Below are 144,179 nucleotides of genomic sequence, written 5' to 3'. Positions count from 1 at the left end.
GTTACATTTAACTTATTACTTGGTCAGAGTTTTTTTATAATTAATTGACTGAAAGGGTCCCTTGATAAACTGGGCAATGGAATTTTTTTGCTTGTTATTTTATATGAAGTGTGGAAAGCAAGATCTTTCTTAAAAGAGGTATTTACCTCTTTCTCTCACAGGATGAATGCCTCTCCTAAGATGCAAGCCTTGGTATTAATACTATGCCGGCATCATCGAAAAAGGAAACATGTTATCAGTGCAAAGTGCTTTTAGCCTTAACCCTGGAGTTGTTAATGTTATGCTTATGGGTAACACTCCTCTCAGACAATTGCCATAGGTTTGAAAAAACAACAACCATGTTTGGTGCTGAACTGTTACTTTGCACAGAATCTCTCTGGGCTCCAAGTGGAAGGATTTGCTTGGTGTATATGTCTTGGTCGCTTGGTTAAAGGAGAGTGTCTTTTAGCTTTTAGTTTTTGAGGGGATACTGCCCTGCTTCTTTGGTGTGATTTGCCTGATTTTTGTTGTTGTCAGGTATCTGATCACCACCAGTTTTTCTTCTGTGAAATGGGCCTTTTGTACTGCCCACAACAGCTTCCCAAATGTGCCCCTGGGCACAAAATGTTGGGGACCTCGGCTTCAATCAAGAGCTGCATGACTTAACTGGCTAAAACTCATACCATTAGTCAACTGGGACTTCTTTGATCAGACGGCAGCCCCAATTTAATGCAAGAGCAACCATTTCCCATGTAGAAGTGAACCGTAGCAAAACATTGGCATAAATGGCAAATGGCAGATGCAAGCCAGGTCTCCGATTTCTAGTGGCAATATCCCTAGTCATGGCGGTGCCTCTGCAGCTTGTTTACAATTTCCAGGATTACAGCTTTCATTTTGAACCCGCAGTGTGGCACCACGGGTTTCATTTCTACCACGACTGCTCTGTTCACAGCACTTGCAGCTGCAATAGACTGTGGGAAAGTATTTTGTTTCCCCAAGAGATAGCATTAGGCATGAGCGGGATTCATGTGATTGGCCCCAGTCCACACATATGTCTCCAGCATTCAGATGCTTCTTAGTATGGTATCCCCTCAGGTCTTAAGACTGGCTGGAAGCAGGTAAGTTTACCAGGGCTCCGAGAAAGTGTAGTCTGAGCTGTAAACCTATTGCCATGAGGAAATACTTGAAGCTGCTGAATTGTACATCACAAGGCAGGAGATTTATTTCTAGCTATGCAGCGCATCCCTATCTTCTGAGATTTGCTGGAACCTAATCTCCAGATCTCACAGCAGCACCACAGTTTGTGCAGGGGCTGATGGGAGCTGGGAGTCCTAAACATCTGGAGGGCACCAAGTTGGGAAAGGCTGTTCTGCTCTGACAGCCAGCAAGTCTGCACAGCCAGCTTCAGGCAGAGGCCTTCTTAAACATACGGCAAGTTGGTTGGTGTTAAACAGGCATGTCCAACTCCCAAGAAACCGTGATCTACTCACAGTATAAAAATACTGGCTGTGATCTACCCATTGTTATTGACAGCCAAAGTTGTTGAGCTTTGTGATCTACCACAGACACCCAGTGATCACGATCTATCTGTTGGACATGCCTGGACTGTATTTCATTACTCTGGCCACTGACCACAGCAACCGCTGAGGCATGGGACGCAGGTGGCGCTGTGGTCTAAACCACTGAGACTCTTGGGCTTGCCGATCAGAAGGTTGGCAGTTCGAATCCACGCCACAGGGTGAGCTCCCGTTACTCTGTCCCAGCTCCTGCCAACCTAGCAGTTCGAAAGCATGCCAGTGCGAGTAGATAAATAGATACCGCTACGGTGGGAAGGTAAACGGCGTTTCCGTGCGCTCTGGTTTCTGTCACGGTGTCCTGTTGCTCCAGAAGCAGTTTAGTCCTGCTGGCCACATGACCTGGAAAGCTTTCTGTGGACAAACGCCGGCTCCCTTAGCCTGAAAGTGAGATGAGCGCCACAACCCCATAGTCACCTTTGACTGGACTTAACTGTCCAGGGGTCCTTTACCTTTTCTTACCTTATAGTCAATGCTCAGAACTGCCTCCTGAGGGGCTTTAGTCATTAGGAAATGCCCACAGTGTCCCAGTTACACAGCCCTGACTCAGCTTTCCACAAGGAGAATTGCAGCCCCATTCCTAACACTCTAGTCTGATCGTTTTGGTCACGAGCAAAACAAGAAATCGCATTTCTAATAGTAGAAAGGAGCCCTTGCATCTTGTTAACATCTGCAGTTCAATCACGTTTCTGGGCTAAAAGCTGCGGAATGCCTCAGCAGGACATAAATCTCACCACTTGCCGAAGCTGCCATACATGGGATCCAGATGTGACTGGGAGAATTGACATTCACTTGTGACACATAAGGGTGTCGGCAGCTTTGAGCAAACCCTAATAGAAAGGATGCTGAACTAATGCGGCATAACCACCCATTAAAGCCCTGGCTGAGGTATCAAATCATAAAGCTAGTAGTCCTTCTCTTGGGCTTTAGCAAGAAGCATAAGGTGTTTTGAATTTTCCTCCAAAGTCTTATTACACGGTACTTGCCATGCACTGCTTACTTGCCTTGGTGTCTTTTTCAGTCTGCCAGGGACCTCTGCTGTTTTCTGTAAACATACAGCAGAAGCTCTTCTCTTGCGTGATGCACACCAGGGGCGTCTTACCCATAGAGGATAGTGGCGCGGGGCACTGGGGCGCCAAGTTCTGGAGGGCGCCGGGGAAGAGGCAGAAGCTCGCCGCCCTCACCCTCACCCGCCTCCACCGTGCTACGCCAGAGCAGCACCACGCCCGGAGCCTCTGTCTGCCTTGGCCACCACGGGAGGTGCCGCGGCCAGACTCTGCCTCTTCCCCGCCAGGGGAGCCGCCCTCCAGCCGCTGCCCGCCTCCTCCAGCCCCACCAGCAGCGCCGTCCTCCCTAAAGATAGGTGGACAACTCTGGGAAACGGGGGGGGGGTGTGTGTGCTAGAGGGAGCTTTGCACCACGCCGCCGGATATGCTTAAGACGGCCCTGATGCACACAATTTAATGCTAGGTCTCTTCCGTGACAAAGATATGACAGAGACTGATGAGAACTCCCAGCCCACTTGCCTTCCACGGCTGCTTCTAAAATATTTACCCATGGACCGGTCATTTCCCACTGTGGCTACCGCAACCCTTTTCTGAGTGGCCATTTCTTCTGCCATATCTCCGTAGTCTGCTAAAACCTGTTCTCCTTGCCATCAATAGAATCATCATCTCACCTGCCCCCTCTCTTGAAGGCAGGCCTGTGCAATTTGTGAGTTACCAACCAATGCAGGCCACCAGTTACGTCTGGCAACTGGTAGGATAGTGCTTAGCTTGCTGTGTTTGAATTATTGTTGTTAGAATTATTCTTTCTGTCACCCAGCACTGAGCTAGTTATTCTTTCCATACCCATTCAATCTCATGCTCCCTCTGCTGTTGGATCCCTTTCACATTCCTGGATATCATCTGCTGTTTTGCACTGCACGCTTTACATTTTCAAAATCACCTAAGGCTCAGCTTTCAGAGTGACCGCCCCCCAACCTGCCCTGCACTTCTTTCTGGGGGTATTCATTGCATTTTCTAACAATTTAAGTGCAATACTTAAAACTGCAGAAAATGTGAGTTTTCCCCTCAGCTATTGCTGTCGTTGCTACACAAAATGTGGCGGCACAAGTGTGATGGGCTTTGAGTTGATGTAGACGTGTCTGGTGCATCTTCAGAAGAGCTGCCAAGCCTTCATCCTCCACTTATCATCCTGACCTGAAAGATTTAACATGAGGCCAGCCTCAACTCATGACCTGGTGTGAGGCTTCGCACCAGGCAAAACCTGGCACAACTTTTGGCATCGGTGGGCATACAAAAGGCAGCCTGCTGGTGTGATGAGTATCCTACTGATTTTAGCAAAACTAACGGTTGCTGCAAAGTACAGAGAATTTGTGGTTTCCTTAAAAAAAAAGAAGCAAGTTCCTATTGTGGGATGTGAAACACAAGAGCAGTCAAGTACAACATCCCTAGTGTGGACATAGAAGGGGATGTCTGGACCAGCCAGTCGGAACTTCCTGTTTCTGCTGGGCTGGGACAGACTTCCTCTACATGTGACTAGAGGTGGGCGTGGCCTCACCTGTGCAGGTAACAAAAGCATAGGACTGGCCACCATCTCTCTCTCTCTGTGACTACATTCGTCTGCTCAGCCAAAGATGCAGAGGACAAAGGAGCTGTCTCCTTATGGAATAGTCTCCAAGTGTATGTTACTTTTCTAAGCTAGGTCTGCCTTCTGGGTTCCTATTGTGAACAGAATGTGTGAGTAAACTCTTTTTATACTTTTATAGAAGACTGTGTTGTGTCTTATCTTTTATGAAGGAATAAGGGGGAAATACCAGGACAGTTGTTATAGAGGCTTTAGCAAGCCTGAGCAAACACATCCGCTGTGTAAGTTTAAAAGGCTATAATTAAACAATATATCCTCTCCTCCATCCCTGAACATTCCCACACCAATAGCCTTCCTGGTTCTGAGCACATCTGGGCAGCTGATATGTAGAGATCAGAAGTGCTTTTCACAATGGGACATGAACAGTATAGCTCCTTCAGGTCCCCAATCCTAGTTTATTTGTTTATTGCATTTATATATCCCATCTTTTTCTCAAAGAGGCAGACATGGTTCTCTCTCTCCTTGATTAATCCCCATGCCAGCCTTGTGAGGCAGGTTCGGCTGAGAGTCAGTAATTGGCCCAAGGTCACCCAGTGAGCTTCATGGGCGAGTGGAGAGTCAAACCCTGGTATCCCAGGTCCACTCTAACCACTATGCCACACCATATATACATTATATATACTGCTCCTATATACATTACTTGGTGCTTCCCCTCCTTCCTTCGTTTTAAAAAAAATAACAGGACCAGGGTTGGTGTTTAGAGATGGAGCTAAGCTTGACAAACTGAGGTATTTTTTCACAAAACTGCTAAATACATTTTCTCTTAATTCTAAAATCCAGAAAGCATCATGCTCCCGAAACCTGTGTCACTCCACACCTGTTCCAACTTACCTGGTGTTGATGGTGCCAGCAGCAATAGCAATAGGGAAGTCTCGTTTAAGAGTAGTGAAATTGCAGCTGAGAAGCTCAGATCATATATATATGACTGACACTCTTCTTTGGAAATTAAACCAATGTCCAGATTTTCACTTTCAAAAACTTTACTTGCAGAAACTTATAGGTGAATTAAAGCATAACATTTACAGTCACATGGTTATCCAAGCATGGGCTTATGATCTCTTCTTCTAACTTTCAAACAACTGTATTTTCATCCCTTTCCAGAGCTCAGCACTCAGACTTCTGTATCTTAATAAGGCCATTCCTTGCAGCTCCTATGAGAGATTTCCACTTTTACCTTTTCCTGCAGCTTTTCTCTCTTTCTTTCAAGTAGAGAAGAAGCACTCCAACACTCTATTCAACTCAGCAGTGCTCACAGTGGATTCTGAAATGCAGTCATTGCTTTCCTTAATGCATCTTGCTTTACATAAAATGGAGCCTCTCCTTCACTTGATACCCCCCCAAGTGACCAATGCTAGCCAATCACATGAGTAGCACTAGAATTCAGTTACCGACCCATCAAGTTTAAACACATAGTAATGCATTCAAGCGTTTACAATTTCAGTGAATTAAATTGTTATACTTGTCTTGCCTCCAATGTCCCAACTACTAGGGAACTTGGGAAATGTGATGGATAATGCATGTTCAATAGCGTAGGAGACAGAATGCACATTTGTGGGACCCCCACACCCAAAAGCCATGAACCCAAGCAATGATCTCTTAGTGACCCTACAGGTAGGAGCACAACTACTGTAATAGAGAACCTCCACTGACCACCTCCTAGTAGCTGCAGAAGAATCCTGGGGTCAGTTGTGTCAAAAGAGGTAATAATGAAACAACAGGGTTACACTCCCCCCTTCTCCCATTAGGGCTCATCAATTGGGGTGAACAAAGCTGTTTTGGTGCCAAAACTGGGCTAGAAACTAGACTGCAGTGGTTCTATCTAGATGGTCTTCTTCCTGGCAAACCATGCAGCTGACTGATCACCTTCTTGGTAGCCTTGCCCTGGAAGGTAAGAGCAGAGACTGGATGGTAGTTTCCTAAAACTACTGGATGTAGGAAGCACCTTTTCAAGAGGGGCCACACCACTGCCTCTTTCAAGGGGGTATACATACCTCCCTCAGTTCCCCCCTATTGGATTTTACCAGCCGTGATGGACAGGGATTGAGAGAGCACATAGCTGGTCTCCCTGATGCAGACATGCTGTCTAGGTCACATCCTTGTACCTGCCCTGTTCTTGTGTAAGGTACTATAAGGATATAAACCCAAACTAAACTAAACTCAAATCCAAAAAAATCAGGGTGTGAACCCCTAAATAGCTATGTGACGAGTTAAACAAGAATATATATAACTTATAAATCAAACTGAAAACCCTAACGAGATGCCGGCTCTATTCTCGTTTCACTGGATGTAGATGAACTGACCAGGAAACTTCGTGACCAGAGGGATGACGCGGTGAAAGAAGATTGGAAGAAATTTAAATTGTATTTAAAAAATTATTGTAAGATTAAAGATTAGAAGTAAGCTGAAAGATAAGCTAGGCTGTAGATATAGAAGATAGACCTAAGGCTAACAATTGTTTGAATAAATGATAAGGATATTAGAAAAGAAGAAATGTTAAGGTTAATTATTTAAAAAATTATATTAATAATGTAAAGAAATTACTAAAGATGATTTTCAAAAAATGCAGGAGAGGACAAGAGGAAGTCAACCTACAATGACCAGAAAGGAAGATAGGTGTACTAAGGATTAAGTGTTTATCTTGTATTATTGTTTTTATTGTCTGTTTGTTCAGGTTTATTTGTTTGTTTTTGTTGTATTTTGTTAAAACCAATAAATTTTTTATTAAAAAATAATAGAGGTACTACTGTATAAATTATTTTCAGGTAGCTCTCCTTTAAAGAATAACTTGCTGTGAACTTCAGATCGCTCTTCCAAAGTTTCCCCCAGCGGTTCAGATCTATATTATGTCCTGTATCTATTGCCCTGTGTGTCATAGAAACTTTAACAAACACTTTCCTCTGTGGCTTTGGTCATTTTCAGCACTGGAACTGTGCTGGGAGAAAAGGAGCCTAAAACTGCAGAGCATGGGAAGCCAAGATGCAGGTAGGGTCTCCCCCAGTTCCTTTCAACTGTTGTTGTTGTTGTTGTTGTTTAGTCGTTTAGTTGTGTCCAACTCTTCGTGACCCCATGGACCAGAGCATGCCAGGCACTCCTGTCTTCCACTGCCTCCCGCAGTTTCATCAAATTCATGTTCAGGAACACTGTCCAACCATCTCATCCTCTGTCGTCCCCTTCTCCTTGTGCCCTCCATCTTTCCCAACATCAGGGTCTTTTCCAGGGAGTCTTCTCTTCTCATGAGGTGGCCAAAGTATTGGAGCCTCAGCTTCAGGATCTGTCCTTCCAGTGAGCACTCAGGGCTGATTTCCTTCAGAATGGATAGGTTTGATCTTCTTGCAGTCCATGGGACTCTCAAGAGTCTCCTCCAGAACCACAATTCAAAAGCATCAATTCTTCGGCGATCAGCCTTCTTTATGGTCCAGCTCTCACTTCCATACATCACTATTGGGAAAACCATAGCTTTAACTATACGGACCTGTGTTGGCAAGGTGATGTCTCTCCTTTCACCTACGCATCCTTTTTGCTGTAAAAAAGTAGACACACACAAACACACACTATCTATACATTTATTTCTATACACTATCTTGGACAAAAATGGGGGGGGGGCTTACTACCCCTATTCCTAGCTGATTTTTGTCCATCTTACCATTTGCTCTTTCTCTAATGAAGATTGCCAGTGGCAAGAGAATTCACAGAAATCCCTTCTTAATTGGAAACAGCAAGCTTGTGTATTTTTCAGTTGTCTATTTTTGATTCTTGTAAAATTAAAGTTAAATAGCTGCAACACAGCAGTTTCCAAATTCCCACAGCCCCGTCCATTAAAGAGGAAATAGATCCCAGATTATTGAGGGGTGGGGGTGGGGGGTTTAATTATTAATACACTAGAACTTAGCATTAGAACAAAGCACCAGCGGCTTTATGGGATACATCTGGCGACGGCTGTTGTCTGTCTGTACAACTAGGTTCTCACAAATGCTTTCCCCCAGACTGATTTGTGGGAACTGTTTCTTACTGGGGGAAATGGGGTCTTTTGTGAGCAGTCCGAACAAGAGAGGAGCAGTTCTGGTGAACACTGGCAGAGATCTGAAATGCAAAGCAGTTGCCCTCCTGAGGGTCCCTCTATGCCAATTATTTCAAGATGGAATTCCCACTCTTTGCCCTGTGAAAAGTGATTGAAACCTGGCATGACAGGAGGTAGGGAAATGTCTCTGCTGAAGTGTGGGAAATTAGGTGGCTTGTGGCGGGAGAACATTGAGTGGCAGTGCTACAAACCCCCATTGAGGGGCCCCGGTGTCATGTGACCTGTCCCGCCAGAGGCGGAACTAGCAGCTCCGGCACCCGGAGCAGCTGGCACACATGCTGTGCACTCAGGGGCGGGGCTAGCCGCCTGCGGGGCGGGGCAATCATCTCATGGGGGCGCTGTTAGGATTTTATTTATCCTCAGCTGCTACAGCTTGTTATTATGATTAGTATAAATCACATGAGTGTCTGAGAGAGAGTGTGGGAACGGAATACTGTCTTATCTCTTCCGCCTAAGTGTGGTATTGTAAGTTTTAGTTTCATTTCTGCAGTGTCGCAGTTTGTAGCTTGTTTTGCCAGAGCTCGGAAGAACACAGAGGTGATTATGGAGTCACTGTACATAGACTCTAAATAAACATAGTTTAGTTCTACGGATGTTTCCTTCTTCTTGCTGTGTGATGCTAGAAGACGTGTGCTCTTCTCATAAGAGAAGGGTCGCAGATTTTAGGCACTCTGGACTGAAGGGACATGCCAGCCAGAAAGAGCCATCGGGAAGACGCTCAGGGGTCTTGGAGTTCGCCGTCTCACAAGAGAGTGCCATTCCCAACAATTTTACTTTATGGATGGTGCCTTGCATGTGCCCTCAGGGTTGAAGGTGTACAACGCGAGGGTAATTGCCACACTCGCTTTTGCGGCTCCACTTTGGGCTGCCCTGGCAAATCTTTCTCCTCTCGAGATCATACAAAATCATTTTTTTACGGTGTCTCTTGAAAGTCCCTTCCTGTGTGAGTAACGCGGCTATTCGTGTTGAACTGAGAATGCCTTCCCTAGAGACACTTCTGTGGAAATATGTCTTTAGTTATTGGCTAACACTTTGGTTTAGGTTACCTAACTATTATATTGCCCAATGCCTCAGGTGCGATGAGTTTAATAGCCCTTGGGCCAGTAAGATTCATGCTAAACTTGTATGTATGTTTGTACAAAACAAACATATGTGGTGGACATGTCCTATTATTTGTAAGTACTGGAATGATATATATGAAGAACTTAAAAAGCTGATAAAATGTTCATTTTAAAAAAAGACCAGAAATGTTCTTACTAAGTATTTTGCCAGAAGAAATAAAAAAAACAAAAAGAGTGTTATGTATGTATGGTATACTGGCTGCAAGAGTATTAATAGCTCGAAATTGGAAGAACAAAATTGTACCGACCATAACAGAGTGGCAAAATTTAATGGTAGAATATTTACAATTAGCTAAGACAACGGGAAGAATAAGAGGACAAATGAAACAAACAGTATGGAAAGAATGGAGGTTATTTAAAGAATACTTAGAGAGTAAAGGTATAAATGGAATCCTAAAGGCAGATATTGACTGAACCCTTAAATGTTCAAATAAATGAATGAAAAGAAATAAGGAGAAGAAAACTGAGAAACAAATGAATTATATAACTGTACAGTATACTAACACAATAATATAGAAAGCAATGAGAATAATTGGAAGTTTAAGTGTAGGCGAAAATTTATTGGAATAGTAGTTATATGTACATTTCTACAAAAAGGTATACAAAATGTATATATAAAATGTATATGATGTATTTGTATGTGTGTTTATGATTTTAACCAATAAAGAATTAAACAAACAAACAAAAAAAGATTCATGCTAAACTTTTATCTATTGGAATCTCACCCATAGAAGTCTTGAACTATGATCTTACCTTAGCAAGGAAAATTATTAATCAAAGATTGGACGACATGGAGTGGCAGCGTAATCTTATGCTTGGTGGGGGGCTATTTTCCCCGCGTCAGTTGGGCGTCATTCCACCAACTCGTGTGCCATCTTACCTATCATCTCTCTCTATTGCCTGTCATCGTTTTGCTTTTATCAAAGCGCGTTTCAATGCTTTCCCTTCAAACACCCTATTCCATAGATTTTCTAGGGGTCAAGTCTCGGTTTTATGTTCCTGTGATAATAGATTGATCGAAACACTTCAACACATAGTGTTTATATGTCCTTTATATTGTGCTGTTCGGAAGAACTTATTGTTACCATTAATCCATAAATGGCCTGGGCATCCGGCAGACTTTAATCTTGCTTTCTTATTGCAAGATACAGATCAGTATGTAACTTTTCAAATGGTGAAATTTTTAACTTATTTTCTGACATATAAGCGACATAATGGACTGCTGTTTGGAAAGTGAAATTTCCTTATAATTCCCATATTTAATTTTGTACCTTTATTAAGGCTTTTATTGTCATTAATTTTTAATTTTTAATTTTTAAATTTAATGTGTGTATTTGTCTTAGTATTGTTTTATATGAGCTTAAAGCTTAAATAAAGTGATTGAGGCGCTGCCCGTGTTAAGCGTCCCAGGGGGCAGCACAGCTATGTCACCCCCTCAGGGATGACATCTAGGGCAAACCACCCCCATAGCACCCCCTTCCTCTGCCAGTGTATCCCGCCCCCACCTGGCAGACGAGCGCTGGTCCGGTGGCACAGAGGGTCTTCAGTATCACCAATTAAATGATGTTTTTAAGGTTGAAAAAAAAGAAAGGTTTTGATACAATGAGATTGAGGTTTGAAATAGATGTGTTGGGAAATAATGTGAAAGTGTTATAAAATATGTACAAATTACTTTTAAAATGGCATACTAAAGATGAAGAAGTTAAGACATTGGGCTAGAGATTTTGGATATAATATCCAACTTTCATCATGGGAAAAGAAGAAATAAAATTTACTGCATGCTGTTCGTTGAAAGAAAATTATATGAAAACGATGTATCATTGGTATCTAACACTGAGCAAAATTGCTAAAATATACAAAACAAATTTTTAAATGTGTTGGAAATGTAAAGAGAAAAAGGGCACTTTCTACCATATGTGGTGGACATGTATATTGGTAAAGGTTTTCTGGGAAATGATATATAATGAGTTAAAGAAAATATTTATTTTCTTCTGGTATAGTTTTGCTGGAGTCCAGTGGACTCTGAATATTATTTTCTGTCGAATAAGTCTTAGTCTTAGATCCATAGAGGCTATTTCTGTTGATTTTATACTTGACTCCCATATATCATTTGTTATTTGTACCCCTAACTCTTCACTCCATTTTTGTCTATCATATTCTAAATCATATTTCTTCCTGTTGAGTAGGGTTTTATATAGTGCAAGTATAGAGTTTTTTGTTTTTGTTGCAGAGATTAAATCTTTTAGCTGCATGGGTGTTTCCTGAGGCTGATCCTGAGGTTTTTAAAAATGTGTACAGTGGTACCTCGACTTACGAATTTAATCCGTTCCAAATGCACATTCGTAGGTCGAAAAATTTGTAAGTCGAAAAAAGCGATTGGAAACGAAAAATTCAAAAAAAATCATAAGTCGAGTAAACCGCATCTAAAATTCGTAAGTCGAGTAAACCCCATCTAAAACCGCAAACTGATGTCCATTCGTAAGTCAAAAAATTTGTATGTCGAGTAATTCGTAAGTCGAGGTACCACTGTAATTTAAAACATGGGGAGGATTCTCTCTACTATAATATTTTAATTTCCATGATATTCACTGCACAATTTGATATTCATATTCTGAAAAATCTACTTCTTACTCCTCATTATCTACTCAGTATCAGGCATCCCCAAACTCGGCCCTCAAGATGTTTTGGGACTACAACTCCCATGATCCCTAGCTAGCAGGACCAATGGTCAGGGATGATGGGAATTGTAGTCCCAAAACATCTGGAGGGCCGAGTTTGGGGATGCATGACTCAATTTATACAGTGTAAAATCATTTGGACAATTCATTCCCATTACAAAAATGACTTTACTTCCCAATGTTAAGTGCAATTTAGCTAGGAATTCCGGACTCCACCTGGTGACAAGCAATCCTTTGGATAGCAAGCATGTTTCTTGACACCCCACCGAACACATTAATCTAGAAATAATGCAATTGAAACCTAATTATTCTAACTTAACTGTAACTCAAACCCGCAGTGGACTATTGATGTTGGAAGAAAGTGTAAATACCTCATGTACCAAAGTGACTGACTGGCTGTGAGTAAAGAATAATGGTTCTAATACAAAATTGGTCCAGACAATTTGAGACTTTGGTTTTAAAACCAAGCAAGTTTCTGGCCCTCATGGTCTTGTGGAAACTTTGAAAACAACTGGGCGTTTGCTACCTACAGCTTGAAAAACTACAAGCCATCTAAGTAATAGTGATCATAAAATAAGAAACAGGACATTTTCACTCCGTACTTTTCTGGTCCCAATCCTTGGCCCACAGGATAGATAGATAGATGTTTATTTACAGCCATAGGCCCATACAAATAAAACACATAGGTAACAAACTTATGCAAGGTAGGTACATCAGCCGATATAACATATCACATACCACAGTCATCCCAAATGATATTAAAAATAAAATAGATAAGAATAAATGTGTATTTACAATAAAATGGGACAACATAATACACCTTTACTAGTTATGCAGTAATCCTTTGCATCGCTTTTGGGAGAAAACATTGGCCCACAGGTACTCCAGCACTTATGGGTCTCACCTCTCCTTCCCTGCAGAAGACAAACTGGAACGCAGAAATCCAAAACAAACGTAACATTTTGACTAATACACCTGATTTGCCTAATACTGTACATTCATGTTGGAAAATGTGGGTTTGTTTGCAGCCATGCTTTGTACTTCAGCTTGGAATCTAGACCCTGTAAAGTGATTGGCAGTCTCTCTGCCTTCTAAGAATTTAGGCTCTAATTGATAACTGCACATATTTTCAGAGGCAGAGCCAAGCAACGAATCAGCTTGCTCAAATACTAAATTATTCTGTACAACCCACCTCCTCTTGCAGCCATCCAGATGGGATGAACACTGCAGCCAAGAGAGTCTGCTCTTTATTTCATAGCGCAGCTAGATTTTATCAGTCCTTTATCTCTCTCTCTCTCTCTCCAGATTTGATCCAGGCAGAAAGGCGAGCCACGTGGCAATAATTGTGCTAAGAAAACAAACTAACCTCTGAAGAGAGGAAGAGAAAAGGCAGCTGAGAGGCAATTTACACTGCAGAAGCAAATATACAAAGGGAGAATCAAAGCAGATTATGTCACAGCTGAGGCATAATCTTCAATATGTAGGTAGGCCAAAAACTTATACCCCAGGGTTGGATGCATAAACACAATTAAGTGGACCCAAATTCTGAAGTGAACCCAAATTCGGTAACCTTGCATAAATTAGTGACCACATCAAAGTTCGCAATTCCTTTGTTTCGAATGCAAAACCTAGAATCATAGATATCTGGAGTTGGAAGGATCCTTGGGGGCCATCTATCTTAACCCCTTGCAAGGTAAGAATCTCAGCTGAAGCATCAAACTGCAAAGCGATTCTCTTGTGCTACTCAGCTGTATTTCAAACAGAGTGTCATTTCCCAGAGAGGGAAATTTAGCTCAGAATGCTGAATAATATTGTGAACATGCATAGTGAGCATTCAGCAGAACAAGCACCAGAAGCCATGTGCAAAAGTTGTTTAACGTTCAACTATTGGCTTGGAGTCCACTTCCAGATAAGTGGGATCCTAGCACAAGCCAGTCACTGCTCTTCCACTCTAAGTAATAAGGGGAAGTTAAGAAAAGGCCTAATTTAGGGACGTGGGTGGCGCTGTGGGTTAAACCACAGAGCCTGGGGCTTGCCGATCAGAATGTAGGCGGTTCAAATCCCTGCGACGGAGTGAGCTCCCGTTGCTCGATCCCTGCTCCTGCCAACCTGGCAGTTCGAAAGGACGTCAAAGTGCAAGTAGATAAATAGGTACCGCTCCAGCGGGAAGGTAAACGTCATTTCCATGCGCTGCTCTGGTTCGCCAGAAGTGGCTTTGTCATGCTGGCCACATGACCCAGAAGCTGTACACTGGCTCCCTCGGCCAATAAAGCAAGATGAGCACCGCAACCCCAGAGTCATCTGCGACTGGACCTAATTGCTCAGGGGTCCCTTTACCTTTAAGAGTAATTGAATTTCCACCCCATTGGAAGTATTTTACTTTTTCTATATATGTGCCTCCAAGTAAGTTCTGTCCTTACTGGTTCTTCTTCTTCTTTGGCGATCCCTCGTAGCCAAGTAAGATTGTCTTCCATGAACATTGTTTTAACAGTGAATCCATAAATGACTGTGGAGGCCAATTCTGGATCCACACATCCTTCCACAGTGGGGACATATGTTTCCGGGTGGGAGTTGATCACGGTGAGGGTTTGCCAAGCATGCCTTCCTCTTAGCACGTTTCTCTCTTTCGTCCTGAGTTTGAGTGTCTTCAAAATCCATGGCACCTTTGGTAAAGGCTGTTCTCCAATTGGAGCGCTCGCAGGCCAGTGTTTCCCAGTTGTTGGTGTTTATACTACATTTTTAAAGATTTGCTTTGAGAGAGTCTTTCAACCTCTTTTGTTGACCCCGGCATTACGCTTTCCATTTTTAAGTTGGGAATAGAGTAGTTGCTTTGGAAGATGACAATCAGGCATCCGAACAATGTGACCAATCCAACGAAATTGATGTTGAAGACTCATCGCTTCCACACTGGTGACCTTTGCTTCTTCCAGTACACTGATATTAGCTTGTCTGTCTTCCCAAGTGATGTGTAAAAATTTTCAGAGACAGCATTAATGGAGTCTGTCGAGGAGTTGAAGATGGCATTTATAAGTGGTCCACGTTTCACAAGCATACAGTAAGGTTGGTAGTACAATAGCTTTGTAAACAAGCATTTTAGTTTCCCTGCAAATGTCCCAGTCCTCAAACACTCTGCACTTCAGTCAGGAGACAGCTGTACTTTCAGAGCTCAGGTGATGCCCAGGTAGGAGAAGTGACTGACATTTTCCAGCGTTACACCATTGAGTTGGATTTGTGACACTGCAAAGGGTTTGTTTTGTGCTTGTTGGTGCAGCACTTTGGTTATTTGAATGTTGAGCGATAGACCAAAGTTTCCATAAGCTTCTGCAAAGATATTTAGGATGGTTTGGAAGTCATCCTCTGAGTGTGCACACACTACGTTGTCATCAGCATATTGATGCTCTAAGACGGAAGTTACGGTAACCTTACTCTTTGCCTTCAGCCTGCTTAGATTAAAGAGCTTTCCATCTGTTTGATATGTGATGTCTACTCTGGAGGGGAGTTTCCCTTCAACGAAGTGTAGGATCATGGCAATGAAAGTAATGAATAGTGTTGGGGCAATAACACAACCCTGTTTAACACCTGATCCCACTGCGAGAGCCATTGTTACCTGTGATTGTTGTTGTCATATTATCATGAATTTTCAGAAGGACAGTCCACAGGGCATTACTTACCTACAGACACACAGGACTCAGCTACATTAGTAAAAAAAAAACCCCACAGTGATTTGAATGTGCTATAAACATGCAACACCAGATGGCACCAGAAAGATCAAAACTATTCTATTGCGATTTTACATAGGGTTTTTTCTTTTGTGATAACGATTTTATTTCTGACTTATTTATAGTGGGTTTTTCCTGTGCGTAGATCCACGCACACATATAATTTTATTGTAATGGAGGATTTGTATTCCCCCCTTTTAATATATGCATATACATAGACAAGAGATGCATATAAAAGATTACACACAATTTGTTGCAATAAAAACATCACAGCAGCAGCCCTAATAGAGAAGAAATTCCAAGGGACTGATTGTGGAAAGCTGCTGGTTCTATAAGTTCAGCCTCACTTTATTTAAAAACAACCATAAAACAGGAAGAATTAAATTCAGGACTGTCTTTAGCACATGCACCGCACCCCCAAATTTAGTTTAGCCGCACCCAAATTTTTTATGGCAGTAAACTCAAAGTTGTTGAGCTTTTTGGGGGGACCTGTAACAATGACGCAGCGGAAATAACTGCTTTTGTTTCAGGAATACTTGACACTACGGAGTAACAGAGCGATAGAGGAAGAAGAAGAGTTTGGATTTGATATCCCACTTTATCACTACCCGAAGGAGTCTCAAAGCAGCTAACATTCTCCTTTCCCTTCCTCCCCCACAACAAACACTCTGTGAGGTGAGTGAGGCTGAGAGACTTCAAAGAAGTGTGACTAGCCCAAGGTCACCCAGCAGCTGCATGTGGAGGAGCGGGGACGCGAACCCAGTTCACCAGATTATGAGTCTACTGCTCTTAACCACCACACCACACTGGAGGAGGGGGATGGGGACTTTCGCTCCATTGCTTTTCACTGCCGCCGATTGAGAGGCACTGGTATACAGTAGGTATACATTTGGCAACCCCCCCCCAGAATACATTTGGCACCCCCCAGAATTCGATGCCCGGGTGCCCCACACCCCTTGCACCCCCAGCTAAAGATGGCCCTGATTAAATTACAAGATAATAAAACAATCATAATCACAATAATAGAAAGCTTAAGAAGAATGAATGGCGTAAAATATATTCCATAGCGCAATACAAGGTGAATATTTTTACCAAACCTTCATGAACGTTGCCAAATAAACTTGTATTTAGTGGGAATGTGCCAGTCGTGAGATTGTTCGGTCATATTAGTGGGGTGGGCGAGCTGGTTGCACCTCTGGCAACCAATGTGCATCTTGGGTTTCAGATAGTACATGGATAAAAAGGTAAAGGAACCCTGACAGTTAAGTCCAGTCGCGAACGACTCTGGGGTTGCAGCGATCATCTCGCTTTACTGGCCGAGGAAGCCAGCGTTTGTCCACAGACAGTGTTTCTGGGTCACGTGGCCAGCATGACTAAGCCGCTTCTGGCAAAACCAGAATGGTGCACGGAAATGCCATTTACCTGGTACCTATTTATCTACTTGCACTTTGACGTGCTTTCGACCTGCTAGGTTGGCAGGAGCTGGGACAGAGCAACGGGAGCTCATCCCATCGCAGGGATTTGAACCGCTGACCTTCCGATCGGCAAGCCTAGGCTCAGTAGTTTAGATCACAGCGCCACCTGCATATCAGTACATGGGTAGACATGTCTAAAAAGCCAGGGACACAAATTTTTCACACCTATGGTGGCTCATTTGCCGGACGTAATGTATTTAGCATTAACTTTGCAAGTGTACACTCAATTCTGATCAAATTAAGACTCCTAGAGCTAAATATACATCAGGATTGCCCTACCCCACCCCCCACAAAAAACCAATGAACCATAGAATCATATGACTTGTAGAGTTTTGCTGGGTGGCAGGTGTGCAAGGATGCATGTACTTTATTTTAAAAAGGAAAAAAAAGATGAATTATACCTTTTGCAGAAATGTGCTTGGTAGTGTCAAGAGGAGTTTGGCCTGGACAGTCAGGAAAGGAAGAGCACTGTTAATTGTGCTCTCTCTATTTTTTGTTCCTGAATAACATACTGTACACAGATTATATGCACCCATTCAGTTTTTAAGGTATGAACTCCAATTCCAAATTTGCTGGATTCGATCCAAATAAAATATTATCACCGTTGCCTGATTACACAAAGTTCCTTTCCTCCTTTTCGAGAAGTGAATTGCTCCAGTGAGCTACGCCAGGAAGCATTACTATTCTGCCTGGTGTTTATCTTATTCCAGAACATCTTCAAAACTCCCTTTGAAACAGATATTATGAAATGCTCTTTAAAAGCATGCGTGTAGCTCGCTTGCAAAGAATTGATTGCAGCGTTCCCTGTAGTTAATTAACAGCTCGGCTCAACGATGACAAGCTCTTGATTATGTCGCGTGTTACAACGGGCATGCTCCGTGCTGATATAATGAATGTTGTAAAACAGTTTCCATTATAACCGCCATTTTCACAAGCCCATAACTTTTTGAAGCATTTGCTGTTGCATGCTTGGCCCCCCGCCCAATGCTCATCAGGGGAGGGGGGGAGTTTGACCCCTTTCGCCCCCTTTTGAGTTATGAGAAAGTAAAAGGGACAAAAAGAAACACTTTTACATAATGATTTCATAAAACCTCAAGTACTCCGAGTGTAACAGGAACATTTCCTGCCTCTTGCAGCTTGGAACATAACACAGCTGCAGTCTTTTTTCGGAAAGGGTTCGTACTTCGACTCCATTATTCTAAGGCAGGGATGGGCAATCTGATTCTGTTGAGGGAAAACCTCCTTCTCTTGGAAGTCATCGGTTGAGGGCAACATAGGGCAGGAATCCAAAGTGATTTAGACCTTTTCCTTTCCTTCCACCTTGTAGTCCTTTAGAACCATGAGCTGGTCTGGATTCAATGCGAGAGTCACCACGGTTTAGGTAGCCCTTATAGGACACAGAGAGCTGGACCACAAAGAAGGCTGATCGCCGAAGAATTGATGCGTTTGAATTATGGTGCTGGAGGAGACTCTTGAGAGTCCCATGGACTGCAAGAAGATAAAATCTATCCATTCTGAAGGAAATCAGCCCTGAGTGCTCACTGGAAGGACAGATCCTGAAGCTGAGGCTCCAGTACTTTGGCCACCTCATGAGAAGAGAAGACTCCCTGGAGAAGACCCTGATGTTGGGAAAGATGGAGGGCACAAGGAGAAGGGGACAGCAGAGGACGAGATGGTTGGACAGTGTTCTCGAAGCTACTAACATGAGTCTAACCAAATTGCGGGAGACAGTGGAAGACAGGAGTGCCTGGTGTGCTCTGGTCCATGGGGGTCACGAAGAGTTGGACACGACTAAACGACTAAACAACAACAACAACAACAACATGACCATTTTTGTTATGTTTATTTGTAATGATGTGGTGTTTTTTCAATAGGACACAAATAACAGGGCAGAGGCAGATTTAGGGGAGTGAAACTGCTCTGGTCCCATGGATGCTGAGCCTCGGGGGCACCTCAGGGGATGTTAGATTTAGAATGGAGCATGATGAACGGGGGGGGGGCACAGATTTTTCACGTTGCACAGGGGCCGCTGGCTGTAATTTGAGACTCTCAGGCATGGGCGTAGCCAGGAGTTTTGTTGGGGGGGGGTCAAGCCAGAACCTCAGTTAGCTATGTATTTTTATTGATGGGGGGACAGCTGCCCCCCCGGCTCTGCGGCTACGCCCATGCCCCCAGGTCTGCCACTGTACAGGGGAAGTGTGGAAGCACTTTTCTGCCCAAACGTTTTGTGAAAAACAAGCATGCCGCCACCTTTCACTGTTGTTAGTTAACGAATGAAGTCACAAGCATGGCTGACATTTGGTGGAGTAGCGTAAGTCATAGAAATAAAAATGGGAGAGGCACTTACAAAGTGTGTGGAGATAGGACTTGTTGGTTCACTTTGAATCTTCTTCTTTTAGTCTTCCCTGTTCCCTGGTGGGAAAGTGGTTGCTGCCTACAGAAAACAATTTAGAAATCCCAGAGCTTTCTTTCTTTCTTTTTTCTTTCTTTTTATATGCTTTATTATGCTTAAACAAACAAAACCCCCATACATTTACGTCATTCATTACAAAAGATTAACGTTTTTGCCTGGTGCCTAAAGGTGTATAATGAAGACGCCAGGCGAACTTTCCCGGGGAGAGCATTCCACAGATGGGAAGCCACTGCAGAGAAGGCCCCGTTCTTGTGTTGCCACCTCTGGACTTCTCAAGGAGAAGGCACATGAAGGAGGGCCTCAGAAGATGATCTCAGGGTCCGGGTAGGTGCATATGGGAAGAGGTGGTCCTTGAGGCATTGTAGATCTGTCCCAGAACGAGACAGACCTTTGGTCTGACCCAGCAGACCACCTCTTAGGTTGAGCTGGTTTGGGAGCATCCCTCCTACCTTTTGCGATGCTTTCACAAGTCCCCTGGGCAGCAGAAGCCTTGGGGAATGCACACCAGTGCAAAGTCTGGAGTGGCTGGTGGAATCCGCTCCACCATTTGGCAGATTGGAATGGAACCGACTGGTTCTCCTTTCCTGACTTTCCTTTATCGTTCCCCCCAGCCTTTCTCACTCCGCACACATTCCTCGTTATTTGTCTGCCCACTCCTGACCCGTTCTTTTTGTTGTGTTCCCTCAGCTTTATAGCCATCTTTTAAATTCATCCCTCAGGTTGCCTCATCTCTTCCCAAGACACCATTTCGCCATAACCCCCAAATCACATCACCCCCTGCTAACCCATTTCTTGTTCTTTTGGTCTCACCGCTTTTTCTTAAAACAAAAAAAACAAAAACAAAAAACCCCTCATTTCTTCCTTCGTTCAATCTCTTCCTTAATCTTTATTTGGCCAGTGGCTATGATCCAGGAAGCCCATTTGCACATCGACAGGAGGAGAGTGAATGTGAACAGCTGGAATCTTTGTCTTTCTTTCAGCACAGTCACTCCCTCCTCACCCCACGGCCCTGTGAACCGTATCTGAACCCCAAAGTTTCAGTAGTGACTTGCAAGCTACACCTGCTGAAATCCCCTCTTCCGCACAACCATCCAAGGGGCAATAAATTAAATAAATTTAATTTATTAAATTTTCTGTTTTACAATTCAAAATACTCATTTTGCATCCTTAAGATATCCATGGCTTCCCTTCCTCTCTTTCCATGGTTCATTTTACATATCATAAATCCCTGCATATTTTACAAAAAACTATACCATTCCATATTCCATTATTGCACCCATCAAAACTTGTTTACACTGTTGAATTTAACTTAATGCTGCCAGCGGTTTTCAGCTGTACACAGTTATTTCCCATATAGTCAATAAACGTTTCCCAATCTTCTTTAAACGTATGTCCTTCTTGTTCTCTTATTCGATATGTTAAGTCTGCAAGTTGCGCATATTCTGAAGTTGCCGTTCTTCTTTAGTTGGGACCTCGCCCGTTTTCCATTTTGGGGCTAACAAAACATGGGCCGCAGTAGTAGCATACACCTGGGAATTTCAGTCTGAATTATCCCCAACAGAAAGGACTCTGTTTGGGGGGGGGGGAAGTACTTACAGTGGTACCTCTGGTTACGTACTTAATTCGTTCCGGAGGTCCGTTCTTAACCTGAAACTGTACTTAACCTGAAGCACCACTTTATTCATTCATTTATTTATTTATTTTGGTAAATTATTTTTATTGATTTTTTTCTCTGGATATTAACAAAAGTTATAACAAAAAAGTTTTACAAAACAAAATTGTAATACAAAAAATTTATACCACTCAAATCCTTCAAATTTACAGTTCCGTTCACTTCCCTTCTTTCTTATTATGTCTCCTTTATATCATACATCTATATTTCACACATCAACTGCTTTTCCACCAATTTATTTTTCTTTTCTTTTTGGATTTCACTTGATTTTACCATCCCACTTCAAAATTGTATATCTTTCTTTATTTCTTTACTATCCTCTTTCTAAAATATCTTACATGCCATGCGTTATATGTCATCATTTACGTCTTACACACCTTATCCAGATATTCCCCAAACTTTCCTCATTCTTTTCTAAACGTTTCTTCCCCCTGTTGTCTGACTCTCATTGTCATTTTTGCAATTTCCATATATTCTGCTGAAGCACCACTTTAGCTAATGGGACCTCCTGCTGCCGCTGCGCCACCAGAGCACAATTTCTGTTCTTATCCTGAAGCAAAGTTCTTAACCTGAAGCGTTATTTCTGGGTTAGTGGAGTATGTAACCTGAAGCGTATGTAACCTGAGGTACCACTGTATAAACATTTTTTTCAATTCATTATGAATCATTTCCCAATACTCTTTTACCCTTTTACAAGTCCACCACATATGAAAGTACGTTTCCTCTCTGTCCTCTTCTGCATCTGGCCTCCCGAGGGGAGGGGCTGTAAACCTTATTGCTTTCAGACTGTTTTTGTGATCCAATCGAACCTACTTGCCAGAGTCTCCCTGTTTTTTCCCCAAAGGGTGGGAAGGCAAATAAGAACCTCCTCCCCACAGTGCTGCTATGACAGTACTGCTCCAACTTCACTGTGTCCCGTCCTCCCCACTGCATTGCCCTAAACAACTTAACACTTCAGGATATGGGGCGACAACACTTTGACAACATTGCAGGATTATCATACAATACAGTGGTACCTCGACTTACGAATTTAATCCGTTCCGAATGCACATTCGTAGGTAGAAAAATTCGTAAGTCGAAAAAAGCGATTTCCCCATAGGAATGCATTGGAAACGAAAAATTCGGAAAAAATCGTAAGTCGAGTAAACCGCATCTAAAATTCATAAGTCGAGTAAACCCCATCTAAAACTGCCAACGGATGTCCTTCGGATGTTGAAAAATTCATAGGCGTGCGGGCACTTTTTTCATTCGTAAGTCGAAAAATTCATATGTCGAGTAATTTGTAAGTCGAGGTACCACTGTACTCTCTTGTCAGTCCCGCTCCCAACAGTATGGGTATTAACAACACAGGGCTACTCTGAGGGCTGATGTGACCCACAGTTTATTGGCCAGAGTGCTAACCCCGCCACCCCCTCCACATACACAAAGATGGAGCTGTGGTCTAAACCACTGAATCTCTTGGGCTTGCTGATCAGAAGGTCAGCGGTTTGAATCCATGCGACAGGGTGAGCTCCCGTTGCTCTATCCCAGCTCCTGCCAACCTAGCAGTTTGAAAGCACGCCAGTGCAAGTAGATAAATAGGTACTGTTGAGGCGGGAAGGTAAACGGCGTTTCTGTGCGCCCTGGTTTCCATCACGGTGTCCTGTTGGTCCAGAAGTGGTTTAGTTATGCTGGCCACATGACCTGGAAAGCTGTCTGTGGACAAACCCCGGCTCCCTCAGCCTGAAAGCAAGATGAGTGCTGCAACCCCATGGTCCACTTTGACTGGCCTTAACCATCCAGGGGTCCTTTACCTTTATGAGTATAATAATATTTTCCTGCTAGAGTAAATTGTTACGTGCTTATTTAAACAGAGGAGGGACCATTTTGCCCTGGCATGCAAAGAAGACATGAGTTTTGTTTTTGTTTTTTTAAAAACATGAATCTGTTTTTGTTGCTGTTTTGGATATAGGACACAGCACACTCACAGCTAGGTGAAAGTGGTTTAGTCCTGCTGGCCACATGACCTGGAAAGTTGTCTGTGGACAAACGCCAGCTCCCTCAGCCTGAAAGCAAGATGAGCACCGCAACCCCATAGTCGCCTTTGACAGTGTGCATCCATTACAAATTTTGTAATTCCTTGCATTGGGGAAATGGTTATTTCTTTAATATACGCAATTGTTGCTTAGCAGAGTCCCTTTGAATCATTTTACAAAGTCATAGGACTGAACAAAAAATGCAGAAGAAAAAACACTTCTGCATGTCGTTGAGACTAAACTCTCTGCTTTTGTGGCGTTCCTTTGAGAAGAAAAGCGCAGGCATGGCACTGGGCTCTCTTCCTAAGGACCTTTCCCTCTTTAGATTCATTTTCCCCATCACACATTCTCTGCACAAGCTCCTTTTGTTCGCTGCTGTGAGCCAATCTCCATGTTGTAGCAGCTGCCCAGATGTTCCCTATCAAACTCCGAGCCATGCCAGCAAACTTTGGCACACATAAAAGTACACTGAGTAATGGGCCTCCACAAATACCGGTTTCCCCTTCTGATTTCTGCAAGTATTTTAAAATGCTAATGGGTTCCACTCAGCTGCAATCTAAAGGAGGCTGTAGGGCCGGGCTGTGTGAGTGTCCAGCAAATTAACAGTTAAAGTCTATGAGGCGCCTCGGTGCTGCGGTGCCCTGAGGGTCTCGTCTGGAGTTCTCTAACCTTGAACTGCTGTCACTCGCTTTCCTGCTAATAGCTTTCCAGCAGTGGAGCCAAAATCTGGGCATTTTTTGTTTTCCAAAATGAAACGGAGCTCAGCTCGCTGAGCAAACTCTATGTTCCCTGCCTCCCCCCCCCCACTCCGCAAGAGGCTGCAGAGGATGCTGTTGACATGGTCTCAGAGCTGTCCCAGTCCCTTCAGCATCTTGCATGCCGCCCTTTAGAAGAGGAGAGAAACAGACGAAGCATGGAGACTGTGTGCTGCTCCATTTAAGCAGGCGCTGCTACAGTTTGGTACTGGAAGCATCGTATGCATTCATGACATTCATGACAACATGGATGAGAGGATGCTGGAATCAGATGGGTCCCCCATGGCCATATGCAATGTCAGCATAGCATACTTGGGGTCCTCGGTCTATATGCTTGTTGACACTTTCAAAGAACTGTAATAGGTTTGTGAAACAAGACTTCTCCTTGCAGAAGCTATGCCGGCTCCGCTCCAGCAAGGCCTCCTTTACCTATATGCTTAGCTAGAGTTTGGAGTAACCTCCCCTAGGGTTGTCATCTGTTTGATTTTAAACCAGGCATGTCCAAAGTCCACATGTATATGCTTTGTAACTAAGTCTGCCTTCAGAGATTCCAATTGTTAACTGATGATGCTGTGAGTAAACTTATTTTTTTGGCTTTAAATAAGATTTCTGTGTGTTTATTCTTTTGAGGGGGATAAAAAGGGGACTTACCAGGAACATACAATTCAATAATCAATTATATGATAGTGAGAGGCTTAAACGAGCCTGCAACCAGCTACCCGCTGTGTGTTAAAAGAGGAATGCACTCTTGCTAATTAAAGGGACTTGCTAACGCAAGTTAGGAAAGATATTAATAAATAATATATCCTCTCCTGCTTCCCTGAACATTCCCACAAAAACAAAGTTCACCACAGCCAATCACAAACAAACAACCACACCCTAGGCCAACCCCAACCTCTCTCACCACCAAAGGAACACAAGCGAATTATAAAGAGAACCTACACGAGCAACGCTGACACAAAACCCCACACATTCATTAAGCAGAATAGAAGCATTGCCACCCGGCCCCACACCACTCACCATGCCCCCTTCCACCTCTTTCCACCTTTTCTTCCTAAGGTAACACTAATGTCTCAACAAATGAAACCGATCTGTAGAAAATGTAACTTGAAAAAAGAGACATTGCACAAACTTTCGTAAACCAGGAAATCTTTAATAAAAATATGTGTTGTTGTCAGGGCCGGCGCATCCATTTAGGCGAACTAGGCAGTTGCCTAGGATGCCAAAATGGAGGGGGCTCTGGCCAGCCTGCCCCCTGCCCCCCACTGCCGCCCGGTGCCGCTCCACCAGCGGCTGAGTGGCGGGGGAGGGGGAGCAGCCCGAAATCGAGCTTCTCTGCCCCCTCCGCCAGTGGCAGAGTGGCGGGGGGAGCAGCCCAAAATTGGGCTTCTCTGCAGGGCAGGTGCTAGGGATTGGCAGGGGGCGGGGCACCAGAAGGTGATCTCGCCTAGGCGCAAAAAAACCCTAGCACCGGCCCTGGTTGTTGTTGTTGTTGTTGTTGTTTTAAAAAGGGTGCACATCGTCACACACAGAGGTAAAATGCTGCATCTCTAAAACATAAGCTGCCTTCTTCACACTGCTCAGCTATTGGATAGTAGTACAACTTGGATATTTCAGTAAAGGAAGACATATATCAGCCTTCAACATTCCGTGAGCAGTTGGTTCTCACTATGAACCAAAAACAATGCCTTCAAAGCTATTCCAGATGGAAAGATCAAATGAGTGCAGTGCAGTGCAGGACACATGGTGACACATTGGTGGGTAGACTTGGGCTTGCGAATGATGTTGGGTAGTCTTATTGGATGATAACATCAATGTCTTCCCACAATTACACAGTGCATATCCTAGGCAGAGCCCTCACTGAGCGAGTAAATTTCCAACAGGTGAGGACACACAGGAATGAATGCTGTTCCAGACAATGAAGTTGCTTGAACATTAAAAAAAAAAAAAAAATGGGCATGCTGAGAAGGCAAGGATCTCAACAAGCCAGGAATTCTTATGTATTAAATACCATTCATTCATGCATGTACTCACCTGTAGTTTAAAGTGGTACAAGTCAAGTCAGACAGGTCTTCTTCTGTGTTCTTAACTTCTTCCAGAGTCTGATGATTGCATAAGTGGGGGGGGGGGAGGGAAAAGATAAAAATGTCAAAACGTTGTAAAGCATTTTATTTCTTAAAAGCCAAACACATTTTCAGCCTATGTACATTTTAGGCCTTCCTCGTGGGCTGTAAAAAGGAGAGAAAGGTTTGCATGTTCACTCGAACATTAAATTCAACTTGATCTTTGCCGCTTCCGTGTCTCAGATTTCACACAAGGAACTTCCGACTTTCCCTTTCGCCGTGGCGCATTTGGAGAAAGCCTGGAATTGTTGCATGATGGATGGGTTGAACACTGACTCTCGGTAGGCACGAATCTGGCCAATTGCCTTGACTGAAAAAATTGACGTGTCCAGATACATGCAGCCAAAGGGAAGTCAAACCCATTTAACTTCTACAACACTTGGCAGCCATTTCTTGACTTTATGTGACAAGAGGACTGTACTCACAGAACTCAATATGTTGCTGTTACATAAATTGAAAACCAATAAAATATCTATCTATCTATCTATCTATCTATCTATCTATCTATCTATCTATAGGAGAGAGAGGACAATGTGAGGAGATATAAGATATCTCTGTTGTTGGTTTCAACTTTGCATTTTGAAATGGTACCAAGTAGTATGGGAAACAGCCCTACTAGAAAAACTAACCAGTAAACTGAAACTATCACGGGGACAAATAGAAGAAGATGCATTCACCCTGTTATGGTTCCCCTTCATCACACACACAGCCCAAAAAGACAATGACAAAAATCTACCAACAGCATACAAAGTCCAATGCTGTAAAGAAAAGTATTGCATAGGAACCTGGAATGTAAGAACCATGAACCTTGGTAAGCTGGATGTGGTCAAAAATGAGATGGCAAGAATAAACATTGACATCCTAGGCATCAGTGAACTAAAATGGACGGGAATGGGCGAATTCAGTTCGGATGACTTTCATATCTACTACTGTGGGCAGGAATCCCATAAAAGAAATGGAGTGGCCCTCATAGTCAACAAAAGAATGGTGAAAGCTGTACTGGGATGCAATTTCAAAAATGATAGAATGATCTCGATACAAATCCAAAGCAGACCTTTTAACATCACAGTAATCCAAGTTTATGCACTAACAACCAGTGCTGAAGAAACTGAAATTGACCAATTCTATGAAGACTTACAACACCTTATAGAAATGACACCAAAGAAGGATGTTCTTCTCATTATAGGGGATTGGAATGCTAAAGTAGGGAGTCAAGAGATAAAAGGAACAACTGGCAAGTTTGGCCTTGGAGTTCAAAATGAAGCAGGGCAAAGACTAATAGAGTTCTGTCAAGAGAACAAGCTGGTCATCACAAACACCCTTTTCCAACAACACAAGAGACGACTCTACACATGGACATCACCAGATGGGCAACATCGAAATCAGATTGATTATATTCTCTGCAGCCAAAGATGGAGAAGCTCTATACACTCAGCAAAAACAAGACCTGGAGCTGACTGTGGCTCAGATCATCAGCTTCTTATAGCAAAATTCCAGCTTAAACTGAAGAAAGTAGGAAAAACCACTGGGCCAGTATGATACAATCTAAATCAAATTCCTTATGAATACACAGTTGAAGTGAAGAACAGATTTAAGGATTTAGATTTGGTGGATAGAGTGCCTGAAGAACTGTGGATGGAGGCTCGTAACATTATACAGGAGACAGCAACGAAAACCATCCCAACAAAAAAGAAATGCAAGAAAGCAAAGTGGCTGCCCAATGAGGCCTTACAAATAGCGGGGGAGAGAAGGCAAGCAAAATGCGAGGGAGATCGTGAAAGATACAGGAAATTGAATGCAGATTTCCAAAGAATAGCAAGGAGAGACAAGAGGGCCTTTCTAAACAAGCAATGCAAAGAAATAGAGGAAAATAACAGAATGGGAAAAACCAGAGATTTGTTCAAGAAAATTGGAGATATGAAAGGAACATTTCGTACAAAGATTACCACAATTAAGGACAAAAGTGGAAAGGACCTAACAGAAGCAGAAGACATCAAGAAGAGGTGGCAAGAATACACAGAGGAATTATACCAGAAAGATATGGAGGTCTCATACACCCCAGGTAATGTGGTTGCTGACCTTGAGCCAGACATCCTGGAGAGTGAAGTCAAATGGGCCTTAGAAAGCCTTGCTAACAACAAGGCCAGTGGAAGTGATGATATTCCAGCTGAACTATTTAAAATTTTAAAAGATGATGCTGTTAAGGTGCTACACTCAATATGCCAGCAAGTTTGGAAAACACAGCAGTGGCCAGAGGATTGGAGAAGATCAGTCTACATCCCAATCCCAAAGAAGGGCAGTGCCAAAGAATGCTCCAACTACCGCACAATTGCACTCATTTCACACACTAGCAAGGTTATGCTTAAAATTCTACAAGGCAGGCTTAAGCAGTATGTGGACAGAGAACTCCCAGAAGTGCAAGCTGGATTTCGAAGGGGCAGAGGAACCAGAGACCAAATTGCAAACATGCGCTGGATTATGGAGAAAGCTAGAGAGTTCCAGAAAAACATCTACTTCTGCTTCATTGACTACGCAAAAGCATTTGACTGTGTCGACCACAGCAAACTATGGCAAGTTCTTAAAGAAATGGGAGTGCCGGATCACCTCATTTGTCTCCTGAGAAATCTCTATGTGGGACAAGAAGCTACAGTTAGAACTGGATATAGAACAACTGATTGGTTCAAAATTGGGAAAGGAGTACAACAAGGCTGTATATTGTCTCCCTGCTTATTTAACTTATATGCAGAATTCATCATGCGAAAGGCTGGGCTGGATGAATCCCAAACCGGAATTAAGATTGCCGAAAAAATATCAACAACCTCAGATATGCTGATGACACAACCTTGATGGCAGAAAGTGACGGAATTAAAGAACCTTTTAATGAGGGTGAAAGAGGAGAGTGCAAAATATGGTCTGAAGCTCAACATCAAAAAAACTAAGATCATGGCCACTGGTCCCATCACCTCCTGGCAAATAGAAGGGGAAGAAATGGAGGCAGTGAGAGATTTCACTTTCTTGGGTTCCATGATCACTGCAGATGGTGACAGCAGTCACGAAATTAGAAGACGCCTGCTTCTTGGGAGAAAAGCAATGACAAACCTAGACAGCATCTTAAAAAGCAGAGACATCACCTTGCCGACAAAGGTCCGTATAGTTAAAGCTATGGTTTTCCCAGTAGTAATGTACGGAAATGAGAGCTGGACCATAAAGAAGGCTGATCGCCGAAGAACTTCTGTTCTGTCACCTTGTGTTCCTCCCATAAAACAACACCATGAGGACTGAGCATAGAACCGTAGAATTGTAGAGTTGGAAGGAATCCTAAGGGCCGTCTAGTCCTGTAATGCAGGAACCTCAACCAGATCATACATGACAGATGGCCATCCAACCTCTGCTCTGATGGATTAAGGATTAGATCTGTAGCTTTATATCTGAACATCCTATTCCATCTGTGTGGGAGAAATGCAAAAGAATAATGTGGCTGTGGAGCCTTTTTAGCAGAGTAAAACACTCTTAATTTTTTGCATCTTATTAAAACCTAGGAATCGGGCAGTTACACCTTTATGTCCCTTTTAGTTTGTGGTCTTCTGACCTTTCCCTCTTCACCCCACACATTTTTAGTTAAACAGAGAAAGGGTTTACTTACATTTCAATGCACACAAGCAAATGCAGCCAAGTATATCTAGTTGGAATCGCCTTTTTTTGTAACTTGATCTGGGTCCGTGTTTTCGGAAGAGGAGAAAATTAGCTTGCTCCTTCCTCCATGTGAGAGCCCCTTAGATATTTGAAGATGGCTACCCTATCTCCTCTGAGTCTCCTCTTCTCCATGCTAAACATACCCACTTCCTTCAACCTTTCATCATAAGGTGTGGTTCCCCCTCTTCTGCACGTTCCAGCTTGTCAATATTCTCCTTGAATTGTGGTGCCCAGAACTGATGCCGAGTTTCAGTTTGAAAATAAAAAGGGTTGAAATGGGAAGGGTGAGTTGACTTACTTGAGTCCCTAACAGCTGTTAGGCTATATAACAAGCGGCGTGTGGTTCATATGATCACATTAATCGCAAAAGGTTTTTACCAATTGCTGCGTTGCTTGACTTACTCATGATGGTGTTACACAACTGTTGATGTAATGTGTCTGAGAGAATTCTGTGAATTGTGAAGACATGCCGCTGCCGCATAGCTGAGTTAGATCATTGGTTTATATCGCACAGTATTGTATATTCTCTCAAGTGGGGTTTCTCCAAGGGCCTCAGCAGAGAGCTTTTGCCAGCTGTTTCATTAGACAAACAGGGGATTGAGCTTGGTACCTTTGGTGTGAAAACGATGTGCCCTAGCACTGAAATTGGAGTCTTCTCCATGATTCGCTTTTGGGGGGCTAGGCTAGGCGATACAGTTCCTACTGGCCTTCTGCTTAATTAGGCTGTTACAAGACAGAAAAGACTGTGCAGAGAGCTGCATCCCCCTCAGCCACTGGGGCTGGCACCCCCCCCTTTAAAATATCTGAAAGCATTTCACTGCAAATCCTATTTTGTGTGGGATGTGAAACACAAGAGCAGTCAAGTACAACATCCCTAGAGTGGACATAGAAGGGGATGTCTGGACCAGCCAGTCGGAACTTCCTGTTTCCCCTGGGCTGGGACAGACTTCCTCTACATGTGACTAGAGGTGGGCGTGGCCTCACCTGTGCAGGTAACAAAAGCATAGGACTGGCCGCCATGTCTCTCTCTGTGACTACATTCGTCTGCTCAGCCAAAATGCAGAGGACAAAGGAGCTGTCTCCTTATGGAATAGTCTCCAAGTGTATGTTACTTTTCTAAACTAAGTCTGCCTTCTGGGATCCAATTGTGAACAGAATGTGTGAGTAAACCCTTTTTATACTTTTATAGAAGACTGTGTTGTGTCTTATCTTTTATGAGGGAATAAGGGGGAAATACCAGGACAGTTATTATAGAGGCTTTAGCGAGCCTGAGCTGTGTAAGTTTAAAAGGGGAATGTTACTCTGCTAAATTGTGGAACTTGTTAACACAAGTTGGGAAAGGCTATAATCAAACAATATATCCTTTCCTGCATCCCTGAACATTCCCACATTCTGAGTAATAACCACGGAAGAGTTTGCTTTGCAAAATCATTCTGCTCAGTGTCTCTTTTCTGTTGTCATTTTCTCACAAACCCTGTCCCAGAGAACAGCTTTAACTAAAAATGAACTGTGATCAATGAATTCACTATGAACAACGGCCGAGTCAGACTTTCATCAACTATCAAGTTTTAGGTAAAAGGTCTGATCCATGTGGACTCTTCTCTTGACTATTTTTATTTAGTAAAAATAAAGTCAAGGAAGTACCTAAGTTTATGAGCCTTGCCCAACCCTTTTCGCCACCTCTCCAACCAGGAAAGGATTTTGTAGCCATCTTTCTTGGCCTAATGGCTTTTAAAGTGCCTCAGTGAATTGTTAAGTATCAAGTTCTTCTAACTCCATCAAGCTGGCTGCAGGTTTTCAGTGCAGATCCCTAGTGATTTATTCCCCAAGAGCACCCTAACTAAACAGTTTGGGAGGGACTGTAACGAGAGAAGGGAGGCATTCTTTATACACCTGGGGGGGGGCATTGGGGTAATTCTTGTTGATTCTCTTTGTATTTCGCAGTCTCCTTGTTAAAAGGTATAAAGCAAATCATATTTTTAAAAGCTATTTAAAGCACTAAAGCTTATGTGAATTAGGGAGCAGATTGTGTAGCTACAGTCATTTTCTCAATTAACTGAACATAAATCTACAGTAATGAGCTGCTTAACTGGTATGGGACAGATTGAATAGCCTCAGCCCTGCAAAAGCCCCAGATCCATCCCAAAGTTCTGTTAACATACCAAGCTTTGATTATTCCATTTTTTCCATCTGTGCAAGTGCAAGCATTAGCGTGTAATTAGCAATACCCGACACGGAGAACATCCAGACCACAGAATAGAAAGGCTGGGAGCATTCTGAGGCTCATTCAGTCCAACTAAAGAAGGATCCCTCACATCTCTCATCTATTTTGGTGGCATCCATCTGTCTCGAGAGACAATGGAGTGCACCTCTGGAGGTGAAGTCAAACCACTGCATTAGCAGCACTCAAGGGTGCAAGCCTGGGCAGTGTGTATGGAGATCCTGGGCTGCCCAGATGACAAGGCCCACCTCTCAGCTTTGGGCCACTGAAGCAGGGGAGCCAGTGTGGTGTAGTGGTTAAGAGCGGTAGACTCGTAATCTGGTGAACTGGGTTCGCGTCTCCACTCCTCCACATGCAGCTGCCGGGTGACCTTGGGCTAGTCACACTTCTTTGAAGTCTCTCAGCCCCACTCACCTCACAGAGTGTTTGTTGTGGGGGAGGAAGGGAAAGGAGAATGTTAGCTGCTTTGAGACTCCTTCGGGTAGTGATAAAGCGGGATATCAAATCCAAACTCCTCCTTCCATTCCTCCTCCTCCTACTCCTCTTCTTCTTCTTCTTCTTCTTCTTCTTCTTTTTCTTCTTCTTCTTCTTCTATGCACTTGGCACCAGCAGGGCTCCCAGAATTGCCAGAAAGAGACATGCAAGGTGCCATCTTCAGCACTCCACTCAATATTTGTGTAGGGTTTCCTCCTTAGCCACTTATTCTCCCAAGGCAGCTGAGGTTTAGAATCAGAGTTTTCCTTCTCTGAATGGACTACCTTCCCAGGTTGATGAGCCCCATCTGCCCTTCACTTCTGCCCCTCACTCGGGCCTCCGGGACCCCCTATAGTTGGCACCAGTGGGCACTACCCTGCTCATCTCTACCACGCAGTAAGTGTTATGAAACGTCCCGCGGGGGCAAGTTGTGAGACTGACCCCCAGGTAGGGACGAAGCCTGCGTGCCCTCCTGGCTACTCGAGTCCAGGGGCACACTGATAATATGCGATTGCTCTCCAGCGTGAAGAACAACACACACAAGCCATTAAGGCTAAAAACTACTTTATTGCAGATAAAATGCAGAGTATATCTCTGCCTGCAAGCTCAGTAAGTCAGTGTGATGGCCTGGGAGTCAGACTCTGATGCTGAACCTGAGGGATCCCAGCCTGCACAGGATTCCCCGCCTCCAGAACCAGCTGAGCCGGGGCCAGGGCTTGAGCCTGAAGGATCCCCACCTGTGCTGGATCCCCAGGTGCAGGCATCAGCAGAGTCTGCTCTGGCTCCTGATGGGAGGGAGGACCCATTGCCTGCAGGTGCTCCACTCCCAGCCTCTTCAGAGGAAGCTGAGGCATCCCCTGGGTCCAGTAACCCACCAGCCTCTCCTGAGCTACAGAGGCTCAGGGCAGAGAGGCGAAGGGAGTTAAGTGTCTGCAGGAGGAGTGCTCGCCTCCAGGCCCGGAGGAGAGGCGAGTCTCCAGAGGATCGGGGCGGCCCTAAGCATAGGGCCAGATAAAAGCCAGCCAGACCCAGCCCAAGTTGCGTGAGCAACTTAGTTGCAAGCGTGTGCTCAACCTGCAACCTCGTGCCTTGGACTTTGACCTGCTCCCTGCCTTGCTCCCCGCCGGACTGACCTCCTTTGAATCCCTTGACCCCGGACTGGACTTGGACCTTGCTACACGGACACTCCCCTGGGGCCAGCACAGTCAGAGCTTGCATTAGGGTGTCCAGCATCTAGCTTACCTTGAAACAAAATTCATTCCAGTAGCACCTTAGAGACCAGCTAAGTTTGTTATGGGTATGAAGTGTGCATGCACACGAAAGCTCATACCAATAACAAACTTAGTTGGTCTCTAAGGTGCTACTGGAAGGAATTTTGTTTCAAGGTAAGCTTTACGTAATTAAAGTAATTTATATTTGCTGTGTGGATCATGTGCCTTCTTCCTGGTTGGGTCAAAGTGCATGTTTGACTTTATCTCTCATTAAAATGGATGATACAGTTTGACGAGAGATACACAAATGGGAAGGAGAAGAGATGGGGAGCATATCAACAGATATATGATGGTGGAATAGAGGAAAGTGAAGCTCTGGGGGCTTGTCAGAGGACTAAAAGAACAGGACACCAAAGAGATGTGATACTGGAAAGTGGGAATGGGTTGATAGTAAAGGTAAAAAAAAAAGGTAAAGGAGCCCTGGACGGTTAAGTCCAGTCAAAGGCGACTATGGGGTTGCGGCGCTCATCTCACTTTCAGGCTGAGGGAGCCGGTGTTTGTCCACAGACAGCTTTCTGGGAGATGGCTATTATGCACGATAGCTATGTTCTCATTCTACTGCTGGAGGTGGATTGCTAGGTCAGGAGTGTCCCAGGCCCTGAGATATAAGGGTCCAAACCTGAGACCCGATGATGCCATGGGAGTGGCATGTGATTAAGCATGACACATTAAGCATTAACCACCGTCCCCGAGAGGATGCATTTTATTATTAGTATTAATTAATTAATTAATTAGTTTTTTTTTAAATGCAAAGTCTTACAAATGAGCAAATATGTCTCTGTTGGAAATCAAGATAGAAACCTTTGCTAAAGCAATTTTGAAGCAATGTACATTCTGTCTAAGGTACAATGCGCACTCCTGCTTGAACAGCAGACCTGAGAGATTAGTAAAGTGCTCTCGGTATCAGGGGGGATAGTGGCCATGGTGATGGGCCAGCTTTGATGATATGATCATGTGCCTCCACCTCTGGCCCTCGCAAGCCATACGGAATCCATCTTGCTCTAGGGAGGGGGGGAGAAGAAGTCCTGGCTCCATGGGAGATGTATCAACAGGGATGGATGGCTGATTCCAACTGATGGCCTACAAATCAGATAGCTGCCACCTCCTCTTTGAACTGCTGCTGAAGTTGGATGGGAATGTTATCTGCAAGCATCTGGATCTTCTCAGTCAGCACAGCTTTGATCACCTCAAGCAAACTGACTTGTGTCCTCTCAGGGCATGGTTCCCATCTTGAGGGTCTCTATCTGTTTCTGACATGCACGGTGAGATGTTCTCCTGCAAAGATGCTTGTAGCATAATTAAAGGTGTGTTGTGTTTGCTAATTTGAGCAGAAACCCTTTTTCCTTTGGTAAGTGGCTTGGTTTATTTCCAAGAACCTGTTCGTTAACTATGGGTCCCTGGGAATATTTCTAGCAGGGGAAATGCAATAAAGGCGCTCTCCTTTAAAAAACAAACAAACTGCCCACAAAATAACCTGGGTTTGGCTGTATTGCAAGCAAGTCTTCACTAGCTGAGTCTGAAAGAAGCAGCACTCTGAAAACATACAACTTCTACCACTGTTAGGGCCTGTTTGCCTTAACTTTGTGGTGACATAGTTGATCTCAGAAATAAAGAATGGTATTAGCATAAAAGAAATAAGGGGAGGCCTGCTGAATCTGACCAAAAGCCCATCCAGTCCAGCATTTTGTTCTCACAGTGGCCAAGCGATGCTTGTGGGAAGCTCACTAGCAGGGCACAAAGTCCAGCAGGGGTCAGCAAACTTTTTCAGCAAGGGGCCGGTCCACTGTCCCTCAGACCTTGTGGGGGGGGCGGGACTATATTTTTTTGGGGGGGGGGGATGAACGGATTCCTATGCCCCACAAATAACCCAGAGATGCATTTTAAATAAAAGCACACATTCTACCCATGTGAAAACACCAGGCAGGCCCCACAAATAACCCAGAGATGCATTTTAAATAAAAGCACACATTCTACCCATGTGAAAACACCAGGCAGGCCCCACAAATAACCCAGAGATGCATTTTAAATAAAAGGACACATTCTACTCATGTAAAAACATGCTGATTCCCAGACCGTCCGTGGGCCGGACTGAGAAGGCAATTGGGCTGCATCCGGCCCCCGGGGTAGAGCTTCCGAGATCAAAAGTTGAAACAAATTTCAGAAGGATAGCTATGATAGTTTGCTGTGGCGAAACCAGCAAAGCACTGTGTAGACTTTTAAAGAAATGAACATATTTGCGTGGCCAGGCAGAGTCCCCCGAACCCCAGACAGCCCCTGAGGGATATAACGACACGTGACAACGTTCTATGGGATTAAATTGGCCACAACTTTATTAAGATTCATATGCAGGGAGACCTTGGCTCAGGCATTGGGCGTTTATCCTTCCCAGCCCCCCAGCAGGGGTTCTGGGTAATATTAGGGTTATCCAGCATGTGTGGGGAGTGGGCTAGCTCTGGAGAACATATGTTCAAGCAGATAGACCGCCCCCCTGTTCCCCGCCACTGGAGGGGGAGGGCAATGACGACCTCTGGGTGAATGGCCAATGCCTCCCCCTGAGACCCCTTTAATGGGAACCCTGTTATCACCCCCGCCCCCCCATTTTGTAGATGACTAAAGGATTCCGCCCAAGGCCTGCAACCGCCAAAGTTGTGGCGAATTGCTACGGGAAAGGCGAAACCTGCCAATGCAGGGAAAGTCCTTTCTGGCCCTTCAACAGCGACCTTGACATAGCAGTGCCTGCGTGCCTGTGTGGCTGTGGAAATAAAATGGTTTACCTGCAGAGTAAACGTTAAATGAAGGAGTGGTGGGTGGGGAAGCTCTGAATCCAACGGCCGCTTCCCAGGTATGACTCAACTCCTATTGTGTGTACTGACTAATCCCTCCTTTTACCTGGCCAATCCCCCCCGGCAACACCTCCCCAGCCGGGATTGGGTGGCTGCTTGAGTGGGTGGAGACCACAGGTATCCAACCTGGGAAGGTGGTGCCAGACCCAACTGCCTGGAGCTGCACCGTGATCTCAGGAGGCTACACGCGACCATGCAAAATGTGGACCCCGTTTGATGCGGGGAGCGGTCATTCTTGTGGCATCTGTGGCAGTAGGTTCTAGACCTCCATAAATGTTTATGCCACAATAAAGATGTCACTGTTTAAGGTGTTGCATGATTCCTTGCTATTTGTTTCAAAAGTGGTCTGCAATTAGGTCAACCAAACATTTCCTTCCAGGATGTGCTTACACATTCATTTGGTTTGGAATACTTATTCTCCCATGTGCTGATGTCAGCTTCAACTTGGCTTGCATAGTGACCACAAGTACTGTTCAAGAGCAGTTCACCAATTCTTGATTCCCCCTGAACTGGCTGAGTGTGTCTGCTGTGCTTTGTAGCAGCCTAGCACCGTTTCCCCATGGAACATCAAGCTTAAAAAAGGTATAAGACCCCTGACAGTTAAGTCCAGTAGCGAACGACTCTGGGGTTGCGGTGCTCATCTCGCTTTACAGGCCGAGGGAGCCGACATTTGTCCGCAGGCAGTTTTTGCCGGTCATGTGGCCAGCATGACTAAGCCGCTTCTGGCGAAACCAGAGCAGCGCACGGAAATGCCGTTTACCTTCCCGCCAGAGCGGTACCTATTTATCTACTTGCACTTTATGGTGTGCTTTCGAACTGCTAGGTTGGCAGGAGCTGGGACCGCACAACGGGAGCTCACCCAGTCGTGGGGATTCGAACCACCGACCTTCCGATCGGCAAGACCTAGGCTCAGTGGTTTCGACATCAAGCTTATTTTGCACCCAAAGTCTGCACTTCTGAATGCTTCAAAACAGCTTATGCTTTCTAGCACTTTGAAACTAAAGAAAGACATGTCCGTGACTTCTGTTCAAAAATCTACTCGTGCTAAGGGGAAGCCCATTTGACAGGCAGCCCCTGGGCCATACACAATTGCCATACTCCATACAATTGTTTTCAAAGTGTTTCACCTCTATCATCTCATTAATCCTTACAAGAACGCAGTCCTGTTTTACTCTGATACCTAGAATCACCAGCAATGCAGTTGGTTACATTATTTTATCAGTTGTGCAGCTCAGTCCTGAATATCTTCAGCTGTAACCTCACCTGTCTGAATGAATTCAGTGGGGTTTACTTATTTCACGAATAAATATATGTATATCCCTCCCTTCTCCTCCTCCCAGCAGACTTTAGGGATGCCACAATTATCAATCTTTTTTAAAAAGGCGATAGAACAGGTTGTGGAAACTATCGAGGCATCTCTCTATTAGCTGCGGCTGGCAAAATTCTTGCAAGGATCTTCGTAAACTATCTCCTAACTATATCTGAGGATACCCTTCCTGAATCCCAAAATGGTTTTTGACCTTCTAGGGGGGCAGTGGACATGATTTTCACCGCTCAACATCTTCAAGAAAAATGCAGGGAGCAAAACCATCCCCTATATATGGCGTTCATTGACCTGACTAAGGCCTTCGACACTGTAAATTGCACTGCCCTGCTGAAAATCAGCTGCCCAGATAAATTTGTGAACATCCCTCGGCTCCTTCATGATAATATGATGGCAACAATTGTGGATAACAATGGCTCTCAACCATTCACAGTGGAATCAATCATTAAACAGGGATGTGTTATCGCCCCAACTCTAGTTATTATCTACATCGCCATGATCCTACACATTGTTGAAAGGAAACTCCCCATTGGGGTAGAAATCGTATATGAAACAGATGGAAAGCTCTTTAATCTGAGTAGGCTGAAAGCAAAGAGTAAGATTACCGTAACTTCCTTTTTTTTTTTTTACAGAGATTTTATTGGTTTTCCACACAATAAAAGGCAATACAACAGAACAAATACAACAACAAATACAACAATCAAAACAGAATAAAAAACAAATACAAACCTCAACTGGAACACCAATATTCCTTTTACTACTTAAAAAAAATTCTTGTTTCAAATCTACATAGGGGGACTTCTCCCGTTTTCTCTCCTTTCCTTCCAATTCTAATTTACTTTAATAACTTCTCATCTCTAAAGTTTAAATCATCACCGTCAAAATATCTAAACAGACTTCTTAATGTTTATTTTTACTTCATAATACAACCTATTACTTCTTAGCTCAAATCTTACATCTTATTTTACTTAAACTGCTGCTGATAAACAATTCACATATCTCTTCACTAGTTCAAAATCTTAAATTCTTAACACACTGACTTCAGGGTACCATGGTGAGCCATCCTAGTTATATTTTAAATATTCTCACCCTATCCCTCTTCTAACCATTTTCCTTCGCCATCTCGGGACCACCCCCCAGACATTTCTCCATCTCCCTCCAACATCATAGTCCAGAATGTCTTCTTTTTCTTTAAAACCAAAGGTCAAGACGCAGTCCATAAACATCCTTGCAGGGAGCTCCAGGGAACACAAATCATCACCTTCCAGCATCTCCATTTCAGAATTCCAGTCGTCTTCTAGTTGTAGTTTCAAAAATCTTTTTCCCTTCATTTCTGGGCTCTCACCCCAGAAATTGGATATAAATTGTCTTCTAACCCTGGGTCTCTCACACCAACAGGATTTTCCATCTTCTCGGAGTTGCATAGTCACTGTATTTTGTTTCTCAAAAATTTCCTCAAGTTCCCTAGCAAGGTTTTCTTCCAGTTTAACAAAGTTCTCAAGAGTCTTTCCTGTTGCATATAACTTTTCCTCGACATCCTGCTTCAACAAATTTAATTTCTGGTTTAACAGTTCTAACTTCAAAAGAATAATCCTTTGTTCATGGGTCAGACCCGGATCTAAAGCCAGTTTAAAAACGAAACCAAGCATGGTAGAAGTAGGCAGAGGGTATCAAGTTTCAGTACTTTTCCATCTTTAACCACAAGTTTCAGCCGCCATTTCCCCCCGAATCAGGGTGAAAAGATTATAATCCAACAACTTCAAAGAAGAAATATTTCCAACATCTTAGTTCCCCTAAAAGGGGTTCAGCCGGTCTCGCTTGTCAAAAAGCTCCATAGAAACTTTGTATCCGCTACTGCAGCAGCAGCTAGAAACAATGTTATTTTCTTCATTCAACAAAGGGAGGAATGGGCTTCCTTTTGACGTTCCTCCCGGAGTGCCAATTGTCAAAATTTTTTAAATCCAATTAACTCCGTACTCACGGCCTACGGGTTTCTTCTTCTTTTTTTCTTCAAATCAGGTAAGAACGACACGCTCAGTGCAGGCGGCAGCCGCCACTTCGCCTGCCCGGTTGGGGCATTCCTCCACAGCCCGGCGCCATTGTCCCTTCACTCCCGCACCCCTTTTACAAGGGGAACGGGAGAAGGGTTCAGCGCCATAATGGGCTCGCTGGAGAGCCCGTGCCGCGGGACGCTCGACCCGCGGTTTAGCGGAGCCTGCTGTGCGGTAGCGGAGCTCCTACCCCCGGGGCAGGCCAGGGTCATCTCACTGCCGAAACGACCCTCGACCGCCCGCAATGGTGTCCTCGCCGGAAGTCCCGATTACCGTAACTTCCATCTTAGAGCTTCAGTATGCTGATGACAACATAGTGTGTGCACACTCAGAGGATGACTTCCAAACCATGCTAAATATCTTTGCAGAAGCTTACAAAAACCTTGGCCTATCACTCAACATCCAAAAAACCAAAGTGCTGCAACAACAAGCACAAAACAAACCCTCTGTAGTGCCACAAATCCAACTCAATGGTGTAACGCTGGAAAATGTCAGTCACTTCTGCTACCTGGGCAGTTATCCTTCCACAAGGGCACACATTGATGCTGAAATTCAGCATCACCTGAGCTCTGCGAGTGCAGCTGTCTCCCGATTGAAGTGCAGAATGTTTGAGGACTGGGACATTTGCAGGGAAACCAAAATGCTTGTTTACAAAGCTATTGTACTACCAACCTTACTGTATGCTTGTGAAACGTGGACCACTTATAAATGCCATCTCCGACTCCTCGAAAGATTCCATCAATGGTGTCTCTGAAAAATTTTACACATCACTTGGGAAGACAGGTGAACTAATGCCAGCGTACTGGAAGAAGCAAAGATCACCAGTGTTGAAGCAATGGTTCTTCAACATCAACTTTGTTGGACTGGTCACGTTGCGCAGATGGCTGATTATCATCTCCCAAAGCAACTATCCCCAACTTAAGAATGGAAAGCAAAATACTGGTGGACAAAAAAGAGGTTTAAAGACACTCTGAAGGCAAATCTTAAAAAATGTAGTATAAACACCGACAAATGGGGAACACTGGCCTGCGAGCGCTCCAATTGGAGAACAGCCTTTACCAAAGGTGTCATGGGCTTTGAAGACGCTCAAACTCAGGACGAAAGGGGAAAACGTGCTAAGAGGAAGGCATACTTGGCAAGCCCTCACCGTGATCAACTCGTGTCCAGAAACCTATGTCCCCACTGTGGAAAGATGTGTGGATCCAGAATTAGCCTCCATAGTCACTTACGGACACTCTGCTGAGACCATGTTCACGGGAGACAATCTTACTCAGCTATGAGTGATCACCAAAGAAGAAGGATGCATATACACTGTAGCAAGAGAAATAACCATTGCTTTTTGAAAACTGATTTAGATTCATGTTTCCATTTTAATAGAAACATTTAACAGTAGTCCAGGGAAAGTGTTTGAAAAAATAAAAATATTTTAGCCCAGATAAATTCTGGTCTCGATGCTGATTTTCCTGCATTTTCCTGATTTATTTATTTTTTGGCGGGGGGGTGGGGGTGGGGGTGGGATTCATATAACTTTATTCACAAATGCAACGTTTATTCACAAATGTCCAAACTGCAAATTCTTTAACAGTCATTCCAAACATTCTCATTTATTAGTTTTTTTCCCCCAAAAACAACACAACATGCACTTAAATGAGCGAAGGCTATGCAAATGACAGGATTCTTTTTTTAAAAGATTAAAGACAAGTTTAGAAGTCAATGAGATTTTAATTAAATTAAATGGTACTTTAATGGGTACTTACTAGGGAGATTTATGGAAACACATAAACTTGGTTTCCATGAGGTGGAGCCTGAGCTTTTAAGAGTTACCTTACGGTGCTTTTTCCTGCTGCAATATAATACCCCAAATATTTGTAAGTTGTGGCTAAACATTGAAGTCTCTCCCCTCTTTTTTGCAGGGGTGAAGGGGGAGATCAGTGGTGCCAATTTGTCTGCCCCTGTTCTGATTATTGGATGCTTTTTTTTGTAAAGGAGAGAGGCTGTGGGGGGAAGGTTTCTCCCTTCAGGGCTAGAGATATCTGATATCCATTCTAAGTGCAGCCAGAAGGACGAAGTTTTGTCTCAGGCTGCAGAGAAGGGTGGGTGGGTGTGGGGGAGAACGGTCAATGGGTTTGTTTGGTTTTTTTAAAGTAAAAAAAAAATATTTGTTGCAAACTTAGCAGGAGATCTGTTATTTCCTATGGGCAATTATGTCTGTTTTAGTATTTCGGATTCAAAACACTGATTCCCCCTTTTAGGGATGAAAAAATATTGATACTTTAAAAAAAGGACGGGGGTTAATGTGTATTTATTTATTTACTTATTATCCCTCCTGACTGCCGCTGTCTCCTGTCTAGAAGTGCTATCCAGTGACCCCTGGCACTGATTAAAGTTTCAAGATGACCCCAAAGAGCTTTCCTTGCGCTGGCTGGTTATAAAAGTTGTTTTAACTACTGCTTCAGCCAAACTCTGGGCTTTTGCTGTGCAGAGTCTGAGACTGTTCAGTTCCCAGGCAGGGAGGACTATATTAAAGAGCAGATGAGCTGGAAAGAGGAAATGCTACTTGGAATATGGTTCCTCCTCTTAACCCCCAAAATAGCATCTCACTGTCTAAAGGCTTGTAGAAAGGAGTGGAGAAGCATCTGGGTGTTTGCCAGGTAATGAATTCATCATTTTGAAGGCCTGGTTAAGGTGGTTGTGGGCCCTGGTGCAATTCCCAAAATAGAGCCTCCTTCCTTCCAGAAGGAACCAATGAAACAAAGAACCTCAAAATAAGTCTTATGGCATCTTAAAGACTAACACCATTATGGCATGAGCTTTTGTGGGCTACAAAAAAACCAAAACACAAACCTCTGAGCTTTCCTGCCTGCACATTTTGCTTCCTAACTTTCTTTATAAAGCAAAGGTAAAGGGACCCCTGACCATTAGGTCCTGTCATGCCCGACTCTGGGGTTGCGGCAATCATCTCGCTCTATAGGCCGAGGGAGCCGGTGTTTGTCCACAGACAGCTTCTGGGTCATGTGGCCAGCATGACAAAGCCGCTTCTGGCGAACCAGAGCAGCACACGGAAACCCCGTTTACCTGTCCCTATTTATCTACTTGCACTTTGACGTGCTTTTGAACTGCTAGGTGGGCAGGAGCTGGGACCGAGCAACGGGAGCTCACCCCATCGCAGGGATTTGAACCGCTGACCTTCTGATCGGCAAGCCCTAGGCTCTGTGGTTAAACCCACAGCACCACCTGGGTCCCTAACTTTCTTGATAGGAGGCTAATAAACTTACTTTTATTAAGTTTTATTGCGAAAGTACTTTTTGATATGATAGCTCAGAGTCTTGGACTCCTTGCCAGCATGGGCCCTGGTACCAGTCAGTGGCGTACCGAGGGGGGCGATGGGGGCGGAGCACCCCAGGTGCCAGCCTGGGGGGAGGGTGACACTCGGCACCACCCCCCACTCCCAAGCCGCCGCCCACCACCCCTTCCATGTGGAGGCAACTTTTAAGGCTGCAGCATGCGAGCAGCAGCACAGACAGTTCTGTGCTGCTGCTCGCACGCTGCAGCCTTAAAAGTTGCCGCTGCCGCACGGGAGGGGTGCCGGCCGCTATCGCCCAGCATCTTGGGTGGAGTGCGCGTGTCGTGATGTCAGGGCTAGCGCACATATCTACGACCCTTCCCCCAAACCTGACAAAGCTCCTGCCACGATTGCACCAGAGATAACTACTGACATAAATCAGATTTTTAAAAAGACACAAAATAAAGAGGGAGTAACCATGAGGAGGCAACAGGTTGGGAATTGGGTCCTGCAGATTCTGAGCAATAAGTAAGATAGAGGAAAGTCCACCCTTATTAGCCTGGGTCCAGAATACATAACCTCTATGTCTGGAACAACCCTCCATATACCAATCTTTGAATACCTCTTCCAAAAGCAATATTTTAATTAACGTTGCGGACTTTACTCTCATGTTCTCAATCAGTCTTGTAATAAGATGCAGTGAGCGCTGAATGCTAAAACTGACATGACTGCATGAGACATGAACTCAAACATGAGTTTTTAATGTTTTGGAGAGAGAGAATAAACTTTGGTTTCAAGTTGCTGCCCTGATTGGACTCTGATGGTCTGCTCACCCTAAAGCTGCCTGAGGTATTTGGATCTCGAAAGCCTAATTCTAAACTGCTTGTGGCATTTCTAGATGATATCAAGATGTTTGGGTTTTTTGTTTTGTTTTTTTAAGTTGAATTTACAGTGGAAAGTTAATGTAGGCTACCTAAGCCCCAAGGAACCTTCAAATAAGGGCAAGATGGAAGAAGTCCACATTAGCCTTGGTGGGAGCCTTGCCTTATTTCTGTGTAAACACATGCTTGACTCTACGTGTTTAAAATGTGAATGCAGTAGATTGTTCACATGTGATCATGTTCATAGGGTCTGCTCTGGAGGAATAATAATAATAATAATAATAATAATAATAATAATAATAATAATGTGAAACAATTAGAGTAAGCAATTCTATCAACTGTGGGGAAATATAGAATTTTATGGAGCTGTACCAAATACAGTTGTACCTTGGAAGTCGAATGCCCTGGAACTCGGATGTTTTGGCTCCCGAACGCCGCAAACCCGGAAGTGATAGTTCTGGTTTGCAAACGTCCTTTTGGAACCCGAACGTCCAACAAGGCTTCCACAGCTTCTGATTGGCTGCAGGAGCTTCCTGCAGCCAATCAGAAGCCGGGATTTGGTTTTCAAATGTTTTGGAAGTCGAACGGACTTCCAGAACGAATTCCGTTCGACTTCCAAAGTATAGCTGTATTCACTTTAAATGCTTAAATGCTTTGGTCAGAAATGACCGGGAGAATCCGTGACCAGAGAGATGAAGCGGTGGAGAAAGAATGGGGAAAATTTAAATTGTATTTAAAAGAATATTGTAAGATTTAAAATTAGGTGTATTGAAGAAAAAAGATAGGCTGTCATTTATATAATTTGAATTATATGATTTGAATGTTAGAAGAGTACAGAATTTAGAATTAGATTTAGAAAAAGTCTTTTTCTTTGGTAAAAGATGTGATAGATTTAAATTGGGAAGTTATGTAAAATATTTGGTAAGGGACGCAATAAGGGGAAACAGGGGGAAGTCCAGTTAAATATGTGAAGAAAGCGGAAATTTTTAATAATAGAATATTTTTGTTCTTGTTTTTTGTAAAATGTTTGTTTTTGTAGTTTTGTATTTTTTCTTTTTTGTATGTTTTTGTTTTTGTTTTTGGAAAATTTCAATAAATATTATTATTTTAAAAAAATTAAATGCTTAAATGCTTTGGCACATCAAATACTTCATGCTTTGAAAATCCAGGGTACCAGGAAGAAGGGGGCTAGTTTAGTCTTCTTCTGAGTGCAATGGTATCAGGACCCTAGATATTTGTGGGCAAGAGTTCAATTGCACAAACCTCACCTACAATCCAGAATGGTATATTCCAAGGAAAGCCCTTGGCTCAAATAGAATTGGCATGTGCAGGAAAAAGCTCTCACATGGCTATCAGTAGTGTGTGAGTCACACCCAATTGTGGCAAAAACCTCCAGGTTTCCCTTGATCTAGCTATGGTTATCCTTATCTTGAATGTAATGTGCAAAGACACATCCGTCATGCCTGTGTATACATTTACCTGTGTCTGTTTATACTTTATACACACATCCTTTTGAAGGTCTTACGGAATTGTGTGCCAGTATCCTGCCCACCTAGCAGTTCAAAAGCACGTCAAAGTGCAAGTAGATAAATAGGTACCGCTCCAGCGGGAAGGTAAACGACGTTTCCGTGCGCTGCTCCGGTTCGCCAGAAGCGGCTTAGTCATGCTGGCCACATGACCCGGAGCTGTACACCGGCTCCCTCGGCCAGTAACGCGAGATGAGCGCCGCCACTCCAGAGTCGGACACGACTAGACCTAATGGTCAGGGGTCCCTTTACCTTTACCTTTATCCTACTAATAGGGGGGCGCTGTGGGTTAAACCACAGACCCTAGGGCTTGCCGATCAGAAGGTCGGCGGTTTGAATCCCCGAGACGGAGTGAGTTCCCATTGCTCAGTCCCAGCTCCTGCCCACCTAGCAGTTCAAAAGCATGTCAAAGTGCAAGTAGATAAATAGGTACCGCTCTGGTGGGAAGGTAAACGGCGTTTCCGTGCACTGCTCTGGTTCGCCAGAAGCGGCTTAGTCATGCTGGCCACATGACCCGGAAGCTGTATGCTGGCTCCCTCAGCCAGTAAAGCGAGAGGAGCGCCGCAACCCCAGAGTCAGACACGACTGGACCTAATGGTCAGGGATCCTTTTACCTTTTTATCCTGCTAATACCTTTAAAAAGGTAATGGTTGGCATAGAGTGCCAGGAGTCTGCTGTTTCTTTGGCACCCAAGGATGGCAACGAACAAGAACAGTCAGGGCACAGGTGTGAGATAATAGCCTCTTATAACGTACTGACAGTTCTCAGAATGTGGGTCACGGGAGGTATAAGTTGTAGTTAATTTCTTTAAAAGAAAGTTGCCAAAGTGGAGGGGCTGTGTGGTTGGAAATGTACAAAGCAAGATCACACGCCTGGAATTGCTCTCTCTATTTATTTATAAAGATTTAGAAGCCAATCAAAGAGCTCTCCACGCGATGTACATTAAAAAAATTGTAGATAAAACACAAGCTGAAATCCACCAAACGGTTTAAAAAAACAACTATACATCAAGTAATTATCTTTAAACCTTATACGGAAACAGTAAAACATTTCAAAAAGTACAGCAAACTAAATGTCTGGGTAAGCTTGCTGGAATAAAATAAGTTTTCAGCAGTCATCTAAAACGTTGTAATGAGGGCACCTGCCTAATGTCAATTGGCAGGGAGTTCCAAAGGACATATCCTACCACACTAAAAGATCAACTCCTTGCGAACCTAGAGTGAACATTATGTGGCACTTTTAAAAGTAATAGCTCCACAGATCAAATGTTCAAAGAGGGGTGCATGTAGTGGCAAAGTAAACTGGCCCCAAGCCATTTATGGCTCTTGTGGCAGATTAGAAATGCTTAGCATTTTATATAACAATTTTGAATCTCTAGCATGCATGATTTTGCTGTACTCCTTACAAAAACCCTCTCAGGTAGGCCAATATTATCACCCCCATGTTGCAGACGGAGGGGGTAAGGCTTGGATTTAGGACAAGAGATAGGAATCAGACCAGAAACTTCCTGAATGTTTGGACAGCCGAACAGTCACTCTCCTCCTTGGATCCAACCTGTGTGTAAGTAATCTTGATTACGCTTGGATGTTTAAGAACACAAAAAGGGCCTTGTGGGACCACACCGAGTCCCACCTAAACCAGCAATAAGGAGAAGAAACAAAGTAAGGAGCATGATGCTCCTTGCTGGATGGACCATCAGTCTGATCAAGCAGGCATGCTCTGTCATTCTACACTCACCCTTAACCAGCTGTGCGCAGTGGCGGAGGAAGCCTCTTCGCTGCCCGGGGCGACAGAGCGGAGTCACCACACACGTCGGATGCACTGCGCATGCCCAGTGGCTCATGGGGCTGCCCCGTCAGTCCATAAAGAGGCAAAGACGAGGTGTCGAGTGGTGGGGGAGTGGCGGGAGGGGCTGGGGAGTGTCACACCCTCTCCCCTGGAACCTGGGGCAGCCTGCCCCCTACGCCCCGCCCTTCCTACGCCACTGGCTGTGCGGAAAGCCCTGCATCTGCTCTGGAAAGAAGCTTTAGTTTGACTGCTATGTGTGGAGACACAAGCTGCAGAGCCCTAACGAGGACAAGACACCCCATGCACACCCAGAAGTATGTTTATCTCCTACTTTTCTGGGTTGGGTTGGTGTTTTCAAATGATGATGATGATGATGATGATGATTCTTTTGCAATAAGACAGCTACTTTGAGATCTTGTATAGAATGTCCTGGGAGATTGAAGTGTTCTCCTACCAGTAGGAGAAACCAGTAGGAGAACATTTCAATCTCCCAGGACATTCTATACAAGATCTCAAGTAGCTGTCCTATTACAAAAGAACTTCAGAAATAGACTGGAAAGAGAAGTTGCTGAATTGCAACTTATTACCAAACTTATTACCAAACTTAAAACCACGGAGAGACCTGGTCTGAATAGAGACGTTGGATTCTTATCTCATTATACATGACAAAGCTATTTTTAGCCTTCTCACCCCTTGCCAACCCCCATTTCCCACCACCCTTCTGAGTAATACCCCTCCCCACCCTCTCACTATATATAAGGGTCTGGTGACTTCTTGTTTCAGTGTATCTGAAGAAGTGTACATGCACACAAAAACTTATACCAGAACAAACTTAGTTGGTCTCTAAGGTGCTACTGGAAGAATTTTTGTTTGTTTGTTTGTTTTTGTTTAGGGCATGGTCAGAGGGTGCAGGGCTCCATGGGTGGGTCTGTCTGCAAGAACATTCTTCTGCCGAACACTCTGGCAGACGAGAGAGTTGCAAGAGTTTGCTTGATTTCCAGAACTTTTGTCACCACCAGCATGGTAAAATACCCTGGCACCATCCTGCACAGCTGCTTGTGTGTGAGAGAAGGAGAAGTCAGGATGAAACGGCCTCCTCCCAAGTCCCAGTTCCTTAATTAAATGCATGGCAAGAACCGGGAGAAGAACATCTGGTTTCAATCTGCACGGGCCCTTTGATGGCATCAGATGTTCTTTCCCCTAACGGAGGGTGTGTGGAAATTCTGGCCTGTCTGTGGCAGCTTGGAGCCCAGGCTGGCTCCTGTCACTGAACCCCAGGGGCCCTTCTCCTTCCCTGCTGTCGGCTGACCCCTGCACCACACTCAGCCCCCACCCCCACCCCTGCGTCAGTCCTGTTATTCCCCCCCCCCTGCTCAGAGAGGCACACAGCTCTTGTGAACAAGGGCTTCGTGTTCTGCCTGCTTCTCCCCTACTCTCTCCTCCTCCCGCGAGGCTCTGGGGCAATTCACACAAACTTTTTCAGCCACGCTAATAGGTGTTCAACCTTAAAATGCAAAATGTGACCTGATGGAGACGTGGGCCTTCATCATTCAGATGATAACTGTCAGCTAAACAGGCAAGAGGAGTTTGAAGTGCTGGAAGATGAAATGTCAGGTTCTCCCTGCCTGTGCTGTTACATTTGTGATGGCCCAGTCAGACATCATGGGAGGAACATGAGAGCCACCACTGTGAATCAGGCAAATGTGTGTGTGTTTGTGTGTGTGTGTGTGTGTGTGTGTGTGTGTGTGTGTGTGTTTGTGAGTGTGTGTTGGGGGGGAATTGTGAAGGCATCTTACATCACTTTTCTTTTTTAAAAATATTTTTATTAAAGATTTTCTTGATTTACAAAAGGAGTGCAATGTCTCTCTCGTATTTTTCCATATAACGTTTTTACAAATCGTTTTTGTTTCTGAGATATTTGGAAGAAAAAAGGGGGGAGGAGGTGGGTGGGATGGGGAGATAGGTGGGGTGGGGTGACGATGTTTTTATTTTACTTAATATGAGTAGGGTTTGGTGTCAGCGTTGTTTGTGTAGGTTCTCTGTTGTTCGCTTATGCTCCTTTGGCGGTGAGAGAGGTCAGGGTTGGTGTAGGGTGTGATTGTTCATTTGTGGTTGGCTGTGGTGATCTTTGGTTTCCTGTATGAGTGGGGTTGGTGGGTGTTAGGATCAGGTTAGCCATATTGATTTGTATGCTGCTGGTAGATTTTGTCATTGTCCTTGTTGGGCTGTGTGTGTGATGAAGGGGAACCATACTGGGGTGAAGGCGTCTTCTTCTGTTTGTCCCCATGTCAGTTTCAGGTTACTGGTTAGTTTTTCTAGTAGGGCTGTTTCCCACACTACTTGGTACCATTGGTCCATGTTTGCTCCTGTCAGGTCTCTCCAGTGTCTGGTTATGATGTTTCTGGCTGCTGAGAGTAGATGGATTATGAGTTCTTTGGTTGTAAGTGGGCATTATTGTCTTGGAAGATGTTTAGTAAGACCAATTCTGCGGTAGTTTCTAACACTTGCTTGGTTATTTGCCTATTTCTCGTGTGGTTGTTGTCCAGAATGTTTGGATTTTGGGGCACTCCCCCCACATGTGGAAGTATGTGCCTGTGGAGGTGCACCCTCTCCAGCATTTTGGTGAGGTTCCATGGGCGTATTAGTGCTAATTTTCTTGGTGTTAGATACCATCTGTAGGTTAGTTTTAGGGTGAGTTCTCTCTTTTGTTGATAGGATTTAAAGGGGGTTTAGACCACATTCTGGTCCATTGGGTGGGGTTGATTTCATATCCTATGTCATCCTCCCATTGTTTTTTGATTGTGGCTAGGGAGCTCGTGGGATTTTTTAATGTCCCTTTGTCATTAGGATGAGGTTTTCTATGGTTGTCAGGGGTCTAGTTGCTGCTGATTTTACTGTTGAATTATTTAAGAAGGTGTGTAATTGGTGTTGTGTTAGCCAGGGCATTTGGGTGTCTCTTACATCACTTTTCTAAGCAGACATCTTTGTGATGGAATGGGATCCAAAAGACTGTGACATTCCCAACTTTTGGTTTTCCACAGCAGAAAATGTGTCTCATTTATGAAGTTTTATTTGATAATCAGTTTCCTCAAACTGCATTTGGACCCAAATCCACCTGTGAAATGTCTTGGTTTTGTTTGAGTGACTTTTTTTAGCTTGTATTTCTGAGACTGAGACTGAGACTGAGACTGAGCCCATCTCTCTTTGAATGGCTTTGGGCAAATGTCTAGATCAGGAGTGGTTAACGACATCTCCCCCATCCCTGGCCTTTGGCCATGCTGACTGGGGCTGATGAATACAACCAACATCTGAAGGGCCATTTGCTCCTCACTCCTGAGCAAACCTTCCCAGGTTTCCCTCTGAAGGTCTCCTGAGAAGGAAGAAGTACTAAGCAAGCCATCATCTAATGTTGTATTGTGTAAGGTGGATGCACAATGTATATTTGCATTTATATATTGTGCATGTTCAAAGCAGTGAGAGAAAATTCCACACCACCCCACACACAGATGTCTTGTCTTTGGAGACAATGGAGTGCGCCTGTGGAGGTGGAGTCAAACCTGCCTGAAATGGTATCTTGCATCAGCTTACGATCCAGCCAAAGTTGGGAGCTTTTTACTTCCATTGATTCAAATAGAAGAGTTAAACCAGGCTTCCTCAACCTCGCCCTCCAGATGTTTTGAGACTACAATTCCCATCATCCCTGAACCACTGGTCCTGCTAGCTAGGGATCATGGGAGTTGTCAGGCCAAAAACACCTGGAGGCTGAGGTTGAGGAAGCCTGAGTTAACATTTCCTTCACTTTCTCATACTGGAAACAATGAGCCTTAATAGGTTGTCCATTGCCTCTTAGCTTTCCAGGTGGACAGAAAATAGTTTTTTAATGGTTGATCCAGCAACGGTTAAGAATGGTGATGTCCAATGGTTTCCATGGGAGATTTTAAAGCGCACTTAACCCTCCCACTGTTATTTACAGGGCTTTAAAATGCTCGTGCTGATTCTCTTAATTTGGAGGCGGGCTACCTCTTTACTCAATTGGGACGCGGGTGGCGTTGTGGTCTAAACCACAGAGCCTAGGGCTTGCCGATCAGAAGGTTGGCGGTTCCAATCCCCGCGACGGGGTGAGCTCCCGTTGCTTGGTCCCTGCTCGTGCCAACCTATCAGTTTGAAAGCACATCAAAGTGCAAGTAGATAAATAGGTACCGCTTCCGGCGGGGAAGGTAAACGGCGTTTCCGTGCGCTGCTCTGGTTCGCCAGAAGCAGCTTAGTCATGCTGGCCACATGACCCGGAAGTTGGACACCAGATCCCTCGGCCAGTAAAGCGAGATGAGCACTGCAACCCCAGAGTCGTCCACGACTGGACCTAACAGTCAGGGGTCCCTTTACCTTTACCTCTTTCTCATCCCAAAGACTTCATCCACTCTTGGCCAACCCTCTGGGGAAGCACAGGAGCTGTAGTGTGGCCACCCTCCTCTCTCTGGACACCAGCCCCCATACCTACCCGTAAATCATGAGCCCAGGATAAATAAATATACTGAATTTTATTGTCTACATTATGTAACTATTGAAATATGTGCATACTGAAATATCGAAGCAGCAAGAAGAAAATATGCAAAGCAAAGAAACACAAGACCTGGCTCAGGGATGTAGGTTCATCATCATCTAGTGAGGCTTGCGTATGTCAATGAACCATTGCGGGTGCAACAACCCCACTATAAAGCTTTCCTAGAGAGCACAAGGCCGTCCCTTGGAGCTGGTTCATTCATCAATTGCTGAGTGACCAAGTGATGGACAGAGAGCTTAATCAGCCGTGTTTTATTCAAATTGATGCACAGCAATAGGAATACAGTAATACATATGATGTGCGCGTCTTAACCAAAACTGTTGCAACTGCAGGGAACTTTTTTTTTTTTTGTAACGTTTCAGCAGAAGCTTGAGCTGATGAGGCTGGACGTGCCCCGTTTCCCTAAGGGCTTCTGCAACCTCCCCCCCCCCCCATGCAAATGAGATTCTCCAGCAGGACCTTAAACTAATCCGCAGCAGTTAATTGGAAAAACAAATAAGCGACCGTGTGGGGAGTCACCGCCTGCGTCCGCCTGGGCTTCCCAAACTTTCGACCCCGACGTTTGGAGAGGGGGCGCAAAACTTCAATCTTTATTGAAGAAAAAGCCTCTCGCGTGCGCTCCCTAGGATCAGATGCCTGCGAGCGGGTGGGGAAGTGGGTCTCTAAATCCGAGTGTGGGCTTGGTGAGTCTGGATTGGTAGGGGAAAGTGGGGGGTGGGGGGGAAGAGAGAGAGCTTGCCCGGGGTGGGTGGAGGGAGGAGGTCTGTAAAACGTCAGAAACAGCACAAAGCCTTTGCCACGTAATTAGAGGCTCCTATTAAGTCTGGCTCTGCCCTCCCCAGGGTCCCTCCAGCTCCCCCAGCCCCACCCACCCACATGCCAGGCTGCGCCTTTTGAAGTGCCAGAGAGCCGCTCGATCGGGAGAGGGAGGGGCGGGTGAGCAGCAAGCGAAAAAGAAACCCGCTCGAGCTCCCCAAGCAGCCTCCTCCTCCTCCTCTTCCTTCCCCAGGCAGGCAAGGAGAGAGAGAGGGGATCTGGAGTGGCGCTCCTGCGTCCGTCTGTCGGCCGGTCCGAGCACTCCATCTGCAAGACCTCAGCCCCTCCCGACGGCCCGCCTTCACTTCTAAGCGCGCCATCGAAGGAGCGCGCCCAGTCAGGGAGACGCGGGAGGGTCGCGAAAGCCACCGGGAGTCCCTTTGGAGGCACCCTACGATTCAGCAAGAGAAGGCACCCTTTGGATCCCTGGCCAGGTCCTGCCACCTCCCGGGTTTGGGCCGCTTTGCGCGCTTGGTGTGGATTTTCCCCTCTGGAGTTTTACTCGACGGCACTTCGGAGAGCAGGCGGCAGCTGCTGCGGGGTTTGGGGGAACGTTCTTAGCCAGGGACCCCTTTCAGGCTCTGCTCTTCTTCCTTGGCTCTCTTCCTCCTTTCTCTCCCCTCCACCCCACCCCGTCCTCGGCCTGGGGGCCCAAAGCCATGACTTCCAGCTACGTGCACGTTCTGGAGAGGCAACCGGCCGTCCTGCCCACGCGTCTGGAGAGCCCCGGGAACCTCGAGAGCCTCCAGGCGAAAAAGAACTTCTCTGTCAGCCACCTGTTGGATCTGGAGGAAGCTGGAGACTTGGTGGCATCGCAGACCGACGAGGGCGTCGGGGAAAGCGGGCGCAGCCTCCTGGAATCGCCGGGCCTGACCAGCGGCAGCGACACGCAACAACAGGACGGTAAGTGGCGCACCGCGAACCAGCGGCTTCCTCCTGGCCAGCCCGACTTTCGAGTCGCCGAGACTTGGACTGGTCTTTTCTGAACGGTCAGCCTTCGCCTTCCCGGAGAGTAAGCCGGAATGGGGGAACTAGGACGGGTGTGAAATAGCCCCGTTAAAGTGGGCTAGTTTAGAAGACTGAGGCGCCTTCTAAACACACCCAGCGCTTTAAAAAAGTTAACAACCCCCTGCGCCCTCCGTTTCTGAATGTCATGTGCAAAGATAAACATGGGTAAAATAATAAGTACTTGTAGAGTAAAATACACGGCGGAGGAATAATGTATGTTAATGTAGGGGAAGATCTGTGCCAGTAGCCAAGGCACGGTCGCATCACACCCAGACACCAAGTTTAACATTTATCGAACCGGTCCTACTCGGCTTCGTTCCGGACCCACTAATCCAGATCAGTTTAATTCATATTATCAGCCTCCCGTAGACGAATTGTCGGTGCAAATTAGAATCCCAACCGCCTCCTTTTACTACATTTTGTGTAAAGAGCAGGGAAGGTCAACACGTGCAGTTGAGGCGGGTCGTCTTCGGATGCCCGGGTTAATGAGATGCGTCCGGCAAAGAGGCAGACGGCAAAGGGAGCGAGCACTGCCAGAGACCGGGAAGCGGGTCCCGGGAGCTGGCGAGGCCTCCGGTTGAGCTGTGTCTAGGTGGTGTAATCTCTGCGAGCATCTCTGCTGCCATCATAGGGTAGCAGGGGAGAAAAAGCGTCGCTGCTCCGCGCAGGATAGGCCTACACCAAAAAGTTCCCGCTGCGCGAGTCTCGTTGAAAACGAACAGCAGGGCAGGTATGCGCTGTTTCCACGGGCTTACTTACGCAGGAGAACTCCCTAGAGCTGCTCCAGAGCCGAAATCCTGCGGGCACTTTTTTGAGAAGAGGTCCTGTTGATGTCAGCAATGCATCAGCTTCTGAGAAAGCAGGCGTGGGGTTGTTGAGCTGTCAGTCGATCAAGCCTCTCGCCCTCGCGTCTAATTCTCTAAGCGACTTTCCAAAACAGAGACACGCATGCAAGCAATCTGGGAGACCCACAATTCCCAGCCGGCGTTTTTGCCCTCCCGGAGAAGTTTCTGCGATTTGGATTTTTAATTTCCTCCGCGTTCCAGGTTGTTCCAACCAGCGTCACTGCTGTGATTATTTTCAGTTCAGAAAGAGCACAGATTTCTGTTGTGTGCGTGCGTGCGTTTTTTAGGACATCTGTATAAAATGCACATATAATAGTACTATAAATGCTTTCCGGTTAGCCCCGTTGGAAGAGTTAGCTCTGGAAGTTATGGATCCTTCCATAACTGCAGAAGAACGAGCCGGTGACGCCGGTGTCTGAGCCAAGAAGATACTTGGAAGTCTGGCTTATTTTAAGCTAAATACAGACACACGTTTTAAAGATAGCGGAAAGTAGCGTCATCCAGGACCAGGAATCCTTCTGCGTTAAGCTCCCTTTTATCCTTCGCTCCCTCACTGGTCAAACACGTTTAAACACCACAAAACCCTACCAGAGAATCAAGGCCTAATTCTCACAAACAATAGCTTAAACTGCGTTGGGCTTCAGAATGCCTCCGGATTGAATACTCCTTCCGTAGGGAATCCTCCTAGTTCTCTAGGGATGGTAAGTTATTTTATAAAAGACATTGGGATCGATAAATAACAACAGCAACTGCTTAAGTCCAGGAATGAGTCTTGGGGAAAGATTGCTGGGCCAGTCTGGGAACAAGTGTTGGGCCAGCCACACCCAGGGGCTCTGCAGGGAGGCGTGCCATCATGCAGGCTTACTCCGAAGCAAGTCCCATAGAATTTAGCTGGACCCCCCTTTGCTTTAAACCTTTGCATCAGGTACAGATTCTCAAGTGCACCTTTTCTCCCCCGTCCTTCCGACGGGGTCTGACTCCCCATAGGCTGGAGGCTGCAGCCCTCTGCTAGGGATGTGGGTGACTTAGTCTGCGAGATCCAGCCGGCGTTCAAAGGCTTCCCTTCTCATTCATTGCAATGGAGGCAATGGGACTCACAATTGCTCGGCTTGGACTGGAGTGTGCCCGTTGTTCGGTTGGTTTGTTGCTGGTTGCTGCTGCTGCATCTCATGCAATTTCCCCGAAGCTTTTAATAATAATAATAATAATAATAATAATAATAATAATAATAATAATAATAATTATTTTATTTTTTTACTAAAAGCTTTTGGACTTTGCTTCGAGCTGCTATCCGAAGCCTGATTATTTAGGAGTCCAGCTTCACTTGAAATAATTCGCTCCGGATCGCGAACTGGAGGAGCCGAGCGAGGATCGACACTTGCTTTAGAAAAAGCCCCCCCCCCCCCTTTTCCCGGCCTATGCAGAATTCTCGCAGGGCGAAAAAGAGCCCGTTTCCTTCAGACCCAGACTCTCACTCTGCCTAGGAAATCAAACGAGCTATTCCAGTCTAATACAAGAAAAACAGGCCCGCAACAAGCTGCTATCCCAATGCAGACTCATTCCGATGTTATTCACTGGATTTAAGGATTGCCTCGCTCTCTTCGACTCCGATCCAAGACATATTAACTCATATTTGATCCGAATTGCTCACGTATCAAAACCGTCCCGAAACGACTCGAGACCACCAATTGATAGCCAGTGTTTTACAGGGGTTTTTAGGGCTAGGAGCAAGTCGGTTGGGTTTACTGGTGAGTAAATACGTCGTGGATCGGAATCGCGATCGAAGAGAGCCCTCAATCACTCAAGCCAAAGGACATCATCCGATTAAGACTGCTTTGGGAGTGCAGCCTTGAAACACGGCCTCAGAAGTCTCCCTTTTTCAAATGCAGCTTGTCTACGAAGAAAGATGCGTTCATGGGAGTAGCCAGGGGGGGGCAGGGGGCAGTCGCCCCCTTAATCAATACAAATCAATACAAATCTGAGGTTCTGCCCCCCCCCCCGCCCTAACAAAAGCCTGTCCGGCCCCACAACAAAAGCCTGCCCCCCAATCCTGGCTACGCCCATGGATGCGTTAAGGGGTTTCTGCATTGGACTGGAGTTGCTCGTTGACCTCGTCAAACCACTTTATCTCGGGCAATTGGAGCCCGCGCTCAGCCTAGAAGTAAAGGCCGCCAGACTTGCTAGCTCTAACCGGTTTCTAAAGCATTTTGCCCAGGTTCTAAGCACCTTCCGAGGAAGCCCGGATCTATTCCTTTGCAGTTTAGGCCCGTGGAGTCATGTATCCGCTTCCTTGGAAACAAAACCCCTTTGGAGACCACGGGACGGACTTCAGAGTCGGCTTGCCTTTCATCTGCACGTGTGAAATCGAGTCGTCGCACCAGCAAGCCACTGAAGCTGCGGGCCGGGTCCCTTGTTGGCTCCATCCGTAGCCAAACCTCCCTCGCCTGCCCCGCTCCTCTCACGCCAGAAGTTGCCGGAAGAGCTAAAGAAACCCCGCGAGTGCGAGTATAGGACTCCTGAGAAAGAGAAAAGTGCTGAGGGCAGGACCTTGAGTTGCATCCTGAGCATCTTCCCCGGGAAATAATGCTCGATGGGAAAGGGCGCAGACCTTGGCGAGCATTTGGGGCGCTCTCTCCAACGGGCAAGGGCGTCACCCCCGAGTCCTCTGCTCCTGGCGCCAGAGGCCTGCCTCGGGGTCTGGATGCAGGAGAGCTCAAATTCAGATCTCTCCCTTGTCGCGCCCTCTCGTCCTCTTTTGGGGTCTAACCCCTAGGAAGCCAATGCGCTTGTGGCACTGTCTTCCAAAGAAGCGCGCTCAGCCTGGCAGCCTTATAAGCACAGCGTCGCGGCTAAAAGGGGAGAAACAGCAACTCATCCTTCCCCGAGGGCCCTCCGTAAAACGAGCCAGGCCCGGATTGTCCTTGGGGAGGTCAGCCTGTTGGATTTCGCCAGGCTGGGTACCAACGGGTTCCAATGTTTCTCAGCCTTGACTCCCCAGCGGTTGCTAGCTAACTAACAAACTTAGTTGGTCTCTAAGGTGCTACTGGAAGGGAATTTTTTTTTTTTGTTTGTTTTGACTATGGCAGACCAACAGGGCTACCTGCCTGTAAAGGTATCTGAAGAAGTGTGCATGCGCAGGAAAGCTCATACCAAGAACAAACTTAGTTGGTTTCTAAGGTGCTACTGGAAGGATTTTTTTTTTAAAAAAAATTATTTTGTTTAGGCGGAGTGCAGGTTCAAGTTCCTCAACGCCTCCGCTTTGGCGCTGCTCCGTTCCACAACGGCGGGCTTCTAACTTCTCCCCCTGCCATCCGATGTGGCGTGGAAATCGGCCCGAATGGGTGGGGAGGCTCCTCTCGGAAGACACAGCTTCTTGCTTAGAGCTTTCCTCTTGGCGGCAGGGAGCAGACAGAGTTGTCCCGGGGAGGAGCGGGGTGAATTTTCAAGGTGGTGGCTTGAAGGTGTGGAAGGGGGCACCTTGAAGGCGAGGGGAGCCTTCTCCTCGGGACCCAACTCCTTCCTGTGCCCGCCGAGGAAGGAAGGGTGTGTGCGGAGAGTCAGGGCCGCCGGGAGTCTTTTCCCGGTGCTCTGAACCCTCTTCGGAGCATCACAAGGGCCCTCGTAGAGTTGGAAGGGACCAAGAGGGCCATGTAGTCCAACCCTCTGCAATCCAGGAGTCTCTTGGGTGTTCGTTGGTGCTGCCGGAGCGGAGAAGTGGCTCCGGCGACGCGGGAGAGAAGGCGCGCAATATTTAGGCCTACGCATTCCGTGTTCCCCTATAGCTGTGCCGTAGTAGGGGAATCAGGGCGTTGTTGTCCTTGTCTTTTAAAACAACAGCCACCTTAGCTCTACACTTCCCCCCCCCCCAAAAAAAATTAAATGACTTTGCAATTGCAACTGTGAACCAGGCCGCTTTGGGGAGGCGAGAAATTTAAAGCGAGCAGTTGTCAAGCGGAGCTGGCAGCTCTCTGGTAGAAAGAAATTGAGGAATCGCGTTTACAGGCCATCCTGCTGAATTCAGTGGGTGGGTGTGGGTTTACCCTCCGCGTCTTTCCCTGCGTTCAAGCGCGCGGTGAACAGGAAACCCTCGCGCACTTCCCCCGTTCCCTCGTTCGGGCAGTTTGTCTAAAACGGATTCTGCTTTGCACAGGGGAGCCGTTAACGCGCGCGCACTTCTTGCGCCTGTCCAAGTCCCGGGCAGGCGATTCTCTCCCTTCATCATAATGACCGCCCCCCACCCCGGCAATGCAGAAGGGGGCGCCGGGGCCGGGCTCGGAACTAACCCACAGAGCTCCTCAAAGAGCTGCCATGGGGAGGGAGGAGACGGTGTTGCGTGCGTGCGTATGTCTTAAACGCGCCTGGTTCTTTCTGAAATGTGCCTTTGCTCCGGGTCCCTCTGTAGGTGGGGGGTGGGGCGGGGGTTAGCCCGCTAGCGAAAGCTGACTCTGTCCGCCTTGGCCAAGAGCATAAAGGGAGTGTGAACGGGTGTCTAGCTGAGCTTCTTCGCTCCCTCCACCCTAAAAAGTTGTGGAGAGGGCGAGGAAGGGAGAGACAACGAAGGTAATGAGAGGTAGGTCCGAGCAAAGTGCCTGGGAAGAAGAACCGCTATCCATTTCACTGTGACTTACTTTCATGTAGAAGTCCGGGAGACATCTCCGGAAGCCTTACTCACCAGGGAGATGTAAACTTCAAGCCCCACAGACTTTAATGACCGGGAAAATGCGCAACTGGTTGTTCCCAAACATAAGATGCGGGGACCCCCACCGATCTCCCCAAACTGGTCGGTTTCATTAACAACTTTGGCCTGCAATGACGGCCGGCAAGATTTCCACTTGCACAGAATTCGTCACGAGGCTGAATTGGAAAAGCAGCGAATTCCTAACTGTGGTGAAAAAGTTGTTGTTAACAAACGACGCCTTCCTCTTAAAGAAACTGCATGGTTTTGTGGCAAACATCCGTTCAGTGCTCAATAATAACTCTGCTTGAGGAAGGAACTTCTCTTCCCATTTTGTCTGACGAAGAATTCTGTCTTGTCCCAAAGCTTGCCTGCCCTCTCACCCTTGGTGGGATAAAAGAGAACGACCAGGCATATAAATTTCGGGACTGACAGATAATCCATTTATCCGAGCTTTGGGTAAGGCATACAGAAGTGAAGGAAAGAACTTGCTTTTTCAGTGGTGCCTGATGAAAAATTCTGTCTAGTTCGAAAGCTTGCATGTACTGGCCTAATTGTGAGACTACAGTGAGATGAGGATACACCATGGCTACAAATCCAAAGGAAGAAAACACATTTAGAAGGAACCCTGGAAATTTAAAAGGCAACTCAGGGACTATCTGCGTAAACCTATCCACAATAGGAAAGGGGCCAGGAGGATACTGCAGTTCGCAAGAGCTTCTTTTCACATCTTAAGGGTCTAACTGTACAGTCTGCAGACAGATATCAGCAAGGCTTCTCACTCTGCTTTGTCCAAACACTAGTCTCCTTTCCTCCCTCAGAAATCGAAATGATATTGAGGATCCGGTTTGAAGAAGAGTTCTGTGTAACTCGAAAGTTTACGCCCCACCTTGTGAGCATGGATTGGTCCTATTCAGGAAGTTATTCTACTGTGAATTTTGTTCTGAAGTGAGCTTAGAAAAGGGAAACTGGAACTGCAGGATGTCCTGTGATATCTTTTTTTTGGGGGGGGTAGGGTCCCCGCAAGCAGTTAGGGCACGAAACGAAATCATTTTGATTCCCAAATGTCTCCTCGTGGCCCACGTATGTTTGGTTACCAGGTGGCATGCCGTTACGGATGTTTCGAAAATTTCTTTGACGTCTGGTTAAATTTAGAAAGTGTTCCCTGCCTTTTCTTCTCTTTTCTGAATGCATCTGCAGATGACATAACTAACCCCTAACGCATCAGCAGCTGGATTTAAACATAAACGCTACCTGAATTAAGCACTTCGAAATTCCACAGATTCCAACAGGGGACAGTTGCAGCCGCTGCCTGCTTCCTTGCCAAGCAAGATAAATAAAGGAGTTCCGATGGGGCTTCTCCCAAAGGAAAAACGGATAGGTTTTTTTGCCGTAAGCATCTGCACAGCTCTTCTTTTAAAATGAGCGCGCCTTAAAAGTGCTTAAGCCTGGCTGGACCGCTCTGTTAGGCTTCGAATAAAACCTGACTACCCTACCCTAAATTTGTTTGACAACGCCATCCATTTGAACGGGGATTCCTTCCCCTTTAAACTACGTAGTTCCTTGAAAGCCAGTGCCATTCATTCATCAGTGGGGCTGTCTATAAAGCCAATTGCTCCTACCTGATAATTTATGAATGGCTTCGTTTCGCTTCGCATTGCGGGTTGTGGGAGGGGGTGTGTGTGCGGCGGTTCCTTCCTCAGGAGGTTTCCAGTGGTCCAAGAGGCGCCTTCTCCTTCCAGAGGCCTCTCCAAGGCCGGGGCGTCTCTGTTGCGCCTCTGGGAGCTGAGGGACAGCGGGAGACGCCGCAGAGCCCACGTTCGCCCACGGACAGGCGCACGGGTGCGCTTCTCAAAAGCGCATTTCGCACTCAAGCACAGGAAGGCAAGCGCTTCATGTCTACGCACGTTCTTCCTTTTCGAAAGGCGGATCAATGGGGACTCGCCTCCTTTGATTCCGACAGCCTTGGATTGCGAACAACGTGCGCTTTCGGGCGTGAAAGGGTCCCGGCGCCGCATAACCTTTCAGGATCGGGGACGCAGCCTTACCTGCTCGTTTTTTGTTTTTTTGTTTTTTAAATTGTCCGAAAAGGAATTGTGAATCTGGCTTCTTTTTAAAATTTTTATTATTATTATTTGGGGGTGGGGGCTCTAGAGTCTGATTCACAATGCAGTTAGCATGGGCGCTGGGATCCGAAAAAGTGAATTGGCACGGTTTTGCTGTCCAAAAGGGGAGAGGAGAAAGTCCCTGCTTGGGGTCTTGCCCCGTGATGGTGGGGGTCATGCCAACCTCTCCATCTGGTTGCTCTCAAAGGGCTTCCTCCTTGAAATGTACGAAGGAGGACTCACGTGCGTCAGCAGGAGAAGCTGTTGCAGAGAATAATGGACCCGACTCAGCTCCGGACCGTTTTATTTAAGTATAAGAGAGATCCAGCCCGATCTTATGAATTATTACTCAAAAGAGTTGCGAGGGATCTACTGCAGTTAAACCTTAACAAATGGTTGCCGCTGAAGGCGCGCATGCTTGCGCGCAAACCTGTGGGTTTCTGACTGCTTGCGTCCTTTGTGGGCCAGCGGACACGGGCAGATTCTAACTGCGCGTCCTTCGGACGGCTCCTCGTTGCCTCAAGGGAGATTTCCATTTGAGGATGATCCGTGCATTGGATGGGGCTGTCAGTAAGAGCATTTGCGGCAGAATGTGGTGGCGTGGCAGGCAGGGCAGGGGTGCCATCTTGAATAAAATATTTTTTTTGGGGGGGGGGAGGTAAGCCCTGCCCCGCATAACCGATCACATGATGCGGCGCGCACACTGTTTGAATGGCAATGCACATCAACTTTAGGAGGGCCCTGCCCCCTCAAATATTTCATGGGGGCACAGACAGGCCCCCTCGACCCCTAGCAGTTGGCTCCTATGTGGCTAGGCCATTGTCTTCATCACATGGTGCATCCCTGCCTTCGGATGGGAGATGTATCATTTCAGTTGTGAAGCACACAATTAACACGCCAATTAACACATTTCTTTTCTCTGCTTCTGGAATCTCGACATCTCGGGGTGGGGCGGGAGGAAGGAAGGGTAAAGAGAGTGAATGGGATATTTTAAGCAGGGCAGATAATTATTTAAAATTACTCAGATTACATAATTTAAGCTACTTTAATTATGACACTACAACGACTTGCAGGAATAAACCGAGGTTTGCTTCTGCTGCTCTGCTGCAAAACACTTTTTTGGGGGGGGGGGGGGGAGAATAAAAACAGTGTTGTTGTTTTTTATAAAAAGGATCACACTAAAGTAATAATAAAAAAAAATAATAACATGAGCATCTCTAACCTCCTACATGCTGGCTTGTGGGCCCTTACTTTAAAAATGGTTTTTAAATATAAAAGCAAGCAAGCAAGCAAGCAAGCAGGAAGGAAGAGTGAGGCGGTGTCCCAGCGTCGATCCTGGCGGCCCCCAGTGCTGAAGCGGGGTCCCTCTGGGTGGTATCTTGGGGTGAGTCTTTGGCTGTGGGGCCCTGGACTTTGCTGACCAGTAGCCTCCACATGATGTTGGGCTCCAGTTCACCTCATTCCTGACCATTGTGGCTATGATGGCCGGTATTGTATTGCAGGCCCGGGCCATTCCAGACTGATGTTATTTTCGGGTGGGATCCAATTCACAAGCTGATTTAGGGTTCTTGCACAACAAACCACCCCAAAACCAGACTTTTTATGATTGGAAAAGGAGCAGGAAAACGATGTAAAGAGTGTGGGAAAACACTTGCTTTGACCCAGCAGCATCTCACGTTCCCCTCCCAGGCAAATAAGAGTAAACGCGCAATAAATAGGTCGTCTGGAAGCAGCACCCCCGGCTGGTTTTATTCCGCTTTATTAGTTGTTCTGCGATGCTTCCCCAATACTACCACGTTAAGGAGAGGCTGCAGCGCAACAAAAGCGGGATGCACACAACGCCCCCCCCCCCAAAAAAAACCCATTTGTGGTCTTGGAAAAGGATATGCTCTGATTGGAAACGTTTGCAGGCGGAAGCAGAATTGAAAACAGGAGTTGTAGAACTTCACAGAACTTTGCCCAGCAAAGATTCTCGCGATGGCGCGGTTTTAAAAAAAAAAAGGGGGGGGGTTGCCTTGCATGGGCCCTGGGACAGGTGTGAGCTGGAGGCCCCAGGAGGGTTCTCCACCCCTTTTCTAAACCCTCTGTTTAGCAGTCCCGGTGGAATAGCACTGAATCCCAAATATGGTGACCATGGAGATGTTTTTAAAAACGAAATTCCTTTGAAATTCTGTGTTGGATCGTATTATCTTATCATGTAGCGCACGCATACCTACCGGTAGTAGTAAATTCTATTGTGTTCAATGGGAATTCTCTCTAGTTTAGTAAGCTTATTTCCGACGGCAGTCTTAGGGCGTGTTCCCATTCCCGTCTTAAAAATGAAGCTAGGCCGGCCTCCCCCCCTCCCCACTCTCAATTCGGATCTAAAGTGGCTTTGGGGAGAACGCATGGGAACGCAGGATGTCCTCGGAAAGGACAAGATAGATAACGATCGTGGTTAGCCTCGTGCCTACCCGCTTCCCAAACCAGCGATGGAAGCGCACTGAATGCAGACTAGGAGGCATAGCTGTCAACTCCCCCCCCCCTTTTTTTATTTATTCCGAATAGGATTCCTCGCAAGAAAAGGGAAAAGTTGACAGTTATGCTAGGAGGGCTTGTGCGCACAGCGCGTTGTGAACAGCGCTGGGCAACTTTGGGAAGGGAGGATTAAAGCGCTTTTAAAAAGAAAAACAGAGACACAAAACAACTACTTCCGAGTTCAAAGACATCAACAATCCATAAAACACCAGTATTATTCTCCTCGAGCTACAGCCTCAGCAGGGGTGGGGGGAGAGGTCTGAGCTGAGGTGACGTTGAATTTGGGACTTTCCAAGGCCTCGATGGGTACCAAATGTGGTCTGACGCAAGATCGCCGACGTCTTATGAGCCCTAAGCATTATTCCTTTGAAAACGCAACGGGCCAACTCTGGATGTTCCAACATTATTATTGTCAACATGTTCGGAATAATCGCAGGGTCAGAATGGTCTCTGGGCAATGCAGGCGCGCTCCTTCCCTCGATCCACTGCCACGGCTCTGTGACTATGCGGATCTTTCGCTCCTTTAGAAGAGCTAGAAAATAGATCCTCGAACCCGCTCGGCTCGCCGAGGCCTGATCCTGCTCTTGCGCATCTCCCTTCTGCGCAACGGCGTTTTGCGCAGGAGAACATCCCAATCTGTAGGTTCACAATAACAGAAGCACAAAAATAACATAACAAAGGCAATAAAAAACACCCAACAATTAAAAAGGTCGTAGACGGTTTAATTAGCCAAAAGCCTGGGAGAAGAGGAGTGCTTTTGCCGGTGGATCCCCCCTCCCGCTTTCCAACTTGTTGTCGTTTGCCAGACAAAATAGACTTGGCCACGCGAAGCGCTGCGCGCAAAGGGAATGCGCCCTCCAGCCCACTTCCTCTGGACAGGTGCGTCAAAAACGAATCCGGTGAGGGGCGAAGTTGGACAGGTAAATCGAGGTTAACAAATAAAGAGCACAGCCACCCCCCACTCGCCCTAATAATTCTGGCGCGTGGGAACAGCCCGCTGAAAACGAGTGGGAGAAGCTTCTGAGAGTGGGTGGCCAAGAAGGATCTCTCAGCCGAGGGATTCAAAGCGGTGTTAGCCCCAGCTCCATGACGGCCATAGGCTGCTACACAGTACACACCCAGATGCTTGGCAATAAAGGGACTTCATCCGCTCTGTGTGTGGGGGGGGGGGAGCCACCTCACAGGGTTGTTGTCGCCAGAGATTGCTAAGCAGCCTGGAATAAATGTGAGGCCGGTGGAATCATAATAGAATTGCGGAGTTGGAAGGGACACCCTAGGGTTCTCTAGTCCAACCCCCTGCAATGCAGAAATCGCAACAAAAGCATCCATGACAGATGGCCATCCAACCTCTGCTTAAAAGCCTCTGCGTCAGGTCTCTGCTTGCAGGGCTACAATCCATCAAAGCTAGGCTGCAGTCCTAAAACCCCGCTTACCTGTAAGTCCCGTGGAATTCAATAGCACTTACTTCTGAAGAGACGAGGCTAGGATTGGGGTCCTTTCCAACTCTTACAAATCTGTTAATGAGTCTGTGAAGCGGGCTTAGGGAAAGGTAGCAGCCATGAGCAGCTCTCAATCCGAGAATCATATCAATCCTGCCCCTCCGCTGCTCTCCAGAAATAGAGAAGAACCTCGAGATCGTGCTGCGCACCGTCTAGACGTGCCCAAATTATACCGAGTCCTTGTTCAGTACTTCGAGGACGCCTGATCTCGGGCACGCTCGCCTGGCAGGACCACGGGGCTCAGTGGACTGGACCTCCCTCCCAGGGAAGTGTCCATAGGAGGACTTGCAAGACCCAGTAGAACAGGCATAGGCAAACTCCGGCCCTCCAGATATTTGGGACTACAATTCCCATCATCCCTAGCTAACAGGACCAGTGGTTAGGGATGATGGGAATTGTATTCCCAAACATCTGGAGGGCAGGAGTTTGCCTATGCCTGCAGTAGAAAGAGCAAAATAAAATAAAATAAAAAATTCCTTCCAGTAGCACCTTAGAGACCAACTAAGTTAGTTCTTGGTATGAGCTTTCGTGTGCATGCACACTTCTTCAGATACCAGTATCTGAAGAAATTAGTAGAAAGTTAGTAGAAAGAGCAGTTCCTCTTCACTGGAGCTTCCTGAACAGGGCATTTTCTGAAATGTGACTGTGTTGGCTTCTCAACCCAAGCAAGGGAAGACGGTTAAAACGCAGCGGCTCCAGCCGTTCTTAAAATATAAAATAAATTCTGGATACATTTTACAAGTCGTTTTTCCTAGGAGAATTTCGAAAGGCGGTGTTTCTCCGGCGCTCTTTTTATTTTTTATTTTTTTAAAGAAACGCGAATAGGTCGTCCTAGAAATTGCTGTCGTTTAAAAAAATCCAGTAAAATCCAATGAAACCACTATAATGTAATGGTTATATAAACCGATGCCATGTCAGTCAGAAGATGACAGCAAGAGATTCCTGCGTAAGGATGAGTTGCTCGACACGAGCGCTGTTGTTGTTGCTGCTTTAAGGAGAGATAATTTATTTGTAATTTGGTTTTCACACCGTAGCCTTGCCACAAGCCTGTTAATGGAAATGAAAGCAAAATGATCCCGACGGTCTAGGAGTCTGTGTTTCGCTCAAAGAGCAAACCATTTTCTCATCCCATTCCATTTGGAAATCCCATTCGTTTCACGTGGGTGGCGGCGGCGCCCCCCAAATTCACATCCATTTGGCTTCTTGTGGCGCATCAAGGTCCTCCTCACCTGGATCCATTAGCACATCGCTTTAGCAAAAGGGACTAACTAGTTCAGACGCAAGATCGGAAACCTCTTTGCCGGGACCACCAACCCCCGTCTCCACTTAAAGAGTTCAGTTTCCCAGCGTGGCTTAAAAAGCGAGGTCGTTATCTGGGCTTTTCCAGGTTCCCTCCGTGTCTCTTGCCAATTTGCCAATATGTTGCAGGAGCTTGAAGTGTCTGGCAGCAAAATCCTAAGCACACTTACCAGGGAGTAAGTTCCACCAGATAAATGCCCTTAGGCGCTTTCAGAATTGACTTCATCGGGCTCCACGGTCATAAAGATCATATCAGTTGGACAGCAAATGTGAATTTTCTGCAGGAATGGCACCTTGCCCGGCCCGAGGCTGTGGGTGTCATGCAGCGTGTATGGCCTTGGTACCAAAATTTGTGGGTGCCAGGCCTCTTCATGGGGAATTTTGTGGGTGCTCGGGCACCCAGGGAGTTGGCACCTATGATTGTTTGAGCCACACAGGACCAACCACAAAGGACATGAAAGTCTCACCTGTTTCAGTGCGAGAGTCAAGCACGCACCCCTACCCCAATGAAGGCAACCGGTCTTAAGACACTTTAAAATGGGCTGGATAATTCTAAAGAAGAGAGTAGGGGAATTTATTTACTTTGGAATGTTTGCACGTTTTTTAAAATTAAAAAATTAGTCCGACCAAGTCAGGCTCATCTTTTTAGAATCAAGTTTCCTGGAAATCAGTCAATGAAACCTGGTTCCCGGTACAGCTCTGTTCCCTTACAAATTTACTTACAAGCAAACCTTGTTTAGAATCACAGCATTCGTGACACTGCTGAGAAATAAGTGTGATTTTAGTAGAACCAACTTACTTCCAAGTAAGGCTGAAATTCTGTGCACACTTTTACTTGAAAGTAAACCTCGTTGAGCTCAGTGAGCAAGCACGCATAGGAGAGGGCGGCTTAATAGGATGGATTCCTGAAACCGGTTTTAAATGCTAAATCATAGCACGACCTACAATGGGAAATCCCCAAGGGCATGTAGGTGTGCCGGAAAGGATTAGGGCTTGAGACAATCCTGCATTTTTGCAATCCGTCAATCGACAATCCATGTTTAGGAGACAGCGCCATTGACGCAATCAGTCTATGCGTAAATGTAGGGTACGCAATAAGCCCTCGCGGACCCGAAGGAGAGCTGTGCGAGAGCCCCATTCGTTGAAAGCCAGTGGCAGCGGGGCTCCCCGGTAGCTTGACGACTTCAAGTCCCTCGACCATGGGCGTAGCCAGGATTTTTTTGGGGGGTGCTTTATGTTGGGGGGGGCAGAACAAAGGTATCCGCTACGCAGTTGGTCAGTTAGTTTATTTATTTACTTGATTGGGGGGGCATCTGCCCCCCGTTCCCCTACGCTCATGCCTTCGTTGTGGTCCGACTCTTAATCTGGAGAGCAGGTCGCCTCAATTTGGAGACTTTTTCCTCAAAGAAGAAGAAGAAGAAGAAGAAAAGGACTGTACAGCACAAATATTGCTTTACAATATTTTGTAGACATCCAGAAAGATCCACGAAGGCGCTACATACGGCATCGATATCATGTTGAAAACGACCACTGCTTGCCTTTAATCTACTCATTGCTCAGGTTCTGCAGCGGAGCCTTGACCCCACCTGCTGTCTTCACAGAACCCCAAACAGCCTGCAGTTTGTTTCCTTCCAGAGTTCTGGCAGGCAACATTTGCAAATGTGTGGAGTTTTGGAAATAACTTCCTGTCCTTCTGCCGTGACAAAAAGAGAGGTTTTGCATGAATAATGACTTGGGCTTTGCTTCCTAAACCGAGGCAGTAAGTGTGAAATCTCCTGTAGCCTTAGATCTGTGGCGTTTCCTATCTTGAAAGCAACTCTCAGGAATAATAAAGGCAAATGTGTGTGCCTGTCTGTAGCATGACTGCAAGCACAGAAAGATTTCATTCCCAGAAAAGGTCACCGTCGGTTAAGACAGAATATTTAAGAATCATATATTCACGAAGATTTAATTACGATGCATTTTGCTGTATAAAAATTAATGCTTCTCTTGAAAGAGGCCATTATGTCTCAGTTGAAAATCACCCACTTATGGCACATTCCATTTCTTTAAGAAAAAGTCTTTAATTATTCCATTCTTGCATCCCAAATACCGGTATGCCATTGGTTTAAAACTCTTAAAAAGTTAATGTAAACATGCACACTGAAGATGCTACATAAATAATGAACATCACTGTCGTCATGTTGTGTTTTCTACAGATCAGTTTAATTTGTTGTGAGACATTAGCGTTGCATGCAGTAGATCATCACAATCACCATCAATATTAGAGTCCAAATATCTTTCCACAACGGAAGCCAAACTACAGTATTTTACAGCTAAAGTGAATTTGCTTTGTAATAATCTCCTGTGTGAACTTGGCTGCTGAATACCCACTGGATATTTACTTTTTCTTTGATTTGATGAGTAAAATGTTACCTTGATGTTTTATTCAACATTTTTTTGTGCACGATACAGCCAAAAGTTAAACACTTTAAAAGTTATATCGATTTCAAAGGGACGTGTTTAAGTATGCGCTGAATGCTTCTATTGGATTTAACAGTTTTTCACTTTTTTGGGAAGTGTAATTTTTGATGGGGTTTGCTAGGTGGAATATAAAGTTTGATATCCAAATTAATTTTATATTGTATTTTACATTTCGCTCTATTTGAGCCGGCATGACAGTGGACCTCTTACTTACTATTTAAAATCTGGCAGTTGCCAGGGTTTTACTTCCAGCAAATATGCTTAGAATTCAGATGTGTGTATAGTAGTTTGTCATTCTCGATGGTATTCGGCTAAGTCATAATCAGTGGACCTGGTTATTCATGGCCAACTGAAGCCCATTTCAAAATCCATTCATTCTGAGTATGACGGTGACTACGTCTTAGGTATTCAGCATACTAAACATGCTTCATGAAGGCGGGCACCCATTCATTTGCCTGAACTGGCCCTCCTTAGCCAAAGCAGCTCTGCAGAACTCAAAGCTCTTAATATTTGCCTCTGCAGTTACCTTTTCAATCCAGCTCTTTCCTCTCTGACCAGAGATGCGACCACACGCAGCAACACATAGCTGTGTACTGGCAGGGATTCTTTTAACTTCAATATGGCTGCTTGAGTGGGAGAACTTCCAGGGGATTCTGGGGCAGAATGCCCATTCAGTTTCATTCAGTACTGGTAAAGGCAAAGGGACCCCTGACCATCAGGTCCAGTCGTGTCCGACTCTGGGGTTGCGGCGCTCATCTCGCTCTATAGGCCGAGGGAGCCGGTGTTTGTCTGCAGACAGCTTTTGGGTCATGTAGCCAGCATGACAAAGCCGCTTCTGGCGAACCAGAGCAGCGCACAGAAACGCTGTTTACCTTCCTGCTGGAGCTGTCCCTATTTATCTACTTGCACTTTGACGTGCTTTCGAACTGCTAGGTGGGCAGGAGCTGGGACCGAACAACGGGAGCTCACCCGTGGCAGGGATTCGAACCTCCGACCTTCTGATCAGCAAGCCCCAGGCTCTGTGGTATAAATACTGCTGTCTACGTCTGCCAAGAGCCAGAGATGGCGAGCAAACTGTGTATTTGCATCTGATTATACATTAGGGGTTCATCTCGGTAATGACAGTGGAGTACACCCACCCACCCCATCCAGCAAAAGTTTAGATTCCCTTTGTTCATTGGGAGAGATTTTAAGTACCGCACACGCTTAATTCTGCCATTGAAATCAATGGGACTCCAAAGCGTCTAACGCTGCCTGAATTATATCCACAATATTTGGCCAGCATTCAATACCCCACATCTTCTAAATGTTTTCACTGGCTTGGTTGGGTTAATCCTTACATTCCTCATAGTGCTTTTGAGTAAGGAATTCTGCAGTTGGAGAATGTTAATAATAATAGTAATAATAATAATAATAATAATAATAATAATAATAATAATAATAATACTTCTATTATTTGTATGCTACCCATCTGCCTCTTCCACTCTGGGAGGCTTCCAGCAAAATATAAAAACAGCATCATTAAACACTTCCCTCTATGGGACTGTCTTCCGACATCTTCTAAAAGTCATATAGTTGTTTATCTAAATAAACAAAAATAAAATAAAATTGTCCAGTAGCACCTTAGAGACCAACTAAGTTTGTTCTGGGTATACCAGAAAGCTTATATCCAGAAAAAACTTAGTTGGTCTCTAAGGTGCTACTGGACAATTTTAATATATTTTTTTGACTGCGTCAGACCAACACTTCTACCTACCTGAATCCAGTTGTTTATCTGTTGGCGACATCCGATAGAAGGGTGGGCATGTTGATGATAATAGGTCACATTGGACATTTCTGCCACACTCTAACCATTAAAGCTTCTCTATGATATTCTGGCTCTCTCTAAAACCACCAGCAGCCTCAAGCCTCAAGCCTATTTCTTTTTCTGATGCACACATATGGATGCCCCTATAAACACACACACAGGCACACACACTTAGCATTTCAATAGCACACAAAGCTCTTAATATCTGCCTCTGCCTCTTCTGCCAGGTTTTCAGGGGCTGAAATAATTTACGAATAATTAGACCGTGGCTTATTATTAACTGCACTGAAACAAATGGTTTTTTTTTTTAGTGCGGTATGAGTATTATATTATGTATATTCATTATGTTTATATTTCTTATATGGTTTTTTTTCCCTGGGGGCGTTATTGGGTTGTTTTTATTTTCAATTTTAATTTTTTTGGTTGAACATATTTTTTTAATTAAAGATTTCTTGTTTTACAAAAGTATGTGCAATGTCTCTTTTTATCAAGTTACATTTTCTACAGGTCAGTTTCATGTGTTGAGACATTAGTGTTACCATAGGAAGAAAAGGGGGAAAGAGGTGGAGGGGGGCATGGTGAGTGGGGTCGGGTGGCAATGCTCCTATTGTACTCAGTGTATGTGTGGGGTTTTGTGTCAGCATCGCTTGTGCGGGTTCTCTTTACTATTCACTTGTGTTCCTTTGGTGGTGAGAGAGGTTGAGGGTGGCCTAGAGTGTGGTTGGCTGTAGTGAGATTTTTGTGTGTGTGTGTGTATTTTTGAATCAGGTTATCCAGATTGATTCTTATGCTGTTGGTGGATTCTTGTCGTTGTCTTGTTGAGCTGTGTATGTGATAAAGAGGAGCCATACCGGGTTGAAGGCGTTTTCTTCTATTTGTCCCTGTATCAGTTTCAGTTTATTGGCTAGTTTTTCTAATGAGACTGTTTCACATACTATTTGATACCGTCGGTCCATGCTTACTCCTGACAGGTCTCTCTAAGTGAGTTAAGGCCAAGATTTGAACCAGGTCTCTCCAGTGTCTGCCTATTTTGATAATGTATTTTGTGGTTTTATGTTTTAATTTTGTTCGGTGAACCACCCCCTAAGACCTTCGGGTATGGGGCAGCATATAAAATCTATCTATCATCTATCTATCTATCTATCTATCTATCTATCTATCTATCTATCTATTTGAAGAAGTGTGCATGCACACAAAAGCTCATATCAAGAACAAACTTAGTTGGTCTCTAAGGTGCTACTGGAAGGAATTTTTTATTTTATTTTGTTTTGACTATGGCAGACCAACACGGCTATCTACATCTATCTATCTATCTATCTATCTATCTATCTATCTATCTATCTATCTATCTATCTATCTATCTATCATCTATCTATCTCTCTATCTCTCTCTCTATCTATCTATCTATGCATGCATGCTGTAAACTGCCCTGTGACCTTTGGGTGAAAAGTGTAATATAGATTTCTAAATATATAAATGAAATGTATAGTATCCAATTAGGTTCAGACCAGAGTATTTATATAATGCACATAGGAATGGGAGCTGAGTCTGCAAGAGAGCGCTGTGCCTAAGGTCTCTAAGTGAGTTAAGGCCAAGATTTGAACCAGGAACCTCCTAGTTTGCAGTGTTCAGCCTGTTCTTATGCATGTTTACTCAGAAGTAAGTCCTACTGATCACACAAGTCTTAATTCTCAAGTTTGCACCCAAAAGATTTCAGTCTTAGCTACTATTTGACACAGCTCAGAATAATAAAATAGATTATTCCCAAAATTCCATTCCTCTTTTAGCTTATGGAAACACTGGCGGATTAAGATCAGCATTATTAAACTCCTGCATAGCATAACATTTATTTCCAAAATGAAAAGGGTTGAGCAGTGTAGATAAAAAAAAAAATTGACATTTTGGACAAGAAAACAGGAGACACGAGGAGAAAATGTTGACAGCAAGCTAGACATTTAGAAGCCAAATTTAACCGCTTTGACAAAGTACAGACAGTAGAGTTAGATGCAGGACTTACCAACAGGAAACATATTTTATGAAATTATTGAATTGGATTGATGAACTTGATAAGAAGTGGGAGCCGTGCCCAAAAGCAGTTTGAAGGAAAGCTGCTGTTACAGGAACTTAATCAGAAAATGCTTTACGCATCTTGTAAACAACCTCATAAAATCCAGATTCATTTGTAACAGCTCGAGGAAGCTCATTTATCAGCAAACGTTTTGTAAAAATCCATGGCTGGGCTTTTAAAGGCATTACCTTAAGACCAGTGAAGACTTTGGCAAATAATCGCAGGTATCAATGCTGTTGGTTCCTGATTTGTTTTCCTGGAGTCTCTTTGTAAAATATGGTAATTGAAATCTGTTACTTCAGATTGTAGTAAAATTTTATTGGGTGTTGATGGTGAGATCCCTTATAACGAAATACGTTTTAAAGGTAAAACCGTGCTTCTAAATTGGAACGGTGTAGAAAGGACAAATGTTTGTTGGCCAGCTTTATGAAACAGAGATGCATTGGTTGTTCAGAAGGTTTCCTTTCTTTTTAAAATATTGGTTCAATTTGCATCTTCCTCTTACACTGGGCTTTGAGCAGGCTTCCTGGGAGGTGTTGATCAGCAAGCTCACACCTGTTATAATGTTACTATTTGCATAGATACACAGGAACACAGGAAGTTGCCTTTGGTCCAGTTAGGGGACATTCCCATCCAGGCATAGGCAAACTTGGCCCTCCAGATGTTTTGAGACTACAATTCCCACCACCCCGACCACTGGTCCTGCTAGCCAGGGATGATGGGAGTTGTAGTCCCAAAACATCTGGAGGGCCGAGTCTGCCTATGCCTGTTCTCATCCTTTCCTGCCGATGTCAGGGAGTGAACCCCAAAGCATCTGCATGCAAAATAGATGCTCTCCCACTGAGCCACAGCCCTTCCCCTCAAAAATGCCTTACAAAGAAGACAAACCATGAATTTTTCTTCCACTGAGCAGTCTTCACGTTTTCAGTGCTTCTATCAGCCGATCAAACCGTTATCGAGTCACACATCTCGCTATCCCTGTTCTCTGCAGGTAGGCTGACCATATATATTTTAAATTACCGTATTTTTCGCTCCATAGAACGCACCGGACCATAGGGCGCACCTCATTTTTAGAGGAGGAAACAAGGAAAAAAAAAATATTTTTCTGATTTTCCTCCTCTAAAAGCCCGTGTGTGTGTGTGTGTGTGTGTGTTTTGAGGATCAGCTAAAAGTTTTGCAGCTTTTTTTGCAAAGGGAAAAGCCCTGGCTTTTTTGAGGATCAGCTAAAAGTTTTGCAGCTGTTTTTGCAAAGGCAAAAGGCTTTTTTAGGATCAGCTAAAAGTTTTGCAGCTTTTTTTGCAAAGGGAAAAGCCCTGGGTTTTTTTTCGAGGATCAGCTAAAGGTTTTGCAGCTCCTTTTGCAAAAGGGGGAAAGCAAAGAGGAAAAGCCCCATTTTTATGAGGTTTAACTCACATTTCTGAAAAATCTTAAGGAAAGGGAGCCATTTCTACAGTTTCCAGACAGATAATCTAATCAGCCAGTCACATGTCCTGGGGAAACAAACAACCTCCCTCTGCAGCACATTCAACAAAGGAGGGCGGGGCCGAAAGGGAGCCTGGACTCTTATCTCTCTCCCGATCTCTTGCTGATCAGCTGCTGAGCGGGGTCCTTTCAACACTCCCTTTTCTCTTTGTAAAATAAAAGGCATGATCCTCTTTTGGCCCCTGGGCAATTCAGCTCCAGGGACCACCATTCGCTCCATAAGACGCACAGGCATTTCCCCTTACCTTTCAGGAGGAAAAAAGTGCGTCTTATGGAGCAAAAAATACAGTAAAAAAGGAGCCCTGATTGCAAGTTTATCCTACTTAACACCCCCATCACCTAATTGGAAAAGGGTTGGTAAGAGAGTGGGCTGGCCTCCGTCCACACCCCAACCTCCGCACCAGTTTCCTTTAAGCTCACTGCTAGGGACAATTCTATACAGACAAAATGCAGTCAGTTCATTCCCAAAGCAGCCCCACTGCTGAAAGCGTGTATCTTTGAAGACACACGTTTACATATGGCTGAGCTCCATTAAAGGAACCATGTAGCTCTCTAATTTAATGTTCTCTCCTACTTCACTTGATAAAGTGACAGGGTCTGGAATGGCCGGGGCAACCAAGGAAGAGATCTTGGGGTTGTGTTGAACAAACTGAAAATGACTCATTGCACAATGACAAAAAAGAGAAAGGCACATTCAGTTTTAGGGGTCCCACCAATAGATCCAGGCATATAGACCAGGACTGTGGGACCTTAATATGGAGACACACCAACACACCAAAGGTTTAGCATACATGAGGATCCAGGTTCAAACTTGGATGTGGTCTTCCAAGTGCCATAGCCAATCTGAGAGACCAGTGCCAGCAGTAGGCCAGTAACACCATTTATCTAATTGTCTGGCTCTTGCATCCCCCAAAATGCCTTTTATCCCACAAATTAATCTGATATATTTTTGGGGTTAGTTTCCAGGAAGAACTTGCTATCTACGTCTCATGTATCCACCCACTGGCCCTCCTCCTCTTCCTCCACAACAACGACAGCTACTTTGTCCTCCTATGAGTATTTCTACTCATAGGATTTTTTAAAATGACATGGACTCTGCCCTTGGACTTAAAAGACACAAGACAAAGGGGGGGGACAGATATGTCGAGGGAAAAGGAAAACAAGAAAATCCAGGGACCAAAATGTTCCAGTTATATAATGACCACATTGACCAGGCACTGGGGAGATACTTCTGGGAGTGGAAAAACCAAATGGCCGTTGATCCCAGCTGAGCCAATGGGGTGGGGTGAGCACTCTTTCTTCCTCTTCACTTCTAGTTGGGCAGAATGGATCCTAATAAGGGATAGCTCAGGGGGAGGAGGAGCCAGAGGGCACCTGGCTCCCGCCCAGCTGATAACCTGACCTCTTAACTTCGTGTGGTGTAGTGGTTAAGAGCGGTAGACTTGTAATCTGGTGAACCGGGTTCGCGTCTCCGCTCCTCCACATGCAGCTGCTGGGTGACCTTGGGCTAGTCACACTTCTCTGAAGTCTATCTGCCCCACTCACCTCACAGAGTGTTTGTTAGCCGCTTTGAGACTCCTTCGGGTAGTGATAAAGAGGGATATCAAATCCAAACTCTTCTTCAGTCCTGCCCATGACTCACCAGGAGTAAACAGTGGCCATACTGGTCAGATAAAAGGTGTTTGTACTTGTTTTATACATTTTTGCTAGTTTACTAGGAGTCAAATACCACCGGCACATCATTTTCGCCATTGAAGCTTATTTTAAATGGTAACCTGTCAAAAGATGGCCATCATTGGGTTGATGGGCATCATTGGCAAACTGAATTTTCCATTCTCCCATGGGTGGGAAATCAAAACCTCTGATCCTAACCATTGCACCTTTTTCTATTTTCTCCACCAAATATGTATAAAATGTGATGTAAAAGATTTACATCTCCAGCAACAGAAATATTCTTGACAAAGGCAGATATCCAATGTCAATCACACCCAGAGTAGAGCCATTAAAACCAAACAACCTCAGTCATTTAAGCCTATAGATTTCAATGGGTCTACTCTGAGTAAGGGGCAGTTGAATATCAACCCATCTTTTAAAAAAAGATGTGCAGGGATTTAATATTATTGGTACATTACAAGAAACATAACCTGTCAGCTCCCTGGGGCCCTGGGTGCCTGAGCACCCACAAAATTCCCCATGAAGGGGCTGGGCATAAATTTTGGTGCCAGGGCCATGCATGTTGCTTGGCACCCATGGCCCCGGGCACCCACTTTTGCGGGGCCAAGGTGGCACTCCGGACCTGAAATAAATTTTCCTTAATCACTATATTTAGTGAGCTAGAGAAGACTTTTTTGCTCTAAAATATTGTTTATATTACTTATAAATATTTATACTGCTATACTTTGTCTTAAAATGCCAGTGAATTCTGTCTTCAGTAAAGGATATTTCCCCATTCCTATCTCTTTGCTTCTACATAAGACGGGGAGGAGGCAAGGGGGAGAGAGAGAGACAGAGAGAGAGAATTTGATGGTCTTCTTAGTTTTGCAAACTGTAGGATTCTTAAGTCTACCTTGCTTGCCTTTAATGTGGCATCAAGTCGGCTGTACCATCGCTATTCAAAACAAGAGCGCAAATGAATAAATGTCTGTTAACACATCAGGTTTTGGAAGATAAAACTTTGGGTCGACGTGACTTGACAGATTGCCTTTCACGACCATCAACAGTCTGTCATTTGCACTGAATTTTCATTCCAAATGGTGTAATTTAATGAGGTATGAAACCCTGATTGGAGCCCATGGGAATGTCCTTTTTTAAAAAAAGCTAAATTGTGTAACCATTACTCAGTCAACAAACCAGACATTTCCCCCTTTCTGAAATACATAGCAGGTTTCAGAGGCAGATACTGACTGCAGAGAAGCAAATGCACCAAACCAACTTGTTAAGAGGCACAAAGCGTTTGGGGTAGGTAAGTCATTGGGGTAGGTAAGTCCCGGGTACACTGTCCCAATGACTCACCTTCCCTTCTCAGAGTTTGTATTTTCTGTGGAGTTTTTGGCCAGGATGTCCTCTTCTCCCAACTGAAATTTAGCCAAATCCTGGCTTATGCTTGCCATCTATTTTTCTTACGGTCAAAATCTGAATTTTCTAAATTCTTCGGGTATTCTCTCCTTCCATTGCTTGTGTTGCTCTGCCAAACACCACCTACACCAGGCATGTCCAAAGTCCGTTTCTGGGGCCTTATCCCACCCCCTGTGGCAGTTTATTTCCTGGGGTAAAATCCTTAAAAAAAAAACCCTCAACAACTTCAATCCTAAAAAAAAGGTTAACAACTTTGGTCAGCCATTTGGTCTGCCCTCACAACCCTTCACTTCATCAAATCTGGCCCTCTTTGAAAAAAGTTTGGACACCACTGAGCCCTACACCAATGGTTTCTTTCTTTCAACAGCAGCAAGAACTGTACAAATGGTTTAGGAGGGGCGAACGGGAGAGGAAATTGCAGCCTTGACCTCAGGCTATTGACCTCCGAGTGAAGCATTTGGAATTATTACTACAGTTTTTAATACGCTTGCTCAGAAGTGAATTCGTTTAAAATCCCCTGGAATTTGCTTCCAGATAAATTTGTTTAGAAGTGAGCTTATTTTATGTAATGAAAGAGTCAGATATAGACATCTGGTTTATTATTGTAGCGATGTGCCTCTGGTGGAATACTATTTGGTGTGAATTCTTATTCTCTTCCCTAACTCCACCTGAGGTGTATGCCTTGCAGCGCATGTCTGAATTGGATTTCAAACAAATGATGGCAACCCCCGGCTCTGAGATCCAGCAAGGCGTGCTGAACAGCCACCTAGAGCTGCTTCATCAACAGTGATATACATGTCCAAAATGTGGGAAAATATACACCTACTTTTGACCTTCATCAGCATTCATCTGGGATTGGAAGGATTCACAGGTGAATGTAAACATTCGCCAAATTTCATGCAAATCACTATAACATATATGCTAACTAATAAGATCAAACAAATTGGCCTAAACCCAGAATATCTTTGTTGTAACGTGGGGATCGTGATTCAGCAAGTGATTTCAGCTCTGACGTAGCAGGCAGGAGACAGCTTCTTCTTGTAACACTCTTTATTCAGACAAACAAGACTGGGGAACTGAGGAGAGGGATGCTACATTTATAGGGACAGAAAGACTGGCTAGAAAGGATACATTTTTGGAGGGAACAATCCCAAGCAATCACAAAGCTGCCTTTTGGTGGAAACCAATAAGACTGAGGATCCAAATGCAGCAACTTGAATGAACCAATAGTAGCTGTTCCTTCTGGAACAGGAAGGCGGTTACTTTCCCCTAACGTGAATACAGACAATAGTAATACAGATATTATAACCCTTGAATCAATACACAACAATCTTCTTAACGGAACTTTAAATAAGGGAAAAATTACTATTACTCAGAGACTTCACGCTGGCGAACTACAACCAGAAGTTGCCTTACTCCCGGAGAAGTATAGATGTTTAAAATCTTGGCCTAACTTTGCAGTGGCCCCTTATTTAACTAATATCACTAATGAAGCCTATAGATGGACCTTCTCTAGAGCCCGTTTCGAGACAATGCCTTCAGCAGTGCTGTGTGGCAAATTTATGAAGGTCCCAATGCATGCACGTCTCTGCCCCTGCATGTCTAACAAGGTAGAATCCGTTACTCACATCCTTTTATTTTGCGAATTCTATCGTGAAGAACGTGCTCGATTTATTTTACCCCTTTTAACAAAGTTTACACCCTTACAACACTATTTTGAATCCTTCCCCAAAATTTCACGAAAATATCTTCTGGAGGATTCTTCAAGTCTAGTATCATATGATGTGGCTAAATTCTGCACTTTAGCTATTGAGAAGCGTAAATCTCTTTTATTGAATAGCACATTGTAAAGTTCCTTTGTGTAATTGTTTTATCTCTGGTGATGTTGTTGCCGATTTTTCTCTGTTTGGATTTACGATTTTCTGTGCTGCTGGCTTTTGCCGTAATAAAACTGACTGACTGATATATACTAACAATGGGAGAAAATATTACCAGTATTATTCATCTCCCATAGATAGTATTTTTTGTCACATGCACAAATGCCTGGTTTAAAAAACTGGCATCATAGTGTCCTGTGCTCCCTGCTTCCTTGGGTACTGGGAAGTTCCAGAGACAACACTAGTAGGTTAACAGCACAATATGTCAGGGACTGGGCAGAGGAGGAATGGTGGAGAATGCCTCCCCAGCCTGACCCTTCCGGAGAAGAAGACAGTTCAGAATTACAACAGGGGTTTGAGGGTGATCACAGTTCAGAGGCAGATAAGGGGGAAAGCTGGGAAATCATGAGAGAGGAGGAGGAGGGCAACAACAACTGACAGACACAGTGTTTTTAGAAAGCATTCCAGACCCCCCCCCCTCTCCCAGAACCCGGTGAGCATTGAAAGTAGGAGAGCAAAGAGCTCAAAGGCAGAGGGCATTTTTCAGCACCTGTAGGGGAGACGAATGAGGGAGTGGGAGAGATGGAGTGGGTGCAGACTCACTCGGGAAAATGCCATTATTCTAAGTGTTATGGTGTCCCATTGCACCAGAGGGAGTTTAATCCTGCCTGCCACATGACCTGGAAAGCTGTCTGTGGACAAACGCCAGCTTCCTTGGCCTGAAAGCGAGATGAGCGCCGCAACCCCATAGTTGCCTTTGACTGGACTTGACTGTCCTTTACCTTTACCTTACCAGCTGTAGGGCCAGGAGCTACTACCTGCTCATGGCCTGATCTAAGGTGTGCCACAGCAATAGCAATGCCACCATGCAGACGTATGGTTGCGGGGGCCCACAGTAGCTCACAGCCACAGCTGCCACCTGGGAATCCAGTAGCAAAAATGGGGCAAAATATTCATGTTACATGATTGAAAAAAAGCGAGAGCTACCTTAATTATTATTATTATTATTATTATTATTATTATTATTATTAAATAAATATACTGCCCAATACTTACAGGTCTCAGGGCAGTTCACAGGATAATGAAATAAAATTACGAGCTGCAGCTACTGAATATTTGGTGGAAGGGGTCTGAGTCCATGTCTGGGGCTGCTCTAACCCACTGCTGAAGTTCCTGAGCTCCCCGGGAGCTCTTTCCTGTCTGGGAATGGTGGGTCATGCCCTTTTGGCCTCCAGCCCTGGCCCAAAGCCTGTTTATTTAGCACTGGGCAGAGACGGTGGGGTTATTAAGGGGATTTGCTAGAGCTGAGAGACCATATCTCAGGGAGTGGTGACAGAGCAGCTCCCTGATCTCTGCGGTTTTCCATGTTTGCGCTGAGGCCTGTGATCGGATTCCTCCTTAGCAAGCAAATTGCACAAACTGTTTGCCTCCAAGTGCTCTCTCCAGCAAAACCTCAGAGCTCTTTTCCCAGCATGGAATATTTTTCTTTCCCTTTTGGACACAGCAGAGGCTGCAATGTGGCATGAAGTAAGGCGCCTGGGAGGCTCCAGGGTTGCATGATGTCATGGTGGAACACAATGAAGCATAAGGAAAGGGGGGTGGGAGGAGAGAGAGGAGAAGAAGACAAAATTCGGGGAAGAGGCGGAGAAGAGGAATAGAGCGGCGGCAGCTGGATCCAAAACAGTCTGCATGCAAAACATTCAAGGGACGGGCATGTGCTCATTTTCAGTTGGATCGTCACGTGGAACACTACAAGATTGATATAAGAATTCCACACCGTGGATATTGCCAATATAAGAACTGAATAGATTGTATTTCCTGATCAATCTGCTGGACTTTAATTTCTCATAATATGTTTCGTTCATATGATAAGTTGGTCTATGGAACCATATTTTTTGATATGATACGTTGAATCGCATTTAAAAAGAATTTATATAGTTACATACAGCGTGTTACGTCGTTTGTGTTATCATACAGGAATATAAAGCAGTCCCTTATGGGGATTGAACCTGTCAGCACCACGCTCTAACAAACTGAGCTATCCAGCTATCCTGTGTTAGTAGACTTTTACACTACAGCATCCTTCTCGTGTAGATCGCTTTTATTATCTTCATATTGCAAGGAGAGGGGTGAGGCTGGAAAAAAAAGTGGCTTTCTCGAGTCGCTTGTCAATCCAGATGAAGCATTCTCTATAACTCAAAACCTTGAATATGATCACCCCACAAAGAAGTGGGTACCATGCTTTAGCGGCTTGCCACAGCGCATCTGTTCCTGTCTCTTCTGCATAATCTGTCAAGGTTACGATGACTGCAATGCGTCATACGTAGGGCTGCCTCTGAAGACGGTTCGGAAACTTCGGCTGGTGCAGAATTCAGCGGCCAGGTTGCTCACCGGAGCAAGATGGTTTGAGCACATTACACCGATCCTGGTCCGTCTTCACTGGCTACCAATTACTTTCTGGGCCCAATTCAATGCGCTGGTTTTGACCTATAAATCCTTAAATGGCTCAGGACCGCAGTACCTCAAGGACCACCTCTTTCCATATGAACCTACCTTGACCCCGAGATCATCTTCTGAGGCCCTCCTTCGTGTGCCTCCTCCTTGAGAGGTCTGGAGGGTGGCAACATGAGAACAGGGCCTTCTCTGCAGTGACTCCCCGTCTGCGGAATGCTCTCCCCAGGGAAGTTCGCCTGGCACCTTAACAACAACAACAACAAATTTATTATTTGTACCCCAGCCACTCTGGGCAGCTTCCAACAAAGATTAAAAATACATAAAAATGTCACACATTAAAAACTTCCCTAAACAGGGCTGCCTTCAGATGTCTTCTAAAAGTCCGGTAGTTGTTTATCTCTTTGACATCTGATGGGAGGTCCGGGCGCCACTACCGAGAAGGCCCTCTGCCTGGTTCCCTGTGACCTCACTTCTCGCAGTGAGGGAACCGCCAGAAGGCCCTTGGCGCAGGACCTCAGTGTCTGGGCTGAAAGATGGGGGTGGAGACGCTCCTCCAGGTATTCTGGGCCGAGGCCATTTAGGGCTTTAAAGGTCAGCACCAACACTTTGAATTGTGCTCAGAAACGTACACCTTTAGGTGCCAGAGAAAAAACATTCCTTTTTAACCAGGTCTTTGGTCAATCTGATTTACACCCTATGCCCTTTTAAAATGCGTTTTTTTTGGGGGGGGGGGCTATTGGGTTGTTGTTTTTATTTTTATTAGGTATTTTGTGGTTTTATATCTTGACTTTATTCTGTGAACCACCCTGAGACCCCCGGCTATAGGACAGTATATAACTTCAATATATTATTATTATTATTATTATTATTATTATTATTATTATTATTATTATTCTCCTGTATGATAATATCAAAGTCCTGTATGATCAGTATGCAGTAAACTTTCTAGCTTGGAGGATACAGCAAAACTCCTTCCTATCCTTTTGGGTTAAATTAGGGTTACACAAGCAAGATGGTAACAGTTGCGACTGACTGCTATGACGGGGGCTTTGTAAATGGGGGCGATCCACCTTTGATTGCTGTTATTGGTGACTCAGCCATGGAAGAAGGAGGAAGAATGTGGTCTAGTATATCCTTGAGAAATGAATCAGGGTCATCTCAAGAAATGTTGGCAATCTGAGATGGAAAAATCAAATGGCAGTCTTCCCCTCCACCCCTGTTGGAACCCACTGGGAAGTTCTCTGAGCATGACTACTGACCTGAATGGGAGTTGCCCAAGAAAACAATACTTTGCATCTTGTTCCTTTGAGCTTGCACTGGAAAACTTCCTTTGCATTGCATGGGGGTGGACTAGATCAGGCATAGGCAACCTTCGGTCCTCCAGATGTTTTGGCCTACAACTCCCATCATCTCTAGCTAACAGGACCAGTGGTCAGGGATGATGGGAATTGTAGTCCAAAACATCTGGAGGGCCGAAGGTTGCCTACGCCTGGACTAGATGATTCTTTGGGTCCCTTCCAACTCTACAATTCTATGAACTGTGCTCCGTGGCTCAGATCTCTGCCTCTCTTCATCCATCTAAAACCTCCACCTAAGGCAACTTCCATATCTGGTCTCCATTTAGGGCTGCCTTTGCCCAACTTCTTGTACTGAGCTTGCAAAAATCCCGTTCTTCACATTTGTTTGGCCTTCCAGTTGTTGCAAAGTGCTTGCCACATTCTCAAATGACTTCTGTTGGGTATGTTTCTCAGCATGTTCCTCAGCTTTCTGGTTTGTATTTTCCTGAACAAGCATATGTGCTAATTGATTGCAATAATAATGAAACCGTATCTCTCTTTGCAACTATGCAGAGCTTTTCCACGGCACAGGACCATAGAATCAAAACTCTGGTCATGAGACCCGAATAACGTCTGCTGTGTATAATCTGTATATTGTTCCTAGGGGGAGCAATTTTGAAATTCAGCATATCTGTTTGTCTGTCTATAAATGCACACAAGGCAGGAGACAATATCACTTGTTTGAAGACTAATTACCCAGAACTTTGTAGAAGCAAAGACTGGTAGTTGGAAAAGCAACTTTCTCTGTGATGGAGAAAGAAAATGGCCACATTGTTTTGTTGACACCGAGAGCTGAAACAGACATTATATGCCAATATCATAGCTTCAAACAACACCAGAGTCCCTGCAGAAGCTTTAAATAAGGGACAGCTCATCTCCTAGACTATGAGTCTGATTTGGCTCTTAAAACAATTTTTTCTGGACTCAATGGAGGACCAAAACAGATATGATATGAAGGTTCAGTGACTGGTTCTCTAGATTCCACACACACCCTTCACTTTAAATTATTATTACATGTTTATTTATACCCTGCCATTTTCCCTGATAGGGACTCAACGCAGATTACAGATAAAAATAAGAACAGCTGAAAACATTGCAGTTGGAGAAAGAGCAATAATGGAAAACCATTTAAAGTAGCTGCAGAGATTTTGATCACAGCATTGTTGCCTGGATTCCAAAGCAACGTAATTCCCCTCACTGTTTTGGAAATGTAATCACAACATCAATCCCACAAATAATGTGTTTAAAATCAGAAGGTAAGGGGCTCAAATACAGTAGAAGGGAGAACTAGATAACTTTTTTTGCATTGCTCAGTATTTGCTCAGTACACTCTTGAAATAACAACAACAACAACAACAACAACAACAACAACAACAACAACAACAATTTATTTGTACCCCACCCATCTGGCTGGGTCTCCCCAGCCACACTGGGCGGCTTCCATCAAATATTTAAATACATTTAAAATAGCACAGTTTAAAAACTTCCCTAAACAGGGATACCCCCCTTCAAATAGAGAATTTATTTCCTCCCAATAGGAAGAAGGAGCTGTTACATATCCTTCGCCGTAATGCGAAGGGTTCCGTTTAATACCTAGTGTTTTCAGCTCCTTGCCTTTCTGAAACATTTATCTACCAATTACACTGAAATTTCCCAGACCCCCGTTGCCTGGTTAAAGATGAACATTGGGGAAAAGACCGAGCAAAAACAATGTCAGGGTTTTTGAGTGAAAGGTGAGTGGGAAAAGTCCACAGCTTGTCTCTCAACTGATACGTTCTGAAAAGTGAACAGGGCTGCGGCTCGGATATCAGAAGTTGTCGCTTAAACGGGCATTATGGGACAGAGTGGGATCATTGCAGGGAAACGGAAGTGGCGAAGCTTAGCAAAACAACCAGAGTGTTTGCCTAAGTTGAGTTTTTGACAGATCTTTTAAACTGAACATACCAGAGAAAGGATACATTGTCCGCCTTCTTGTGAACCTTTCAAAGCAGCTCCAGTTTATACAGGAATGGTCCTTTGCAACAACTCCCTAAGCAATTATATGCTGTTCCTGTGTAACAGTTTCTTATAGGAACGGTTAGCTTTGGTTTCCTCCAGCCCCTCTCCTTCCTTACCTAACAAGGATGTAGAAAAATATCCTCAAGGCCAGGGGTCCCCAAACTAAGGCCCGGGGGCCGGATGCAGCCCAATCGCCTTCTAAATGCAGCCCGCGGACGGTCCGGGAATCAGCATGTTTTTACATGAGTAGAATGTGTCCTTTTATTTAAAATGCACCTCTGGGTTATTTGTGGGGCATAGGAATTCGTTCATATTTTTTTCCCTCCAAAATATAGTCCGGCCCCCCACAAGTTCTGAGGGACAGTGGACCGGCCCCCTGCTGAAAAAGTTTGCTGACCCCTGCTCAAGGCAATAGGAAAGGAGAGGGTGGGATGCAGCTGAATGGAGCCAGGGGGCTATATAAGCCATTCAGGAGAATTGTCTGCAGGGCCCAACCTGCCCTAGGTTGGGCCAGGCTTCTTCCTTTCAGTCCCTTTACAGACAGGAATATAAGAGGAAACATAAAGTCAACATTCAACCTGATTTCCCAGGAAATAGGTCATTTACTCCCACCTTCCAAGTTTCAGGGCAGTGAATGCCAGTGAAGCAAGGCTGGCTCTATCACTGAGCAGAGTGAGGTAGAAGAAGAATTAGGATTTGATATCCCGCTTTATCATTACCCGAACGAGTCTCAAAGCTGCTAACATTCTCCTTTCTCTTCCTCCCCCCACAACAAACACTCTGTGAGGTGAGTAAGGCTGAGAGACTTCAGAGAGTAGTGTGACTAGCCCAAGGTCACCCAGCAGCTGCATGTGGAGGAGCGGAGACGCAAACCCGGTTCACCAGATTACGAGTCTACCACTCTTAACCACTACACCACACTGGCTCTCAGGTAGATACCTCAAGCAGATGGTGCTGAGGGCCAGCAGTAGCAGCCCCCTCCTGCCATTCCTCTGTGTTGGGGGACAGAACTGGGTGCACCATGCTACCTGCTCTGTACACTCTAAACTAGCCAACTTCTGTCTAGGGGCGGGGATAGAGGATGCCGTCTTTTGGGTGTCACACATTCGACTACTGTATAGGTCAGCTTCTCCACATGGACCCGTGAGAGGGCGCCATTTTGTTTTTTTTGCCTCAGGCAGCAAAACCTCTTGTGCCACCCCCGGACTGGCAGCAGAAGGAGCGAGAAGTACTTGTGCTCTTGGCGCTTAAAAATAAGTAAATAAACGGAAAGTAATTTACTCTGTAGCATCCTGTAACACATTTCTGCTCATATATAATGCCTACTTCAGTCAAGGAGATTTATGACCCACTAAGTACTACTAGGGGTTTGGAACATCCCACTTCTCAGGACCACATACCCTCAGAAGTTCCATGTCAGGGGGGCCCCTGCCAGTGGTAGATGGAGCCAGAGGTAGTTAGGGTCAAATTTGACTGGACTTAACTGTCCAGGGTCTTTTACCGTCACACAAATGCTTTCATCCACCTCTCAATCTAATTAAATAAGCTGTTTCTGGTCATCATAGGAGTGTTTAGAGTTGAAATGTTTGCTGTTGTAAACTTTATAAAATGATGTCCCAGGAACTGAACTTTACACAGGAACTGGATCTCTTACTACAATTGTACTGAGCATGGCAGCTGCCTTAAATTTCGATTTTCTGCCAGTGTTCCCCTGAACTACCTCCCTCTATGAAGCCACTTCCTACTGCCAGAAAAAGGGTTTTCTGCTGTAGTTAACAACATGATTTGAAATCATGTCATAGGTTTTAAATACTCTCTGTCTGTCTGTCTGTCTCTCTCCTGCCATGGGGGGGGGGGGAAGAACTGGATGATTTTCACAAGTATTTCAGCTTGGGAGGGAAGCTGTGAATCTCCTTGTTCCATGTGATGGGTTGTTTAGGATAATGTATCCCTCCCAAAAAACCTTGGTGTTTATTTTTATTTTTTAAATCCTCAATGTGATTGGAAATCACACCATCATGTAATGCGTACTTAGGTCCTAAGTGTGTGGGGTTGGGGGTGGAATGTCGCACAATGATCTTTACTGCTTAGTGAAGGAACCCTGTGGAGATTTCAGTATCCCACCAAGGAAGGAGGTAAAACAGAAAGGAGCTGTCCAATGAAACTAGTTGCTCCAGTTTGGCTATGAGCTGCTTTCTCTACATCTCAGGGAAAACTCCAGCAGAGGAGGAAAATCATAAAGTTCTCTCTCACACACACAGGAAAGAGAGAGACACATTCAAGCGTTCCATTGATTTCACTCCGTCTTGCTGCATTTGAAAGCTATTTTTGGTCTTCGTGGCAAGGAATGTCAGGGTTTTGTTTTCCAATTAAACAGATTCACACCCTCCAGGCCTTAAGTAGCTTTGCTATTTTTGTCTGTCATGGATAGTGAGAAATGGCAATCTCAAGCCAGTCACAAGTACATCTACAGATGTTCAACAGTTGTACGGGTACCCCATGGAAATACAGGAAGCAGGAAATCCATGGTGAGCTGTTTCTGGACTCTTCAGTAAAACCTTTTATAGTAAAAAGTGCTGGAAGAGAGAGGGAACTTGGCTCTTCCCTTCTTGTCTGTCTCCACAGGTTTCTAGGATCTGAAGCAAACACAGTACTCAGCCCTTCCACGTTTTCTTCTCTCCTGCCCTTTGATACATAATCACCTCCAAATACGCTGAGCATGACCATTTCATTTAGCTTGGAGGTAGTCACCCCAGCCTTCAAAGTCTATTATAAAACTAGGCTGAAAACAGACACAATATATTCCCAGCAGCAGGGTGTTTTGGAAGAATTATCGTTGTTTTTACTCCAATGTTTCCTCTCCAGAGTTGAGGAAAGAAAGAAAAAGAAAGAAAGAAAGAAAGAAAGAAAGAAAGAAAGAAAGAAAGCATTCTGCATGGTGGTGATTGGTTGGCAACCCTGTTGCCATCACAAAATCTCCTCCGAAAAAAGAAAGTTTCTATTTTTTATTATTGTCATCATCAGCACCAGCAAGACAAGCAAATAAGTTACACACATACATATGACATTTAAAAACACACATCAACAACAAAGAATGAGAATGCAGGTTCAGCTATTAGACTTCACCCTCCCTACAAACATGCAAGTTTGTTGGCCGAGTTAGCATTTGATTCACTGGTATGCGCATCTGATGTTTCAACTGTGAAGTTTGGAGTGTTGGAGAAAAGCAAATATATTTCCTTCTCTGAAGCTTCTAGTAAATGCATGTGTTACTTTAAACCACCAGAGGGCAATCCTTGTGTAGCGATTGAGCCAACACTTGTTTGTAAGCCTCTGTCTAAGTTAACTCCACCCCTAGAAGCTGAGCCATTTTTGTTTATTGTTCTCTTCCAACTTGTTGAGACAAGGTATCTGCTGTTGCTTTCATTACTATTCACCCTGTAAATATTTCCTACATGAATAAAGCCTTTGAACTCGATAAATTGTAAGTGATTATTCTGATCAAATTCACTCAAGCTGCAAGGTCTGCTAACATGAAGAAACTCAAGTTAACACCAAGCCAGAGGGACCATTTTAGCTCAAATCTGACCATTTTAGCTCAGATTTTATACTATTTCTGCCTTCTCACAGCTCTTCACTTAGTACAAATAGTGACTGTTTTTTATCGTAACAGAAAGGGCATATAACTGAAATCTTGCACTGATGAACACATTACACTAAAAAAAGACACATGCTTTTGAGTTGTGGTTCAGGTGATGCTTTGTTTGTAGGTGTAAGATATTGGCCTGCAACTGATGGGCTTTGACCCACAACTTACTTAGTTTGAGTTGTGTTGGTGATACAGTACTAGGTTACCGGTAATCTTCTGGAGACTGAAGGAGATAGAGAAAGCATAACAACAACAAAAGAAGACAAATCGAATGGCAGAAAGGATGAATCTACACAGATAGATAGATAGATAGATAGATAGATAGATGGAGTAAAATGTATAGTATCTGATTAAAAAAATAAAATTGGATTCCAAGTTCCTGGTTGGAGCGTAGGAAGGTTTTGGAAATAGAAAGTTTGGTGTAAGAGAAGGCAAGCTATTGAGTTGCAAAGTTGTTGTTGTTGCTGGAAACCTACCCAGTAAGACTTTTGTGTTGCCCAATCAAGTATCTGCTGATTAAGCAGGAGATATCACAGTACATTTTGTATCGTTCCCTTGGATTAATTCAGCAACAATTCTCTATGCTTTAGTCATTGTTCTTTTTAAATTCCTGTGCTTGTGTCCCTTTCCTGCCTTATGTCTCCCTAATAAAAAATCTTGGGGAGTTCTACAACCTGCTTTTGCAGTAGCAAGCGAAAATATACCACACTGACATCCAACAGGCACTTGTATAGATCCAAGTCTCCCATGGAAATGAATGGACAGAGACAAATTATTCTGCTGCTTGAACTTGGCCTTCAGAAACGAGACATGGTGTTGCAGTTTTCTCTGAGGCCAGGTTCCACTAAGATCATGGTCTGTTGGGAGACTCTCGCCACTGGCTCCTTTCGAATTTAAATTGCAGAGCTTCCCAGATGTTCTGAACGACTGAAACCCATCTCAGCAATTGGTTCGTGGACTTGCAACAACTCTTGGACTTGTTGCCCTCACACGACCACCCTGTTATCAAATACCTGTGTTGCTGCTGACTAAGAGACTGAGCTTTTGGACCAAGGTGTTCGCAGGTCAAAAACTCACCCCAGTCATGAATTCACCAGGTGGCATTAGGTGAGCCATCGTTTTTCACCCTCAGCCTCTGCAGTATATGACTATATGCGATATGACGTACAACCTCAAAGGGCTGTTGTGGATCTGTGAGCTGCTGAGATAATATATCTGAAGCACTCTGAGCATTCTTAACTGCTATATAAATGCTGAGCGTGTGTAAGGCCACTCATTTCGCAGGCCGTACATGTTATTCTCACATAAATCAACGTGGGAATGACAAATGTACAGCATGTGTAACTAATGAACTTATCCCATTATTTGTTTCATTTAGAGCGCTTAAGAGCTCCTTTGGTTTGAAAGATGAAAGGGGACCCTAGTTGTATAACATGTAACGAATTAAAATCTCTCTGGAGGAGAGACTAACCATGAGACATTCAATTTTCCGTCCTAAATTAACTGCCTGATGCCAAACGCATTATAGCTTATGAGTGTGTGAAGGTACATACATAATACCATTTTTTGAAGTCAAAGGCAAAATTTGCTGCCAATAATACGCAGAGCTTTTGAAAGGCTGTAATTCCTCATTTAACCAATGCCAGTTGCAAGTACTTGGTGCTAAGGAATAATCCCTCCATGCCAAATAAAATACAGAGTAAGTCTGTGGTGCAGTTGTCAGCATATTGTTAGTTACAGGCTGAGTGACAGAAAGCATTCGGCAGGGAAGATAAATGTCTCCAAGTTGCCTGCCAAGTTCACTGAAAAGGGCCTTTTCTTAGACATTCTTTTCAGGGTGGAAAAATCTTTCCTGTTTTCATTCCCCCAGCAAACATTTAATGAGCTGTGTTTTACAAACCTATTAGAAGGGCTGTCTTAAACTGGCCCTAAGGCATTTGAAACATCTCTCTCTTGATCTATGTCACAAACGATTGAAAATGATACATTTTTCACAGGGAGAGCGTAAGCAACATCTGGCTATTACAGACCGTAAGAGCAGCAGCCCTGCCGGGTTAGACTGAAGGTCCATCTAGTCCAGGGGTAGGCAACCTATGGCCAATGGGCCACAAGTGGCCCACGGGGGTCATTTAACTGGCCCACAAGCTGCCCCCGAACCAAGCCGCCTGCTCAGCGAGTCCCCGCGCACTGTGCTAAACTGGCGCAGCATACAGAGAATTGGTACACCTTGACCATGAAAATCTAGCTGACGAAGAATTAGCGAAACAGGGCCTAGTCCTGGAGTTTATTTCAACTGGAATTTGCTTCAATAATAAAAGTGTTTGAAGACTTTAAAGCTGATCTCCCGCCTGGCCAGAGTTCTTGGATTCTTTAATTTTTGAAAACTGGCGCAGCGCGGCATGGGGACTCGCTTCTGCAGCGCCGAAAATCGCGGGTGGGCGAGCTCAGGCACGCTCACAATCTGGCCCATGGAGGGATCTCTGCTGGAGTGAACTGGCCCAGGCGAACTGGCCCAGTTGGATGCTTGCAGGAAGTCTATAAGGAGAACATGAAGCCAAAGCTGTTGTTTGCACTCAGCACCGGGCATTCAGTGCTATATTGACTCTGAACATCGAGGCTCCGCTTGACTGTCATGTCCAGTAACCAATGACAGACTGCTCTAATAGCTCCCTTTAAAGACAGCAAAGCCAGAAACCATTGTCACTCCATGTGGCATTTTGTACATGTTTATCCTATTGCCATCTGGTTGTTGTTGTTGTTGTTGTTGTTGTTTAACTAAAAAGCTCTACATGTGTTAGATTCCCCCCCCCCATCATTTCCTATTTATAGACACACCTGCCATTATTGTGCGGGAATTGATAGTATCACAAGGGTAAAGAATATCTCCACATTTGGTCGTTTTATGTAACACAGCTGTAAAATGACCATAAAAGTTTAGGATAACAACTGCAGCACATCGCATTTTGCTCTGTCACAGTGCCATACCTCCGAGAAATGCTTCATATCCCCAGTATTTTGATAAGTCCAGGTTACATAGGTGCCAACCTCTAGGGGCTGAGGTCCATTCCCCCCCAACCCATAAAATATTTGAGAGGGCCAGGCCTTGCCAAATTTGATGGGCACTGCCACTCAAACAGTGTGCACATTGCCCATCAATTGATCACATTGTCATGTGATCAATTATGCAGGGCAGGACTTATCTGCCCCCCCCCATATTTTATTCAAGGCACCCCTGCTAGGTTATCAACTAATTTGTTTAAAAAGCTAATATCAAACAATATTTATGTAATAACAAGATACAGTATGAGAGCAGGGAACAAAGGCAAAACCGCATTAGAGACGGTTGGACTAGGCCAAGACATGTTTAAAAAACTTTCTTAGAATTTCACAAGGAGTGTTGTTTTGCTTTAAGGTGTCTTAAAGGGTGGAAGAAGACAAGATGCAGCAGTCAGGAGTTTTTCTGACGCAAACGTAGGGAGATCTAGATTGGGAGGGCATAAATTATTATATTTGTACTATTTTTTGGCGTGGGTGTGAGCTTGTTACATAAGAAGTCCTTTCCCTCTTCACCCTTTCCTTTCAAAGCAATACTTTTAATTTTAGGCAGTAACTGGAAACCCTTTCCTTTAATTTCTGGGGCCAGTATCACCTTGATCTGGGGCCAAGTGTGGTATATGAACTTAGGGGCAAAAAGTTTGGTCTTCTTGTTCTAGGTTATGTGTTATTTTTCCTAAGTTTAGAAACGTGCTACAGGAATACGTAGACGAGAGTGATTTCGTTTTATGACTTTGAAACCCTTAGCTAAAAACAACGTGAGAAGGAAGAGAATTAAGAGAGAGAGAGAGAGAATTGAGATTACAACAAGTTTCCAGTGAGAATATCCGTTACTGTTTCAGTCAGAATCTGAACCTCCGTGTTCTCCCCCCCTTTTAAAAACTAATATTTATTCCATTTTCTACAAAAAACAAACAAACACACACAAATACAAAACACTAAACACACACACATAATTCTTATAAATCATAACTTTCCATAACATCTTTGGGTGACTTCCCCCAATCCCCCCCATCTGGATTTGATTTCTAATCAATCTTAGCAGTTTTCAAACTTACCAAATAAAAAATAATTATTCCTAAAAATTATATCTAAATCTACATTTCTGATCTACTTTAATGCAATACTCCCACAAACTTTAACTAATCAAATTTAATCTTAAAACATCTTAACAAATTTAAAACCTAACTTCTTCCTGTGTTCTTGGCCGGGGGAATACTAGAGTGTGGGGGAAAGTTTGAGGGACGTTCCCAGCTAGCTGAGAAAACAAGGACACCCAGGACACTCATGAATCAGAGAGGAAAGCTGAAACTTGAATTTTTCATCGCAGATTTATAGTTTTATTGTGCTTACATCAGAGAAGGGAACTTTCCTGATACCAACAGGATACACCCCAAGTACCATCCAGTTGTGCTATTCTTGCTGCTGCCACTTCTTCCAGTGGTGCCAATCATTTGGCGCTCCACACTGGTGCCAGTGGGCACAGAGTAGGGGGCTGGGGCTGGCAGGCCTTGGCATGTGTAAATAGAAGTTTCGGGTTTTCAGTCTCCTTCTCAGGGCAATCCAGGGAAAGGAGCAAACTATGAAAACAAGGAGTCGGAAATGTGAGGGTGAAGGCTATGGTCTGCTTGGGCTGGAAATATTTTGCTTTTCTCTCTCTCCTGCCTCTGGGCCATTCCATTGTCACGGGTGGGACACTTGGACCATGTTTTTTGGTATTCACACGTGTGTAACAATGTAAATATACAGTGGTGCCCCGCTAGATGAAAATAATTCGTTCTGCGAGTATTTTCGTCTAGCGGGTTTTTCGTCTAACGAAGTGGCAATGCAAACCGCGGTTTTCCCTAGACGAATTTTTTCCCCCCGTCTTGCGAGGCAGCCCCATAGACAAATTCGTCTAGCGAGTTTTTCGTCTAGCGAGGCATTCGTCTAGCGGGGCACCACTGTACATAAAAATTAACAACCAAAATTTAAACTATGTTCTTAATAAGATACTGAACATTTTACTATTTTTTTTTTATTATTTTTATGGATATTTTTGACAATTTTATTAAATGTTAAAGTATTGTCACGGGTGGGACAAAAAAAGGACATGGAGCTTGAGATAAGTTTGATTTATGGAAAAACTGAGTTGGGAGGTGAATCAATGATAAACTCAGCATATCTGTTTAAATCCATGTTTATTGGTTACAACTATGCAATCAGAAATTAAGTTTAAGAAATTTAATGATACAAAATTAAGGAAAAAATGCTGTCACGGGAGGGACAATCATCAGAAAACTTTTAACTTGAACACTTCTGTGAAGACTACGTAGGTGGACTTTTGAAAAGAAGGTCCATAAACTAAACTTCTTTTGTCTTTAGCTTTTAAAAAATGGTTAGACTGCACGTTTGGAATCTTCTTCACCAAAGTCCAGCGCTCATCTAGCATTCTTATCAGGCTCATTTTTCATGGAATGGCCCCTCTGCAGTGTCCCTCATGTTTCCTCCGAGCCAGGGCCAGCCCACCTATGAGGCAAGGTGAGACAACTTGGATCCACACCTGGCCTCCAATGAATGCATTGCCCACTGAGAGCTGAGGCTTGCTCCTTGGATGCTGGATCTGCTGTAGCTCCCCCCTCCATGCCCCCTCTTCAGCAGCCTCCTGGCGAATTGGAGCCACTGCTTTCCTCCACATCCTTGTTCCTCATGTGGATCTTTATTCCCCCCTGATTCCCAATGTAGATCTTCACTCACCTCTTCTTCCCTGGCAGAGAGGGGCGCCATTTTGCGGTTTGCCCTGGCGCCAAAATGTTTTGGGCCAGCCTTGGCCCAAGGCACCAGGCACGGCTGGTCTCGTCCCTTGACCCACTTAGGAGCAGACCCAGACGATACGTGATACACATTTGAAGCACATAACTTTGCCGGTGGTGGCAACTGCAGTTTGTTAAGGCTGCTGGAAACGGCAGTTCTGTGAGCGGGAAATTACAGTTTCCAGGATGCTTTGGGGGATGTAATGCATTTTAAATGTACATTGAATATGTTTTAAATATATAGTGTGGACTTGCAGTTAGTGTCAAGGGACCCCTGACCATTAGGTCCAGTCGTGTCTGACTCTGGGGTTGCAGTGCTCATCTCGCATTACTGGCCAAGGGAGCCGGCATACAGCTTTCGGGTCATGTGGCCAGCATGACAAAGCCACTTCTGGTGAACCAGAGCAGTGCACAGAAACACCGTTTACCTTCCCCCCAGAGTGGTACCTATTTATCTACTTGCACTTTGATGTGCTTTCGAACTGCTAGGTTGGCAGGAGCAGGGACCGAGCAACGGGAGCTCACCCCGTTGTGGGGATTCGAACCACCAACCTTCTGATCGGCAAGCCCTAGGCTCTGTGGTTTAACCCACAGCACCACCCGCATCCCATAGTTAGTGTCAAAATGATCTCTTTATTCTGTCCTTATTCTTCCAGGTCTCCTTTCTGCAATAATATTACATCTCTCCACCCCAACCCCTGCAATTGGTGGTTCCCATCAGAATTCTTATGGACCCCATTTTGTTTTTCAAAATACATTTTTCCTTTAAGAATAGCATGTGCTCCCTGACTCCAGCACACTGAAAAAATATGTTTGCGCGCTTGTTTCTCCCCTCGTTCCCTCTGAATTGTATGGTAAGCTAGGAGAAACAGTTGCGATAAGGAGCTATGAGTTTCTTCATATCCCCTCATTTGTTTCTCAGTTCTCAAGCTCCCAGCACTCTTATCAGGGCTAATGCTTTTATTCTTTCACAGAAAAGGCATAAAAAACCCACACAATTCTGCAGTATATATGTGATTCAATAGAAGGATATCCAGGGAACAGATTAGAATAATTTGGTACTAAATGCCCAAAAGACAGTAGAAATGGTAATTGATTTCAGAAGGCACTCTTCCATCCTGCCACCACTTTCCATTCTTGGTAACATGGTTGTAGTAGTAGAGTCCTTTAAGTTCCTGGGCTCTATAATTTCTTATAACTTAAATTGGTCAAGCAACATCAATAGTATTATTAAAAAGGTCCACCAGAGGCTGTATTTCCTGCGTCAACTTAGGAAATGTAAATTGTCCCAGGAAGTGTTGATCCAATTCTACAGAGGCATCATTGAAAATGTTCTCTGTAATTCTATAACAGCTTGGTACGGTACAGCCTCCAAGAGAGACAAGAAAAGGCTCCAACAAGCTCTAAGAATTGCAGAAAGGGTAATTGGTGTTAGCTTGCCTTCAATAGAGACAATTTATGCTACCCGAGTTAGGAAGAGAGCAGAGAGAATTGTAGCAGATCCTTTACATCCCGGTCATCATCTTCTTGATTTACTTCCATCTGGACGTCACTATAGGACTTCATATACAAAATTGGCCAGGCACAAGAATAGTTTTTTCCCTTGTGCCATTAAATTGTTAAATTCGTGGTTGTATAGCTGAAGGGGAGGTAAATAATGGGTGGGGTTTCTTTGCTTCTTTGTATTGTGAGAGGAACAGAGAAACAAATTCCAAGTATGTTGGAAAATGTACTTGGCCAATAATAAATTATTCCTATTCCTAGAAGACAATTGCTTTTATTAACGAATTGGTCACCAAAGGTTTCTTTGTTTGTTTTTTAATGTTATGGATCACTCAGACAGGGAGGGAGATCTGTATGTAGAGTGCAAGAGCTTGAAGCCCTTGTGTGGAAATGGTAGATGAAAAGCAGATATAAATTCAATGCCAGTTTCTAAATCCTCACAATCTGTGGTGATGTTTGGCCCTTCTGCAAGGTGGCAACATGCAGTTATATCAAAGAGGGCACTCTCCAACTTTTAAGTGCCACAAATTCCAGAAGATGAGATGTGTGCATGCCAATTTGTGCTATTGAAATTGATGGAACTCAGAATGTGCTCTGCTTTGATTGGATGATACCCACACTTTTTACTCTGAAATTATTCCTCAGTTGTTTGTGGAATTGCATAGATAAAGCACAGACCATTCTCAACAGTACTAATATTATGAGCCATTCTGGAAATAGTCGTATTGAAGGGGAACATACAAATCTATGAAATAAATGAAACATACAAATTAAATTAAATTAATACAAATAATAATTTACTCCATCTATTTTTCTACAGGGAATTATGTTTTAGCAGTCTTTGGAAACATATACGGGGCTATATTACTCATCCTTGAGATTTAGAATCTCAAGATGGTCATTAGATTTCTGGCAGGAACCCAGGAACAATACGTTCCAAATATTCATCATACCAAAAGGTTAAGAGATGTGAGATGTGAGTGTATTAGCTAAATGTGAAATCCATTTGTTGTTCATGATGGGTTAAAGTTTCCATCTCTGGGGTAACATTCCAGAGAAAGTGCTTTGCAAAGCCTCTGTTTGCTTACTCCCAAGGAATTACATTGACTTCAAAAAGATGTTAGGTTCCACTCCATCCAGTCTTACTCATATGTACAGAACTTCTTAGATTGCAACGTTGGAGTAATGAATGTTTGCCACGCCACAATAATGTACCATGTTACTTGGACACGGTAGTTGTGTCCCAGTGGTTTTCAACTTTTCTGAGTCCATAGCTCTCTTTACCGACCACATTCTTTCTGCGGCTCCCCTGTGGAAACTACTTACCCTGGGGTTCCATTAAAGGATGTGCGTAAGTGGGGATTTGCCCATTCCCGCCCCTGCCCCCATTCTGCCCCGCCCCCTTTTGTCATGTGCGTAAGTGGGAGCGCATGTGTTGATGGGAACCCAAAAAATGCCACGGCTCTGTGGGGCCGAGCTGATGCACTCCACACGGCAGCCCTAGACTGCCTTCCCCAAAATTAGTGTGCACATGGTTTTGGGTGGGGAACTTACTTGCTGGCGCACACATCAATAAACCAATGGTTGAAGTATATTCTGATAGCCTCACTTGCCAATTGATCTGCTCAGTCTACGACCACTGGACCAACCACTATCTGGTGTGTTGGCGGTGGCAGCCGCGGCGGCATGGGGCAACCTTAACATTTGACTCAAATAATCCAGGATTAGTTGTGGACTTGACCTTGAACTGTCATTAATTCCTGCCTCTGAGAGAAAAACGGCTTTCATATCTGTGGAGGGCTTCATGTTCAGGTTTGGCTTGGCTTTTGCCACTAGCTGACATGATTAATTTTCATATCTACTATGGTACCTCTAGTTACGAATTTAATTTGTTCCGGAGGTCTGTTCTTAACCTGAATCTGTTCTTAACTAGAGGTGTGCTTTCGCTAGTGGGGCCTCTTGCTGCTGCTGCGCCGCCAGCACACAATTTCCTTTCTCATCCTGGGGCAAATTTCTCAACTCGAGGTAACTCTTCCAGGTTAGCGGAGTTTGTAACCTGAAGCATTTGTAACCTGAGGTGTTTGTAACTCGAGGTACCACTATATATCATTTCTCTGTGTTTTTCTTTCTTTCTGGAATTTACACTTTCCAAATTCACTCAGTATTCCATCAATATTGAGGTCTCTGAATCATCCCTTTACCAACTGCCATGTGACTTTCACCTCTCCTCAATGCGATTGATTGATTGATTGATTGATTGAATGAATGAATGATTGATTGCATTTATTTCCCTCATTTTTCTCCACGGAGCTCAAGGTGGTTTACATGGTTCGACCCCTCCTCACTTAATCCCCACAACCACCCTGTGAGGTAGGTTAAGATGAGAGTGAGGAACTAGCCCAAGGTCACCCAATGTGCTTCAGGGTCAAGTGGGGATTTGAACCCTGGTCTTCCAGGTCATGACACCATTATGTTAGAAGTTTCTCTCCCCTCTAAGTGCCAGTGATTTTGTTCAGAAGGAAGCCCGTCCAGTTCCGTGGGGCTTATTATGTCTGAGTTAGTGTACTGAAATGTATGTAAGATTGTAGCCATAGGCGTAGTCATATCCAGTGCTTTTTTCCTAAAAAAAATATGTTTAGGGGTACTCTCATTTTGACTCAAGAAAACCACAATGTTATAGTTCAAATCGGGTAAAATAAATACAGCAAATGGACAAAAGTACAGTCATACCTTGGAAGTCGAACAGAATCCGTTCCGGAAGTCTGTTTGACTTCCAAAACGTTCGGAAACCAAATCGTGGCTTCTGATTAGCCTGCAGGAAGTTCCTGCAGCCAATCAGAAGCCGCGGAAGCCCCATCGGATGTTTGGGTTCCGAAAGAACGTTCGCAAACCAGAACAATCACTTCCGGGTTTGCGGCGTTCGGGAGCCAAACGTCTGAGTTCCAGGGCGTTCGGGATGCAAGGTACTACTGAACAAAGATTCACAAAATGTTTAGGGGTATGCATATACCCCCGGATTCCCCCCAGAAAAAAGCACTGGTCATACCCATTGACACCAGGCTAATAATCTCCACATATCTCATTCATCCTACAAAGTTCAGAGAGCTTTTTTGGGACTAGTCAAACGATTACCAAGTGTCCTTGACTCCAGATCTGCAGATGCGGGAGGGGGAGGGGGGAACAGGAGATCTTGGCAGCAAAGGTCCAACGAGCAGAACGGTCTCCATCTAGTTTCGGAACGGTGCATCTGAAAATGGCAAGGCCATTCAGCTGAAGGAAAGCAACAAATAAGAACTTGCCCTGAACACTCTAATTTCAAAGAAACCAAAGAGATCCACCATACCAGCACGAGATGAAAGAGTCTTTATTCTTCATCCGTGGAATGTGTTGAGCCGCTTGTCTGCATTGAGAGACGAATGGAGCCTGGAATGCAATAACCAGTCTCAGGTTGTGTTGTTATTGGATCTCGTGCCTTCATTTCTTGAGTCCTAGTCAAGACAGATTTTGCCAAAGGGACCCATAAAGCATATTAGTGGTTCAGAGCTCACTTTCTAAATGAAAATCCGCTTACGGTTCCAACAAGATCTTGGTATTACCCTGGGAACCTGCCTCATTTAAGCAAATAAGATTCATTTCTGTTCTTTCATATAATAAGAGTGTTTCCTTTGGTGGCCTGACCCTTTGCTCCAGCTCGTATTTATGTCTTTCATTACCCTGTAACACCCAATCAGTGCTGCTGAATTACAGCATTGCTGCTCTCTTCCTGGCTATTTGCAGCTTGTGAGAGTTGGCAAGGAAGGTGATCTGTAGCCAAACATTCTTGCGTTTCTGAACTGAGCATTTGAATGATACACAGATGGAATCTTTATTGAAAAGAGATTCTGTTTTTGTTTATCTGCGGATCCAGCTGGCAATGGCATTCCAAAGACTGCTTTCTGTAGGACACATGCAAGTCCCGGGTGGTTCCTACAAAACAAGTCAAAATGAATTTCCCGCTACAGTTAACCCAGGTCTAAGTAATAAGGGAACATCCCAAAAGCAGATCTAGGATGAAATGACCAAAGGCATTCACAATCTAATGTTGTTGTTGTTCAGTCGTTCAGTCGTGTCCGACTCTTCGTGACCCCATGGACCAGAGCACGCCAGGCACACCTATCCTTCACTGCCTCCCGCAGTTTGGCCAAACCCATGTTAGTAGCTTCGAGAACACTGTCCAACCATCTCATCCTCTGTCGTCCACTTCTCCTTGTGCCCTCCATCTTTCCCAACATCAGGGTCTTTCAGAACCTAATGAGCATGGACTAATTACCACTGGTCCCATCACCTCCGGGCAAATAGAAGGGGAAGAAATGGAGGCAGTGAGAGATTTCACTTTCTTGGGTTCCATGATCACTGCAGATGGTGACAGCAGTCACGAAATTAGAAGACGCCTGCTTCTTGGGAGAAAAGCAACGACAAACCTAGACAGCATATTAAAAAGCAAAGACATCACCTTGCCGACAAAGGTCCGTATAGGTAAAGCTATGGTTTTCCCAGTAGCAATGTACGGAAGTGAGAGCTGGACCATAAAGAAGGCTGATCGCGGAAGAATTGATGCTTTTGAATTATGGTGCTGGAGGAGACTCTTGAGAGTCCCATGGACTGCAAGAAGATCAAACCTATCCATTCTTAAAGAAATCAGCCCAGAGTGCTCACTAGAAGGACAGAACCTGAAGTTGAGGCTCCAGTACTTTGGCCACCTCATGAGAAGAGAAGACTCCCTGGAAAAGACCCTGATGTTGGGAAAGATGGAGGGCACAAGGAGAAGGGGACGACAGAGGATGAGATGGTTGGACAGTGTTCTCGAAGTGACTAGCATGAGTTTGGCCAAACTGCGGGAGGCAGTGAAGGATAGGTGTGCCTGGCGTCCATGGGGTCACGAAGAGTCGGACACAACTGAACAACTGAACAACAACAACAATTACAAAAGGGAAAAACAGCAATAACCATAAAAATCACCAGGCACCACACATACAATATAAACCACGGTCACAACTACTAAGATTGTTTGTTGCATAAAATAGAATAGCACAAGATTCTCTAGTAAAATGTGCCAAATTAAATATCCGTATGCCCTTTGCAGTTGACCACTATTTTATCTACGGTAGTTCTTTCCTCCTGATCTTCTTAGCTGCCAACCATAGAGTGCTACTTTATAAGTTACAAAGTCACCAGTATCGCAGCTATTTCACCCTTTCCACCCTATTCAAGTGAGTTCCATTTGGAAACAGGGGTTTTATGAATACGTCTCTTGGGTCTATATATAATGGGCACTGCAATAAATAGTGGCACAGGTCCTCCACACAGGGTTGCCCACACAGACAAAGTCTCTCTTCACAATGTACTTTGCCGTAGCGTCCAACTAATTTAGTCATGAGCTTGTCAGGTTTAGCCCCAAAACCTGGTAGTACCTGTCGTAAGGAGATGACTGCATAGAAAATCTATACACAAGACGGGGCTCTCATCTTAAGATTTTAAAGCCACCCTCCTTTTAACTAATTAATTAGTTAATTGATTGATGAAATAAATGTGCGTATTACCAAAACCTGACTATAGGGACCTGTTCAAGATACCGTCAGTCTTGTAGCTATTAAAAGCACAGGAGCCCTGCCAGAAAAAAATTTGGCAGCTCAGCTGGAGAATTTCACTTGGCAATTAATCATTTCCACCCATTATGATTTGAAATTATGACTTGACGTGGTTGCCCCCACCCCCACCCCTCAGCTGAAGGTTGATTCGCCTTATGTCTGCCTCGGCGTTCCTTCCATCCTACAGCGGTGCTTATGGGACCGTCTTAAGCCTTGCTTTTTTGTGTGTAGAGATTTCCTTCTGGGTTATGAGGTCACCGTGTTCCCAGAATGTAATAATTTATTTGCCATGTACCTTGCAGATTGTAAAATCATGTGTGCGGGTATTCGCCAGAATTCTTTATACGCTTTATACTTCACGTTTTATAACGGCTTTCATAGGAATGGGATGCCGCCCCTTGGAAAAATTGTGACGGCGACAACAGTTGCCACAAAGGAGGAAGCGATGGGAGGAAACTCGCTTGGTGAAGGAATTTAACAGATCTTTCTGTAGTTTGTGAGTGAACCTTTTCAGGCACAGCGTTGCACATCTGGACTTTGACCATGACCGACTGCCAGATTCCTCTCTGTTCATCCCCACTCTGCTCTCATATTGCTGCTTTTATCATATCTCTGTCACTGCAGCTTGCCCTAGCGTTAAAACAGCCAGTAAATCAAGGCATCTTTCTGGAATCAGGGGCACCGTGTTCAGTCCTGTGATGTGGGATCAGCCATGTGGCTCATATGGTGCAGAGTGATATACAGGGCCAGCAGAAGTAGGCATCTGTAGTGAACATATGGCATGCCCCAATGGGGCTTTCTGAACAGCCCTTAGACGCTCATGGTGGCATGTTCCATGCACTTGCTAGTCTCTCCGTCTGTCTGTCTGTCAGTCTGTCTGTCTGTCCGTCACTGCCTGTTAACCAAACCATACATACATACATACATACATACATACATACATACATATCCTTTATTTGACCGATAGTCAGAAAGAAAGAAAGAAAGAAAGAAACATTTCTCAATACAAAATTATAGAACTAAAAAAACACCAGAGGGATTGTTGTTGTTGTTGTTGTTCAGTCGTTCAGTCGTGTCCGACTCTTCGTGACCCCGTGGACCAGAGCACGCCAGGCACGCCTATCCTTCACTGCCTCTCGCAGTTTGGCCAAACTCATGTTAGTAGCTTCAAGAACACTGTCCAACCATCTCATCCTCTGTCGCCCCCTTCTCCTTGTGCCCTCCATCTTTCCCAACATCAGGGTCTTTTCTAGGGAGTCTTCTCTTCTCATGAGGTGGCCAAAGTACTGGAGCCTCAACTTCAGGATCTGTCCTTCTAGTGAGCACTCAGGGCTGATTTCTTTGAGAATGGATAGGTTTGATTTCTTTGAGAATGGATAGGTTTGATCTTCTTGCAGTCCATGGGACTCTCAAGAGTCTCCTCCAGCACCATAATTCAAAAGCATCAATTCTTCGGCGATCAGCCTTCTTTATGGTCCAGCTCTCACTTCCGTACATTACTACTGGATACAGAGGGATACACAATTAAAATAGGACAGCACTAGTAAATCTCATACAGATAACCCACGTCGAGGCATTCGATTTTGCACTTCCGACACTTGAGTGCCTGGAAGAGGAATTTAGCCACAGATAAGGCCATTTCCCCAGTGGGCTTATTCAGCAGATATGCTACCTGCCTTTCTCTTAATCGAGAGCTAAACTGAGATAAATATGGGGCTATGAGATATTGCCTTAAATCGTTGTAAAAGGGACAACTCAGTAGAATGTGTTCTCTGGATTCTACCTCTCCTAAAGCACAATGGCACGTTCTCTGATCATATGGAACTCCTCTAAATCTTCCCCTCAAATCCGCCGAGTCAAGAACGCAGTGAGAAGTCTGCGGTGTTCCACATAGTGGATATCCGCCAGGTAACGGGCTGGTGCAGCCCGATACACCTGCTCCCCCCAAAACACCCCAGGTTTCACGTGGGCTATGTCCTCATGTCTGTCGATATCCCCCAATCTCTGAGCGATCATCGCTTTAGCATGTCTATACGTCATGGACTCTAAATAACCAAACCTCATTTGCCCGAATCAGCCTAAATTATACAGATGACTTTGTTGCAACCTGAATAAAGCATGTAAGATTTTGGAAAACGGAGGTTGCATTATAATGGTCAAGGAACACGCAAAGCACGGCTAGGTTTATAGCCAGCCGCTGTTTCTAGTACTTACAGAGTCTTCCCTCCCCCCTTCATTTCCTGGTGCAAAGGAAGCGGGTTCATTTTGTAACGACTGCTGGGGGGGGGGATTTTACAGGGAAAGAGCAATGTCCTTTATTTATTTATGATTTTCCGTTTTATACATTTCAATAATTTTACAATCATTTTAACATTTCAAAGCTCGACTTCCTTCCCCCTCTTTCTGCGGTTCCTTAAATTTATTTTTAATGTTTTCTGCATATCCAAGTTAACTTAATTTGCTCATTTATTCATCTACTTTAAATATATACTCTTATAAAACCGCAGGTTATTACAATAAGCCTGCCAATTTTCTTATCCGTTTACAGTTTATTTGTAAATATTCCATGAACCATTTCCATTCTTTTATTTTAAAAAGTTTATCTTGATTTCTTATTTTTCTGATAAGTTTTGCCATTTCTGCATATTCCATTAGTTGGGAAAGAGCAACGTCTGTGTCCACAAAAAGCAACCCATCCACGGCTCCCCCAACATTCATGCCATTTTGAAAGATGCACCCATCTCCACCTCCCTTTTTCTGAAAGAACTTAAAAAAAAGTTAATCTTGTGAAAAAGTGTAGTAGAGTAGGTTGGGGAATCTTCGACTACATCTCTCACCATCTCTGACTATTGGCCATGCTAGCTGGGGCCAATGGGAGTTGTAGTTCATGAAGGGGCGTAGCAAGGTAAATTGGTACCTGGGGCAAAAATTTTTTTGTCCCCCCCCCCCCAGAGGCATAGGAAGGTCAGGTGGTACCCGGTGCAGAAAATTTCTTGTCAACCCCCTCATTGATTCCCCCCTGCAAAAATAGTTTTACATTATTTCATGTTTTCTTACAAAGGAATAATAACAAGTAATAATAATAAAAAAACTTTTATTTATATCCCACCCTCCCCAGCCAAAGTCAGGCTCAGGGTGGCTAACATCAGATACATAACATTGGTATAAAATCAAACAATAATTAAATTACCTCCTAAAAACATCTCAGAATCAAATTTAAGTCTAATTAGATGGCTTTCCACAGGGTTAGGGTTGGGAACAGTAAGTGCTCCACTGAACTGAAATTTCAGCCTTTATGACATAGGAAAACAGCCAAGTGAACAGCTATTTTGGTGGAGGAGGGTCAAGATATTAACCGATATGCATGAAATTTCATATATAGCTATATAATCCCTAGTATAGTAAGATAAGACCTTCGGAGCAGGCATTAAAAAAAAATAATTAAAAAAAAATCAATTCCCCCCCCCCAAATTTGTTCCTTGATAATTTGTCACCCCCTCCATTATGGAACCCGGGGCGGCCCCCCACTCCCCTTGCTACACCCCTGAGTTCATGAAAGTCACTGCTAGAGTTCAGAGATGAGATTTTTTTCAGAGCAAATTATATGCATATGATCACTGTTCCTCATCCGTGAAAAAAATATCCTAAATTGACAACCGGAAAAGTGTATGTCAGTGCTTCCGACAAAATATGCAAATCAACAATGAGGGGTCCGCAAATAGCATCACCAGAGGAAACCAGAAATTCCTGCAAAGCCTGTTCTAGCACAGGTTTGTTGCGAATCTATGGCCTTCTAGATGTTGTTGAACTACAACTCCCAGCAGCCCCAGCAGGCATGGCCCATGGCCAGAGATGATGGGACCTGTAGTTCAGAAATGAAGTCCCCCCCCCTTGATATGGAAGTTAGACTCATCAATAAATCAGTCTTTGAACTGCTGCATCACTCCGCAACCCCAGGATACCTGTATAATTTTTCTAGGGATAACTTTTATTACCCTATTTGCTGGTATGGTGCCAGGCAAGTCTTTGTTGTTGTTGTTCAGTCATTCAGTCATGTCTGACTCTTCGTGACCCCATGGACTAGAGCACGCCAGGCACCCCTATCTTTCACTGCCTCCCGCAGTTCGGCCAAACTCATGTCAGTTGCTTCGAGAACACTGTCCAACCATCTCATCTCCTCTGTCGTCCCCTTCTCCCTGTGCCCTCCATCTTTCCCAACATCAGGGTCTTTTCTAGGAAGTCTTCTCTTCTCATGAGGTGGCCAAAGTACTGGAGCCTCAACTTCAGGATCTGTCCTTCTAGTGAGCACTCTGGGCTGATTTCTTTAAGAATGGATAAGTTTGATCTTTTTGCAGTCCATGGGACTCTCAAGAGTCTCCTCCAGCACCATAATTCAAAAGCATCAATTCTTCGGCGATCAGTCTTTATGGTCCAGCTCTCACTTCCGTACATTACTACTGGGAAAACCATAGCTTTAACTATACAGACCTTTGTCGGCAAGGTGATGTCTCTGCTTTTTAAGATGCTGTCTAGGTTTGTCATTGCTTTTCTCCCAATAAGCAGGCGTCTTCTAATTTCGTGACTGCTGTCACCATCTGCAGTGATCAAGGAACTCAAGAAAGTGAAATCTCTCACTGCCTCCATTTCTTCCCCTTCTATTTGCCAGGAGGTGATGGGACCAGTGGCCATGATCTTAGTTTTTTTTTATGTTGAGCTTCAGACCATATTTTGCACTCTCCTCTTTCACCCTCATTAAAAGGCAAGTCTTAGCAAGGTCCAAAGGTTCTGTTACACCTAGCTGGAAGTGTTCCAATATTCTCAACCGTTTTCTGTATTTATCCTCCCATCTCACAAGTCATGTTCTGCCCTACCTGATAAAGTCAAATCTTTAAATGATACTTTTCAAAATAAAATGAAATAAAATCCAATCAAAGTTTAAGAAAACGGCAAATAAATGTGTGTCTGGGACACAGCGTGTGGCAGGGATGGGGATGGGGTGGATGGGAAGATCTATCAAAGGTTTGTTGGCCTGTCTTGGGAAGTGATAAGGATGTGTGGTGGTCTCTGAGAATGTGAAAGTCACAATTTCAATAAAATTCTTCTAGCTGAGCGGGTTTGCTCTCCAATGGAGCTGAGCGGCATAGGGAGTGTCAGATGTACAGCTGGCTTACATAATGTGCCTAGTTGCTTGCCGCCTTAATAAAACTTTCTCCCTTAGAGCTATTCCCCTCCCAGAGAGAGTATCCATGTGAAAAATTCTAACAGGAAAGGAAAGGAAAGCCACCCAAACGATTTTCAAACACTTCCATTCACTCCAGCAATGTTGACGATGAAAGTAAAAAAAAAAAGAAAAAAAAAAGAAAATGTCTGGAAAAATCAACTGTGGTCGTTTTATTAGATTAAAAGACCAAACACTTGCATGAACTGTATAATTTTCATATTTTATGTAGCAGCTTGCAGAACATGTCTCTGCAGTTTGAAACTTGGATTTGACTTGCGGGTATAAAACTGATGCAAAGGACAAATGTCCCATTTGCCTAATAGACGAGACACCTCTCTGCTAGCAAATGTGGGGCCAATTGACTATATTTTGCTTCTTAGTAATTTCTTTCAGTCGCATAAGGCTTTGATCAGTTCGGGGATCTGTGCCTTTTTAACATGATACTTTCCCCAGAAGCTGCAGTTGATTTTAATTTTTTTTAAAAACAAAGCTTATTAACAGCTGGAGAATTTTGGAGACTCTTCCAAGGCAGGCATTCTCTGTTTTTTGTTTTTTTAATTTATTTTCATCCTTCTGCTGTACTCCTTTTAGGAAGAATTTGAAAACTCAATTCACCAAAAGACAACCTGAGACTTACAGAGTATGATTCAAGACCAAACTAGACATGACATCAAATGTTATATCTTTGCATCTAAAATGCAGGGTTTTTTTTTTTTTTTTTAACTGCAAATTTCATCAGTGGCAGGATCTGGGCTGGGTGGCTGATAGCAGGATGAGAACAGGCATGGAGAATAAATTTAACCCTTTCCTCCTCTGCTTTGGTCCTAAAGAAAACGCTTCCTCTGAAGCTAGCATTTGCATCGGTTAGGAAACTTTCCAAGTCAAAAGCCTTGGGCTGAACCCCATATTTTCCAATTAAAGGATCTTGCATGATAAGACTAGGAAGGAAACTCACCGCCAGTCTGAGTACACAGTATTGAACAAGAAAGAACCAGTTACCTTTATATAAGACTGTTTCACATCAAAATTCCCAGGTGCTAGAGCAAGATGTATAGCTATGAGCCAGGAAATGCTACTTGAGACTGATCACCCACGACGACGTGCTTTGGTATCTGCTCTCAGTTGAATGGCAAACAGAAGAATGAATGAGCAACGGGATTCTGCTTTCCCACTGAGATCAGCAGGTGCCTGTATCAGAGACACTGGGGTAGGAAGGGCGGGGCATAGGGGGCGGGCCGCCATGGGCAGCGGGATCCTGATAGGGTTCCATCTCGGTGCACCCCGCCCCCAGAATGCACGCCAGCCCCGCCCCCGCCTGCTTCCCAGCCCGGTGCCGGATCATGAAGCTCCGCCACTGATCAGAGAGTCTTTTTTATTATTTAAAAGCTAAAGTAAGGGACCCCTGACAGTTAAGTCCAGTCACGAACGACTCTGGGGTTGTGGTGCTCATCTCACTTTACTGGCCAAGGGAGCAGACATTTGTGCGCAGAGAGTTTTTCCGGGTCATGTGGCCAGCATGACCAAGCCGCTTCTGGTGAAACCAGAGCAGCGCATGGAAACGTCGTTTACCTTCCCGCTGGAGCGGTACCTATTTATCTACTTGCACTTTGACCTGCTTTTGAACTGCTAGGTTAGCAAGAGCAGGGATTGAGCAACGGGAGCTCACCCCGTCGCAGGGATTCGAACCGCCGACCTTCTGATTGGCAAGCCCAAGGCTCAGTGGTTTAGACCACAGCGCCACCCGCATCTCAACAGAATAAGAAATTAACTATGGGAGGTGGGGAAGCAAAGGCACTTGCTTAAATAAGCATCACATATATAATTTTATCACTACCTTTTCATGTCTTAATTCTTGCCCTCTCTAGGCATTCTCCCCTGTCATAAATGTTCCTGGTTCCTTATGTCAGACTACAGTACACAAAGCATGAGTATCAGAGATAGTAGCAATGATGTTGTTCAAAGTATAGAATCTGGCTTTCAGTGCATTCATCATGACTTCTAAGGGCAAATCTACAATGCAGTCGTGGGTGAGAAAGTAGCCATGGGAGAGTGAATGGACAGAGGGGAAAGGAACAGAGTGGGGAGGAAGGTTCAAGCTGGCACACTGACTTGAAAAATCAGCCAAATCTTAGGCTGCATTACTGGCCTGTTGAGTTGTTGGCATCCATCTGTCTCAAAAGACAATGGAGTGTACCTCCGAGGGTGAAGTCCAACCATTGGGCTGGCAGCACTGAAGTGACCTCCCTGGGGCACAAGCCTGGGCAGTGTTTGTGGAGATCCTGGGCTGCCCAGACGACAAGACTCTTGGCCTGGCTGATGTGGTCCAATACGTTTGGCACCAGCTTGGCTGCAGTCAGGGAACATGCAAAAAGCAGAGAGCCTAAATGTGCACACAAATAGCAAAAAGTTCTGCAGCACCTTGAAGTCTAGCCATTTTTAAATGACATCAGCTTTGGTGGAGACAGTGGCAGGGAAAGAAGTTTGTGATAGGGGCGGTCCGCCCTGGGTGTCATCCCTGGGCAGATCACCGCTGGGCCGATAGAGATGCCCATAGGGACAGGGTTCGCCACGGGGCCTTAGCTGCCCTACAGCTGGGGGGGGGGAAGGCAGTGGGTGGATAGCGGATGGGACGGGTTGTCCCTATGGGTGCTACGCGCGGCTGTCCCTATGGGTGGTTCGTCCCGCCCCTGGGTGCACCACCCCAGGTGCCCTAGAGGCTTCCTCCACTGCTGGGTGGAGAACAGCCAAGTTACAGGGAACCAGGCAGAGGGCCTTTTCGGTAGTGGCACCCGCCCTGTGGAACTCCCTCCCACCAGATGTCAAAGAGAAAAACAACTACCAGACTTTTAGAAGACATCTGAAGGCAGCCCTGTTTAGGGAAGCTTTCAATGTTTAATAGATTATTGTATTTTAATATTCTGTTGGAAGCCGCCCAGAGTGGCTGGAGAAACCCAGCCAGATGGGCGGGGTATAAACAATAAATTATTATTATTATTATTATTATTATTATTATTATTATTATTATTTGTACAAGGTTATGGGGGGCAGAGTATTGAAAGCAGTGAGGTTAGAGGGCAATGCAAAAAGTCCAGCCTGTAATAATGCCATAAACATTGCTGCAGTGTCCATTCACCATGCAATTGCCTTCCCAGTGCTAGGATACTTAACAAATGTAGAGAAATAAAGAGCTGTTGTCTCTATTCAAGCCACAGGTGAATGTATTTTAACAGAAGTAATTAAGAGGGATGATGAATCATCTGGTCCCAATGACCTGTAAAATCCCCTCCAGGGTAACCATCTTCTCTGCTCTCTGCTTTGCCAGGTGACCAGCTAAATTCTGAAGAGAAGAAGAAGAGAAAGCAGAGAAGGAACCGAACTACTTTCAACAGCAGTCAGCTGCAGGCCCTGGAGAGAGTTTTTGAGCGGACACACTACCCGGATGCCTTTGTACGAGAAGACCTTGCACGCCGGGTAAACCTCACTGAAGCCAGGGTCCAGGTAATTAATCTAGCCTTCATCTCAACACGCAAGACCCAAGAGATAGCTTATCAGGGTGATAGGCTATAGGAACAGTTGGGGTAACATAGATAAAGAACCCTCATGGGGATGCTATTAATAACTACAAAGGTTTACATTTAATTTAGTACCATATTTGAAGAATCTCATATATGGGGATGTGTTAAGGAGACGATAAGCTGCAATGCCTCCACTCTTGGAAGCACTGTGCCTTCCAATACCAGTTTCTGAGAATCGGAAGAGGGAGGAGAGGCTGTGGTACCCAGGTCCTGCTTTTGGGCTTCCTAGAGGCATCCGATTGGCCACTGAAAGAATAAGATGCTGGACTTGGTGTGCCTTCGATCCGTTCTAGTCGGGCTCATCTAATGGCAATGGAGGGCTCATCCACACTTGTCCCGTGCCTAGAAAGCACAGGTACGAGAGGTTTATTGTTTGCCCCTCCGCTTTCCTCCCAGGGAAACCTGCTAGTTACCGCTGAATTGGAGAAAACGCCACTGGAAACCCGATGGACATTTGCTCTGATTCAGCGGTAAAAAGCGGCTTTCTTCAGGGGGAAACGGTGCGAAAAGTGGAAGAGTGGACAAGCCCTGAGCTACAGAAGCATCAACAAATACGGCAATTTGGAAAAGAAAGGATAAAAATAATTGTAGTTTCTCTGCTCAAGATTGCTATTGATGGGAGTTTTCTGGGTTTGCTTTAAGACTGGACTGTGAGGCTGGAAGGTAACATATCCAATGGATCTTATTCTCCCCAGTCTTCATTCCTTCCTTCCTTCCTTCCTTCCTTCCCTCTGTCACAGACAAAAAGCCATTCTTTCAAAAGGACACTTAGCTTTGAACTCTTTGTCTTTTTAAAAATTCTCCTCCTCCTCCTTCTATTTATTATTTTCAATTTTATACATTTCAATAATTTTACAATCATTTTAACAATTCAAAACTTGACTTCCTTCCCCCTCTTTCTGTGGTTCCTTAAATTTGTTTTTGTTTTTTTAAAAAATTCTGCATATCCAAATTAACTTAATTTGCTCATTTATTCATCTACTTTAAATACATACTCTTAAAAAAACCTGCAGGTTATTACAATAATCCTGCCAATGTTCTTATCATCATCATAAACTTTATTGCACTAGCCAAAGGCCATGGCATCATTCACAAAGGAAACAAAAAGAAAAGCAAAATAAGCTTAAAAACCATAAAACTTCAGGCACTGCAAATACAATAAACCACGGTCACCTCTCCTAGAGATTATTTGTTGCATACGATAGAATAGCAGGGGGTTCTCAGAGAGAATGTGCCAGCTTAAATGTCCGAATAAGAATAATTTATTGTTGGCCAAGTACATTTTCCAACATACTTGGAATTTGTTTCGGCTACATTGCAATGTAAACATACAGACACTGTTCCTCTCACAGTACAAAGAAGCAAAGAAACCCCACCCATAATTTGCCCCCCCCCCACGAATTTAACAATTTAATGGCACAAGGGGAAAAACTATTCTTGTGCCTGGCCGATTTTGTATATGAAGTCCTGTAGCGACGTCCAGATGGAAGTAAATCAAGCAGATGATGACCGGGATGTAAAGGATCTGCTACAATTCTCTCTGCTCTCTTCCTAAGTCGGGTAGCATAAATTGTCTCTATTGAAGGCAAGCTAACACCAATTATATAGTGCTACTTTATAAGTTACGAAGTCATCAGTATCACCCAGCAGCCATTTCACCCTTTCCGCCCTGTTCGAGTGTGTTCCATTCGTAAGCAGGGGCTTTATAAATTTGTCTCTTGGTTCTATATATAGTGGGCATTGCAATAAATAGTGGTACAGGTCCTCTACGCAAGGTTGCCCACACAGTCTCTCCTTGTACTGTACTTTGCCGCACCAACAGGGGCGTTCCTAGCCCCTTGGCTGCCCGGGGCGGGAAGCCAAGAGGCACCCCTGGGGGCGGGGCATCGCGGCGCGTGTGTGCACCATGATGCACGCACACGTGGCGACCCCCCGCCCCCAGGGGATGCCGGGTGGGGGCTTTGGGAGCCTCTGCGGGCTGCAGAGACCCCCAAAGCTGCTGCTACGCACAAAGGGGTGCCAGGCTGCGGCTTCGGGAGTCTCTGCAGCTCGCAGAGACTCCCAAAGCGGCGGCCCGGCATCCCCGGGGGCGGGGCATCGCGGCGTGTGCATCATGACGCTGCTCTGGTTCGCCAGAAGCGGCTTAGTCTTGCTGGCCACATGACCCGGAAGTTGTACGCCGGCTCCCTCGGCCAATAAATCGAGATGAGTGCCGCAACCCCAGAGTCATTGGAGGGAGGTTTCATGCCTAAATGGGCAAGGCTTGTAGAGGACACAGTCCAAACAATGTCCCCTGTGATTTTAGTGAGGCAAATTCAAACAATGTTTAGATCAGTCCCATTAGAAATGAAAAGGGCTTTAGTTTGGGCTGAATTGTGCTCCAAGTCTTTGTTCTCAGGAACTGACAATCCTGTTGTTTTTCAGAGAGGTGTGTTCTTTCTGCAGCAGACTTAAATCTAACATATGAAATTCCAGAGTGTGTGTGGGGGGGCATAGCTATTAAATTCTAGAAGCAGCTGTGGGTCTTCTCTGTTTTAACAATCAGAAGAAACTCTGTGGAAATAGGAAAAAATGCATAGAAAATTTATGCCTCTTTTTTTTGGAATTGAATTTACGGCATAGGCAAATTTCTAAGCCAAGTAGGGCTGCCAAAACAAATCTTGTAGGGCCATGGACTTTGCTGAAGTTCTCATAGAGGTGCCCTATCTATTTTTAATCATAGAAACATATGCTTCCAAAGGTGAGAGCCAGGGGCCTCCCTAGACTCTCAACTATATTTTAAAGAAGGGGGACAAAGGCTGTCTGCAGGTGTGGGCAGGCAAGCATCTTTGTGAGTTACAGGAGTTATTTCCTGTAGATTGCCACTGCAGCACGAATCCCGATCCAGCAGCCATAGTTTTATAACTGCACGCCCTCCAACATTTCTGCAATGGAAATATAGGTGAAGGGACCCCTGACCGTTAGGTCCAACTGCGGATGACTCTGGGGTTGTGGTGCTCATCTCGCTTTACTGGATGAGGGAGCCAGTGTACAGCTTCCGGGTCATGTGGCCAGCAAGACTAAGCCGCTTCTGGCGAACCAGAGCAGCGCACGGAAACGCCGTTTACCTTCCTGCCAGAGTGGTCCCTATTTATCTACTTGCACTTTGACGTGCTTTCAAACTGCTAGGTGGGCAGGAGCTGGGACCGAACAACGGGAGCTCACCCCGTCGCGGGGATTCGAACCGCCAACCTTCTGATCAGCAAGCCCTAGGCTCTGTGGTTTAGACCACGGCACCACCCGCGCCCCCCCCAATGAAAATACAGACGTCCTATTCCGTAATAATAATAATTTGTACACTGCCCTTCATCCGTAGATCTCAGGGCAGTTCAAAACCTTAAAAAACATAAAAAATAAAAACAGTTTAATAACCCCCACCCCACCCATAGCTGTCAAGTTCTCCCTTATTTTAAGGGAAATTCCATTATGCCAAATAGGCTTCCTCGTGAGAAAAGGTAAAACTTGACAGCTATGACCCCACCCCTCCTACAAACACATTTAAAATGGTATAGTATGTTAACCAGCCAAAGACCTGGTTAAAGAGAAATGTTTTCGCTGGGAGTGTGAAGATATGTAACCAAAGGTGCCAGGTTTGCCTCCCTGGGGAGAGCTATTCCACGAGCGCGGAGCCACCACAGAAAAGGCCCCGCTGTTGTATTGCCACCTTCCAAGCCTCGTGTGGAGGAGGCACACAAAGAAGGGCCTCTGAGGATGATCTCAGAGCATGGGTAGATCATAGCTGTCAACTTTCCCCTTTTCTTGCGAGGAATCCTATTCGGGATAAGGGAATTTCCCTTTAAAAAAAGGAAAAAGTTGACAGCTATGGGGTAGATCCATCTGAAGTGAGGGGTCCTTGAGATATTGTGCTCCTGCACTGTTCGAGGCTTTATAATTCCCGATTGCAATTGCTTCCCAAGTCAATGCAGTGTTAACATTGACTTGAACAGATCTCAGCTGGCTTTTTATTTAGGAGATTTAAACTGAGTAGCAGTAGATAGCAGAGGCTCTTGAATGTGCTTGAGAAATGGTATACCGGTTGTCTTTGAGGAGTAGGGAAACGTTCTGGAGCTGCTATGTAATTGGGATAGGGGCCAAGAGGAACAATCCACACACAGCAGTCAAAATAGCAACTGATGCACTGGGGTAGGGGCTGCATTTTCCTAACTACCCTTGGCAGGGTGCTGGAGAGAGAGAGAGACAGAACCCCACACCCTTCATAGATTGGTATTTTTGACTACTTCACACTTCAACCCTGTTCTGTTGCTCAAAGTCTCACGTGACAATGGGAGAGCAGGGAAGTCCCACGTTGTCAGGGAGCAGGCGTTGGCCATGCCTCCTTGTGGATGGAGAGTACGCCAAAAGTTAGCCATACATTGCAGCTGCTTATGTGTAAAGCAGACAGAGTTGACTGTTTATCCAAGAGTCTCGCTCTTACAGCTATCCTGACAGGCTTGGAAGTGCTGGCTCACCCCTGATCCTTTTCCTGTCTCCTTCTCTTTCCAGGAAAAACCCCAGCAATTCAAGAGAGCAGAAATAGGCACTTGCTTGAGGGAAGGAGTCAAGCTTTCCACAACTTGGTAGAGAAGGAGCAGTTAACTCTCAAACTGCGTATCTTCCCCAATAAGGACGTTTGTGTGTGTGTGCACAAGCAACCATATCATTGCATAGTTCCTTTAATCCTTGGGCAATGAGTTATTATTCCTTTGATTAACCAAGAGTATTTCTCCTTCATGAAGAGTGAGGGCTTGCTTCAAGACACTCTAGCCTTCCCTGTCTGGGCTCATGCAGACTTCCTTTTGCACCGTGCTTTCCAGGTCCACACTTTAAAGCTGTGTGCTCATCCACACTTCCGTTTGACCCAACACTTTTCCCCAGGGAAAACTTGCAGTTTAAGCTATGTTTACCAGATTATTATTTTTTGGAAGCTGGGTAGCAACAGGGAGTCAGTAGTGGGGATGGTGAGGCAAAAGACCCGGGGCCCAAGCACACATGCATATTGTATAAAGGTGCAAAGCCCTTCTTTCTCACCCTGTGAAACATAAATGTGCAGAGTTTTTTAAAAACAGCCTGCTGCCTGCCCGTGACTCCTGAGTCTTCCCCGATCTCCTGCCCCCTTCCTCCTTTGTTCTGACTGATTGGGAGAGCAGGGCCGGTGCATCCATTAAGGCAAACTAGGCAATTGCCTAGGGTGCCAAAATGGAGGGGGCGCTGGCCAGGCTTGGGCGGGGGGGGGGGCGGGACGCTAGCAGCAGCTTCTCTGCTGTAGCGGAGAGGTGCTGCTTGCCCCCTACACCACCCCCACCTGCTGCAAAAGCAGGCTTTGGCTGGGGGAAGGTGGCAGGGGGCGCCAGAAGGTGGTCTCGCCTAGGGCGCAAGAAAACCTAGCATTGGTCCTGCGGGAGAGGCTTGGGAGTCACGGGCGAGCAGCTGTAACTCTGCACATTTATGTTTCACAGGGTGTGAAAGAAGGGCTTCGCACCTTGCCTGGGAGAGAAACCGTGTGCCTTGCGCCCCTCCTGGACAACTCCCAAGCCTCAAAACAAAGAAGGAAGGGGGCAGGAGATCTGTACCACCGGACGTCCCCGGTTCACCTTCAGCAGTGGTGACGGCAGCGAGCAGTGAGCAGCTCCTGAAGCCAGCCAGAGCCAACTGCACTACCAGGCTGGCTCTGGGCTGCTGAGGCTGCCACCGCCACATTTCCTGGGGACAGATTTGCAAATTTGGGGACATTCCGGGGATGGAATTTGTCCGGGGACAGATTTGCAAATCTGGGGACTGTCCCTGGGAACCGGGAACGTCTGGTAACCCTAGTTTAAGCGCTGAATCAGAAAAAAAGGCAATTGGGTTTTCTGCAGATTGCAGTTGGTTCTGATTTAGCAGGCACAAAGCAGGGTTTCCGGGGCAAAGGCTTGGACCTGTGTCTAAACACGAGAGAAGCAGAAAACCCAACAGAGCTCCGCAAAAGCATGTACAAGCTCTCTGCTCGAGAAGGTTTTTCTTTTGTCCTGGCACTTTCCCCAGGAAAACCCACATTTTATTACTGAATCGGAGCAAACAGCAATCTGCAGGAAACTTGGTTGCCATTTGCTCCAATTCAGCAGTAAAATGTGGGTTTTCTCGGACAAAAACAAACAAACAAACTGCTTGGGCACGGAGCTTTAAAATCCAGACCTGTGCCTAGAAACGCAGCACAAAAGGAAGTCTGGATGAGCCCCCTAGTTGGGGTAGTTGTACGAGGGAGACCTTTGTATAAGCAGCTGTATGTGAGTCCAGTCACAGCGAGGTGTTGCAAACTCCCAATTCCCTGACAAGAAGCATACCTGTATAATAAACAAGACATGCATTGGTCACATGGCCTCTGGTATATTTGTCCATGTTGGGTTGTATTCTGTTCTAGCCCTATTCAGAGTACAGCTGCTGAAGAGGATGGGAGGAGGTGGGCTTCATTCCCTTCCCCTGTGTGCTCAGTGAGATATAAGAAGTCCAGCCACATCTCTGATTTATAGCCGCATATCTAATTTGGCCCAATGAATGTACAGGATACCTTTACTCATCGTTTCATGACCACCACCTCTAGTCAGATACGACATAAAGCATTTTCTTACGGTCAGTGAAAACAAAGAGCTCACTTGAACCAAAGCTACCTTTGCCTTGTTGACTGCAAAGCGAAAACAGATCCGTTTTGATATGTGCGTAGCAGAGAGAAATCTGGGTGTTTGTGGCTAGATGCTAACTGAATTCAGGCTGAGTTACATATGCAAGGTGTGTTTCTCTAGACAGTGGAAGAGGAAGGGGGGCGTGGGGGCGGTCCGCCCTGTGTGTCATTACTGAAGGGGGTGACAAAATGAGGTTTTTTGTTTTTTTAAAAATGGGCTCACAAAACTTTTTAGGAGTGATGTGGTGGCTTAGGTGCCTGCAGGTTCCATGCTGCCTAAAACGGCAGCTTGGCACTTGTGTCTGCCTACTGCCTCTCCCTCAGCTGCCCTACAGCTAAGGGCAAGGTGGCGGAGAGGCTCCAAGCGTCAGAGAGGCTTTGCTCCGCCCCCGGCTGCAGGACACGCCTCTGCACCAGGCACCTGAGCAGCTAGGTACGCCACTCTCTCTAGGCAGGTTTTTTTTTGTTATAATTAGTTTTTGTTCCACCATTATTTGCCTTTTAATTGTTGCCTTGGTCTGTTATCTCTTGCTTGTGACTAATGGGTGAAATAATTAAACTAACTGGGAGCCAGTGCGGTGTAGTGGTTAAGAGCGGTAGACTCGTAATCTGGTGAACCGGGTTCGCGTCTCCGCTCCTCCACATGCAGCTGCTGGGTGACCTTGGGCTAGTCACACTTCTCTGGAGTCTCTCAGCCCCACTCACCTCACAGAGTGTTTGTTGTGGGGGAGGAAGAGAAAGGAGAATGTTAGCCGCTTTGAGACTCCTTAGGGTAGTGATAAAGCGGGATATCAAATCCAAACTCTTCTTCTTCTCTTCTTCTAACTGGCTGTTCAAGAAGCCCCACCCATGTCATAGAACCTGACTGTCAGGGACTGGACAGAGGAGGTATGGTGGAGACCGCCTACCCAGCCTGACCCTTCCAGAGAAGAAGAAGACAGTTCAGAATTACAACAGGGGTTTGAGGGAGGTCACAGCTCAGAGGAAGATGAGGGGAATAGTTGGGAAATAATGGGAGAGGAGGAGGCAGAGCCAGAGCAGCTGGCTGACACATTATCACTAGAAAGCGTTCCAGACCCACCATCTGCAAGAACCCAGCGAGCCTTAAAAGTAGGAGAGCAAAGAGCTCAGAGACAGATGACCCTAAGAGGCAACCGTAGGGGTGGCGGTGCTGTTGACAAATGTGGAAGTTGGAGAAAGTGTGTGTGTGTGAAGATTTACTCGGGACAACATCATTATTCCGAGTGGGTGCATTCTCAAGCCTCTCTCTGTAAATATTTAATAAAAAGCAGATGGTCAGGACTTTTCCTTTTCTTCTCCATTCCTGGCAACCTGCCGCTGTGGGTCAGGTTTTCCTGCCGCCTGAAACTGACTGCGGTGCTGACACTGCTGTGTTTGTCCTCCTGTCTTAGGTGTGGTTTCAAAACAGACGGGCAAAGTTTCGCAGGAATGAGAGAGCCATGCTGGCCAACAAGAACGCATCCCTCCTCAAGTCCTACTCTGGGGATGTGACCGCAGTGGAGCAGCCAATTGTACCTCGACCTGCTCCAAGGCCCACCGACTATCTCTCCTGGGGGACTGCCTCTCCTTACAGGTGACCCTAACGCATCCATATTACACTGCCAGTTTTTCTCTTGCTGTGTCCGGCCAGTTTCCTCTGGGGAGGAAAGGGAATGGAACAAAGGCCTGAGCCAAGACTCTCCACTGCCCCTCCTCTGTTACGAAGAAAACTATTCGGAACGGTTTAGATCTGATCTCCTTTACTCTTCTGTGGGCAAGTAGGCAATGCAGACACAGGGACACACCAAAGTTGCAATCCTATCCATGCTTGGTCACAGGAGTAAGCCCTATTTAAGACAGTTGGATTTACTTCTTGAAGTCTGAATAGGATTGCATTGCCAACCTGGTGTACAAGCCATTCCTTCTCTCTCCAGAGAGCCCTGGGACTTGTTGTTCTCTGTATGTGCATGGGGAAGGGGGAAGATGGATCTTCAACAGACTTCTCAGCACCCTCGCCAAACTGCAACTCCCAGGATTCTTTGGAGAAAGCCATGGCTAACAAACTAGCTTCAAAGCAAAGTATGTTTGTAGATTAGTTATATTCAGGGGTCTGGGGGGTGGGGGTGGTTAAAGCAGCACTTCTTCGAAACAAAGGAACCCAATACAGCTGGGGCAGCTGGAAAAAGATGGTATCCCAGACACCAAATCTGTTCTGTGCATGTGAAGGAATCACCCCTGAAGAAATGTGGTCCTAAGGAGCCTTGGTAGAAAACCAAGAAGGCAGAGACAAGATGGTGGCAGAGCTGGAGCTTCAGGTGGAATACTTGACATGATGTGCATTTGCTTAAGTAAATTACTTTGTTTTAATCCATTCTTACTAACTACTTGTGGATGAAATAAACACATTCCTGATGATGAGACTTTTTCTTCAGAAGGGATCATACTTCATCATGACTCACTCTGTCTCACACACGCAGAAAGAGAGAGAGAGAACAAACAAAGAACAGGGTCATGCTGGTTCAGTCCACACTTCAGTGCAATCTAATTCACACTCCCCAAACTAACATGTGGACCGAAACCACAGCTATCCTTCAAAATTTGTACTTATCTGAATTTTGAAATGCAATTCTAGAAAAAAAGCATACAAAATGTATAAATTAGAAGGCAGTATGCATAAAAATAAAGGGACACGGGTGGCACTGTGGGTTAAACCACAGAGCCTAGGGCTAGCAGATCAGAAGGTTGGCGGTTCAAATCCCCGTGACGGGGTGAGTTCCCGTTGCTCGGTCCCAGCTCCTGCCCACCTAGCAGTTCAAAAGCACGTCAAAGTGCAAGTAGATAAATAGGTACCGCTCCAGTGTGAAGGTAAACGGCGTTTCCGTGTGCTGCTGTGGTTCGCCAGAAGCGGCTTTGTCATGCTGGCCACATGACCCAGAAGCTGTACGCCAGCTCCCTCAGCCATTAATGTGAGATGAGCGCCGCAACCCCGGAGTCAGACACGACTGGACCTAATGGTCAGGTGTCCCTTTACCTTTACCTTTTATGCATAAGAATGCATGTATTTGGGAAAAGAATGAACAAAAACACCTTATATTAGGAAAAATTAGGAACAAATTGTGAATACTGGGAGAAATGTGTGCTAAAATGCTGATGGTTTGTGAGGACTTTTTAAAAATATATATCACAAACTAGTGCAGAAATGTAATGAGAAACGGAGAGAAGCCAAAATGGACAGGTTTGTCTACCTGCTGCACTCAGTGAATCCCAACCGAGACAAAGTCAAGCGTCTACGATCCAGGAGAGAGTGGAAAGGTGGCTAAACCTGCCTTTCACCTCAGACATTGGAGCCACTGAGGGGAGGAGGGTGAAGCTGCTAGAGATGAATAACAGGGGCTGAAAAACATTTCTCCACATATATAACCTCCTATGAGTGTCACTTTGCCATATACTAAGACACATTCTCCAGATTTTATTTCTGCCCCCCCCTCTGGGAGTAGTGGTTTGGGGAAATGGGGGGGCCACCTTGTGAAAAACACCTGATCCTACTTTTTGTGGGGGGAACATTTTGTAATGCTGTTCACAGTCACTCATTTCCCCATTGCTGCTTTGGCAGCCATTTCCCTTTCTGTTTTCGTGGGATGTGATACATAAGCAGCCGCCAAGTATAACATTCCTTGTTTTCCTAGAGTGGACATGCAGGGAAATATTTGGTCCAGCCAGTCGAAAACTTCCTGTTTCCTCCTGGCTGGGACATACTTCCTTTGCATGTGACTAGAGGTGGGCGTGACCTTACCTGTCCAGGTAACAAAAGGGACAGGGCACGCAGCACTCTCTCTTTGACTTGCTCTGTCATTGAAGCAGCTTTTTAGTTAGAGATGCTCTGTTGGCTTCCAACCAACAGAGGACACTGGGATTATCCCCATATGGGATAGCTCCACATGTATATAGTTTGTAACTAAGTCTGCCTTCAGGGATCCAACTGTGAACTGAATGTGAGTAAACTACTTTTACTGTATATACTTTACACAAGATGGTGGCGTGTTTATTCTTTTAAGAGGGATATAAGGGAACTTACCAGGAACCTAATAGTGAGAGGCTTACACAAGCCTGCAACCAGCTACCCACTGTGCGTTTAAAAGGGGAATGTGAAACTCTGCTATGTAAAGGAACTTCCTAGCGCCGAGTTAGCAAGGATATTAATAAACAATATATCCTCTCCTGCCTCCCTGGACATTCCCACAGTTTTATCTGTCCTCAATTCATCCCAGCCAGTTAGGAATTTCATCCTGGGCAGGACTAGACCACAATGCCCTCTAGATGATCAACAGAGCTGCTGTCAAAGGTTGGCATGGTTGAGTATCTGCTGGGGGCCACAGGCAAGAGCTTCCTGGACCTTTGGAGCATGCTTGCTTGTTCACCCGCTCTGGTCCAGATGACAGTGGTGGCAAGAAGCAGAAACAGGGGATCACATCACTGTCTGTTTGGCTGTTGACTCTCTAGCTCAGCTTTTCTCAATGTTTGGGTCCTAGATGTTGTTGGACTGCAACTCCCATCCTTCCTAGTGAGCATGGCCACTGGTGAGGGATTATGGGAGTTGTAGTTCATGAACATCTGGCTGCATTGAGCTAGCAAGCAATTGGTGGTAGAAGTGATGAGGAACAAGAGGAGGGGTAACCGGTGATAATGGCCGTGTGGAGGTCAACTCACTGTGGGAAAAACAGCTTGCCCAAGGGAAGTTCAAAACCTGAATCAAACACTGCCAATCAGATTGATTTATTGGTTTCATAAAATTTATATGCCACTTGATTGTAGAATACCTCAAAGCGGTTTACAAAAAAAGATAAACTAATAAAACACTTTAAAATATTTAGCTACGTGCTGACATTGCCGAGGGTAAATGAAGCCATTTAGAGTTTAGCCAGTTGGAGCTCACTCTAAGAATCAGTTTCTCAGTACTTTTACAACCCTTGATAAGCTGCAAAGATGGGGGGCACAATCTTTCATTTCAGATTAATGCATTTCCCCCCCAGAACTGCCCCCTCTTCCTTTTGGTCCCAGGGTCAGTATCATATTTGTATCCGACAATCTCCTTTAATTGCTGCCAAATTATAAGCAAATTCCCTATGTCCACTGCAATGGGCAACCCATGCCAAAAGGAAGATTGTTCCCAGGCTTAAGCATTGTTGTTTTTTCCTCCCACACCACTGGCAGCCACCATTGTAGGTCATCCTTTGAAATACTTTTTTAAAAAAAAATTCTTCCCAAAAAACAACACAAAAAGTCAATGGGAAAATTGCGCAAAACTTGTGGGAAACTCTCTTGGCAAAACCTTGTGCAATTGAGTGAATCATAACAAATGTGGACCGTGTGGGAAATCAAAAGCTTTTGCTTGGTACGTAATTACCTTTTTTTAAAAAAAAAAATTCCAGCAAGAATGGGGAAAGACAAGGCATTTGTCCCAGAGTTGCACTGGCTGGGCCAATCACACAAGAGGGCTAAATTCATTGGGTTCCACTGCCTTGCAGAAGTCAGTGCCAGGATGGGTGACTGGCTAAGGAACCACATAGATTTATTCTTGTATTCAATACTGGAGAATGACAGGATCCAAATGTTTAAAAAGAAAAAGAAAAAAGCTCTCCTGTACCAGCCTCTTTGAAATACAGTGGTACCTCGACTTACAAATTACTCGACATACGAATTTTTCGATTTACGAATGAAAAAAGTGCCCACACGCCTACAAATTTTTCGACATCCGAAGGACATCCGTTGGTGGTTTTAGATGGGGTTTACTCGACTTACGAATTTTAGATGCGGTTTACTCGACTTACGAATTTTTTTGAATTTTTCGTTTCCAATGCATTCCTATGGGAAAATTGCTTTTTTCGACATACGAATTTTTCAACCTATGAATGTGCATTTGGAATGGATTAAATTTGTAAGTCGAGGTACCACTGTACATGGTTTATTTTGAGGGTATTGTAAACTTGATGGTTACTCCTCTTCAAAGAAGTACCCTGAACCATTGAAACTCAAGTTCAGTACACCAGTTCCCAGAGATACTTAGTATGCTTAGACATCGCATGTATAAACTTGATCTAAACCAACACGATGGACTCCTAGGGACCTCACAACATAGGCAAGAGGGAGAGGGAAGGAGACACAAGTTGTGCTGCAAGATATGAAACTCCACCCCCTAGCCATTTCCAGATGTCTCAAGCATACTGAGGCTTTCTATCCAATCTGGCTTCTTGGAATTCCATTAGAAAAGGAGGCAATAAGTCTACTTGATGTAAAAACACATTTTCACTTCTATAACATTTTTAGTACACAAAGGGCTTTGCAAGCCAACCAACCATTTTATTTACTTTTTGCTGCCTTTCCAAAGTAAAACCCATGTTCAAGGCAGCTCACAATGTATGAAAAGATTACATAACTACAAACATAACCAAAGTATTCATAAACAAAACATCAAAAAGTAACACAACCAAATAAATGCAATTTTCATATAAATAATAAGATCCAAAACAAAACTGGAAAAAATTAACATCAAGAGCAGCAACAACTGCCCCACAAAGCAAAACCCCTAAACAATCCCCCAACACAAGTTATCCTTACAACAGCCCTGTGACGTCGATCAAGAGTGTTCTACAATTTAAGGTACTAAGGTCAAAGAGGATGGGGACATCTTCAGTATATGAATAGTGGCTTCTGGCTTAGGATGCAAAGATGTGCTAATGAGTCAAGCAATGGTACACACAGACCAGAATCTGGTCTGCAAGAGTGACTGTAGTTGGGCAGTTTAGGAAGTGTGGGACACGGGTGGCACTGTGGGTTAAATCACAGAGCCTAGGGCTTGCTGATCAGAAGGTCGGCGGTTCGAATCCCCATGACGGGGTGAGCTCCCATTGCTCGGTCCCAGCTCCTGCCAATCTAGCAGTTTGAAAGCACGTCAAAGTGCAAGTAGATAAATAGGTACCGCTCCAGCGGGAAGGTAAACGGCGTTTCCGTGCGCTGCTCTGGTTTCGCCAGAAGCGGCTTAGTCATGCTGGCCACATGACCCAAAAGCTGTACGCCGGCTCCCTTGGCCAGTAACGCGAGATAAGCACCGCAACCCCAGAGTTGGACACGACTGGACCTAATGGTCAGGGGTCCCTTTACCTTTACCTACCATTAGTAGTAGTAATTATTTCATTTGTTTAGCTGTAAGCCATAGCAAAATAAAAATAAAAAAACATCCAGAGTTGAGCCTCAAATTTGGCTTTTAATTTCCTGGCAGCCAACACAAATAGAGAAAGACACAAAGTAATCTTATTTCCTTGGTCCAAGAGCAAAAAAATACACTCATTTGATATAACAATATTTCCCCCGCAGCTAAATTCAGGCAGAATGTTTCACAAGGATCTTTATAATGTAGTATATTATAAAGTAATATGTAGTATATTATATAGTAATATAGTGAATAGCCATTTTTACAAGAGATACCATCCTGGTGAGCAACTAATATCTGAGAGAGGCCATAATTAGAGCTGAGCAATGACTGAAAAGCCATCAATATTGGCTCCATCCTCTCACTTTTGTATGAGCCAAGATGGTCAAATAACCTGCTTCTTCTAAGTGCGAACCACAACAAGAGACTTCAGCGAAGCTCTCCCTTTGTGCCTCTCAGCTTCTCACTTCCATTTGCTAGTGGCTTAGCTTGTGTGTTGGAAAGAACAGTGGATCTTAATAGAGTTTCTGTTGATGTTCAATGGCAGTTACAAGAGCCCTCCATCCACCTTTGGGCTGATGTAGGAAAAAGTGACCAGGGTCAGTAACAAAGGGAGGCCCTGGGCTGCAGGGCCTCATTTGCTCCCAGTGAAGAACCCTTGGGGACCTGCTTAGCATTATGGAGTGACGGAATAACTCAACAATCATTCAGCTCAAACAGACACATCTGATTTCATTTAAATTGTTGTCAGCTCTCCTCATTGCTTCTGCTTGCAAAAGGCTCCTGTGTGCTATGTTGATTTCTCTCGCCTTGTGCTCATTTCCAACCAGCTACACGCTAACTTTGAAGCCCTTGCTAGCAAGCTGGTACGAAACTGCCCTGGCCTTAATTTGGGCCAAGGGAGAAGCACGGCCAATTCATTTAAAGTCTACCCTCTGCAGAGCCCCAGTTCAGTACCCCCCTCCCATATAGTTCCAACACTCTCTTGCTAGACCAGGAATAGCCAACTTGGTGCCCTCCAGACGTTCCTGGATACCAAACTCCCTGTTGTGATATTAGTACAAGCCGAGCTGCAAAGAGCCTCAGCAGTGAGGTCACCTGACTAAGAGTCATGTTTCACCCTGTGGGAAATCCAACAGTCTTCCCACACGTGTGATGTCATTGCAATTTACTGATGTACTTTACTTTCAGTTCTGCGTCAGGAGATGCTGGACGCTTTTACAGACTGCTCTGCAATAATGAGCTACGCAGAGACAGACTCTGTACTTTATCTACAATAAAGTAGGTTTTTAGCTTCACAGGCTTGTGTGTGTTGTTCTTGGCAAGCTGGGAACAATCGCATATTACAAATGTGCCCTGGACTCGAGTAGCCAGGAAGGCACAGAGGCTTTGTTCCTGCGTGGGGGTCAGTCTAACAACTTGCCCCCCCCGGGAAGTTTTCATAACACTCCCATCCTCCCCAGCCAGCATGGTCAACAGTCAAGGATGATGGGAAACGACATCTGAAGAGCGCCATGTTGGCTGCTCCCAAGTCATACTGAGAAGTGTTGGGTGACATCATCCATCCTTTAATGCCATTTGACTGTGCCACCATCTTGCAAGGGCACCTTAATGTCACGGTGGGTGAGCCTTCAAGTACAAGGTATCTGATGAACTCACTTGCCTTATTATGTCTCCCTCCTTTCACACTTTCTAAAATAGCTCCTCATCCCTCCTAAGATGTTGTTTGCACGAGGGGGTCCCTAATGGATTCTAAGCGAAGACTCTACAAAGGTAACTTTCTGGGCAGGTCTCTTCTGGGCAGAAGTGTCATGGTTGTGGGGCCGTCCATAGTCGCCTGGAGTCCTTCTGGGGGAAAGGGTGCCAACTCCACTCCCAGGCCAATTTTGTAGGGTCTCTCGACTCTGTCAGGTGCTAGACAGAACGAGGAGATGCAAAAGAGGCGTGTGTAACAGAAGCCTCAAGCTTACCTTCTCTTTGCCTTAGCTTCCAATGAAGTCACCACAACAGAATGCACAGTAATGATAAAAGCAGGAAAAAGGCCAATAAAATGATCCCCGAGGGTGGGTTTAGTGAATGATTCCCCCCTTGCCCTGCCCAGACCACCAGCAAGCTTCTAACTCACCAGTGAGGTCCTTCGTGCATGTATAGGTGAAACTCGAAAAATTAGAATATCGTGGAAAAGTCCATTTATGTAAGCAATTGTTTCCATTAGCTACTGGAGTTTAATATATGAGATAGACTCATGACATGCAAAGCGAGATATGTCAAGCCTTTGTTTGTTACAATTGTGATGATTATGGCGTACAGCTGATGAAAACCCCCAAGTTGAATTTGTTAATTTGGGGTTCTCATCAGCTGTACGCCATAATCATCACAATTATAACAAATAAAGGCTTGACATATCTCGCTTTGCATGCCATGAGTCTATCTCATCTATTAGTTTCACCTTTTAAGTTGAATTACTGAAAGAAATGAACCTTTCCACGATATTCTAATTTTTCGAGTTTCACCTGTATGTGAACACATTAACTCCAGTTTACGTTACAAACTGCTAGTCTCTTAGGCTGGATCTAGACATGTCAAAGAAGCGATTCAGTTAAAAGCGTTGTAAACTCATACAGGGAAAGTCCAGTAGGGAAAGATGGGACTCCACAGTGCCATCTGGTGGTGTATATGCATATACAATGCATATAAAAACCAATCGAAGTTCCTATCTTAGATAGAAGTTCCTATCTTAGATAGATGTTCCTATCTTAGATAGTCCAGTGGCAGGAGGCTTAGCTCAGTTTTCTGAGAATTTTGTAGATGCAGCCTTCGCCTCTTCGTACTTAAGATTCCCATGATTTGTGGAATATGAAAGGATTATGGCAGCGGTGGCAGAGAAAAAACCCTTCCCTCCAATGACAGCTGCCTAAATTCAGCCTTGCAAAATGCAAATTCAGTTACTGAAGCCTTCCCAGAATATTTTAAGAGACTTGTGGTGTTAAGATTCTTGTCCATGTGTATGAGTCATCACAGAACAAACAGGCAATAGAAGTTTTATATTTGTTCAAGGCTCTGTGCTTTGCAAAATGGAGACAGCTGACGTGTTCAACTTGCCAGTCATTGTGGAATTCAGAGCAGAGCAACTGAGTGATTATATTATGAATGTGTGGGCTTCAGAAAGCATCACAGCTTAATGGCCACTCTTAGTTTACCCAAAGAGGTTGTGTATTCTGGTTCATAGATACAATCAGAACCTTCCACCATCCAAAGCAGGGGTGGCAAACCTTAGACCCTTCTGATCAATGCTATTTTTTTTCTTCTAAAAAAATGTTTAGGAGTACTCCCATTTTGACTCAAGAAAATCACGAATTTATAGTTCCAATCGGGAAAAATAAATACAGTCAATGGACAATACAGTAAAAAAGTACAAAGATTCACAAAATGTTTAAGGGTATGTGTCCTCTTGCGTCCCCCCCAGAAAAAAGCACTGCTTTTGATATTGTTTGACTCCAACTCCCATGAACCCCAGTCATCATGGACAATGGTCAGGGATGATGGGAGGTGGAGTCCAAAAACATTGGGGGGGGACAGAGATTCCTCATTCCTGGTCTAAAATATAGAGGGCTCTAGAAACATCACCAGACATCCAGTTGTAAGAAAATTATCTTCCAATATCTGCACAGGGCTGATGTGCACACCTAGTTCATCTCCAACTCTGCAGCGAGTGTTGATTTTTAACACATACCAATCCACACATTTGAAGACAGCAATCGTGGGTCTGTACGCTTTGCGTAAAGAAGGCTGATCGCCGGAGAATTGATGCTTTGGAATTATGGTGCTGGGGGAGATTCTTGAGAGTCCCATGGACTGCAAGAAGATCAAACCTATCCATTCTGAAGGAACTCAGCCCTGAGTGCTCACTGGAAGGACAGATCCTGAAGCTGAGGCTCCAATACTTTGGCCACCTCATGAGAAGAGAAGACTCCCTGGGAAAGATCCTGATGTTGGGAAAGATTGAGGGCACAAGGAGAAGGGGACGACAGAGGATGAGATGGTTGGACAGTGTTCTTGAAGGTACCAACATGAGTCTGACCAAACTGTGGGAGGCAGTGGAAGACAGGAGTGCCTGGCGTGCTCTGGTCCATGGGGTCACGAAGAGTCGGACATGACTAAACAACTAAAGAACAACAATGCTTTGCGGAAGGGGACATGGGTGGCGCTGTGGTCTAAACCACTGAGCCTTGGGCTTGCCGATCGGAAGGTCGGAAGTTCGAATCCCCGCGATGGGGTGAGCTCCCGTTGCTCGGTCCCAGCTCCTGCCAACCTAGCAGTTTGAAAGCATGTCAAAGTGCAAGTAGATAAATAGATACCGCTCCAGCAGGAAGGTAAATGGCATTTCCGTGTGCTGCTCTGGGTTCGCCAGAAGCAGCTTAGTCATGCTGGCCACCTGACCTGGAAAAACTGGCTGTGGACAAACACCGGTTCCCTCGGCCTTTAAAGCGAGATGAGCGCCGCAACCACAGAGTCGTTCACAACTGGACTTAACTGTCAGGGGTCCTTTACTTTTACCTTTACGCTTTGCAGAACAGTGAATACCTTCCAATTTAGTTCTAGAAATTTTATTACATCATTAATCCAAACTGCAGATTGTTGCCATGTGGACAATCTGTCTATATCCTCATCAAATACCACCCCAAATTCATCAACTCTCACCTTTTCCTTTGGGCTACCCTGGCTAAATGCACTGTAGATATAAATTTATTGGGAAAGACCTAGAGCCAAGAATGTAACTTCCACCTTCTTTCCTTTTTTTTTTTTAGCAGGTGGGGGCACTTTAAAGAACTCTGCATAACATGCAGGTGCTTGAGTGAAACTCTGAATATTACTAATATGTGATATCTGTCTTCCTGTTTTATAATAGCCAGGTGCAAGTCACCATTTCTCAACTTATCTGACCTATAAAATTTGAATAATAGGGCTATTTTGAAGAATAATAGGGCTATTTTGAAGAATACTTAGCCAAACTCCATGTACAAATGGAAAGAAGCAACTTTCCTAGTACAGTCGTACCTTGGAAGTCTAACAGCTTAGTTCCCGAACGTTTTGGCCTCCAAATGTTGCAAACCCAGAAGTGACTGTTCCGGTTTGCGAACTATTTTTGGAAGCCGAATGTCCGATGGGGCTTCCACGGCTTCCGATTGGCTGTAGGAATTTGGTTTCAGAAGCCACACTTTGGTTTACGAATGTTTTGGAAGTCAAACTGGCTTCTGGAACGGATTCTGTTCGACTTCCAAGGTACAAGTGTAATCAGTGCCCATGGTTAAAGGTGATACTTAGTGCTTGGTTTAATTTTGTTGTTGTTGTTGTTGTTGCTGCTGCTGCTGTTGCTAGTGGCTTCATCCTTTCATTTTTAAATGTGTTGTTTCGAAAGATTCCGTGACATGCTTTGAATTTAATAAAGAAAGTAATAATAGCAGCAGAATCAGCAAGGGGGTGGGGATTGGTAGATTACCTCTACCAAAGCTTTGCTTTAGAACTTGATTTTCAATGTCAACACACAACAGTGGAACATAGAATCACAGAATTGTACAGTTAAAAGGGACCCCAAGATCACATAGCCCAGCTCCCAGCAAATCAGGAATCTCAACTAGAGCATCCCTGTCAGGTAGCCATCTAACCTCAGCTTAAAAGCCTTCAAGGAAGAAGAGTCTACCACCTGTATTGTGTATTCCCAAATCAGGCAGACCCAAGAGAGACGACACCATGCCATCCTTCTGAATCCCAACTGTTATAACAATATGCATTTCCTTGCCACATGGAAGTGTGTTGTGGGAGGAGAAGGCTGTCGCTGAGTCTAAGGAGTGACAGCTGTTTAGGCTCAGTGATATCTCCCCCTCCTTCCCCTCAGTAGTTATTTACCTGTTACAGGTAGGTAGCCATGTTGGTCTGCCATAGTCAAAACAAAATAAAATAAAAAATTCCTTCCAGTAGCGTGCATGCACACGAAAGCTCATACTAAGAACAAACTTAGTTGGTCTCTAAGGTGCTACTGGAAGGAATTTTTTTTAAATTTTGTTTAGATCCTACCTGTTCAGGAGTTGTGTTTTTCCTATTGTCCTAGCAATGGCATCAGAAAGCCCTTAAAAGAGATGAATCAACTTCCCTGCCATTATCTCCAGCAAGCGAAGATAGAAGTTGCCCGGCAGCTCCCATTTCAGGTGTGCACAGGTAGTGTGCTCCTCCGTGCTCCCAAATCTCAGCCTCACACCTGCAAGTGACTGGTCCCATTCTAACCCACACGGGTCTGAATATCAAACACAGAAAGGCAGAGGCCCAGTATATGAAGCCGGCTTCCTGAAATTCCCACCATCTCAAGGTTGCCAATGTGGCACCCTCCAAATGCTTTGAACCCCAACTCCCTTCAGCCCCAGACAACAGGGCCAATGGTCAGGGTCCAGGTATGATAGAAGCTATAGTCCACTACACCTGTAGAGGACCACTTTGGTTATTCCTGCTCTCAAGTAGTTGCCTTGAGACCCAGACATGTTGAAAAGTGGTGTGTGTGTGTGTGTGTGGGTGTGTGTGTGAAGTGTCCCAGAAACCATATTTACTTTTTTCCAGGGATGCTTTCCATGCTTCAAATCATGTGCTGAGCATAAGCCCTCTCCGAGCTTTGCAAATATTGGCAGATACGATTGCCAGGTATCTGCAAACGTTTGCACCCGCCCCTGGTCTCCAGCCTTTCACAGCAGCTTAATCTATGACCATTTGCCTTGCAAAGCTGGGCCTGCTGAAAATCGAACTGCAGTTAAAAGCTATAAGATCAGGCTAGCTGTGCATTTTCCACCTGGAGGGTTACAAAGGCCATGTTCTGATGTCATTTTCTTTTTCTTTTTCTCCCCTCTTCTTCTTCCAGCAGTGCCATGGCTTCTTATTCTGCCTCCTGTACCAATGCAAGCCCTGCTCAGGGCATGAATATGGCCAACAGCATTGCTAACCTGAGACTGAAGGCAAAGGAATACAGTTTACAGAGGAACCAGGTGCCAACAGTGAATTAGAGACAGCAGAGGAGTGTGGCCTCCGTTGCCGAAAGGAAAGCAACAGGTCAAAGGGCCGCCATCTTGCTTGGCAATTCGTCCATGCCCAGAAAGCCAGTCAGCCCAAACTAGGACTCAGTGTTGGGAATAACAGCAGGATCCAAAAATTAAAAGGAAATAGCTTCAAACACGACTCTTCTCTCTCCTGGAAAATATTGCCACTTAAAGTACCAGCAAGTCTGTTGTAGCTCAATATAGCACGAGCTTCTTCAGTGAAGGATGCAAGGCTTATGACTGCACTTAAACTTATCCATTTCCTTCCTCCACCTGCCCCATGGACCATTAGTTTCCGTGCCAGCCACTCACCCCTTTTGTTCATAGGCCTTCTGGGGAAAAAATGGATTTCTGGAACCAAAGACCCCATTGTTCATCATTGCTTCCGTCACTCTAAAGCCATAGTGGATCACATTTAAAGTTTTGACTTCCAGCACACACCTGGGTGCCTTCGTGTTCAAGTCTTTATATCCATTGCCTGGAAATTATTTTTCTTCTTTACTTCTTCTTGTTAGTAATTTGAAGCCAATCTTGATTTAGAAGTGTGTGTGTGTCACTGTTTGTTCTGCCACAGTCTCTTTGATACTGTTATGTTGGTTGCAGGAGATTTAAAAATGCCGGATACGAAAGTATGTTATTTTGAACCAATTTTTACTGATGTAGGAATATGCAAGTTTTCAAGTCACACAGAATTCGTTTTATGAGAATGTAAGTGTGTGCACTTGAGGCACTCAAAAGCCTGTGTATGCTTCCAGCTTCTTGGAAAATTCAAAGAGCAGAGTCCAGATTTGCAGGTGCTGTCCATGGGAATTAGTTTTCTGTTTAAAAATGGGAGGCCTAATCCTGCACAGAGTTACACATGCTTACATCCCTGGATTTCAGTGGGCTTAAATGTGTGCACCTCTGTTGGATTGTGGCCCCACGTAACTTTCTCGCTACTTTTGTCTCATGCCACATTCAACAGTGTTGTCCAGAATCATTTGATTTATATATACTGTATATATTTATATATATAAAATATACATGCAAGCTTTGTGAGTTTTCTTTTTTTTTATTAAACAAAATAAAATGAACTGAGAGAGCATTCTGGTTGTAAGTGGTCATGCAGCAAACTTCAAAACATAGCAGGACGTTCTGCAGGCTGTTTCCCTCTCCCCGAGACCCCTCTGCTCCTATCAACAGATACTTTCCTTCTACCCAAGGGCCCCGCCCACCGGGACTCCACTCCCATCATTTTAGGTCAATTTTGGAAAAATATTCGCTCTGGATGGAGGTGAGGACACTGCTGAAGGGTTGCGGATTCCCCTCCTCAAGGAGAAAGGAGAGATGGCCATCTGTGCTGTCAGCACCTACCTGAGAGTGCATCACTCCACACCATGAAAGGGTTGTAGTTCAGTGGACGAGAACATGCTTTATATGTAGGAACCCCCAGGCTGAATCCTGTTTTTGCAGTTACAGGTAGCCGTGTTGGTCTGCCATAGTCGAAACAAAATAAAAAATAAAAAAAATTCCTTCCAGTAGCACCTTTGAGACCAACTAAGTTTGCTCTTGGTATGAGCTTTCGTGTAGATTAAACTCTGACAGGTAAGCGGGAAATATGTTCAGATAGCAACATGCTCTTGTCAATAAAGCTGAATTGCCCAGAACACGCCAGAAGTTGAGGATTTTTGAGAGTTTGGATTTGATATCCCGCTTTATCACTACTCGAAGGAGTCTCAAAGCGGCTAACATTCTCCTTTCCCTTCCTCCCTCACAACAAACACTCTGTGAGGTGAGTGGGGCTGAGAGACTTCAGAGAAGTGTGACTAGCCCAAGGTCACCCAGCAGCTGCATGTGGAGGAGTGGAGACACGAACCCGGTTCCTGAGATTACGAGTCTACCACTCTTAACCACTACACCACACTGGCTCCCCACTACACCACACTGGCTTTATAAAAAGGTAAAGGACCCCTGACAGTTAAGTCCAGTCGGAAACGACTCTGGGGTTGCAGCGCTCATCTTGCTTTACTGGCCGAGGGAGCCGGCATTTGTCCGCAGAAGTTTTTCCAGGTCATGTGGCCAGCATGACTAAACCGCTTCTGTCGAAATCAGAGCAGCGCACGGAAATGCCGTTTACCTTCCCACCGGAGTGGTACCTATTTATCTACTTGCACTGTGACATGCTGTCAAACTGCTAGGTTGGCAGGAGCTGGGACCAAGCAACGGGAGCTCACCCTGTCGCAGGGATTCGAACCGCCAACTTTCTGATCGGCAAGCCCAAGAGGCTCAATGGTTTATACCACAGCGCCACCCGCATCTCTGAGGATTTATAGGGTTCACTTTATTGGTTCCCTTGTATCACTAGATACTGCTGAGTCATGTTTTGAGATACCTACAGACCACCAAGTACTCTTATGGCTATGCCTTGGACCCTCAGGCTCTGATTTGTGTCCTGTCTGGGTAAGGAAATATTTATGCCATCAAAATTCAGCAACCCCAGCTGATTGGCCCAGTGTACCAAGAAGTTGGTGAATGAGCAGCTGCTCCTTCCAGTAAACCATGAGGATCAACCAGTGAAGAAGACTCACCTTTGCGTGGCAATGTCCCTCCCCTCCACGAGGAATTAATGACACAGAAACGTTATGCAAATTTTAATGGGCGTAAAGGCCACAACTTTATTGGTTACGGATGTTGAGCGGTATTGGCTTAGGCATTGGACCCTATCAGCTATATCCGACCCCCAACCCGTGTGTTGGAAGTCAGTGAAGGGTTAACCACCAGTAAGGAACCCCAGTGATGAACATCGCCTGGAATTCCCCCTGTGATCACCGTTAGGGGCGTGCCTTAGGTCCTCAGCTCCCGGGCTTCGGACAGGGCCACGCCCCCGGAATCCTTGAACAGAATACCCTTCAATTGAGGGGCAGTTGATGACGCTATCTCCCTTCCCCACTTCATATGGAAATTTTCCAATGCCTAACCGCCAAACCAAGAGTTGTGACGATTGCTATGAGGTAGGTGAAAAAACCCATTTGGCTAGTCCAATTGGGAAAAAAGTCCTACCAGGCCCCCTGGCCAACCAAGGCGACCAACTGAAGTCCATAACAAGGTTGAAGCTAAATCTAAGGGCGGGTGGGTGGGTGAACCTAACCAGCTGGGGGAAACGGGACAAAGAGGGCGAGCTTCCTGCCCGTCACTAGTTTAAAGGGACTAAGACACACCCCCAGGCCGACCGGATTGGTTGGCCTGCGGGAGGCGCGGGAATAATCTACCAATCGCGCAGGGGCTGGGCTCAGCCCCTACGCGCGTGATCGAGTCGTGACGCCCGCAAATCCACCTCCTGCTGATGCAGAAGTGGCCTTCAGGGACAGCTATCTGGTACTGGTGAGTGGAGGAACTGGCCCAATATGTATGTCATAAAGCTTAATGGGTTATTGGGTGAAGTGTCCTGGGAGTCAAAGTTGGGGGCAGGACAGGAAATGTGTGTCAACCTGGGCCAGAGGCAGCAGTATTATTTCTTTTTTTTCCAAAAAAAATTATTGGTGTTTCCACATAAAAGAACAACAAATAAAACAACAACAAATAAAAACAAACCTAATACAATCAACAATACTAATAACAATAAAATAGAAAGAAATAAAAACAAAAACTTATACATACCTCACCACACCAAAACACAGGAATCTATTGTTTAATCACTTATTTCAAATCTTAATTAGGGGACTTCCCCCGCTCTCTCTTCTGCGTTCTATTTCAAATCTACTTTAGTAACTTTGTAACTAGTTTAACAATCATTCATCATAATTCTTAATCTTCCAGTACACATCTTGAACAACCTATAACTTTCAACTTATTATTATCACATATAATCATATTTCAAATCTTAACTCCTTATAGCCTATTTTCTCTTAACATTGTAAAACTCTTGTTATTATTACTTCTAATTCCTACCTTAATAATATTATAAGCAAAACTTTAACATCACAACTTAAATATTTCTTCCCTTTTCCAAATCGCTTATTCCCTTCTGGCGTAAGAGTACCCTGGTAAGCCGTCCTATTGAACCTTCATTACTTCACCCTACCCCCCTCCTTCTTCCTCTTCCATTCTTAATCTCCCACCAGGCCAGAGGCATCAGTATTATTTCCATGCTATGCTTCACCAGACCACATTGCGGCTTGCAGTACCAATCCCTCAGGTGCATTTCATAAAATATAGCACAGGGTCCCTCCTTTTTCATGCACATTCATGATGATTTTCGTTCATGATGCTAGCAGGGCAGTCACATGCCACCCCACTTTTGATAATGCATGTGCCTACAAAGGTTTTGGGACCAGCACACTCCTTCGTTTCTAATCAGTTCATATCCTGTAACGTTCTCCTGAAATCCTGTAACTTTTTATATCACTAATGTCCTGTTTTCTCCTGTTTTCTCCTGCCTTTGTCACGCCACAGCCCCTTTAGGCAGTCATGATGGGATTGTGTTGGGGGAAGCATTGCAGAACAAATCAAAGCAAAATAAATCCACCATCGATGCCCTATTATTGTGTCAACTTTCAGGAATGTTGAGGAATACACCCACAATACATATATATATATATAACCCAATGTGGAGGGACTCTTAAAATCTACAGCAATAAAATCTAAAGCAGAATCAAAACATTATATGCAATGAACTTCACAGCGATGGATCCCATTACCACTCCTCATAAGCCTGAATAAAAAGTGCCTGCAGTTGGTGTCGAAAGGTGATTAATGACTAGGCATTAGGACTGGACCTGATCATCATTATTTTTGGGATTTCCAGAGGAAGAAGTAACAGCTCAGGGTCAGAACTTAGGGGCACAGGGTATTTTCTGCTTGGCTTGCTGCTATTTGATTTCCTACCAGCCTATGACCATCAGGGTCATCCCCCAAGGCAGCAGGCAAAGCTAAGCTCTTCCTCTGATTGGTCCTGTACCATCTTCTGCCCTCAACCAGTATCTCTCGGCCCCAATCCTGTCTTGCCAGTCTCCACCCTCTCAGCGTTTGAGCCTCCAGAGACCTGTCAGTCCATAGTCAACATTACTTGGCAGTAGAATTGCTAGCTGACCAGGAAAATAAACCCTGCATGGTCCACTCTTAATAGCCACACGGGATGCACAAATCAATTGGCGATAGCATCAAGGCAAACATCACATCAGCTGTTAATACTTGTAGATCAAATGGCTGTTCAAGGCATAGCAAAGTGTTCTGTTTACTAAGCATATTAGTTTATTGTGAGGACCATGCCTTTACACAAATATCTACACAACAATATTAAAATTTATTGCGTACTGTTTACTAAGCTCTAACTTGGACTGTCCAGGTTACCGAAGGGCTACACTCAAGTGATACATAAAGTTTATGAGGTAAACAAACTGTGGGATGTGACACATAGATAGCAGTCAAGTACAACATTCCTAGAGTGGACATGAAAGGGGATGTTTGCTCCAGTCAGTAGAAAACTTCCTGTTTCCTCCTGAGCTGGGACAAACTTCCTCTGCATGTGACTAGAGGTGGGCGTGACCTTACCTGACTAGGTGACAAAAGGGCAAGGGCAGGCACCACCCTCTCTCTTCTCCATTTTGCTTTCGCCGTGTGAGCAGCAGCGACTGCCTGTCTGCAGTCACTGGGACTAACTCCCATATGGGGTAGTTCCACGTGTATATGCTTTGCAACCTAAGTCTGCCACCAGGGATCAGTCAGTAAACTGAATGTGTGAGTAAACTTCTTTTATAATACTTTACACAAGATTGTGTTGTGTCTATTCTTTTTAAGGGGGAGAAAAGGGGATTACCAGGAATCCTATATTGAGATGCTTAAATGAGCTTGCAACAAGCTAACCGTTGTGTGTTTAAAAAGGGGAATGCACTCTACTAAGTAAAAGGACTTGCTAACGCAAGTTAGGAACATAGCTATCAACCTTTTCCTTTTTTGCATGAAATTCCCTTATTATAGCATTGGGAAACAGCAGGGAGGGTTGACAGCTATGGTTAGGAAGGATAATATTAAACAATATATCATCTCCTGCCTCCCTGAACATTCCCAAACAAACAATGTTAACAGCCTCCCTTGCACCTATATGCCTGAAATTTGGCATCCTCCATTCACCCACAGGGGGACATGATGCCTGCAGATTCCATGTAATTCCTTCTGGAAATTTATAAGTCATAGAGCCATTTCTCCATTTTCCCCAACAGGAAGACGTACAAAGCCTCAGATTTTCCAGAGCACAGTTCTAATGTAGAACTGAGTCTAAAAGTGGATGTTTTCCAAAGCAGTCCAAACTGAACTGACCTGCTTTGTGAAGCAGCAAGGCAGGATTTGAGCTGGATCCGACTCCAGCGCACCAACCTCATTTTCACCCCCCCCCTGCACGTGTGAACTGGGGCGGGGTGGCTGCATTGTGTGAGCACAGACAGCCTCCAAGATAAGCGAGGGAAGATGCCAAATTCTCGTTGCCTTCCTGTTGCTGTTGGAGAGGAGCCTCCTGTAAATTGTCCTCAAAATCCAAGCCCTGGCATAAAAATATGAAGTTTGGAAAGTGGAGATAAACACAGAGTGAGCACACAGCGAGCGCCTCATTTTCTCCACATCAAGAGATTATTTCTGCTCTGCCCTAAATTGAAAATGGATTTTCATTTGGTTGGAGGGTCAGGAGTCGGATCAAGTGTAGATCAGCGATAAAAACATGGTGCCAGTGAAGTTAACTCTTTGGTCCTGTAACAACCAAACAGTGCAGGCCTAGTAACTCCAGCACCTCTTCCCAGTTGGTCTTGCCCCAGTGATCCAGTTGTGAGGACTGAAGACCCCCGCTTTCCCACAGTTTCCTAAGTCCCCTCCTCTCCAGGTTCCCCCCCAAGCAATCAGAGACTGTATCTGCGTGCAACCAATCTCTCCTCTCCTCACTGGCGAACAGAGCCACTTGGCTGCCCGGAGTGGCAAACACAGGGGCACACCCCGGGGGGTGTTGTCGCTCCATTGCACATATGCGTTGTGACATCATGACGCATGATGCATGAACAGAATTCTGCACATGTGCAGTCCATCCGTGCTGTTGCCCGCGCGTGGCAACCTTACAAGCTGCCAAGTGAGGCTTCTTTACCAGGCGATGGGGCTTGGCTTGGGCGTTGTGGAGGGGGGCACGCCAAGTGTCACCCCCTTCCAGGGTGGCACATGGGGCACACTGCCCCCAAACCCCCACCTTACTCTGCCCCTGCCTCTCCTCTTTTCATTTCTCTGTGTGTTCAAGGAGACCAGCAGGAAGTAGAGCTAGCCGCAGCAGAAGGGGGACTATTTTCCAGAGTGTCCTTATTTTCCAGGGCAGTTCCAGATTTACAGTAGCCATCCCAGTTTCTGATTTGATCCTGCAATGTCCCTGCCAATAACTAAATTCTGTGTCAATTGTGTCTTTATTTATTGGGGGAGGTCTTGGGATCTTAACACGCAACCAGAGGTACCACTGTACAGCGCAGATCAGGCCCGACTCCTGCCACGAGACAGGATGAAGCAGCCACCTTGGGTGGCAGAAGCCCCTGAGGCACTGGTGGAGAAGCAAAACCACAATTGGCACCGATTTCCAGCGAAATCTCATGAAACACACAAAATCTCACAAAGCTTTGGCAAGATCTCACCAGAAATCAGCACCGGTGCCCATGCCACTTCTCTGGTGGTGGGGTACAGTGGAAGATGAAGAAGAAGAGTTTGGATTTGATATCCCGCTTTATCACTACCTGAAGGAGTCTCAAAGCGGCTAACATTCTCCTTCCCCTTCTTTCCCCACAACAAACTGTGAGGTAAGTGGGGCTGAGAGACTTCAGAGAAGTGTGACTAGCCCAAGGTCACCCAGCAGCTACATGTGGAGGAGCGGAGACGCGAACCCGGTTCACCAGATTACGTGTCTAGCGCTCTTAACCACTACACCACACAGGAACTTCCCATTTCACCTCAAGTGGCAAAATGGGATACCCCCCCCCCCCTTGGTGCAGACCAGGCTTCAGCATAACTTTCCCACGTCTGTTAAATTACATGTCCTGATAATGAAAAGCTCCCTCTCTGGGGAGCAGATTCCACCATCAAGTATCACTCATTCAGGCATAGTTTGTAACACACGACAAGTCCTTGAATGGTTATTTGTTTTAATTTATCTTGAGCGCAGATTTGGAGTTTGCTTGTTATAAAATCTGCCCATCTACTTTCTTTCCCTTCCCTTTTTAATATTAAAAATAAAAATAAAAATGGGGCTAAGCCAAAGGGTCATAAATCAGTGTAAAACTGGTGTTGAATATGGATCCTAAATGTCTTCTGGAGCTGCAGGAGAGAGCAATATGGCAAGGCTGATTAGTATCATTCAAATAGGCAGAGTGTAAACTTAATGGGAATCATATATGTACATTCCTTCTAAAACCTTGACTCTAAAAAATGACTCCAAACTGTCACTTTAAAAAGCACGGTGAGGAGGGTGCTCAGAGATCAGATCCGTGAACCCCCTCTTAGTTGGGGGGGTCAATTATGTTCAGGACGCAAAATCACAGGACATAATAGGCACCGCCTAGTGTGACAAATATACTTGTTTGTTATTCTGTTGGCTTTGTTGCCTCAGAGTTGAAATAAAGAAGAGCAGAAGCTGGGGGTGGGAATAGAAGGAGGAGGCTGAAACCATTCCAGGCACCATGGTTTGGCATCTACTTGAGACTCTGGGGTGGGTGTATTTTTAACTAACCCAGGTCTCTGTGCCTGTATATCTGTCCTCACCTCTGGGGCCAATGGAAAAGTGTAGAACATTTATACAATACTGGAGATTAGGAAACAAAATGTGGCTCTAGCGTTGCTTCAGCATGTTCTGGAGATGCTGAGATGGTGCCAAACTGCCAATTACCACCTTGGCTGAGTTCCTGAGCACATTCTCTGCTAGGCTGAAGTCGTGCTGCTCTCTGGCGCACACCAGGAGAGCTCTAAACCATAATATGAAAAGAAACTTTGACTACCATATCGAGTCCTGTCCTCTTACTGCACAAAAGTATTGTATCGGTTTTTATTTTACAACACATTTAGAGGACGATCCTCTGTCCTCAGTGCAGTTGGTTGGCTTAATGTGAACCAAGTGGGTTTCCCCCACCTCCCCCGGATACGGAACAAAGCAGCTCAAAATTCTTAGTTTTTTAAAGAACATTTCTGGTAGAAATGTGTGGAAAGCTCCCATTTATGTCCATGGACTGCTCCACCATATCTCTCTGCCTTTATAATATTTTTGCCTGTGGTGTTTGGTTTTCCAGGGTTGTCACACCAGCTTCCACAAGGATCTACACAGATATTTTTTTTTAAAATGCCATGAAAGAAAACGCTATAAAAAAAATACAGCTCCCAATGGAAATTTTCATTGACTTCGGATTGCTGCTCTACAGTGCTATCTGGTGTCACATTTTTATAACGCATTTATAACGTTATAAATTGAACAGTGTAGCTGAGTCCAAGGACTGCTTCAATGTTTTTAGATTATCTCCACACCCTACCCCCACCCTTAATCCCTGGAAATCTTCCCTAAAGAGCCACCTCCTTCCTCAAATCCCTTCTCAGATCCTTAACCCCAACTGTAACCAAGGAGAAGAATGCTCCATGAAGAAGAAGAGTTTGGATTTGATATCCCGCTTTATCACTACCCGAAGGAGTCTCAAAGCAGCTGACATTCTCCTTTCCCTTCCTCCCCCACAACAAACACTCTGTGAGGTGAGTGGGGCTGAGAGACTTCAGAGAAGTGTGACTAGCCCAAGGTCACCCAGCAGCTGCATGTGGAGGAGAGGAGACGTGAACCCAGTTCCCCAGATTACAAGTCTACCGCTCTTAACCACTACACCACACTGGCTCTCCTCACAGTCATCTTTCACTTCTTCTTCCCTACTTTTCAATCAACATTGCAACCACTTGGGGGTCAGGGACCCGTTGTTGTTGCTGTTGTTGTTAGCATGTGTATACTAACAACACATCTCGCCCTCTTGAGTCTGATCCCTGACATCCGCAGCTCCTTCTGGTGTCACATTTTAATAGCGCATTATGAACATTAAAAGTAGGATGTCATGTGTCCATCTGCATTATGAAAACCATTCCATAACCCTTCCTTAATGTTAAAAACCGTGAGTGTAGATCCATCCCTGGGCTCAGAGATCTTCACTGATTTGCTACCTGGCCAGGTTCAAGGTGTTACTATTTGTACAAAGCCCTTGACAACTTGGGTCCAGTTTGCCTGCGAGATCGTCTCACCCTACTTGTACCCTCTTTGTGGGAATGTTCAGGGAGGCAGGAGAGGATATATTGTTTATTAAATCCTTCCTAACTTGCACTAGCAAGTTCCTTTATGTAGCCGAGTTACATTCCCCCCTTTTTATATGCACAGCAGATAGCTGGTTGCAGGCTCGTGTGAGCCTCTCACTATTATACAATTCAATCTGTCTCAGATTGAATTGTACATTCCTGGCAAGTTCCCTTGAATCCCTCTTAAAGGAATAAAGACATGACAATCTTATTCAAAGTCAATAAAAGAAGTTTACTCACATCAGTTCACAGTTGGATTCCTGAAGGCAGACTTAGTTACAAATATGTACATGTGGATCTACCCCATATGGGGGAATAATCCCAGTGCTTCTGCTAGCTGAGAGCTAGCAGAGCAGTCCTAGCTAAAAGTTGGTCAAACGAAGAAGGAAGTCAAAAAGAGAGAGGTGTGCTGCGTGACTCATCCTTTTGTTACCTGGACAGGTTAGGTCACGCCCACCTTCGGTAGGAAGGATGCTCCAGACAGGAGGAACAGGAAGTTTTTGACTGGCTGGACCAAACATTCCCTTGCATGTCTTTGCGAGCATTACAAGGAATGTTGTACTTGACTGCCTCTCATGCATCATATCCCACACTCTTGACTGCTTTGATTGTCGAAATTGGCATTGCTACAGGTGCCACATAAGACCTTTCCCACATTTGTCATAACTTGATTGTTTGGTGTGGCAGCATCTACACTTTGGAACTCCCTGCCTGTCGAGATCAAGTGGGCCTATTCATGGTACTCTTTCAGCACCTGCCAAAAACATTCCTTTTCAGACAAGCTAAGATGCTTAGATAGTTGAGGTAATTTTAATCCGTTTTAGTATTTTAACATCTGTATGCTTTAAAGAAGGCGTGTGATTTCCCCACTCGATTTTACTGTTTTGTCTTTTGTAAACTCCTTTGAGTTGTTTTACTGTCAAGCGGTGTGTAATTTTTTATGAAATAAATACATATGAATTAAATCATGAAGTCGTTTCCTAATTTCTTATGAATATTTGTTGTACATCGAAGGCGTGGTTGTCTCGCTTGTACGTTATTCCTTATTTTAAAAACCACAGGTCTACCTTCATTGATCAGGATCTTGCTCACCGATCCTTCCCCTGCCCTGTGATGTGTGCAAACTATTCACAGATTTGTAGTTTTTTGGGGGGGACACTCGCCCATAACAGTAATTTTTAGTTTGGGAATGGAAAACCATAGGCATTTGTGACGTCTAGTTTCTAGTGCTCCAAGTGGAAGCCATTTGGAATTATGCAGGCAACATCTGCAACAGGTTCCTTGTGTCCAAAGGTTGCGATAGTATACTTCTAAAATGCATAGTTTCTTCTAAGCTCCTACAGTTTGTTGCTGAAAGAAATACTTTTGGTCAATCTGTTCTGTCATCAGACATTTCAGACATTTACATCAAAGGCTGAGCTGTTTCCCTTTAGTTGCTGCGACTGCAGAAGCTTTCAGCTAACACTTTCATGCAGGAATTTGCAAAGGGCTCCGTTTCTTCTCACCAGAGAGAAAAGCCGAGTGTGAAAGGCAATTGTTTGACAAGGAAGAAGGAACAGGCGGGGCTGCAGCCTCTACATCCTTCATCAAATCGTATTGCTGGAATGAACGGGAAGAGTACTTTGTTTGGAATACAAGAGGGAAAACATTCCAGAAGAAGGAAAAGCAATGCATTTTAAAATTATTACATCCCATACCTGGAATGCAGCCCATGGGAGAGAGCGATTTGCATTGGAGAAGTGGGGGGGGGCGGGGGAGGTGAGAGAGTCCAGGACACTGGTGGGTGTGTAAGTGGGTGTGAAAAACGCTCCGAGTGGACAAGGGAAGGGTTAACATCTCCCTCACCCCTTCCCCAGTGCAAAGCGCTTCCTCTCCAACCTGCTTTGCAACAGAGAAAGCACCATTTGGGCCTTTATTGCACGCAGCTGCTGCTGCTGCGTACTGCACACTTTCGCTCCCAATGCCCAGCCACAAGGCATGG

At 44.9% G+C, this 144,179-nt stretch overlaps 1 protein-coding gene across 1 annotated transcript; it reads left to right on the top strand.

Moving 5' to 3' along the window:
• Positions 1-53,642: 53,642 nt before the first annotated feature.
• Positions 53,643-132,926, top strand: PRRX1 (paired related homeobox 1). Its single transcript, XM_033151076.1, has 4 exons — positions 53,643-53,886; positions 110,637-110,836; positions 119,020-119,201; positions 131,719-132,926. The coding sequence occupies exons 1-4, from the start codon at positions 53,643-53,645 to the stop codon at positions 131,858-131,860; spliced, it is 768 nt and encodes a 255-aa protein (XP_033006967.1). The 3' UTR covers positions 131,861-132,926.
• The last annotated feature ends 11,253 nt before the right edge of the window (positions 132,927-144,179 follow it).

This window comes from Lacerta agilis, chromosome 6 (genome assembly GCF_009819535.1).
Source record: "Lacerta agilis isolate rLacAgi1 chromosome 6, rLacAgi1.pri, whole genome shotgun sequence".
In the NCBI taxonomy this organism is placed as follows: Eukaryota; Metazoa; Chordata; class Lepidosauria; order Squamata; family Lacertidae; genus Lacerta; species Lacerta agilis.
The sequence above is the reverse complement of the archived record's forward strand: the minus strand, read 5'-3'. Positions and strand labels throughout refer to the sequence as shown.

Bases quoted from the DNA above. Each gene is read 5' to 3' on its own strand.
- PRRX1 (XM_033151076.1), top strand. From the start codon at position 53,643: ATGACTTCCAGCTACGTGCACGTTCTGGAGAGGCAACCGGCCGTCCTG. The intron at 53,887-110,636 runs GTAAGTGGCGCA...CAGGGTAACCAT, and splicing joins CGACACGCAACAACAGGACG to CTTCTCTGCTCTCTGCTTTG. The intron at 110,837-119,019 runs GTAATTAATCTA...CTCCTGTCTTAG, and splicing joins TCACTGAAGCCAGGGTCCAG to GTGTGGTTTCAAAACAGACG.